Genomic DNA, 138,655 nt, shown 5'->3' on the forward strand with positions numbered 1-138,655 from the left:
GCCTTTCTTACAGCCCAACCACCCGGGAAGGAGCTGCTCCCTCCTTACCTGGCCCAACACTGGCACCCCGTGGCCAAGTGCCTTCACAAACACCTCGGGAGAGTTGCTGGATATCCTGAACGCAGCCAGAGTCTGTTTAACAGCACTGTTTGTTTCACTACTGATGTTCAAAATGCTACCCACTATTTAAACTATCTACGAAGCCTGAGACTGCTATCTCTGGTCAAGACCAGCCAGAGCTTGGATTGTAACACTGCACCCAAAATGCTGCACTGAAATCAGCCAGTCACATCCAAACAAGAGACAATGTAACCGTAGGGTCAAGCATGTCAGCAAAATTGTTCTTAAGGAACTAGTGTGCCACCTGAAGCAATGAGATATTTTATATGTCCTTTTTTAAAGAGCTACAGACTGTGAAAGGACTCTTGGACAAGAGAAAACTATCTTGCCCTTGATGATGCAGCTCTGTTTTTCTAAAGGTCCTAATTCTGAAGCCAATTTCCAGGACTGTGATACAGCACATCAATTTGCCAAATTTTGATGCAATTTCCCAAGCAACAGGCCTAACAAAGGACCCAGGCATTAAAAGGCACTCAGGAATCTCCATTCTAAGTTACTTTCCATCAGTAGCCACAAGGGGACAATGCTTCAAATTCTGGGCATTAACCAAATAGAAACATGCAGAGATGAGCCCAGATGCCGAGTCCAGGACTAAACTCTGAAAGATTCCCTTTAACATTCTCCCCTCTAACACAGTGATACTGGTTTCAGATGACAAATAGTCTTTGCAAATAAATAAACAAAGTCAAATGTCAAGACAGCACATAGAGAAATAAAGGAGAAGACAGGAAAAGCAAGCTATGAAGTGCAGAGAAGGCAGCATGAACAGAGCAATTGCTTTACTTGCAAAATCAAGAACTGAACTGAAAGGATTATCAGAATAGTCTGTGAGCCTAAATTTTAATACTCCCCCATCGTTCAGCATGAGGGATTGTGAGAAGGGGATTAAACTTCCATTAGAATTAGCCTGATTGATAGATTCAGATGAGATGAAGGAAACTGACTTGTAACTTTAAGCTGCTTCCTCACCATGAACTGCTCTGGTTTCTAAAAAACACAACTTCTAACAGAGACAGAAAATACTCAGCACCACGGTAGCTGAACTTCTTGAAAAAAAATTTAATTGGACAAATGTCCTCATAACACAGGTAAATTGTACATCACAGATAACTTGCTTACACATGAACTGAATTAGTCTTTTCGTAACTGGACAGTTTGCTCTTTAATTCCATCTTTTGTGACAATGCAAATCTTTAGTGCATCCCCAGTGTACACATCTCTCTCAGCAGCAGAAATGAAGACATCCTTAACCAGCTGCAAAGCCTTTTCCAGGGTCAGAGGTACATGCTCCACATTTTGCACGTTCTTGAAGCCAATCTAAGAAAGATTAAAATGTATTTTATCCATCTATGAAAACTGTTTCGGTCTCTGCACTAGAATAAACAGATTTAGATGAATTAAAAAGAAGAAATGGCCCGTCTCTTTTAAAAACCCCAAAGCTGAAAAAGTAATCCTCCAAAGAGTTTACAGTTGAGAGCTTTGCCAATACAGACACTCTTAGAAAAATTACCTAGAAGCAGATCCAACATACAGCCAGCACAGCTACTCCTGCTCATTCAGCATGTACAAGATCACAATGAACATTTGGATGTAATACTTCATAAACTTCTCACAAGTTTGGCAGTACCAGAACTACACATGAATCTTTTTTTCTCTGGTTACTAGTACTTAGGAACATTTCTTAAAAGCAAATATTCCCTGAGATACCTAGACTTCAAAACTACATCTATATTGGAGCATATCTGGTCCTACCAAACAGTGTTAAGTTAGCTCATAAATATAAGCATCAACTTAAGCATCAGAACAGGTAAAGGAGAAGAGTCTCATGTTTTGCCTGAAACCATTAAGCAATAAAAAATTATTTATGACAACTTATTTTTTGCAGAATATATTTCCTTCAGTTAATAAAGTTAAAAAAAAAAAAAGGAAATATTCTATTCTTTTCTCATCTGGTAAGAGTCAAGAACGCTTACTACTTTTCTAGGCACCAAAGCTGTGTTGGCATCAGGTTCAAGTGACTAAATACCAACACCAATGTAAAAAAATTAAAATAAGTAAAACACGCTTTGGTATTTCTCCCATTCAACTATTAACAGCTCCAACTAAATATGAAAATATTCTTCAAGTATTTCAGACAGATTCAGCTGAATAAGTTTCCAGCAGTTTTATGTAACACTCTTACAAAAAAATGGTACCTGAGTTGTACAAAACTGAAGACCTAAACAAGGGTTTGTTAAATGATAAAGTATATGTATTAATTCTATCTTCTTAATTTGGTATTATTTCATACTAAGTAACAGGCATATTTATGTTATTAGTCAAGAAAAAACTCCCAAAACCCAGAAAAAAAAACAGTCCAAACAACTTCTAGAATAAATATAACTCCCCAATTAAAACATTTCTGTCTTTTAAACAGGCACAGCAAATACAAATAATGTATTAAAAATGTGAACAGATCCCAAAGTAAAACTTTGATTTCTCCTGAGAAAGTAAAGCCACATAATTTATAAATGTATGGATTACCAGATTCTACCTGGGTAATAGATTTAAAACTTCTCCCAAAAGTAATATTCTCCAGAAGTAAATCTACATTAATTTGAATGTCACAAATCTTTACTGAGATAAAGAAAAAACCAAACCAAAACAAAAGCCAACAAGCTAGTTTACCTGGTTATCCAGCAAAGGCTGCAACATTGCACTTGCTGATCCACCCGCTTTGAAAGTATCTCTCTCATAGGAGCCCACTGGATCAAAGCTATAAACTGCTCCCTTCCCTGAAAAAGAATTAGTATGTAATTCCGAAAGCTGCCCAATACTGACAAGCATCTTCAACAAAACCAGCTCTCTGGATAAGCAGTATCTGGAACATTGCAGAGCACAGTAAACCTTTCCCAAACAACACTGAGTATGTTCAGATGATTTTTTTTACAGAAGACTCACTATGGCTGCAGCCTGGTACAGTATCCAAGGTTATTTTCTTTATTTAAGCCACAACCATGCTTCAACAGATGTTTCCTACACTACTTACCACAGAAAAAGTGTTGATGCAGAGTAATCAAAGCAGAAAAATGAGCTAGAGTGTAGTGCTGCACAAAGAGCCCCAGGGGCCCCAAGACTAACACAAACAAGCAGCTCAGACATCGTTCCTGAATGATACATTTCTTGAATTACCTCCAGAAAGCATGCCTGGATGGCTCTGCATCGAACTCCCAGAACCAGGGATGATGCTCTGGTCTCTTGCACACTTCGCTCCGAAGCCAGACCAGGTGGTGCAAAGCTTACTGGCTTGCACCAACATCAGAGGTACAGACACATTGCAGCTCTGAAGCATCAGGGTTTGAGGAAGACATGCCAGCCAAAATGCAGCAGCTGACCAAGACCAGCCTTTCTGTTCAGACAGGCTGCACCCAATTCAATTAACTGGCCAGTGCCCTTGGCAGCAGAGCACAGGAGCTGAACAGCCCTGAGAAAGCCAGGCAAATCAGCAATCAATCTTGCTGGACCCTAATTTAGTCCATGCAAGCAAACCCGCACACTGATTCTTATCAGCTGCTACAGCACCCTTATAATCTGAGATTTACCATTAGGCAGGGCAGACTAATCCCCTGCCAGATCCCACAAATCATAGACATGCCTTAGCAAGACTGGGAAAGCAGTAACTTAATGGTAAAAAAAAACTGCAGGGAATGGCTAAAATTATCCAAAAAAGACCACCTCTGAGCTCCATCTCAAAGCCAGACAACACAGTATTTCAGCAACTCAACCAATCACTAGACAGGAACCCAGTAAGTTCTGGACAGGCTGTACATTAAACTACAGCTTCTGGGTAGAAGCCATGACTTTCATTAGAGGTTTGTTAACATTTTGAAATAACTTTGAAGAAACCTGTCTTGGGAGTAAGTCTTCATATTAAATAGTCTTTACCATACTCACAGGTCTGAGTGAAACATATGAAATTTTACTGGTGACATCTACTTTAAAGATGCAATTTAAAAATCTAGCAAAACAGTTGTAAAATTTTCCTATCTAAAGTATTAATTATCTCACTTTAGAGATTTTATTTGTAATCAAGTAATTACACCATAGCTTTAGACCTTGAGAAATGGAAAATCAAGTGAATAACAAAAACTAGGAAACAAGCCAGATACTCAATATGTATTCAATCTGTGTAAGTACCATGATGCTTAAAGGCAGGTGTTAAGAGTAGTAACACAAACTTTGTAATTCAATCAGTACAGCTGAGATGTAAAGGAACCCACTGAAATGCAGCCTCTATTTTAAATTTTTCTTTTTCTGTTTGAAGTCTTACCTTCTTCGTCAAGTCCACCAATTATATTGTAAACGTAGTAGGGAAAGAAACGTCGAGAGTACAGGATTGTAGACAGCATTGCTGCAATAGCCCCTGTAGTCATGGTCTTGTTGTTGGAATGCTTGTACATCTGCCAGTGGTAGAGCACATCCAAGAAGAAAGTCAAACACTGAAGCTGACATTCAGCCAGAATTACTTTTTCTGTAACCTCACTACAGAAGAATCTGACGCTAAGCAAAATTATTAACCAGCACAATTAGTGAAAACACGCTGGTCTAAAAGGTAAAGCCTCTTTACAAGCCAAAGATTAACATATCTTCAAATTTTTGTAATTAATAGGTGTTGCCTCATTTACAATATCCTTTCAAGCTCTTCCATTCTATAAATGTGTTGTGTCACACTGAGTAAGGACACAGTACCAATTTTCCCTGATAGATCATTCACTAGCAAAACAGTTATGATACAAACACTTGGAAAAAAACAGCAGAAGTTATAGTTAAAATATGTCATATTATTGGTCTCAAGTATAATATTAAGAATCTAAGTTCCTAAATGCAGTAAGATTCGTAGTTACCTTTAATCTGGCTTCAATAATTTTAGTAAGGGTAAGGCAGTCCCCATGGAAACCAGTGCATCCAATGACAGTTTGTTCTGTTCTGAAAAATGTAACATTTTGTTGCAATTTTAGACTTAGCATGAACTACAGCAGTTTCTTATACAGTAGGTTACTATGAAAACACCAAATGTATTTTCAGTTTTTTTCCAGAGGGCTGCATTAAGCTTGTACAATGGTTACATGACATTTATGGTTTTGATGGCTTCTGTCAGCACAAACACAAGTTATCTAGCTGCAGATGCACTACAGAAGCTTGGCTCTCTGCTCAGTTTTGAAATGTTTTATGAACACTAACCATGGGAACACACACTTCAAATTTTAATTCTAGAAGATAGAAAAGAGTCTAGAAACATTAACACACACCGACCAACACAAAGCAGTCATTCAGAAAACATCTTAAAGTCTCCTCTCAGCCTCTCACTAGAATTACACAAAGCCACCATGAGCAGTATGTATCCTGCACCAGACTAATCTCCATCTGGACAGTATCAGAGTCAAACATATAGTAGTAACAAGTTAGCCAGAAGAAACCAAGCTATTTTGATTTCATATCATCAATTTGAAAAAGAAACAATAACCCTGACAAAAAAAAAGTTTATGTAGTTGATGACAGCCTACAAGGCAAGCACCTGCTGCAGTAAAATGAACACAGGTAACGTGTAGCTGTAAACTAAGGAGATGCTACCCAGATGAGTCAAACTAAGACTAAAATGAGCATAGGAAGTTCAATTATAGAACTACTGATAGGTTTACCTCCCCTAAAACAAACACCTCTTTAAATTGCCAGGAAATTAACCAGAGAGATACAGTACAACTGGCAACAGTGGGCGCACTTGTGTACCGTCACCAGATCTCCTGACAAAGCAGAATGAGTTATCATAGGATTAAGTTTAGCTACAGTTAAGTTAAAAATTCTTCTGATTATCCAGCCAAAAAACTCCATGTTAAGGTTTGAACCATGCTAAAAACGTTTTGTTATCACTTAACATCAAGAGCATGAAACAAGAAATCTGGATATATTTACAACATCCCATCACATCACATCTTGCATTACAGCAAAGGTCACCACGACTTCAAAATCTACTTTGTTACTGGGCTTTTTCTTCTAAGAATTCTGCTTAAAGTAGGAGGCAGGTGACATGGTCAGCAGTACAAAAGATTTTCCATCTTTTTCAATCCTCGCAGATCTGGACTTACAGCTTGTAGCATTTTGGACTGTCCCGGGAGTGAATGGAGTAGCCCTCACTGAGACGTGTGTCAGAGGCAACGATACAAAAGTCTTCTCCAGCAATCGCCAGCACAGTCCTTAAAAAAAGAGTATTGATAAATCATGGCCTTCAGCACAAGCATCTTCTTAGACAACACAGAAACAAACTAAATAGTAATTCTACACCCAGACTCATGTTTTATCAACTTTCATTCCTTGCTGTGTTTCCCACTATGCACATCCCTACTCAACACCAAGGGAAGTAGGCACTAGACAGACTGAAGAAAATACATGCATGTGGCCCTCTACTCTGATTTAAACTGTGTGGAAACTTGGCAACACAGAGACTCTACACCAGGCAAGAACCAGACCCAATGGATGAGGTATTTTATATGCCTGATAATAACTCATCCTTTTAAAACAGGCAAAGTACTGAGCAACAGTATCACTACACTAAAATAAATGTCACTTTTAAAATCTGGTGTTATTACCTCCCAACAACTAGTATTGTGATCACCACAGGTGTACTTCCATTAAGCAACAAAGATGCCCTTTAAAAAGCAGTAGTCATTGTAAGAAAAAAAAAAACCTACCTGGCCAGATCATGCCACCAACTCAAGTGTGTAAAACATCACCTGCCTTTAAGAGTTACAGCAAGGTAGCATCCAACCCAATAACATATTTACTAGCAACATGGTAAAAAGCAAAGGCCATAAACTACAACACAAGAAGTTCCACCTCAACATGAGGAAGAACTTCTTAATGTTGAGGGTGTCAGAGCACTGGAACAGGCTGCCCAGGGAAGTACTGGAGTCTCCCTCTCTGAAGACATTGAAAACCCACCTGGACGCGTTCTGGTGTCACCTGCTCGAGGTGACCCTGCCATAGCAGGGGGGTTGGACTGGGTGATCTCCTAACCCATCCAGCCCTAACAAATCTGTGATTCTGTAATGGGACCATTACCTGGGTTTCCTAAGCCACTAGAAAGAAACAACCCTGCGGGGAACAAAAGATGCGTACTTTAAGACCAGTCGAAGTTTAGGGAGCCCGAGTGTTCCAAAAGCCACACGGATAGGCAAGAGCACTCTGAAAGGCTGCAAGACCTCAAGGCAAGCCCGAGCCCCGCTCCTCCTTGTGCTGCCGCTCTCTCCCTACAAGGAGGAGACCGCGAGGGGAGATAAATCCGCACTGAGCACCGAGCAGAAGCAGGAGTAAGACAAAGCCGCCCCAACCCCGGCGCCGCTGTCCCCTGGGCCCCATGCCCCGGGCCGAGGGTGCCCCGTCCCGCCCGCTGCCTGCCCGGGCCCCTCACCCTCCGTTGAAGGTGTACGGCGAGAAGCGGTGGTGCTGCACGGGCGCCTCCAGCCCGTGGCCCGTCTCGGGCCGGGAGGGCCCGCATCCCGCGGTGGACAGCATCGCGGCCGCCCGATCGCTGCTGTCTCACGGCGAAATGGCGGCACCGGAGGCGGAAGCGGAGCTGCTCTGGGAGGGCAGCGCAGCTCCGCCTCCTCTCGGCTGCTCTGCCGGGCGGCGAGCGCCGGGGCCTGGCCGGAGGGCGGCAGGGCCGCTGTGGAGCGGTGCCCGCCTGCGGCAAGGGGTGTGCCTGGGGCCCAGGGCAGCGCCTGGGCGAGAGCCGGTGCCGGCGCTGCCCTTCGCCTGCGTGCCCGCTGGTGGGAACGCGCAGGCGGGTCAGTGGTGAGGCCATCGCACACCGCTCGTGTTTGGGCAGCAGCGTGGCTCCTGCTCTGTAGGGGAGAGCGCCTTTGGAGCCGCCGTGAAGAGCAAGAGTCGGGAGTCATAGAATCACAGGGTGGTTGGAGTGGGAAGGGACCTTAAAGATCATCTAGTCCTGTCACGGGCAGGGACACCTTTCACTGGAGCAAGCCGCTCAGAGCTCCGTCCTGCACTGAACACTTACGGGGCAACCTGTGCCAGTATCGCACCACCCTCACAGGAAAGAACTTCCTCCTAGTATCTAATCGAAACCATCTCTCTTTCAGTTTGAGGCCATTGCCCCTCGTCCTGTCACTACATGCTCTTGTGAAAAGTCCCTTTCTAGTAGGTCACCCTGAAGCCTTCTCTTATCCAGGCTGAATAATCAAAATTATCTCAGCCTTTCCTTGTGCTTCATCCCTCTAAACATCTTGGTGGCTCTCCTCTGAACTTGCTCCAACAGCTCCAGGTCTTTCATGAGCTGGACAGAGTTCTTCAGATGGGGTCTCACCAGGTCCTCGAGGTGGTCCATGAGGTGTGGTGCTAGGCACCATGGCACGAGTGGGAAGGGCTGGGATAGAAGCTCGAAGAGACACTAGGGGAGTACAGGGCGGGGACAGTGAAATGCAAGGGAAACATGGACACATGGTGCTCCTGCAGAGAAGTGTGCTGCCCTGCTCGGGAAGCACAGCCATGGCGGCTGCAGTCTCCATGGGCACTGTGCAGACACAGCAGCGAGAACTGCAGTGGCAGCACAGCAGTGCAGAGCTCTCTACAGCTCCAGTGTGAAGAACCACAGCTTCTGCGAGGGCCTGGTGCATTGCCAGGGACCCCAAGAGATTCACAGGATCTGGAAGGGACCACAGGGGGTCATCTGGGGCAACCTTTCTGCTCAAGCAGGGTCATCCCAGAGCACCTGACACAGGGCTGTGTCCAGATGGTTCTTGAACATCTCCAGTGAGGGAGACTCCACAACCTCTCAGGACAATCTGTTCCAGTGCTCAGTCACCTGCACAGTTAAAGAAATTCTTCCTCATATCCAGATGGAACTTCCTGTGCACCAGTATCTGCCCATTGCCTCTTGTCCTATTGCTTGGCACCACCAAGATGAACCTGGATGAATCCTCTTCACACCCACCCTTTAGATATTTATTCAGATTTATGAGGTCCCCTCTCAGTCGTCCCTTCTCGAGGCTGAACAGGCCCAGGTCTCTCAGCCTTTCCTCATAAATGGATGCTCCTATCCCTTAATCATCTCTCTAGTCCTCTGCTGCATCTGCTCCAGGAGCTCCATGTCTCTCCTGTCCTGAGGAGCCCAGAACAGGACACAGCACTCCAGATGTGCCCCACCAGGGCTGAGTAGAGGGGCAGGATCGACCTGGTGGCGATGCTCTTCCTAATGCATCCCAGGATAGCACTGGGCTTCTTGGCCACAAGGGCACTGCTGGCTCATGGACAGCCTGATTGCACCAGAAGCCCAGGTCCTTCTCTACAGAGCTGCCTCCCAGCGGGCTGGCCCCAGCCTGTGCTGGTGCAAGTGCTTACGCCTCTTGAGGTGCAGGACCAGGACCCTGCATTTGCCCTTGTTTAATTTCGGAAGGTTCCTCGCCGCGAAGGCTCTTGTCCCGCTGGCGGCGGGAAGTGACGCGCCGGGCGCGCCGGTGGCGCGGGGGCGGGGCGCGGCCGGGCTCCGGCGGGCGCGGAGCGCGGCGGGAGCGGAACGAGCGCCAGGTACCGAGTGCCCGCCGCTCCCCCGCGGCCGCCGCTCGCCTCCTGCCCGCCGACGGGCCGGTGGGGCGCGATGGTGCGGGGCAGGCCGGGCGTGGAGCGCGGGGACGGTGCGCGGGCCGGGATGGCTGCGCACCTCCGGGGCGGCCTGAGCCGCGGGGGGGAAGCGGGGAAGGACTCCCGCGGCGCGGAGGCGGCGGCCGCCTTTCTCTCCCCCGCCGCGGCTCGGGGGCGAGCGGCGGCCGCGGCGCCGGGCGCGGAATGGGCGCGGGCAGCGGCGGGACCCTGCGAGGGCGGGCGGGGGCTGCGAGGGGCCGGGGCCGCTGTGGATGGCGAGCGAGGAGGGCTGGGGGGCGCGGGTAGGCTGTGGCCGCTCGCCGAGCGCTGCCGTGTGTCTGGGGGCGAGCCCGAAAGGGGCCTCGGGGGTGGGTCGGGGCCTCCTCGGGCTGTCTCCGGCTACTGAACTCTGTTCCCTGGACCGAAACGTCGCCCGACGTTTGTAGTGGAGATCCGAGAAAGCCGCTTTAAGTGGCTAGAGGAGGGATCTCTGCGTAGTCCGTGCCCTGGATGCTGGTTTTGGCATGCCTGGTATCCAGCCTTCTTACTAAATAGCTAGGCTGTCGAGGAGTTGACTTTATTTCTTCCAGGATAATGCTTAGGCCTTTAATGTACCCACGTTGTAAAACCTGGGTGCTCTGCTTGATACCTTTAGTGAAGGTAAAGATGATAATGTCTTATGGTCATGGGTGGAAAAAAGCAGGCCTTTCTAGCTGCAGTGTAAATATTACTGTAGTTCTAAGCTCTCATATCTTAAAAAAAAGAGAGGCTGAATAGGCTGTCTTCAGATTTTGAGGTAGCCTACCTCTGGCCTAATAATGACCTTGAGTATTTCTTAGCAATAATTAAGAAACTTACAAATTAATGGGATAATATTTTATATAATTTGTATCATAACATTTAAATTCTCCACTTCTATTGTTTATTTCCATAACACAGCAACAGAAGTATAGTTTAAAAATGAAAGAAAATCATTGCATGCTTCACTTGTGTACTTGAAATTGGTTTTCACAGATTTCTTTTTTCCTCATGAAATGCATGTCATTACATGCAGTTTGAAATCTGTTAGTGCTTTGTTTTATGGAATTGGATGGAAGAGGTCTTCCTAGCTGTGATTTGAGCTGCGATGCTTTTCTCATAGAAGAAAAAAAGTAATTTTTGAAAGCCCAAGCCTTAAAATGGCCAGGCAAGCAATGTCAATTAGTATTCAAGGGAATTAAATTCTTAAAAAAATCAGTGCTTTTGCAGCTAAAGGAAGCTTGGAGTAGAATAAGCATCAACAGCTTGAGCCGTTTGTGCAGGAGGGTTTGGTTAGACAGAGGCCTGCCCATGTGAGTCAGGTGACTTGCCAGGGACTTCAGCAGAATCATACTGCAAAGTTTCTATGGAGTGTGCCTGAAAAAGGTTATTTTTGTGGATTGTGCCTGCGTGTGTGCGTACGCGTGAATGTTCTTATATGTATTTGTACGTGGGAGTCTCTTATCTGAGTCAGCAGCTGATAGGTTTGCTTTTGGGTTTGTGTTTGGATATTATTCTCAGGATATTCCTTTTTTTCTTTCCAGGCTTTGGTTAGTGTTGTAGACTCATATTTCTCTGAAGCTGATGTTTTCCTAACACTTTCAGCTTGGCTTTAAAAGCTACCTTGCTGGAATGTTTTAAACGGTTAAAAAACCTCTAGGATTTGAAGTTTATTTAAATTAATTGAAGGAAATACTTCTGGCCTCACCAAAGAAATAACTGGAATCATGGATCAGAACAACAGTTTGCCACCCTACGCTCAAGGCTTAGCCTCCCCTCAGGTAAAAACAAATGATTTAAAATATAACTATGATCTGAATTTCCTTTACGAAAGTGCTTTCTCTTTCTTCCATCTAGCTTCACATTTTTTTGTTTGCAGATCTGAAAAATTTTGCTAGGTATTGAATAATACTAGTATAAAGCAAAATTTTGAAACCGTTGATGTCTATATTCAGGAGTATAAGAAACATGTGGTTTCTTATACATGGAATATATGTGGGATTTCTTAATGGGGTTCCTCTTAAGCTGAAACATGACTGGCAAGTTGGAAAGATTAATTTAATTTTGGTGTTTGCTCCTTAAGCTATGTACATAATGGATTGTTGCTGGGCTATAAATGCAGTGGGTACAGTGAGCACAGTTGCTGTTCAAACAATTTCAAGTTAAATTGTGGGTCAGAGCTGAGACATGCTTGCAAGGTAGTGTGAGAAGCATGTCATGTTCCCTGGATTCCTTTGGGTAGTACTTTATTCTCTAGAACATCTGCATTTCCAAGGATTTTCTGATTTTAATATTTACTACTATATGCTTCAGATTTGATTGGAGCAACTCACCTAACACTGATTTTCTTTTGACTCCTCCCGAAAACTTTGTCTCTTAAAAACAAAATGGAATCATCACGATCTGTAGTTTTCATGTCATATTTTCATCTGTAGGGTGCAATGACTCCAGGAATTCCAATTTTCAGCCCAATGATGCCATATGGCACAGGACTGACACCTCAGCCTGTCCAGAGCACCAACAGTCTGTCCATATTGGAGGAGCAGCAGCGGCAGCAGCAGCAGCAGCAAGCAGCTCAACAATCCACGTCACAGCAAGCGACACAGGGAACATCTGGTCAAACCCCCCAGCTCTTCCATTCACAGACTCTTACCACAGCCCCTTTACCAGGAACCACACCTCTGTACTCCTCTCCAATGACTCCAATGACTCCAATAACTCCTGCGACACCGGCGTCAGAGAGCTCTGGCATAGTGCCACAACTACAGTGAGTGCCCATGTGTCAGTGCATCGTGTCCTTTCTCAGATAGCCCTTTAAAGACTTAGGACCAAAGTCACATCAGGAATTAGGTACTGCATTTTGGTGGGAAGGGAGGTCCTGAGAATTTATGTGTCTCCTGTAGCAATATGAGTAATTTTTACTTTTATTTATAGCTTAGCTTCATTACTAAACCACTTAGTAATATAAACAGTTTTTTAGTGATTTGTCAACGGTACATCTTTGGAGCATACCAATGGAGGGTTATATGTCTTCATTTAACACCATCATAATTTTTAACTCCTTGCAGTTTAGGAGTTCATGATCTTTCCTTTTCCAATGCTTGCCTAACACTGAGTTTGTGAGAAGGTAAAAAACCCTAGAACTAGTTCTAAGTTCAGGTATGGAAGTATTGTCAGTGAACTTCAGTTTTAGAGAGACTACTTCAGAAATTTATGGAGGTACAAGGAGAAATGGTTGATACCATGAATTGAAAGAGTAGTTTCTCAAATTTTTCTTACTTTTTCCCTCACTGAGGACCTTTATATTTCAGGATTTTCTCAGAAAACAAAATTTTTTATCTAGTAACTTTTTTAAACTTTCTGGAGACCTGCTATCCCATCTCCTGGCAAGGCATTTACCTGGGTCATTCCCACTTAGTTTTGCACCCTCCTCCTTGAAGGGCATAGCAAGGAAAATTTCAGATGGTACTATCTCATTTTCTCCTGTTTCCAGCAGCTTCCCTGATTGTGGTGAGGGCTCTCAGCATCAGTAATTTTTCCTCCCAAACTAAAATAGAGGTTTTTCTCATGGGACACTTTTCATAATAGCTGACTGATGAGGAGGAATCAGCAATTATGCCTTAGGAGCTTCTGCCCTACAAAAGGAGGTTCCTGAGCCAAAACACTGCTCAGTGCTCTTGTTAGTAGGAAAGATGCCATTCAAACTCACTTGGAGAAACAAAATAATAATAATAATAAAAAAATAAATTATTAGGCTTGGTTGAAAGTGAGGGAGACACATGATTCCTTATTGCTTTTTAATATATTTCTCTGATCTGTCTTTAGGAATATTGTGTCCACAGTGAATCTTGGTTGCAAACTTGACCTAAAAACTATTGCACTTCGTGCCCGAAATGCTGAATATAATCCCAAGGTAAGAGAAATTTATTAAGAGTTCATCCTATAACAGATAAATTAAAGGCACAGGTTGTGGCTGCAGGCTGCTGCAACAGACTGAAAAACCTACCTGCTATATATGCAGTTTTATAATGTAGTTGAAAGGGAAATCTTAATAAACTTAGGACACTCAAATTAGAGAAAAGCATTTTTATGCTGAGGTAGCTGTGATGTGCTCCAGGTTGTATGTTGTTAGATTTAGAAAAAACCTGACCAACAGTGTAGTACTACCCAACAGTGTGTAACTGAGGCTGCCCAATGTGAACCTATCAAAATGATGTTCCCTGCTACCCTCCCCAAGCTTTTTGTGGTTGAGGTGGCCTCTGCTGCTGTTCATATGGGCATATTTTTTTGTAGTGCTCAGAGAGCTCTTTTTGCTTTTTACTGTGAAATGTCTGATGATGAAATCTTGTTCCTCATCTCCCAACAAGGAGAAATGAAAGAAGAGTTAAAATCCTGGACTTCTGCCAGAGCTGTGGTTTCCTCCACCTAGCTGCTCCTCTGGAATTCTTACGGTCACAGGGCATTTGCTGATTTTTCATAGTCTCACTTCCCTCCATTCTCTCATGTTCTTCTCCAGTACTTCTGCCACCTCATTGCTTCTGATGGCTAACTTGGTGGAACATTAAAATAGATCAAAATCAATTAAATTGATTTTTTTGCATACTGACTTCAAAGTTTCTTGCTGCATAATAGTAGTAAGGGTCTAAATAAGTGGTGTCTTTTTTGCTTGGGAAATCTGAACAACAGCAAAGGACCTGGAGCATTAAATCAAAAAAATAATGTTGCTTCATGTTTCTTTTGGGTGGCTCCTCTTGAAAATGTTATCTTTGCAACAACAGTAGCTGGACACTAATAAAAGTTTAGATGTTGCATAGTTGAATTGGCTTGTCTTGGGAAGGCTTCAGTTTTCCTGGGGCGTGTGTGTTTTTCTTGTTTTAACATTTAGTATTTTGCTGCAGTTGACCTGAACTCTGCTCTTAAAGGTTAAAGCACATATGCAGGCATATTTGATAAATGACTCTTACTGTAAGTTTATACCAGTGATGCTGTTACATAATTGTGAGTAAGATATTAGAGCAGCAAAAATTTGAGCATGCCTTGGTAACTCCTAATGTAGGGGGTAGGTGGCTGTGTAAAATTTGCAGGCTAGAATAATCAATACAAAACACTGTTTTCCATGGCAGAGGGATAGAAGGGTTATGTAACACACTCCTGACATTTAGTCAGTAGTTTCATCTATCAAAGAAAGATGTTCCTTGGCTATATTATTTAAGTCATATTTTGACAAATGTGCTGTTGGGTAACCCACGCTACCACCTTGGTTATGTCAGCAGAACAATTCATGGGACTGCAGGGTGAGCTGTTCCTAGTTAAATATAACAAACAGGAGTTTTGTGGTGTGTGTGTGTGTGGTGGGTGTGTGTGTTTGTGTGTGTGTGTGTGTGTGTATGTTTGTGCCCACCTCAGTTTCCATTATCTCTTGCTTCAAGGAATTTAAGAATATTTGGAAATGCTTACTGAGAATAAAAAGCTAGAGCTAATCAGGCTGCTGTGTCCTACAGTGTTAGCTGAGGCGACTTCTGTTTACACAGGACTTTGATCTCCAGCTGTTCTGTTTGCTGGTATTGTAACACTGTCCATTTTTTTTTTGGAGAGTCTTCCATCCTACTTATAAGAGATAAAATTCCAACAAATATGGAGGAATTTATATATATATATATATATATATATATATAGTAATGAGAGATTGAGAGATAAACAGGAGTGCAGTGGTAAATATCCTTCCTGCCTGGCTCTACCTCACAGTGTGTGTGCTTGAAGGTACTTATGGTTTAAGCGTTTTCAGTAAACTTTGAGTGATCTGTAAGTATGTTTGACCTTAGTTTTCCTTGCACTGCAGTGTAACTTAGATGATGCAGATTTGATTTTGATGTAATGATGACAGCAGTGTATCACTAACAGTCTCAATGCTCACACTTCAGCGTTTTGCTGCTGTTATTATGAGAATAAGAGAACCACGTACTACTGCACTGATATTCAGCTCTGGAAAAATGGTGTGCACAGGAGCAAAAAGGTATGTTCAGGCATTATGAGCAAACTAACTCAGGCTGTCTTTTCTCGTGTACCACAATGCTTGTTTATATAGACACATCAAAGTCGTACAGGTACAACTAATCTTGCTTCACAGTTACCTCAGATTATACACATTTCTACAGAAAATGCCTGTTTATGATTGAAGAGACTTGTGGGGAAATGGTAGTTCTATTTCTGAAGTGCTTTTATTCAGTCTGATAAACTGCTTTGCAGAGGTTATTATATTCTTTTTTTTTTTTGGCCTTACAGTTATCTGCTTTTTCTAATAATTAAAAAAATTCAGCAACTATGCATTGGAACTGCTTAAATTGTAAGGATGGTGAGAGAAAGATTTTATATTTGAATAGCTTCATTCATCACAGGACAAGAGCTCCAAATCACTGGTTCCTGTAGTCTGATCTGTTCTTAACATGCCCATTGAAGGACAAGAATTGAAAACTAAGCATAAGCTTAACTCTGGTGGGCAGAGAAATTCTGCTCTGAAGAAGTCTGCTAGGAATCCAGAAGGAATAAACTAATGAGCAGAGATGAATGAATAGATCTGTACAGGAAAACATTTTCTCTGCCTGGCGACACTTGAAATTCAAGTTGTCCTACTCTGCATCAGCAAAAGATTCTCAGCTGAAGCAAACTGAATTCTGCAACAGTGGGTAAGGCTGTGCAGTTGCATTAAGCCCATGTTTGAATGCCTGGGCTGAATCAAGCAGAAGATTTTGCCAGTTGACAGATTTTTATAAAAATACATATTTTCTAGCAGTAGTAGTTCAAGGTTGTTTCACAGTGAAATCTTAAGTAACAATCTAATCTTAAGTACTTAATCTTAAGTAACAGTCCCATTAGAGGGACTTTGGTAAATAGTTTAAAAATGTAAAAGCTATGGATTTATAATTTACTGTTTTGTGTCTCATGAACAGTGAATGCAACACTAACGATGTCCAGGAGCCTATTACCAAAATTAGCATGAAAACCAATCAGTGCTAGTTGTTAATTTTGGATGTAAAAATTTTGCATGTGAACTCCCCTCTCCCTCCACACAGACTTTTTTCCCCAGTTAGGTATTTGTGGTTTAATGCTGTTTGCTTGAAGTAATACTTAACTGAGGCGGTAATACGGATATCCTTTTCTCACTTCAGTGAGGAGCAGTCCAGACTGGCTGCAAGGAAATATGCAAGAGTTGTTCAGAAGCTGGGTTTTCCTGCAAAATTTTTGGATTTTAAAATTCAGAATATGGTGGGCAGCTGTGATGTGAAATTTCCCATCAGACTGGAAGGATTGGTACTCACACACCAGCAGTTCAGCAGGTAAAAAAAGGCTTGCTTATGTTTTATTCTTGTTGCATACTATCTTAGAAGGTGACATCTGTTCAGGTTGTTCCCTTGCACCACACGGAAACCTGCGCCTTTGTTTCCATCTCTGCACTGCCTCCAGTGTAACTGAGGCTGCCCAACATGAAAGTGTCAAAACGATGTTCCCTGCTACCCTCCCCAAGTTTCAGGGTAGTCTACATCTGCTCTGCCCAGTCCTAGACTGGGCCCAGAAGATGGGGGGAACATGGGTCTGCAAGCACATTTAAACACACTCTCTTCTCTTACAGCTACGAGCCAGAATTGTTTCCTGGCTTAATCTACAGAATGATTAAGCCACGAATTGTTCTGCTTATTTTTGTTTCTGGAAAAGTGGTTTTAACTGGTAAGTGAAGACAGTATCTTACTCCAAGAGGTGAGATTTAGACTGCATGACAGAGAACAGACAGGGATACGTAAGCTGCCTGTACTTTTCCTTTAGAGATGACAGTACTGAGAAAGGAGAGTTAATAGAATATTCCATGGATGGTGATGTTAAGGAAACTTCCCTGTGCAGCCATCCAGCAGCCACCCTGGCAGTCAGAGGCACACCAGCTGCAGCAGGAGCAAAGCCTGTTTGCAGTGGGCAACTCCAGCGAAGCCAGCAGGTGTCCTGCTTGTCTCCCTACACACCCCACTCACACACAGTCAGACCAGGTTTTCTTGAGGGCTCAGCACCAGGCTTTGTTATGCAAAGATTCGGCAGTTCAGGCCTCTTGCCTAGGTGTCCTTCACCCAGAGCTCAACCTGCAGCTCAGCACTGCCACTGCACACAGAGCTACTTGCACTATGTTCCCTAACAGATGGGAATGCACAAAGCAACAGCACATTTGGCTAGATCAAAGGAACAATCATCATGAACCCTAGTCTGGTATGCAGGTGCCAAAAAGCTGTAAGAATGCAGGTGATCTTTCTGGCAAAATCTGAAAGACTGTTTCTGTGCTGAGCATGTGACTGAGCTAGCTTTTCTTTGGCAGCTTGGTTGCAGGCTGCTGCCATGCTCATGATACAGCAGCCAAAGAAGGGGAGATACTTGAGCTCTAGGACATCCTCAACCTTGGGTGCTCAACCTACTCCCTCCATTTTTTCTCATGCTTTGTCTAACTAGGAAGAAGAAATCCACAAGACCCACAGACAAAAGATGGATCATGTCCCTGCAATGTGTGGAAATGCAGTTCTCTGCAGTGGTCTCCACTGCCAGACATTCCTCCCCCTGATACTCACACTCTCAATAAAAGCTCCACCAGTTAGGCCTTTCTGCACAAACATCCTACAGGACTGGCTTTTTTGTTGGGTCTCCTGTGGAAATCATGAATATGAAAATTCCATTTGCAACACAGCATCGTCGCAGAGATGCTAGTGAAAGTTTTAGCAGTTGTCACATTAAACAGAGAAGGCTGGTAATGTAAGCTCTCTATGAAATGTGTTAAAAAGGATTGTAAAAATGGAGATTTATGGATATACGTAGGTTTATATAGAGTTGCATTCAAATACACTAAATATTTGGTGAAAGGTACAAACTAATTGAATCCCTTCTCTTTTTCCAGGTGCTAAAGTACGAGCAGAAATCTATGAAGCATTTGAAAACATCTATCCTATTTTAAAGGGATTCAGAAAGACAACGTAACAGTTTCTACATGTTTCAGAGAAATCAGGGGTATATTTTAAAAGGTATTGTGTATGGCACAGCAGTAACAAGAAACGGACTTCCAGTGCAACTGCAACACCAGGACTTGGACTATTTCCCAGTTAGTGCCTACTTCCCTGATGCTCAAGGGGAACTGTTTTCTTGAATATGTCTACTGAGTTACTGTGAGTTGCTTTACTGGGCTGTTCCTGGAGCAGCCCCTCCAACTTTTATTTATATTCTAGCTTTTAAATAGTTTTAATGCCAGTTCTATTAATAGAAAATCTGTAAGTTGGTTTAAAGACAAATGCAACTGTGTTACTCAGTGTATAAACCACTTTAATTGCCATGTATATATGTTTTAAGTTCCTTCCATAAGACCATGGTTTTTATAATTTTCAGAACTTTAGCTTTTACATTTTTTCAATTTTAAATTTCTTTGGTGCCAGACACATTCCCTCTTTCCAGTATTAAGCGAGATAGAATAAATTTATTAATTAAAATGGCTCACTGTACATATATATATAATATATACCTTTCTTCTCTTCTTCAACTCCACATGTACAATAAACCCTGTTTATACAACTATGGGAACTGTCTTAATAAATTTTGAAATTACCCAGCTGGTAGAATGAAATACATTGAATTACTTTTTTTATTTAATAGATTTTTTAAAAGCAGATGCACTGCTGTAAGTGACATGTTGTTTTGAGGGAATCTTAGCAGTGCTCTGGCTTGCTTACCAGCAGTCACATCCTTGGCAATGTCTACCTTGAATATTTCCAATATGTTAAAGCAAAAGAGATGACTGCTTAAAGAAGCTTGTGTTTGAATATGTGTTGCCTTATGTTCAACAGATGGGATATAGGCAAGTCTTAAATAGCTGCACTTGACTGAAACAATAGATCCCTGCTTAGCTTCTAGAATTTCTTTAAATTACTACCTTTGTTTTTTACCAGCTGTGACAGCCTCACTATATTAGTGTTCCTGTAAAATGTCAAAGCCCTTCCAACTGGAGTCAGCATGTACATAATCTTCCGTCTGAAAGATGCTTGAAGCCTAATAGGCTCAGAGCTAAAAATAAACTTTTTTTTTTTTTCCTTCAGTAAATTTCCAGGAATAATAACCTCTCTATGACTTACACATTATTTCAAACAGCTTTTATCTGAAACTAACCCAAATGTAAACAGTGCTCTCATTTCTAAGTTGGTGTTTTGTTCCAGACAAAATTAAGTTTTGGCTGGCTTTGATACTGCTCCATTTGCACATCCTGAGTGACCTAAATCTTCAGTATTCTCTCTACACCAGTGACTCTCCAGGTGTTTTAATGACTGGTTTATGGCTCTTACCAGAAAGATGCTGTTTATTAATGCATCTGTGCAGGATATACTCAAGCACTGTTTTGCCTTCAGTGCTGTGCCACCGTGTGCTGTGAGCTCATGAATGTTCCTGAGAGCTCTTGGCTATAACTGCATGGCTGTCCATGCTTCTGCAGGACCTGAACTATTACCAACTTATGTACAAAACTCTTAAACTCTTCAGAAAGAATGAAGCCCTAAGAAACTGTAGGACAGTCTTCAACAACATTAATTGAGCTGTACTACAGTAACTTGAAACATTTTGCTTTTTCACAACATGGACCAGGGCTTCAAACTACCCTGCTAGAAATTAAGTCCTGTGATAACAAAACCACTTCCAGGTACAGCATTCTCTGCCTGCTTATTTGAGTACTTTCAACACCTAAATGATTTCAAAAACCCCACAGTGGGCCCCACAGAGTCACAGGTAAGCAGCCATGAATGGTTGGAGCAGGGTAAGGGAATATGTAACTGAAGTCAGTTCTATAGGGAAACACACAAAAAAGCCATTTCTGCAAATACAGCCATAGCCATAGGAATAGTTAAGCAAGTTCCACAGCAAAGCTCAGCATTATGGTTTCACTATTCTCTTGCCTCAGCTATATGGCAGTCATACAGTGGAAGAATCCCTGCAGAGGACACTTATTTTTCAACTTCACCAATTATGGCAGACTTCAGGTACAATTCAGCCTGAAAACCTGCTGCTACAGGCAGTTTGTAACAAGACAAATGTGTTCTGGTAGGGCTGACTGTTTAAACTGCTTCTGCACCAGGTAACTGAGTTAAACTACTTCTGCATGGGGCTAATAGTTTTAAAGTCAGATAAAACACTCAATTCTTGTGCATTTTATCTCAACCACTCAGTCAGAACTTGTGACAAACTCCCAAGCTAGGTTTAGTGTACCTGCTGAGAAAGGGAAGCGGATTTAAATTCTACAGCAAAAGGTTATGCAGCCTTGTCTTAGCTGACTCCTGTACAGCTCTTAAACATAAGCCCTCAAGTGGGTTTACAGTAGTCTGCTTTTCTTTGAATGAATTTTAATTTTTGAGTAGCCCAATGAAAATCCTGACAGACTACAATCTTTCAAGTTTTTGAAGTTCCATTACCAACAAAAGATAATTTCACCAATCCAAAAGTTTTTCATCTTTATTAAATAAACTTTCAGAAATGACATTTGAAATGAAGTTTTCTGAACAAATGCATCTGGCTTCATTACCAGATTGAAGTAAAAGCTCCTCTGGAGCACAAGAGAGGCTGTCAAGGTCTAGTTACGGCAGTTTTATCACTGCTACAGGATGCACTGTTATCAGTGACTTTGGTTCAACTACCTCTTTGCATAGTGCAGAGATGCAGTGAAACAAATCAAGTCTTCCATTTGGATGACTCAACTTCATAAAGTACAGCCCATGGAATAGTCTTGTTTCCATATGAACTCTTCCAGGTATTCACTTCCCCCGCCGCAGCTGTCAGCACAAGTGTACACCACCAGTGTTCCCCAGTCAATGCTCTCTCCAAGGCTGTCTACCTGAAGGTGATTCAGGAGCTGTGGCATAATCTTCAAGGAAAACCAAAAGATTTAGAGGCAGGCCACAGACTTCTTCCCTCTCCCCACTTCTGAAGAACAGTCCTTGGCATAAGAATTTATATTCTCTTACACCAAAATCCCATATGAAGCTACTAAGTATATGGCAGTTCAAATAAACCAAATTTGGAATTCTAGGTAAGTTTTATTTGGCTTTATAAGACTTGCCTGATTGTGAGCCTCCCATCATTTGAAATTCCATTAGTAACTATGTTTTGCCTTTCCATGACGTTGTGTTCACCATACACACACCTCTAGCATTCAAAGTTCTACAGCTGAATGCTTCCAGCCAAACTTATTTATAATGCACATAATGAATTGAAAAAGCACTTATAAGAGTAAATAAGGCTCTGTACAATCAATCATTTAGTGTAGTTTGTTGCAACTTCAACCTTCTTGCTCAAATTACAAGCCAACACCTTTACAATTAGATCCTGAGTCAGAAATACATTACCTATATTATTTTTAAATGAGCTTACATACCTGGAATTCAAATATCCTTTTGGCACCACATACACAATTTGGGATATCTTTTTCTTCAGGCCTATTTTCACCTGACACCCAGAGTGGACCTTCTCCTCCTCTGCAGTATCTAATAATCTGAAATACAGCAGAAATTTAAGTTCTCATGACTATCCTTTCATCTTGGTATAAAATAGTGTTTAGTGACACGAAGCTGTAGATTGAGCAGAAAAAGGTCAGTTCTTTAATAACCATGGCAAAATATCATTTGCAAATGCAGCATTCTAAATAAGACAGGTTGCTTATATGAGTTTTCTTAACTATGTGAATCATGCAAGTATTCATACCATATTTTTTCAGTGATCCAGGGATCATCTGCAGTGATCTGTAACTCCCTAACCAAGGGACCTGGAAATGCAAGGCTGTGTATGCTACAGTCTTGAGACAGAGAAAGAGCAGCTGGAGAATTAGCACACAGACCTGCACACAGTTAGGAATGCAATCCAGATCTTTCTGTCTGCAGTTCTGCATCTAAATACAAGCAGACTAGCCTAATGTTCAAGAAGGTATTTTCAGACATCTCCTGTGTTTTTCAGTTACTAGCAAATCACACATTATCAGCAAAATGACACTTGGACTGATAGATCAGTCAGTACAGAGATGGTCAGAGAGAGTGAGGCACATACCTAAGGCAGAGAAGGGAACAGACTCAAAGTCTCCTACTTTCCGAGTGTGTACCTTAACCCCTCAGCTACCAGGCAAAACATGGAGAGAATTTCTTCTTCACCACTTTGATGGACTTAGGACTGTGTCTTCTCTGAATTAAACCAGGGACCATGGTTTTGTTTGACAATGTAGCTTTTTAGCCGTTTGCAGTAATAAAAAATAGCATGGGGGGAAGATTTCTGTTTTAAATAGTGGAAATTCTAAAGCCATCCTTCAACCTTAAAAACAGCCAAGCCACCCCCCAATGCAGCTGGTGACAGTGACAGAGCTCTTTTCTGCAGTTTTTTTTCTGCTGAGAAGGAAGGCCAAAAGGGCTGCAGGCTGGGGAACAGTGCAGTGGTTCCCCACGTCCTTCGGTTCAAACCACGTTACAGGATGGTGGCTCCTTCCACACTGTGGGGGATTCCGCAACCTCGTGCCACCTCTTCCTGAGCAGCAGCTGTTTAAGGTGGCTGAGCAGGTGCTAAACTCTTACTTCACCATGAATTAAATTCAGCACATAAGGAAGATGAGAGTGTGTGGGTTAGGTGTGTATAGGATGAGGAGGCATCCCCATTTCTAACTAGGTACAAAATGTTGCAGGTGCAGCAGGATGCTGTGTCACAACCACTACTTTCAAAGGCTGCCCCATCTTCTGACCTGCTCTGGCTCAGCAGCTACTTGTTTTTTAAACATTTGGAAGATCTTTTCTTCTTCAGTCTCATGTTTTGCCATTGCTTCCAATGTCTCTTCATCTAAGGACTGAAATGCTTCATCTAAGCAAGAAAAAAGAACAGTAGAACTTACAGGCTGATAGAAGACACTAAAAATTAAAAACAGTATTAGCAAATGTAAATTTATTTTTGCTTCATAAGCCATTCCTGGCATAAATCTAAGATTTTTTTCTTTTCATGGCATGTTAAGATTTGGTCACACACAGGTCCATTTACTAATTTTAGTTGCATTTTAAACACAGATGTCAGTACTGGAATACTGGAAAGGGGAAGGGGGTAATCTACCAAAGTTTATGGCCCCCAACGGGTATCACTGAGACTACAGAACTTTCAGGACACCACATTTGAAAAAGGCCCACGTGCTGCATATGTGCCAGACTTCAGTTTTTAGCACTGAAGAGTGTATCAGTTACACTCCAACAACCACATGAACTGGAGGCACTAAACACTTGAGACAGCTTTGGACCACAGCAAGGGACCACCAGGAACCCAGCATTCTTCCCTGGCACCACCACAAACTCTGCACCCTGGGTGTGTTCAAAGCCAGTGTGGTTGCAGCAAACCCATTGTGAATTTAGGGGGAGCAGGGAGGAAGCACTTAACTGCTTCATTCAAAGTCAGTCAAAATATCCTAAAACCAGTTTTCTGCTAGCACAGAGAAGAAAATTTTATTTTCCATAAAGTGACAGATTGGCTGGGCTTGACTTAGTTCAATCTAAAAATCTGATTTCAACAGCATCCAGCAGCAGGTGCTCAGTCCTGTCCTTCTCACTTGAGATGTTCCTGACCTATTGGAAGCACACAGGGAGACAGTGTAACTCCGAGCTATCTGCAGCAACAGCTGCTCCAACAGCTCCCGGGGTCAGAGCTTAGTAAGTCTCTCCCATAAAAGCAACTTATATTATGGGATGTCTACAACAAACTAGCATTGCAAATGACTGCACATTTAGCCTTTTTTCACCAGAAGTTTACAAGGAACGCTTAAAAATCACAGTATTTGATATTTTAAAGATGTGATAACAGGCATAACTGGGAAGAATTTCTGGCAGCATTTTATTTCTGACCTGCAGTGCCTGCAGCTCCAAGTTCCTCTTGTTCTTTTGCTCCCTTTGATGTATCTTCAGCTCCTTGCTCATCATCAGTGCTGTCAGCAGGAAATTCTGGTTCCTCAGGTTCTATCAAAATTTCATATTCCGGAAAAAGGAATTCGTTATGCTCTGGAATTGCATCTGCCGAGTCATCTAGAAAACAGAAGACAGACACCACTTCACAACGTCATCTCGTATTTCACGTCCTTCTCCCCAAAAGCTACACAGCAAACTACACAGCAGAAACATTGCATGAGCAACAAAGATTTACATCACTGCTAGACCTGACGTGAATGTAAGAAACACTGTTAAGGACAGTGGAAAACTGCAACAGGCGTCCTGTTGCTTTCAACCTCTGTAAATCCAAGTGGCGCGGAAGGCAGATCAAACAGTGTTAGCAGCAGCATTAAAGAACTCAAGAGCTGCGGCTCGGCAGCTCGGTGCAGTGCTAACCACAGCCGGCACGCCTGTCAGTTCCCCGGTTGCAGAGGACCCCGACGGCCGCGGACCCACCTCCGGCGGCGTGCTGCCCGCAGGAGCGGCGGTGCCCGCGCCGCCAGTCCAGCGCCTGGTGCTCGGACCCGCAGTAGGCGGCGCGGCGGCAGCGCCCGCAGCAGCGCGGCCCGAGGCAGCCGCAGACGCGGCAGAGCGCGGCGCCGCTGCCCAGCCGCCGTGGGGGCGCGGGGGCCGGGCCCGGGGGCGGCTCCTCGGGGGGCGGCTCCTCGGGGTACGTGTCGTTCCGCCGCGGCAGCTGGTTCCGGAACACTGCGGGCGAGACAAGCCGGTCAGGGGGCGGCAGCCGGCGGCCCTCGCCCCGTCCCGCCTCCCCAGGCCTCACCGCGGAAGGGCCCGCTCGGGCCCGCCGGGCGGTAGCAGGCGGGGCCGCGGCAGGCGAACACGAAGAGGGTGCGGTGGAAGGCGTCGGGGCGGCCGGGCAGCGGCGCGTACAGCTGGAGCAGGAAGGCGCAGGGCTGCTGGCAGCGGCCGCAGCGCAGAGCGGCGGGGCCCGGCAGCCCGGCCTCGCCCAGCCACGCCGGTCGCCCCCCGACTTTGCTGGGGAAGTAGGTGCTGTGCAGCCGCCAGGCACCGCCCGGGCCCTCCGCCGCCGCCGCGAAACCCAGCTCCACACCGGGAGCCATGCCGCTTCCCGTCGGCCGCCGGGCACCGAGAGGGGCGGGCGCTCCGCCGGCCCCGCCCAGCCCGGCCCGGCCCCGCCGGCAGCGCCCCCGCTCGGCCCCGCTCTCCCCGCCCACCGCCAGCTCCGTTCCGGGCTCAGCCCCGCCCCGGTCCCGGCTCCGCCTTTGCAACGCGGCAGCAGGGAGCGGAGTGGGAAAAATAAAAACCCTGGAAGACGAGGGCAGAACTCTGCCGCCTCAACGGACAGCGCAGTCAGCGGTGAGACGGGGGGAAGAGACGACAGACACGTAATTGACGGTGCTTTAATTCAATGTTTAAATACAACATTCATTAAGTAATTAAAATAATGCCAAGCTGCCTTAAAAAAAGAAAACAAAACAAAACAAAAAATAAAAACCAACAAAACCAAAACCAACCCAAACACAAAATTCCAAAACACAAAACCCAACACATTTATCAGTTCTGGTTATTGCCCAAGGTTTGATTTGTGCTCTTCATTCATGAGGGCCTTGCCTTACATTTAGCCAGCCAGCAATGTTTTTTTCTAATTATTAATTTTAATAGCAAGTTTTTAATTCCCTGTTAAATTTTCACATCCATGAAATACTTGAAACCAATCACATTCCTAGTTACAAGCCTAGAAAAATGTATGTAGGTAGCCATTGCTGTGCACATCTCTTTCAGTATTTTTTAAAAAAAGAGACAATGTTTAATTTGTTTTAAAAAACAAAACACGGTGAGGATGTACATACACCTCTAAGCCCCTCAGCAGCAATTCCTAAGTGGTAATGGAGAGCTGTCCAGCTGAAGAAACACCTCTGTGCCTCCCATGTTTGCAGGCTGGCTGGACAGGAGGGGAACCTTGTCTGTTCCTATCCCTGCTCCAGTGGGGCAGTGGTCCATGTTCTCAGCAGGAGCTTACATCCCCTCACAGCATTCAGAGTCGTGCAGCCACAGGTTTCTGTACAGGTATCCGAGCATCTAACAAAAAAAAACCCACACTAAATATTTCTGATCAACATGCTGTAAACACCATGCCAATAAACTACTTCTTACTTTACTGCCTCAGCCACTGGATTGCCCAGTATGTGAAATAAAGAAGGGAGATTCAAAGCTGCAGCTAATGATACCAGAAGAAGCATTGTAAAAAAATATTACTAACATTTTTTATGCAGTTAAGTCTATGGAATTACTAGCTAAAATCACTACATCTAACATATGTGCATTGGCCAAAGTAATTTATAACTTGAGAAGCTCTCTTCAAATTGATTAGCGAGCACTTACCAAACATGTCCAGGATTTTACTAACAGCCTCTTGATTTACATTGTAAGTGAATCCACTGGGCCTACAATTACAAAAAGTTTACTCAACAAATATTTATTATTCCAGTAATTTCTACACAAATAATCAGAATTAAATATTTTCATAATTACATAATATTTTTCATCATACCAGCATACATATCAAATTTAAGGACAGTCATGGTTTCTTTACCTTTTCTCTTGTTCACAGTCCCCAAATTCTGTTCCACTCAATTTATTCTTTTTACTTGAAAGGGGAATTTAGCTATAGCTATTTACCTTAACCTATTTCATGAACAGAGGCATAAGGAAATAGCTCAGGTCATCAGCTGCCAACTATGTTCTGTGAAACACTCAAGACACGGCAGGGACTTGTTCTATTGGGCAGTTCCATGATCATACTTTTAAACACAGTAAGGAGCACCACAACACAAATTCATTTGATAACAGAATAACACATAATACAGCAACAGGTGCATTTTAATCTTAGGCCTATAAACCATGAACTGTGTAAAAAGACTCAAATGATTAAGCTTTCAGTTAAATTGCTTTGAGACGAGTTCAATGCTGAAGTCCCCCAAAACTACCAGTATTCCTGATTATTGCTTACATTGCCTCACAAGGCTTACTGTAGCACACAGTATTACAAACAAGCAGTGCTGTTCTTTTCTTAACAGAGTCTTGGGAGAAAAGTTGAAAACCAAAAGGTAAAGGGAATCAGAAGCAGCCTAATAGTGAGTTAATGAATTTTGTTATTAGATCCCACAGAAGTCTTTCCACTATGAGGGCATGCCATTCCACTTCCACATCATCTACAGAAAGGAACTACTGGGTCTTCTTTATGACTCCAGTCGACCTCTGGTGCTCAGGCAGTTGGGGTTCTGCTGTTCTACTAGGAGCTCAGACAATAAGAATTGCCACTAAGATTTCTATACACAGATATCTAACTTTACTTACATTTTCTTCTTCTTCACTGCACCCATTTGCACAAGAGCTGATAAGGCATTTTTCTGCATGTCAGAAGACAGTGCTTCGTAACATTGTGTACTCCCTATGGAGATGGTAGAAACACAATTAAAATTTTTATAATTTTCAATTAACAGGCTACTCTTGTAAAATCATATTGAGTAACAGCTGTACACACCCTTCTCAAGAAGTTGAAAGACAAAGTTGCGGACTCCGGGTATAAACTGCTTCTCAGTAAATGCTTCTTTCATTTCCTTTGAGAGGTATCTGAAAATTAACTAACATTTTCAAGAAAATGAGCATTCCCTTCTTTTAGATTGTCAGCTTGCAATGAGTTATAAACAGACATGTCCTTGTAAGTAATACTATTCCACTATGAAAAGCATAGGAGAGGAACTCAAAAGGTACCATTGCATAGGGCATCTGAAAGTTTTATTACTGTTTTACAGGTAAGAGAATCCCAATATTAAAATAAGACTCCATATTCCTATAATAGCTACCTTAGACATTAATTTTACTTTATTGTTCTTACAACCAAAAACACTTTAACTTTTTTAAAGCAACACCTGTTCTGAAGATGAAAAAAAATGGGCACATCAGTACACCTCACACATCAGATCACAAACTACATTCCACTATGTTAAACACCTACAGTCTCACCAATCTTGTACTGACTTACCTGAGATTTTAGCTTTCTGGGTTTGTATGTATTACTTACTACAGGAATGTAAATGTTTAATTTTATCAGAATTTAAAGAGAAATGGGTGGAATTAATGACTCCCATAAAAGCTATCAGATAGGAGATGCAAACTCATTTCCACACCTGGCAGGACAACCCACATAACATGAATTAAGCAAGAGCTCCTCATAAAAAAGAACAATGAACCTGGTAACAGCACACTCCCTATAATTCTTATAAACCCACAATGAGCCATCACATTACATAGTAGTTACTGCTTTGGTAAATTGGACAAGTCTGAGCCAAAAGCTAAAATTGGGATCCTTGGGGAAGGGTGGTGTTTAAGGTTTATTACTGCTGTTTCTTAACTTTTGCATTTCTCAGCCTATTTACACAGAAGTATCACAGCTCTCTTACTTTCCCTACAAAACTCAGGAAGAAAAGAGATCATTTTCTGAAGGACAACATACCTGGTAACCTTCCACAAAAGGTCTGAACATAGCTGACAAGAAAGACACTGTACCACTTCCTTTGTCAGTAGGGTAAATCTCCTGTTGACTCGTTTGAATGGCATCACATTTTGTGAGTAGAAAACATCCTTCCTCAAAATCCTGGGCAAGAAATGCATAACTAAAATTCTAACATTTACAGAAGTGCAGCTTCCATTTCCCACAAAATCACCAACAGAAACGACAACAGGGCACCATTTTCATTTCTGCACTCAGCTGTCAAGAGACTTGAACAAAAATCTTCCTGTCTCCCAAAAATACCCATATAAAAAGGCAGTAGGAAAATATTCTTAAACACAGCAGTCCCTCAATGCACAACAGACCTTGGCCCAAAGAAAGTGGCTGTAGCTGCTATTGCAACAGCCAGACTGAGCTCCCTCAGGTGGGTGTTTTTTATTTATCTATTTTAAACTAAGGATTTGCCTTTATCTCATGCCCAGTGTTTGCAATAAATGATAATACAGATCACTGACTTGCCCTCTACCAAACAGAAAACAAATGCCCAAAAGTTACAAAATACGGAAATGTCAAGGTCAAAACCATTTTACTGCCAATACGGGCAAAAGGGGGACAGATTACGCAGAGGGATGGGACAAGGACATGACAGACATATCAGTGAATAAAGCGGTGAGTGGGAGGCTAAAAGATCCCTTAGCATCACAGCCAACTCTTTCATCTGACTCCAGCAAAGTCAGTCATAGCCAGCCACCTTCCTGCTCCCTGCCACTTTCTGCTATTTCAAGAAAGCTGCAAGAGGCAAAAATTGTCAACAAAACTTAACAGTGCCAGTCAGCCTTTAAAAAAGGCCCAATTGTCATTTATATAAAAATCGATGGGATTTTAATACATTTGCAAGTCTTGAACATTCTTGTGAAAATTATACTATCTCTTTTTTAATGCAGGAAAGATCATAACTATCACCATCATATATTTGTCCTCAGCATTGATAAAAATAACATGTCACCAGTTTAAAATCCAATTAAAAACTACACATACCAATTTATATTGGGTGTGAGGCTGAACCAGATTTTTAACTGAAAAACTTCTTTTAACCTGCATTTCAAGCAGGCTGGACAAGAGCCAGCTCTGACCCAGCAGGTTTGTGTACAAACTGACAGAGCAAGTCCTGCAGAGAGCCAAGGGCCGCCTGCAGTTTTCCCAGCTTGCCAGTATCCAGCTGTGCTAGGGGTGCACACAGGCACACTGAGCCCTGGAATAAGGCAGTGTGCAGGAACAATACTGGCTTTGTCTGACTGATGCCTGCATGGGGCATGAGGTAAAATGAGGGGAAACTCTTTTCAAGCAAAAAAGGATGCAAGTAAAGCTTCCAAAGACTCTAAGAGAGAAACTATTATGCCATTAGGAAAGCTCTCACTTCAAAAACTTTCACAGGCTGCACCCCTGACAGCATTTACACTTCATTTTAACACAGATTTTCAGATCTGTGCTGGAAGACTGGTAGCTTTATGCAAAAAAGCCAAACTTGTGCTACAGTTCATTTTAATATTTCAGAACTGGGCAATTTCATGATTTTTAGGGTTTTTTTCAGGAATAGAGGAAAAAAATTGCATTGGCAACCTTGTGGATTCAGACAACATTTCACAATTAAACTAAGGACCCCCATTTTAGTTCTCCCTCCCACTTACAGATCAAGGTGATATCCCTGTAGGTGTTTTTCACAGAGCACTTGTTTAGCAGAGCTCTGGAATCAGATTCTATTTTAATAGGTTGCATTACTATCAGTATTTTTGTATAAGGGATGTTTTTACCTTCAATGAAATGCCAGGAAAGAAGATGAACTCATCAGAAAAAACATCTCTCAAGAAGTTGAAGCAGCTATAGACTTCCTCTGAAAAAATATTGTAAATGCAAGTGAAGAGCCATTTACTCCTTATTTAAGAGAGTACCTACTTCAAATAAAATACGGACTTGGCATTTGAAGCATACATACAAAGGCAGAAACCCCCAGAGAACAGCAAGTACTCAAAGCACTTGATTCAACTGTTAAGAAAAGGAAAGAGCGGGGGCTTGCAGCTTCTCAGAACACGCATTAAATGCCACAATCAAATCCTATCAAAGGATCAAAGGGTAAACAAACAAAAAAAAGGCAAGCAAAATATCCCCATGCCCTCCCAACATATCCACCTTATCCCAAGCATAATAGTCTCAGATAGCTCCCACCAGCAGTCACAGGAAGCTGGTGCTCCTCTCCCAGCTGATGGCACAAGGAGCAAAGCCAGCAGCTTCTCAGAGCCCCAGTGTACCTTTTCTGAAGCTGGGTGCCATCTGCAAGGCGACTGCCACCAGGGCCGGGCGCACGAAGACGTTCAGCAGCTGGTTCCTGTACGTGGCACACATGAGCACGGCCAGCGCGTGCCTGAAGACGATTTCCCCTACAGCCCCATCTTCCACTCCCTTGTCATTCAGGACCACTTGGCCATCGACAAGGCTAGCAATGTTGGAATGCAGGGTGAGGCCAGACAGGACTGCTTTTTTGGCACACAGGTTATCTAGGAGGCAAATACAACACTCAGGAAGTTGCAGAAGGGAGCATAACTCTATTGAAACAGCTCAAAATGCACTGGTTTTCAGACACTACACCAAACATTCAGAGAGCTGTTGCAATAGAATCCAGACCAGGAACTGGCAAACTAAGCATGTATGACATGGAGAGAACAAATCTCAGACATTTCTATAATTAAAACACTTTGAATTCTTCCACTTACTAACAACTGCAAATTGTAACTGTTCCTTTGTCTCTGGAACAAATATTCTGAGCCTCTAAATAGACAAAGGATATATCTGTTTGATGGAAACAGAGACTATGCTTCTGCTTAAGCATTTCTGACACTACAAGTTTTGAATCAGAAGTACAAATCTTTTTATAAACTTTTTCATCAACTCTCATACATAAGCAAGGCCTCATCCCAAATTAAATTTATAAAAATTCTTAGCATAAATATTGTTACATAACATGAGAAACATTCCCTGCATCAAATTGGAAACAATTTGACAAGAAAGCAATAAAACTTCATATTGAATGTTAAAATACACTTTATATGTTCACAGCACCACAGGCACATCAAATCAATATAGCCTCTGACAGAAAAAACACATAATATTCCCTTCCTTTAACACAGATTTCATGTAGAGTCTCCTTGCATCTTATTTACTCCTTCAACCTACTTCGTTTGAGTTTTGCTAAAGCTCCCAAGTTTCTCAATGCAATAGGAAGCAGAAGTCTGTGCAAGCAATTTTTACACTTCCTGTTTTGAATATAAAATTGTGCAAATATTCTGCCTGTAATGACCAACCAGCATGACAAGGGCAGAAATAACCAGCTGTTTGGAGACCGAAGAATGCAGAGCATACATGCAGTTGCTGGCATCAGCAAATTGGCCTTTAAAATGTATTTCTTCTTTTAAATTGACAATCCAAACCAAAACAACAAACCCCGTATGTAAATGATGCCTCGAGCACAGACAGCGCGCTCCAACAAAATCCACTCAGCTCTTGTCCCTCCTCCACATCATTACTGCGCCTATTTGCTATTCCCTGACTACATGACAACTCTACTAAAGCTAACGCTTACTAACTGTTGATAGGAAAATAAACAAAACAAATAAGCAAATCTGGATGTAGTATGTTTTTTTTTACTGTGTAGTAAGATTTGAAATGTTGTTCAAGTGTTGCCATGAAATTCTTGCTTTTACCAGTCTGGCAGAAGCAGACCTTGCCTGCATTCCGTGTAGCGCCAATCCCCGAAAGAAGTGGTTTTTTGTCCAGAGGTGACAGAGCTCTTTTATACCAGTAGAATGCTCCTATTTCTTTATTGTAGTTGTGTGAGGGATCCTTGATTATACTAAGGACTACAAAAGCAAAGATCCTTGGCTTAAGTCTACCTACAGCAGAAATGCACCCTAGCCACGTGCATTACACAATACAGTTCCTTGCTAGCTTTACCACTTACATCCTGAGGCTCTAAAATTGCCTGTGTCACTCTGGCTCAGAGAGAGAAACTTCAAACAAAGTTTGAAAGCACAATCAGTCTTTCAGCAGCCAATATATACACTATACATACGTGTGTGTGTGTATATATATATATATATATATATATATATATATATATATATATATATATATACACACACACTATACGTATATAGAGATATTAAAGGGGGTGTGTATATATTAATAAAACCACCAAACAAGCCTTCTCTTCAAAAGTGATAATTGTTTCTGGAGATAAAATGAAATTTAAAAATACACAGACAACTGAGAGTTTTGATTTCCTCCACCCATTTGTTTCTGCTAGTTCTTTGCACCAGTAACAACTTATACTGTTGTCAGTACCAAGCACGAAATGTAGCTACACAGAGTTAGGTGGTGTAGATCAGACAACTGCCTGTGACTTACACATAGGTCAGAAAGGCAGACACTACACAAACCATAGTACTCTAATACTAAAGTGCCTTAAAATTTCCCTCTCACATGATAATTTCCCTCCCTTCATGATACAACAGTAAAATGTCTGCTCTGTTCCCACCTAATTGTTTTTCAAAGTATTATCTTCAACACATTAAGTCAAAACCTGTCAGGTTTCAGCATGATTTTCAGCATATCCAAAAATCCATTTATAACTCTAAGAATTCTGTAAAGCTGTTACCTGCTTCCATAGAAATATAATTTATCTTCATAAGCAACAAGAGAAACAGAAATAACACTTTCTCTGCATACCAGGCCATTCAATGAATCCTCCAAAAGTCTGTGTTAAGCCTTTAAGCCACAGAGTCTTTTCTATTAGAAGCTCAAATTCCATAGCTGGCAAATTCTGGAGCAGGACAGCAGCAACTAGCACCCATGGGCTCAAAACCATGTTTTCTATTTGCAGGAGCTCCATTTTATAAGCTACATCACTGACAAATTCTTGGATATCCTCAGATGGCTTTTGGGGAAGATGCCTGAAAAAAACAATGCAATTTAGGGTAAAGAGCTCAAAAAGTCTAATATAAATAACACCCCTCTTTATTTCTTTCATATTGTTCCCAAATCTGTAACTTTACAGCATCTAGCATCTGCAGGGTGATTCTATGTGCTATGTAAAACAGAAGTATAGAGCAAAAGCATCAGTAGCTGCATGACAGTACCTGAAGCACAGACCTCTGTATTGATGCTGTGTATTTGCTGTCTTCAAACAAAATTCAAAAGCATTATGTTTTACAGAAAAAACTGCAAAGGCAACACAATCCAGTCACAGCTACAGCTCTCCCTGACATTGGATCACTTAACAGCTTGCAGGAATAATGCAAGAAGTGAGAGAAAGGTGAAAATTTTAAGTGCACCACATTCTCAGAAAATTAAAAGCACTACATTCTCAGAAATCAGAGTTTTGCCTGGTTCATGCATCACCATTAAATTTTAAAGTGGCATCTTCTCAACACAGGGAAAGCCACAAGTAATAATTCATTTCAGAAACACCCAGTCACAAGCACAATAAGCCTCTGCTCAGACCAAACAGGTTCAGCAGTTTGAACAGTCAGATGGAGGGAGGTGAGAGAAGATGAAAACAAAGTACAAGAGAACATCTTAGTTCACATAGGTGTAGACTAAACCAGTGTTTTTCCTGTGCATACACCATGGAAAGATGCAGTACCTGGGAACCAAATTGTATGGGCACCGATTGATCCTCCCAGATGCCAAGGTTCTGAGGGATACTGGCTGGCCAACGTAGATATGTATGGTACCAAAATTGTCACTGAGGATTCTCCTGGCTTTTAACAACCCCTATGAAAACGAGAAGAGGAAAACTTAAATCCTGGTGCTACAGGGTGTGTACAAGTCCACTTCTGTTCTGTTCTTAAGGAATTTACATACAGATGTAGATTCTTTGGGCTTTGGGACTCCTAGGAGTTCATATGCATAGAGAGATTCTTCTAATATCCTCTCATAGCTGATGCTGATGGGAACAAGGTAGGTGTCAAAGACTTCACGTTTGAAAAAGGGTTCCATCACAATGCTGAGAAGACCTGCCAATTGGGAAAGAAAACATTAATCACCTGTCTCTTTCAAAGAGGGAAAAGCAACTGCAATTTAACTTTGAAAAGGATATCTTTGTATTTTAGAAACTGCTAATAGGTATGCACTGTGCCTGCAAAAGCAGTAGAGTGCAAGTGAAATGTATTGCTGTTCTTTGTATGGCCTTGGAACCCAGCCATGGTCTTTTCCATACTCCAGCAGACTTTCCCAATTTCCCGCTACTTTAACATCTCTTTCTATCCAAAGAACTTACAAAGCACATAGCCACTAATGAAAACACTAATAATATTAGGAATTCCAAATCTTAAATAAACATACCAAACTTTGGAGTCAGAGTCTTGGCAGTGCGGCTTCTAGTCCCCTCAAGGAAAAATTCAATCGGGGCATAGCCACTCTTCAAAAGTAAAACAAACAAACAAACAAACAAACAAAATCCAGTCAGAAAAAACATTTCTTCTTTATTACCCACAAATAGTTTTAAGTACTTCAAATGTAAGTAAGTTGTTTTTTTAATGAAAGACAAACATATCTAACTTCAGTCATCTGTAAGCCTACATTCATCTATTGTATTTTCCATATAGTTTAATTAATGAAAATATTGTGTCTGTCACAAGATATGGGCACACAATACAAAGCAACTGATAAGCAGTAATTTGTTTATCACTTACTGAAGTGTGTAATAATAATAGAGTGCACACATGGTCTTCACCTACAGCAAATCTGAGGTAAAAAGCACTTACTCAGATCACCATGAAGACTTTTAGTCACACAGCCAAGACATCCTGCATATCTTACAAGAACTGTTCCAACAGAGTATTTCTTAAGTACACATTCTGAGATCTCAGCAAGTTATTTACCCTTAACATCGTTTTTACATATTCAGCAAACACTGCCCAGTAGAGTCTGTTCCCACCGAAGGAACGTCGCATAAAAAAGGCACCTGCCCTTCGTAGCAGCTCACCGACTATTTTCATTCCTAGGAAATCTGAAAAACAATCAAAGAAAAAACAAAACCACAACACAAAATTTACTGATTAATATCAGCCAGCAGAATCAACCACAAAATTTCTATCACACTGATTACCAGAATACAGAAGATCTCTTTCAAGGATTCCTTTGTTGCCAAGACATTTATTTGCTTTCAAATTGTCTAGCAAGACTTATACAGACAAGAATGACATATTATAATATGCTTTCCAATTTTTTTAAGCTGCATTCACTTAGAGAGCAATTTATTTTCATAATTTAGATGGCCAGAATTCAGCCATAATAAAGACTAAGTTTATCAAGTACATTGTCTTACTCATCTTTAGAAAAAAGCAGCTCCTACTGAACATATTCCAGAAGGCACAGAAATTAGGCAGCCAATTAAACTACATTACACCTTCTATGATCCTGACTCATCATTTTGGGGGACGTACACCAAACCAGCTAAAATTATTTTATAGTTTTTCAGCTTTAAGCAATGATAGTCAATGCTTAACTTGTCAAAAGCAGGAAGAAACATTTAATGTTAGCAAAGTTCTTATGGAAGCATTTAAAACGAGTCCACACATAAGCTGGCAACATTTGTATGGCAACGCCATTCCAACCTCCTTGCCACCTCAATCCATGAAACACTGGAGAACAGATATTCACTCCGTCAAATAAATTCACATTTCTAGTTGCAACACTGACAATGACTGCCCTGAAGATGTCACAGGTGCCAGAAACATCATCCCAACACCAGCTAGATTCCTGCTAATGAGGATGTACTGGCAGCTGTTTACCTTCCCTTAGCTAATCCCTACAGATCTCTCTGTATGCTTGAAGCCAAGAGATAACTAATAAAGCAAAGGCACTTACCACCTGTATCAGGACAGTCTCTCCACTCAGCACAAGTGCTGATTTGAGAGTGACGTTGTAAACCACATCTTGTCAACCTCTAACATGATATGCAGTTATGAAATACAACTACGACCATAGAGAACTGTGTTTTCTCCACAGGAATTTAAAATAATACACATCTGCAGGCAGCATCAAGCTAAAAGGCCCTAATTCTTTAGGAGAGCTTTGACCCTGAAGCACCCAAAGCATTCAAAAAATGTTAATCATGAAAAAAAAATCCTTGTAAGCTAAACTAATAGTATCTTAACATTCTATTTTGAGGTCCAAAACTCAAAAATACTCTAATCCAAGTCAGTAAAGGATTACACCAACACCTATAACAACATGGAGCAGATCTGAACAATACACAACAGGCAAACTGCAACATCTTGATCAAGGCAGCTGTGAAACATGGACTTGTGAATCTAACCCACATCACTCAGATGCAGCAAACTCAAAGACCAGGGAAATCTCCTCTTCCATAGCAAGCACGTTCTCACAGCTTCTATTAGTCTTGCTAACTTCTTACTGTAGTCTGCTTTTCTAGTCAAAGCAGAAAGTTCCAGCATCTCTGCTAGGTTACCTTACCTGTGCATGGTAAGGTAACAGTGCTGCACCAGACCTGAGGTGGTTTTCTGCCTGCTTAGAAGGCCTGTTTGATACTCTTGACTTCCAAGATCAGGTTTCTAAGTGCTGACAGCATCCAGATTATCAACAGGTACATTAACTTGGAAGACACTTACTGTTCCAGCCCTCAAGAATTGTTTTCTACAAATATACTGGCTTCATCTGCTTTACAACTAAGTATGCCCAAAATCCTGACCTCTGATATGCCATATCACTTCCCTGCCAGCTCTGTTCTCAGCATGTCACAAAAATCTGCCAACACTTCAAAGGAATCAATCACATCAGAAACAAGCATGAGGTGTCTGGTACTTTCTATGTGGCTGCTGTGACTGCACTTTAAACTGTATGAAGTATCACAAAAAGTTCTGCACCCACAGTAGCACCTGGTAAGTTCTTCCCTGTTACCAGGCTACAAAAGCAAATAGAAGTATTCTTCACAACCCTTATCTTTGCCCCAGCCTCAGGTCTACAGATGGGGTACTTCTGGGCGAACTTGCTAAGAAAAAAATTCCCCTTTGACAGGACTCAGCACCAATGAGAAGCTTTCAGACACTATAAGCAACTTACCCAAGGAGGATTTAACAAGATATATTTGGAGCAGAAGTTAAACACACAACTACTTAGAGCTGCAGCTACCAGAGAATGCTACCAATTCTCTGAACCCTGAAAACATTGTTAAAAACATACTTGCCTATTCCTGCTGCAATGACAGGCAAGGCCAAGTCATACGTGTATAGCAAATAAGAGAGCATCAAAAAGTCTACGTAGCTTCGGTGGCTGGGCAGCAGCACCACGGGATGCTCCTGAATGGCGTGTTGCAACTGAAAAAGAACAGCGCAAACAGTATTGTCCCAATATTTACTGACTGTTGAAATTTGCAAATATAGACCTGCACAGGGCTTAAGGCAAACAAAACCCCATTGCCTTGAGGGTTGTTTCTCTGTCCACACAATCAATACAGATCTTTCAGCACAGAACCCATTGGAAATTGGGAGCAGTTGTTTCCAGAGTAGCAACCTGAGGCTCCCAAGCATAACAGGACTCAAAAACTAGGGGCACCCCATCATGGGATAGTCTAATTCCAATTCCTTTTGATGAGGATGGGAAACCAAATAGGGGCTGTCAGGACTGACATGGCTGACCTCCAGGGAACGCATGGTACCCTCCAGAACCAATATGCTGAAATGAAATAGGAGGACAATGGCTCCCAGAAACTGAGGAAAACCCTAAAGCGTCTCATGCCTCAGACGTGCACAGTGTTTCACCACACTTAGTTGTATGAGGGTTTTGCTGAACAGCCATGTAATATTATATTGTGACCCTCAATTCAGCTAAATGCATTATTATTTTATAATATCAGAGAGAAAACACTCTCTCAGTGGCTGATTTAACATGCTCACAGGCACATGGTATTCCTTATTATAGGAAGCATTTGGAAAATATACAAAAAATCCTGACAGCTGTTTGCCTCTAAAATACTTACATATCATTTGTCTTTCCTCCCACATTTAGTAAGAAATACACCAATAAACAAAAGTGAGTGCAGTCTTTTCTTTTTTTTTTAGAGGGTATTTTTCACATTTGTTATTTGTGATTAGAACTCTTGTCCAAGTGACTAGTCTGAAAATATTTTAACTTTTTCCTCCCACCAGTACTCACTCTCTGCATTCCTTCTTCATTCACACAAACTCTCTGGAAAAGCTGTTTAAATATTTTGCTCAGAGTGAAGGCAAAAAATCTGACAGCTCCTAGTTGCATACGGTGGCCCATCTCATCCAGGATTTCTGTGGCTTCTTCTTGAATAATATCAGGTGATTCTCCCATTTCTTTTGCTAACTAAGGAGAAACAAAAACAGCAGTGACAAATTGTTCCTTTCTCCTTGCCCATGCACACCGTTCTAATGTGCCACAGCTACTATGGGAGAACTACTGCAATAGTTCACAAGATTTTGTTTTATGGGATAGGTGTGGATCTAGTCATACAGAATCTGTTTGGTGCCAGCCAGCAAAGCCAAGGTAAAGCTGCTTAAAAACCAAAATAACCTTAGATATCAATGGTGGGGGGAGGATATACAACAATCCTCCCCCCATATGAATGTTTTAACTTGCAGCATATTCAGAAGATATTTAAGTTCAAAGAATATTTCCTACATTATCAGTCTGAAGAAGATTCTGTGCATTTTTCTTTCAATAGTAAAATGAAGCCTATGTTTGTAGAGACAGTCAAAATGTAAGTATTTTAAGTGCATTTGGGTTAGAGTTTACAAAGAACCTCAGCCATATCACACTTCCATTTCTTTATGATGCATTCTTTTGGCAATAGAGAGCTGAACTGCACACAATGCACTGTCTCTACCACTGTGCATATCAATGATCTTTCTTCTGTTGCCATGCACATTCCCTTTTGAAGTTCCTTGAAACAGACTTAAATAATGGCCATCCCTCCAATTTGATAATTGAATCTAGAAATATTTAATTGAAAAGTTAAGCCTTTTACTGTTATGGAATAAGGAACATGACTTTTACTCAACACAGAGGAGGAAAGGAATATCAGAAGAAAAAGCCTCCAAAAAAGCACATCTCTGTTTAGAAGCCAGTGCTGCTTACCTATTATTTCCATTTTATGACATATGAGAAAATCCCTCTCCTTCAATCTACCTCCATATACCTTACTATCACATCTACTAGGTCAAATGTGTTTTCTTTAATGCATTACCCATATCCTACATATTTCCACATGTAGTTTTAACTGACTATTTTAGCCACTTAAAGAAGCTAAAAACTGCTTCCACTTAAGCCTGATAAAATCAGTCTTGCTTAGAAAGCCAAAAAATTCCTCTTGTTATTCAGCAGGAAGAGATTCTCTTCTCATTCACCAGCAAAAGGCTTACCATACATTCACTTGTGTGATTTAAGGGCAAATCCACTATGGAACTATGAACTTCCCAAAATCAGAAACCAAAACCCCAGACCAGTCACATAGAGAAAGCTAAAACAAAAAAACGACCTTAACTTCCCACACTGAACTTTAGTAACCACAACAATTTGGCACAAGAACAAATTCAAGTACGCCTGTGTAAAGCTGTGCAAACCTTGCCCAGGCAGGAGGGACCCTGATCACAGAGGGCTGGGCACATTGCCCAGGACGCTCTCAGTTAGAAACTTCCAGTAACCTCTAGTGCAAAACCGGGAACCAGGCTGCAACGACAGGTCTGCTAACGCCTTTCAGCCACTCAATGCAGCCAGGAAATATCCATCAAAACAATTTTCTATCAAAAAAGCACTTCAGAAGAAAACATCACGCAAATATCTTTCTATCAAATCCTCTGTAAAGTATTTTCTTTAAGTAAATTTTTTAGTGTCTGGAGTTGAAAGATTTTTTTGGCTTTCATACTACTTAGCAATCCATAATGGAAACAGAACTACTTTGTGGTGTAGAGTGACATACTTTACTTTGTCACATTATAACACATTTTGATGTATCACAGGTAATACTAGCCATTAAAAGAAACAAATAGAAAAAAATTTACCGTAGCCTGTCACTCAGGACTAACTAAGACACTTTAGGTATTTCTACATGCCTGCAATTATTTTTTATGGCTACTGAAATTAGTTTATGCTGCTGATTAACACACACACATATTTCAGGTATTTAAACACAGTGCAAAGTATCAGCAAGCCTAACCATAAAATACTTTATTTGTTATAAAGTAGTGGCTGCCCTTCATGTTAGAACAAAGAATATGGTTGCATCTTAAACAGTATTTCTAATTCAAAGAATTATCTGTGATATAGAACTCTCATTTTAATGAAAGCAGCATTTAGGACTTGTTCATTAATGCATCATTAACCGATAAAATTCCTACAAGACACCCCCAAAGTACAAAAACGTCTGCTAGGAAGGAGAGTGCTAATGTCTTTCACAATGTTGTTCTGTGGTGAGAACAGTGGAGTATGAGGAGAAAGAGAAAAAAGAAGTCAGGCACACTGGATAAATTAATGATGACGTGTTGTATATGCAAAATCAAAACACTGTTTCATGAACCTGACAGTTTTAGTGGCAACTCCAGTATTTTCTTTTTCCTGCCTGTTATTTATTTACTGGACCATCTTCCAAACTACAATTACCATTTTAACAAGGTCAGCAACAATCTCTTTTTCCCTGATGCCACACAAAGCTTGGCTGTGTTCAATCCACCTCATCTCAGAGCTCACTGTCCAGACTCACCTGCTTGATAACATACTGAACTTGCTCTGACTGGAGAACAGCACTTTTGATAGCGTTTGGCTTGCAAGGTGAAAGTCCCTTGTAGATCACTGGGGTGTAACATTTCATGGCGTATCTCAAGTCACTGGACAACCGTCTTTCCTCCAAGATATCCTCAAACTCATCTCTCTTCTTTGATGTGAGCTCTTTCTGCTAGGAACATACAAATGAAGAATGAGACACTGTCTCAAGCTATTTGGTGACCTTGGCTACAGGACCAAAATAATGATATGCGCTATTTCCGCAACATTCGGGGTTTCTTCTTCGCTTTCAATAATGTCTGCATGCTACACTCTGAGACTGCAGGAACCAACACCACCTGCTTGCAAAAGTGATCCAGAAAGAAACTAAAAAGCAAAATAAACAAACAAACACACACACCCTTCCCACCCTCAAAAAAACCCCTTCACTCTAATGCCTTTCAATTGCAAAGATCCCCAACTCACCCTATGCCAATGTTACTTAATTCTTCCTCCCCCCCAAAAAAACCCTTACTCTAATCCCTTCAACTGCAAAGATCTTCAAACCACCCTATGCTACGTTACTTAATTCCACACAACAGGAAAAAAACTGAGAGAAGATGTGGCCTTTTAAAGCTGAAGTGCCTTGCCTCCAGCCTCTCCATAATTAATAGGTATTAACTAAAAGACTTTTGATTCCAACTCTCACAGCTTCATTAAGACAATACCATGATCCACATTATAAAAAACCCAATCATCAACACACAGAAAATAATCCCTCCTACTTAAAAGTTGCATCTGGGGCCTTGGTGACTTGTAGCTTTCACACAGCTTGGATGTAAGGTACATGAAACATTACCAGGCAAGAGCAAATTAAAAGAACCTCCAAATCACCTCACTGTCAGCCACATGAATGCAATACAGTGCACACGTAGGTAAAAAGGGAGCACAGCCTCTGAGTAATCAGTACCACCACTGCTAGGCAGGAAAAACCCCAGGGCATCAAGAACTAATTGAGGATCCATCCTGCTGCAAGAAATTCAGACAAAACTCTTCCCTTTGAGCCAGTAGACCTTTGCGCTGGAGAGAGACTTCTCCTATCAACTTCTTTATCAGTACAGTTTGTATGAATGACCCCTCAGTCTTCCCAAGAGTGAAACGGTATTTCTCCAAGCTTCAAACTAGCAGCAACAGCCACCAGGTAAGTAAGTAAGACAACTGGAGTAAGCCTCTCTTAAATAAAAAAAGTATTACTTACAACCAAGCATATTTATTAGAAGATATTAAAAATAAAAATGCTTATGTCTTCCTCGACAGTTCCACTTGAAGGGTGGCACTGGCAATCTTTTCATTCATTCCACCTCTCCTTTCTATATCTGACCCGTGCAGAACCAAACTGATAATGAAGGATAAAACATGCTCCATGAGCTCCTTCAGTGACCTTTTCTTGTGTTGAATGGAAAGCCTGGCCAGCAAACACTCAGGGGAACACCAGCAACAGACAAGCAAAATGCCCTACAGTGGCAGCTGGGATTTCAACCTTGGGAGAGGGAGTCGGGTTTCACTGCCAGCCAGCCAACCAGAGCCACATCAGCAACACTGTCAGAGCAGCTGACACTTGTAGAGAGCAAACCTTTAGCTCCTGTCCATTCATCACCACAAGGTAACATTTGGTGGAACAAAACAAAACAACTCAAATCACGAATATCTCCACTTAAGAATGAAAAAAAAAAAAAAAAATCCTTCAAAGGCTCATCTGTATCAAAAGTCAATTTTGTTTTATTGGAGGACACAAATCCTACTATAATGTAACTGCATTAGTAGATTGTATAACTTTTCCTTCCACAGCTGCAGTTTAGAAAATTACCTCATAGTAACTGCAGAACAAACTCCGCAAGGACTTTCAAAAGAATCCCAAACAAGTATTAAAACTTTTAGGGGTTTTTGTCCTGCATGATTTACCACTACAGCTTTCAACCCCTCTTTCACAGCTTTCAACTCGTTAGTATTTTGCAAGAGCTGAGTAAGCTAAGATCTGTTAAGATGACTGCAAATAGTTTCTATCAGCCATCTGTTGCTGTTGACACCTTATATCAATCCCCTTGATTAAAATAAAACAAAAATGAATCCTTTATATTGTATAATGGCAAAAAAAGCTCAAAATAGTAGCAGAAAATGACTCTAAGTATCACCTACTCAGATCAGTATGTGACAAGTCATAACTCAGAACATCTAAGCAATGTTTATGTCAGTTACAGAAAGTTAAAATCCTGCAATCTGCAACTACATGAAATCCAGACAAAGAAAGGCAGCACTCAGCACGGGCATGATCAGCCACATCAGCAGTCACTGCACTGCTACAGCTGTTCCCCAGCACAACTCCTGTGAGCAGCGTTTTGCTAGGGCCATGGCCCATTGAAAAATCACCTCTCTGCCTCTGCTCTTCATCTGAGGTCTTCAGACTTGATGTGCAACTGAATTTTCTCCATGGCAATAGTTATTTTCACACCCTGTTCTGAAGGAGCACTGAGGGAGCCAAACCACACACTTTACCAAACACTTAAGATTTACAACTGTGCTTTTACACATTATAGCCAAGCTGTTGTTCCAGCTTAAACTGCCAGCTGGTAGAGAACACACTTGGAAAACACACTGTTGGAAACCTGGACATCAGAAGATTCAGTGGCATGCACTGTTACTGCGACAGCAGAGAAGTACTGAAGCAAAACAGCAGGAGCCTGGAACTCTTCTGCTTCCATATAACTAGGATATGCAATGTAACGATGGTGCTCACGATGCCCTTGGGATACCAGCACACAGACAAGACACAGAAGAGAAGTTTGGGACTCTGTCGAAACAAGGAGCCGTTTCCCTGTCTCCCCAGTCCCCTCCTCCAAAGGCTAGTGAGAGGTAGGGTTTAGCACCCCACACCTAAACCTCCTCGTCTGAGGCTGGCGAAGGAGCTGCAGGGAACGAACAAGGTCAATAAAGTAATTTTCACTATGTAACACGGGAAAACCCGCTTCGGCCACTCCATGCCCACGACAACCTCACAGCGCTGAGTTCACCATGGCTGGCAGGATAGGTTGCTGCGGGGCTGAAGCCCTGCGGAGCGCCCGGTGCCCGGACACCTGCCACCGCAGAGAGCCGCTCCGGGACACTGCCTCCCTAAGGGGGAGACACTTCCCACCGCCCTAGCCCGGAGGGCCCGCCGCAGCAGCTCTGAGGGGAGCCGCGGCGCTCGGGATCGGGAGCTCTGGTTGTCGCGACTGTCACGACAGGCAGTGAAGGAGCAGCCGAGGCAGCGAAGGGCATGCGGCAAGGTGAACTGGTGAGGGGAAACGTCCGGTCCCGCCGGGGCCCGGGAAAGGCCTCGTCCCTCCCTCCGGAGCGCGATTCCCCTTCCCCAGGGACACGAACCGGGGGTAAGGGATGGAGGGGCAGACTGCGCCAAGCGCCGTCATTCCCCTTCAGAGAGAGCGGCACTGCCGCAGCGCGGGTGAGGTGAGCAGCCCCTTCCCCGCGGCACCGCTCCCGCCGCCGCCGCTGCCGCCGCCTACCGAGTACATGGGCGCCCCTCGCCGCGCCCGCCCGGGCGCCGCCGCCGCCGCTGTCGCCATGGTCCTTCGCGCTCCGCCGCGCCGCCCCGCGCCCCGGTCGCCCGCCCTACCCCGTCGCGCTGCCCTGCCGCCCGCCGCCGCCTCCCGCGGCGCCCATGGCCCCGCGCCGCCCCGGCCCGGCTGCCTGGTGCGGTGCGGCGGCGGAAGGCGGGGGCACCGCGCCATGGGCGGCGCCATGTCGGGTGCGACGGGAGCCGCCGGGGGTCACACGCCGGCCCGTCCGTCCGCCGCGGCAGCCATGGGACCGCGGGAGCCGCACCGCCGGCTGGAGGCGGTGCTCGGCGCCCTCTACGACCTGGGTGGGTGAGCGGGGCCGGGCCGGGCGCTGCGCCAGCACCACCGTTCTCCCTGGGGTCGGGGAGGGGAGGGGAGGGGAGGGGGCAGGGCGTGGGCGCTCCGGAGCGGCGGCGGCGCGGAGCTGACCCACAGCATGTGCTTGGCACAGGTGAGGAGGCTGGCGGCGCCCGGCGCGCTGTAGAGGACGGCGAAGCGAGAGCAGTGCCGCCGTCAGCGGAGGAAGAAGAGGAGAAGGAGGAGGAGAGATGGGAGCCGCAGCCGGCGGCGGGCGGGCGGCGCGGGGCCCGCGGCTTCTTCGGGGAGTTGCGGGCCGAGCTGAGCGCCGCCGGCAGTGCCCCGCCGGCCCCCGCCGCCCCGCCCGCCGTGGAGGTCGTGGTGTTCCGCGGGAGGAAGAGGAAGGAGCGGCGCGGCCCCTCGGCAGCGCCCGCCGGAGGAGCACAGGTAGAGCCGGGCGGGCGCGGTCCCTGCTGCCCCCGAGCCGCCCCTGCCCGCAGGGTGGGCGCCGTGGGGCGGGCTGCGCTCCCTGGGCGCGGCGCCAGCCCCTTGCCGTGCCTGGGTTTGTCCCTCTTGTGATGCTGCTGCCTGGAAATCTGGATGCTTTGGCCATCCGCGTGCTCAGCTCGATGGCATCTGGTCCTGCTGATTCCCAGTGGGGCTGCTGGAAACGGGGGCAGGATGAAGCGGGGGAGGGGGCAGGACTTGAAGACAATTTTTTCAATTTCAGATCTCTGGATAAGAATCCTATGTTTGAAATAGGCGCATTTCAGCAAACTAAATTGATTTGCTGACAGGCCTCATGTTGCGGCAAGAAGTAAAAGAGATGGAAGGCTAAGCCTCTTGGTTACTTCAGTGCCCAGGAGTTTTGTGTACTGCTCTGCTCCTGTCAATAGCTGTGGATGAGAGGTGCCAAAACTTGCTTCTCTTCTCTGGCATCACAGCAGCACTGGGCCATTGACAAGCAGCATTTGTTCTTGGAGGATGAGTGTTGGGTAGTCAGTGGGGGAAGGCATGACTGCATTAGATCTCAGTCCTCTGGTTTGGTTTGTTACCGCTGTACTTCTTTGAACTTCCAAAAACTGTAGGTGAGTTCCTTCAGCAGGGAGGTCTGGATAGGTTTGGTGGGAAGCTGAGCAGAGGGGTTGATTGGTCTCCAGATTTTATAGCTTCTCTGGTTGTTTTCCTTGAGTTGTCTTTATGGCCATAAGATCAGAAGCCCATTCTAAAATAAGCTCTGATGGGCCAACATATGGCTGTCTTGAATTCAGAGAGGCTTACTGATATTGGGGGTTTGATTGCTTGGAATTGGGGACTTCAAGAGACTCAAGCAGTTGTTTGAATCCATAAACTTTTGTGCTTTTTCCAGCATATTTTCCTCTAAAAATTTTCTTAAGTTTTTTATAGCCTGAGTTTTTTTACCTGAAAATACTAGTGTTATGCTTGTTAGCAAAATGCTCTGAAGATAACTGGGTGTATTTGTGGTTGAAATTGCAATTCTATATAGAAGCCTTTGCAGAGCTGAGAGGAGTTTGTCTGTGGTGGATGCAGAGGGATCCTGATGTAACCCTTGGGCCTGAGCCTGTGACTTACTGTGCCCTGAGGTCCTGGAGAGTGAAAAGGAAATGCATGAAATGTATTTCAGTTCAGCTGTAATGCTTATGTAGTACTCCTGTTTCCTCTAAGCGGATTGTACCTTTGGGAGCAAACAGGGAAGGTGAACAGGGTAATCTCTTGAACAGATGGCAGTTTGCCTGCCTGCATCAGCATGCTTGGGAGTGGGCAGAGCTTCCACTCAGAGAGGTGGCTCAGAGGCACATCCTCCCTGAAGTCAGAAAGCAGACGGTCTAAGACAATCCTGGGAGATTTGTAACTGCTCCACAGTGTCCCATGTGGGACATTCCTGTAACAAGCAAGCATGGAACTCTCTCCCTTGGCATTTTTCTTTTTCTTTCTAGGATATAGTGTGTTCCCCCTGTAAGGTGCCCCTCCAGACTGAGAACTGCTGATGGAAGGTGTCTGTGTAAATTGTGGAGTAGAGAAGATATACTTTTCTCTGAGCTCATTTTGAGCAAGTTCTTTCTTCAGCCTGCGCTAAGTGGCTTCTGCCATTGCCGACAATGCATCCTTTGGAGGTGTTTCTCTGGCATTAGTGAAGCTGGATATGGACACTAATATATGTCCATGCAGTTAGGAATTAAGCTTGTTCTATATATTGCCCCAGCTGTGAGTACATGCACTATTATCAGTCAGTGCTCTGTCTCAAATAAAATGACAGTGAGCTAAAATTCATGAGCTATCCTATAGTAGCTGTTCGGTTTGGGTTTGGAAATGGACATATGAGTGATTATATAGCTCACATGTGGCAGTTTTGCTCTTACTTACCTGGAAAAATGCCATTGAAACTGTCTCTTTTAACAGATCCTGATAATAAAGCTAGAAAGAAATGCTGCTAGAAACTTGTGTATTATTCCATACAGCTGACTTTACATTTCACTGATTTTCAGAAAGCTATCCCAGTCACCATTTAAACTGGTGTTACTTGTCATACTAATTTGAAATGTTTTGTTTTGTTTATAGACCCAGATAGTGAATGAAGAGAAAAATGCAGTCAGACAAGAATTTAACTTTGAGAAGGTAAGTCAGTAGGATCAGACTAATGTCACTAGTTTAGTGTATAGTTATGTGCACAGGTATACTTCAGAAAGCTACGGTGGGACTGATAGGAAACCTTTCCAGAAATGGCTAGGTGAGGATCGTGGGCGAGGATTTCCTAATAGGAAATTTCTCTTGTAGGAGAGGATTTCCTAATAGGTACTTCTGGCTACATGCCACACCAAAGGAGGAGCAGGCTGGCAGCAGTCAGCTGCTCCATGTGGAGAGAAGTGTGTAATTTCATGGCCTTTCTTTCTGATCTTCCAATGAGAATTTGAGGGGGATGTGTAAAGGTGCTTGAATTCCCATAATGTTTAACATAGTTCTTTCTGCCCTATGGTGTTAAATCTCTGAGATCTCATGTGGGAAGGAAAAAAAAAGTGTATTTGCATCTGTTTTTGAAACAACAAATGGCTTTTCCCATTTGTCTTTTTATTCTCATCTGTTCTTACATGAACATAATTAGCATTGGCCACCTTAGCTACTAATTTGTTTACAGATCTGTGCAAGTTGTTTTGTGTTCCTAATCACGGCTCAGGGATGTGTTATGATTCAGTGGAATCTCTCTCTGGAGATTCTGCATGGAGCTCTGTACTGCTAAGAAGGGTGGGGATTCAATCACTGATTTAAGATTATGGATTCATTAGTGGTTTTGCCAAGGTATGCTTGTGTAGTGTTAACTCTACCTATGTGTGTAGTCAAACCACCATCTTCCCCTCCATATTTCTCAGTGATTTAGTGCTCATTTTTTACATGGAAGAAATCCATTCCATGTGTTACTTTATGTGAAATGAGGATAATTGAAAATTGTCCCTCTTACAGTTCTCACCATCCAGAGATTAGTTGGACAGTGGTTAACTGCTCTGCAGTATAGCTCTGAACTCAGTTTTATTTTATAGCGTGCCAATTTCCAGTATTAGCCAGGATTTCCTCAGGAGTATGACTTCATTGAACTTTGCCAGGCATTGTTTTACAACAGGTTGGACATTATGAAATGCCTGCAGTTTTCTGTAATGTTCTAGGCTCGCCTGGAAGTGCACAAGTTTGGAATCACTGGCTACAAGAAGCAGGAGCAACGTGTTTGGGAACAGGAGCGTGCTATCATGCTGGGAGCCAAGGTAATTGTCCCTTGGTTTGTGCTGGAGGTCACCCAACTGTTACAATGCAGAAAAGCAGTAAAGAGCATGAGGGGCTTTGGTATTCCTCTTTTAAAACCCCTGCCCTGACCCTTCTCCCACTTCATCCTTACTTTTACGTCATCTGTTCTGTCTTGACTATTTTCTGTAGATGATTAGAAAATTAGTATGGTTGTGTTATCAGGAAAGTATTACAGATGAAATATGACTGGTCAGGCTAAAAAACAGCATTTACTAATTTTTAATCAGGCCATTCAAAAATTAAGTTGAAGAGTGAGACTCACTTCTTCAATCTTCATGCTCACAGACAGATAAAGGTGGAGAAAAGTTTTTAGTTCATCATAACTAGTATAAAAGAAAAAAATAATGCGTTGGGTGTTTTTTAGGAAGTGGGTTGGGTTTTTTTGCACAGAGTGTGTATGTAAACCTTGTAGGACTGATCAGAACAGTATTGTCTCTCTCTGCTCTCCTCACCAAGAAGGAAACAATTTGTGATTACCTGATGTCTCTTAAGTCCAATTCTCTCACCCAAAAGGAAATAAGCATTTCTAATGTTTTGCCACCCCCATGTGAAAAATGCTGTCTGTGCAAGTGTGTGAATAATTTTTGAAGCTATTTAAAAATTTAATCAGCAGTATCCCTCCCAATCTTTGTTGCAGCCCCCCAAAAAGACACATATGAACTACAGGACTTATCAAGAGAAACTGAAAGAGAAAAAAGCAGTGAAAGATGCTGATAAGGAAAAGGTTTGTATGAAATTTTCTGTAGAAAAAGGCATCATGTAGGAGCCAGCCCTTTTTAAAAGAGCTTCAGATAATGCCTCAGGTGCAGGAGTGCCTGAGCTTGACACCTGCTGCTCCCTGTGGATTGGGCTCCTGGCTCCTACAGGATTAATCTCATTGGTAAAAGCTGGTTGTGTGCAGTATGAAGACACTGAGTTAGGCTTGTGTTGTGATTGGTTTCACTGCCTCACCCTTCCAAGCTGATAGACTGATGACACAAAATCAGCAGTGGGTTTGTTTTTTTTTTTATCCTTTCCTCTTAAGAGGAAACAGAATGGTCTCCAATTAAAGTTTGTTGCATGTTGTCTAACCATAGAGAGCCAGATCTTCAACTGCTTTTTTATCAGCACAATTCCATCTAGGATCCTACTCATTATTTAAAGCAAGGGTGAGACTTCTGTTGCATCCATCCTCTAGCACAGCCCATCTGGCTCTAAGCCTGCTCTCTGCCTCCCTATGGAGCCTTCCCATGTAGGTGGGAGCAGGCTGGTGGGGCTGGTAATTGCTCTATCAGCCGGTTTCCTGCCACCCTCTTTCCCAGGACCTACTTCTCTTGCTCTGTCATGTGGCTCAAAGTGCATGACCAGTCACAGCTGAACCCTGCTATTTGACAGCTGCCCTCAGCTGGGAGACAGGACTCACCTGCCTGGTAGGAAGTCCATCTTCTGACCCTGGGATCTGTCACATGCCCCAGAAGGAAGCCTCTCCTTTGCACGTGGCAAGGACAGCACGTTGGTCATGAGTGGGCTGTACTTTCCATAGGTATTAGGAAGGGCTCCGGGCACTCCTGGCAGTGGCTCCATAATGTGTTGCATCACTTGTTCTGTCAGAAGGTCTCCCAGCTTGCTATAAGTACCTGCTGCTCTGTCAAGTAAAGGCGATTTACTGAATGTTCTTTGTGCGGGTGGTTGTTTAACCAACATGCCCTGTTCCTTTTTCATTAAAATATCTGTCTTTAAAAACAGGAACATAAAGGTGATTCTATTAAGAAGAAGAAGAAGCAGAAAGAACAGGAGAGGTGAGGTGTTTTTAACACAGTCTCCCTACTGTATCTCCCCTATGTAATTGCACAGTCTTACTCCAGAAATCATGCACATCACAGTGCAACAAAATTCTCCAGGTGCTGAGCTCCTCAAAAAATGGTGACACTGTTCTGTGCCTGGCTGTTCCAGAGGCTTCAGTTCCACAGCTTTACTTGAGAGTATGTCAGTTCTGCCCCAACACGTCTTAAGACTGCAGCAGGAGGTCAGAGGGATGAAAATCCCTGTGTGCAGATTCATGAGACACCACTTGCTCAGAGCACTTGCCCTAAGAGATAATTTCTGCAAAGCATAAGCTGCAGTATACAGAGGCTTGAAAGTGAGCTGACATTTCCTAATCCTAGTGCAGCAGGTTCCCTCTGTACTCTTCCTTCTCTATGCAAAAATCTTCGTGTTTCTAAACATTTAAAAATGTAAGTTGTGCTGTAATGTGCTGTAAATTTTGCATGTCTGTGAAGGAAAAATGTTCTGAAGTCTTTACCTGCTATGGTGTGATATTCCAAAATACCAAACTCTGCATAAATAGGTGACTTTTTCACCATATTAAGCATTTACCTGTATTTCTGCTGTTTCTTTTAATTTTTTTCCCCTCTCCCTCTTTCAGGAAGGCCAAGAGGAAGAAATCAGTGCCTAGCATTTGGCCTGCAGGACAAGTTGGAAAATTCAGAAATGGGACCTTGATTCTGCAAAGCCGTGACATAAAGAAAATTAAATCATCTAAAGTTAGCAAATGAACTTTATGATGCATAGTGAAATGGACAATATGCCTAAGAGAATTCACATTGCTACCAACACAGACTTCTGGGGCCTTTTGCCTATCCACCATATCCTAATTTTTTAATCTTATTTGTTATTACAGGATTTTTATGTACCATTCTGCCTTGGGATGAAGACTAGAATTTACCATTTTATAAATAAAGATTAGAGTTCTTATTAAGAAGGTTATAAGGCTATTTTTATTAGTCAATATGTGCTGAAGAAAGCATTTCTTTTTGTAGAATCAGCTTATTGGCTGTAAGTAAAATACTCATTTAATCCATAAATTAATGGATTAATATAAATATATCTTTTATACTGAAGGAATTTGGAAAAAGCAATATCTTACTCACTCTGAACTGGAAGTAGGTGTTCTCCAAACATTTATTGGACATAAATCTGTTTCTGTATCCTTATGGATTATTAGTTAATAGTGGAACTGCACAATGATTTTTCTGTCCAGCAAAACCTCTTAATGTTTCAAAATTTCCTGCTTTGGAATGAAGATAATACTTCTCTGAAGTTTTGTCCCAGGCAAGCATTACACACTCATCTTGTATATCTCTGCAGAGATCTCCAAATAAGCACTTTGGAGTAGGGGTTTGCTGGCTTGGTTGCTTGGTTTTTAAAAACAAAACCATGTAAGACTGAGCCAAATGAGCATGGACACTCAAAAGCTACTGGTTGTTCTGGTTAACTCATGTTTGCTTTGATTCCGTGCTTAAGGCTTTTCTATAAAATCTTTATTAAAACTGCCTTTTGATGCTATTTGGTGTTTCTGGAGCAACACTGATTGTCTTCTGTAGCTAAATACTTTACTTTGTTACTTTTAAGGTCTGTCCATTAGAAATGGAGATTGTTAGTAGCACTTCCAAAAGGAAAGTTCAGTCTTTTAGGGGGAGACAAAGATAAGGATAACTTAAATGACAGAATTTGTTCTGTGTTGTAAGGAGATGTGGAGCTTGTTGGAACAGCTCTGGCAGTGAAGGATGTGTACATGGTAAGGAAAACAGCCCTTACAGCAGAAACTTGTTCGAGGTGTACCGGTACCCCTGTGGGCTGGGAGCCTGACAGGTGATCCCTGTCCCGAGGTCTGTGTCATGCCCATCTTGCAGCACCATTGGAGGCTTCCCCCCTCCCAGGATGGGAAAGTGTTCTGGGATAGGGAGAGCCACACCACAGACAGGGATGCTTTCTGGCCCACTGCTTCCCCCACACCTTCCACCTTACTTGCATGTCCTGGAGAAGGGCTCTGCTAGCACAAAGAGGACCAAGAGGAGGGAGAGGGCTTGGAGAGATCAAGTGCCAGGGAACAAGCAGGAGGAAGTGTTTCTGGAGCCGTGTAGGAACAGAAGGGGTGTGCAGAGTTTGGTTGCTAAATGCTGTTATCACATTTCATAATCGCATAATTTGATTTCTTACTCAGTATTGGTTGCAGATTCAAACTAGAATTAAGATTCCTGTCTGGTTACAGACTTAATGACTTATTTGACATTAGAGAAATGTCAAATCACGATGGCGTGTGAAGGTGTAACCACTAAGAATTTAGTACAGAGCATCAAGACTTGTTGAGGCAACAGATGTTGCTTTGGATGTTGTAAGATAACCTGTATTTTACAATTCATGGTTAATCCTTGAGCTTAGTTTTTACTGCTCACTTCTTGATAAAGTTTTGTTCATCTCACGTGGCATATAATGTGGGACTTCACGTTCTCCATCAGCTTTGGTAAGTTAAAATGTTCAGTTTCCACCTCCACAGCTCCCAAAAGCTATTTGGGAGTGAAACTTAGTCAGAATGGAGTGTAACTTTTGCAGTCGTGCTTGTAAGATCTGAAAAAAGTTGAAAAAAATAATTTCTTAAAGTAAAAAATTGAAAACTGAAATGCCAAGTTGACAGTGGAATGTGAAACTTTTTGGGGGAAGGAAATGAAAAGTTTATTCAAAGTTTTGTATTTTCACACTTAATGTGTTGTATGCATTATGAAAGGCTTCTGTTACATGGAGATAGGTTTGCTTTTTCATATCATGTCTCCAAGGTGTTTTGAGCTGGGCACGCTACACTTCTTTTGGAATGCTGTGCTCAGATAATCATGGTACTTTCAGTCTTGTTTTGTTATTACTGGATGCGTCACCAACATTGGCAAAGGAGAGTGTTGAGAACCTGTTGCACCTAGTGTTTCTCTGGGCTGGTGTGTGTTGGTGATGAACAGAGTATGCAAGTGTACCAACAGCAAGCTGTGTTGGTTTTGGAGCACACACTGATACATGAAAGCCAGTATTGACTGAATAACATTGATTATGGGGACAGGAGAGCAGGGCACATCTTATTTTGCCCTCTGTCTGCAGTTGCATAGAGGAATGAGGTGTAAAGGAGGAACTTGAGGATTTCTCCTTATCTGCACTCTTTCTCATGCCTTTTCCTATTGCAGTTATCTTTATTCCCTTTTTCCCTATGTGTTAAGCCATATGTGAGAATCTTTTTTTCCCCAGTCAAACCCTTTGCCATAAGAGTTGATGACAAGTTGTGTTTTTTGCAGGGGAAGAAAAGAAAGGCTATGATTGATGTGTCTCCACACCGTTGTCTGTACTTTCTCCTGATTGTTTTGGCTGGGTTCCTGTTTCTTACCCTGGCGCTGCTGTCAGAATGCTTTATTCTGCCTTACTGATAGATGTCTGTGAAGGTTGTGTGAGTGCCTTTTTCCAGGGGCTGGGTGTGCTGGGTGTGCTGCCTCTGAAGCACTGTGGAGTCCCTCACAGGCCATCTGCTTGACAGAGGTGTGCAGCTCCAAGACCATCAGTCATTTCAAACCATCTCACAAAGTCTGACAAGCCTTCTGCCCAGTCTTTTGCACTTCCCCAAAGGGCTTTCCAGTGAGAACCTACCAATGCTATGGTTCTTTCTGCTTATTCCAGTGTCAGAACCTTCTGGAGACTGGGTGATTTCCCAAAGTGTCTAAGGTGGGTCACATCTTTCCCAAGAGTTCTGTAACCAACACAAGCCAGAGCTAGCAGGGTGCTAGCTCTGGCTAGCTAGCTAGGTGTTTGTGCTGACAGAGGTGTTCCATGCACTGAATCAGGATATGTCTGAAGCTGAGGCACAGATGGTTGCTCTAAGGAAGGACACTCTTGGATTTCTGCATTTACTGGATTATTCTTGACTGTAAGTAATAAAGCAGTATCAACAGTAGGAGGTAGGCATGCAAACTGTATGAATGCCTCATCTATATAATCATAATTTGTAATAATAAGTAGGGTACTGATGCTGGATTTGTTGGCAATGTTATAAGAATTTATTTATAAACCGTAAAACAGCATAAACTTATATATCAGGTTTTCCAAAAGGGTAATAATAGTAATAATACACAAAGTTTTAGTTGGACCAAAAGACAAAAAGCAGTTTGTTTCTAATTCAAAAAATACAAACGTTTGCTACAGGTACAAAATTATAAAAAGTTTGTATTTTCCTCTTGATCTGGTGACAGATACATATAGCAGAGATGTATATTTCACCAGCTCCAAATTCATATAAGCTATGGGAAATGATAGTAAAGAAAAGAAATGTTGTAGTTAAGAAAACTTAGAAACAACTTCTTGTCTTCCATTTAACCAGAATTGAACACCATTTTCTTATTTCTTTGCAGTTTTTTAGTTGCCAACATTTAAATTAGTGTTACTCATGCTTCATATAACAATCAGAAATAACAGCAGGTTTTCCTCATGCATTTATTTTTAATATTCATCACATAATGTCTTCTCACCATGCTACCTAGGAAGGTTAGTGTTTTTATTGACAACATTTAAGGGAGGTGGAAGATAAAGGAATGCAATCAGGATCCAGGAATATTTCTATCTACTGCTTCACAGGAAAATGTTAGAAATTCTCCAATTAGCATAAAAATAAATTTTTAATTAATTCTGCTTGGAACTGTTTGCAATAACAAATGTAACAAAAAGGTCATTTAACAGAAGGGATAAATGCTGCTGAGTGCCTCTGTCAGTGAAACACACATCTGTCTCCTGTATTGTGCAATGATGCAGGAGCCCCACACATCTAGTCTCTTGGGTTTGCATATGGGCTTCTTTCTGCACCTGAGAAGACCAAATGTGTCTTATTAATGATGGATTTGTGCTTCAGGCTGCTGCTCCGCCTGGCTCTGTGTGTGCAGCATTCAGTAGAGCTGGGCAGAGGAACCACCGGAAATGTTGTCAGTAAAAACTAGAAGCAGCTCACTTTTTTTGTCCCTAAAAAAAAAATTTAAAGATAAAAGGAGTCTCCATCTTTGCCTGGTAATTTTCAGTGACAAGTGCCCTTTACATTTGCAATGTGGTTGATCTGTAACTGTAATCTCCCTTCCAAAGTTGATCTAGCCAAGATGCTTGGTTCAAAACTGAATTCTTGGTTTTGCTATTTAAAGCAGAATGCTGCAAAGCTAGTAAAGCCTGAGATAAGGTCTAACAATTCTCCTTCCTCATCTTTCTGTTTGTGACCAAAGGACGTACCAGATGGCACCAGAAAGCTGCTGTTCCCAGGTTGTGGAATTTTGTGTCCCTTTTCACAGGGACAGATGATCTGAACTGTGGTCCATAAATACACCACCTCTTGCTGGCAGTTCAAACACAGTGTTTTTCATACAGTGGTGGTGGCAGCTTGGCCTTAATCCCATCTCTCTTACTTTAAGAAATATTGTCGTGTGAGAAAACAACAACAAAAAAAGCTGCATCTCACATTTCTTCTTGCTCTAGAACAACTGGGAAACCAGAGTGTGGGGTGGTCTCTGCCATCTTTACTAACTATGATTTGAGGGGAAAAAAAAGAAAATAAAAAACAACTCACACAGCACTACCACAGAACTCTATCACCAGCCAAGAACAAACTACAGCAATACACTATCATGGCATTATTTACAACATGATGGAACGTAATGCATATAATAAATTACATTTAATACTTTTTCCTCTTAAACTCTGATAAATGTAAGCTCATGCTTATTTTATTTATTTTGTTCAGTCCAATATATTTTCCTCTATGTATCTTAAGTGCATAGGCAAGTATAGGAGGTGACAGTGCTGTTTGCCCATCTTTTCTATGTTTTTAGAAGTCAAATTGCTTTCCAAATTTTACATCACAGTATATTACTGTCCTCACTGAGATTAATTTTACAGCACATACCTTTCCACAGCAGAAGGAGCAAGGGATTGTCAGCTACATGTGTGCTTATATTGACATTAAGTCTTACTAAGAGATCTTGTGAGCTCTTTTCAAGTTGATGAGGGAAAAGGAGGAAGTGGAATTTGTATAGCATTGCGTGCTTTGGGAAGTCTGACAGTGCTCCTGAACTTAATGGAAATTGGCAGAGGAAAGAGCCAGGAAGAAGGTTTGCAAAAGGCTAAGGTTGGGGCTCCCAGGGGTCGGTGAAAACTGAGAGTCCTTTGTCGCTCTGCAGGACAGAAAGTTCAACTGCAGTATTTATTTTGCAGCTGTTCAGAGGTTCCATACTGGTGTGTGCAGAAGTCAAGCTTTGTTATGTTAATAAGGGGAGGGCCTCTTTGTGTTTTGGTGGGGTTTTTTTAAATGTTAAGTCAATTTACAGCTACTTCGTGTGGGCTCTCTACCATAGTGGATGGGATTTAGCCCAGTGCAAGAGGTTTTGCTCTCCTGCTTATAAGAAGCAGCCTGGCCTGTAGGAGCTGTAGAGTCCCATGACAGGCAGCTTTGGGTGAGCTTGGAGCCCCAGAGAGCTGCAGAAATACTTTGAGGGAACAAAAGGAAGAAGAGCACACAAAGTGGTCCCCTTGGATTCCACTATTCCACTCCTCCGTGCTCTGGGCTCTCCCTGAACAGTCAGCAACGCTGTTCCTGCAAGGACTAAAGGCTGACTCCCTCCTAAAGAAAGGATTTGGAGGAAACAAAAACTGGCATAAGAGATACTACACATGGAGAATGTGCAAACTGCTGGGTTTGTAATGAGATGGACCTTGGGGAAGTTGCCTGCAGAGAAGGAAACTACCTCCATCCTGAGCAGAGGAGTGGGAGTGCGAGTGCCCCACCTCTCCCTGCTTGTGTTCAGATGGCCCCTGCAAGCTCTGCATAAATACTAATGTGTGGAGTTGTTAGTTTCCTAGAGTAATTGTAACTACTTAAGCATTATTTCTGTTAATCAAACTATGAAAATGTACCCAGCTGAAGTCACAAGAGTGCACTCTATGAGGATAACGGGTTTATTGCTACAGGCCATGCCAAATGTAAGTTCTTGATTGTGTACACAACCAACACATGCAAACCCTTTGTTTAGTTTTTTACCTAGGGTAAAATAGTCTTACTAATGCAGGTAGCCTACTTCTAACTGTGTTCCTTTTAACTTATTTGCATTTCTACTAGGTTAAAAGGAGAATATAATGGTAGCTACCCTACTTTTGTGATTGTTGGAATGCGTAGAGGGTAAAAACTGAGCTTCTCTACTCACTGCTTCTACCTACTGTCCATATACTCATTAGAAATCAACATGTCACTCAATGTGTTCTCCTCAAGATATAAAACACCAGGAACTGACACCAAAGCAACTATGAAAACGAAAACTGAGTACTGCAAACACTTCTAAAAGTCATTCAGAATTAATTTTAAACATCTGGCAATGGTTGAAAATTGGAAAGATGTAAATTCATTTCAGTTTCCTTTGCAAAAGTTGGGAGTAAAGACAAAGATCCTGCCCCAAAACAAACAATGCCCTGTCTAATACAAGTGAAAGTGGAGTGCCTTCCATATTAAAATTATCACAGGATGTTTCCCCATATAAAAAACTATGTGCAATTTATGTACAATATTCCCATACACTACTTTGACTGACAATACTCAAAGCCAATGCTATGATTACAACTGTTAGGTTTGCAGAAGAGCACACTCAAGAGGAAATTTGGGGTCTGGTAGCGTTCTAGCTGAGGTAGGTGAAAACAGACCTGCTAATTAGAAAATCTTGCATGAGTTCGTATGGTATTGAATGAAACCGAAGATTATAACACAGCTGGTCTCTGATATTCTTTACAAAACCAAGATAAGCATAGCACAGTTATTCCATTGTCTACAAGTTTACTAATACAATCCATTCCACATTTTAAAGGAAGTGTTGTTGCTTCCTCACTTAAAAGCATATGTTATTATTTTTCCATCATTGGTTTTATTTCCTGTTTCAGTCTTGACATTGCTGAAGGTACGTTGCTGTCCTGCAGGAGAGGTGGGCTACAGGATGCTTGGCTGGCTACAGGCAGCAGGATGGCAGACTGCTCTGTGTCTGTGCAATAGCCCAGCTCTGTTCTGGGCTGCCTTTCCCTTCCCACAATGGCTCTGAGGTGAGATGACCCACGGGAGGATCCTGGCTGTTTGCCACAGGGAAGCCTTGCCATCACTCAGCACTACCGGAGTGATGTGCTCCAGACAGAGAGCAGAAGTGGGCCTGCAGCAGGATATCTGGGGGCTGGCAGGCTGCCTGAAGGCAGGCCTGGGCTCTTTGTCCCGTGGCTATGCTTTAATGCAAGGCAGTAAGCTGGATTTTGGTCAGAATATTTGTTTTCAGGTTTAAAAATTACATGCCTGATAAGAATATGCGTGTGCGTATACGTATGCTTGAAGAGGAAAATTTGTATAAGCAGCAGGATTTTAAAAAAGGAAATAGTACATTGATAGGATTTGAAAGTTTATGCTCTTCTTGTTTGATAGCACCACACCTCTATAGGGTTAGAGTGACAAGAGTCCAAGATGTCATGGGCTCACCAAGCCTGCTGCATCTCGTCCTCAGGCATTGCCACTATACACACACACACACACACACACACACACACACGTGTTTCCTCTAAACATGTTAACTGGGTTCAGAGGAAACAAAGCACACAGGCAAACTAGTGTTTGTTTTTCTGACAACTGCATGCAGGTGACAGTGCCAGGGCAGTGAGAAAAGATCACTGTCAGTCAGACTCCAGCTGTCACAGGCAGCACCTGAAATGGCTGCTCGTTTTTGTGGGACATGCCAGGCACAGATCAAGTCTTGCAAAAGATTTATGTCCCAATACAGAAAAATTCTTAGGGATGGGTTTTGCATTACTGCTATTAATCTCACTCAAGTGTTTCATTAGGATCAAGACATTAATTAGCTCACAGTAATCTAAAAGAAAATTAAGGCTTCAGATCTCAAAGCTACATTGGAACTACAGCTGCACAGGTTTTATTAGGATCAAGGCTGGAAAGCATCATTTCTCAATGTGGGAGACTTTGCGTGTGCCATATTTAAATAAATCTTGTATCATTTCAGTTCAAAGGAATCTCTCACGTGCTGTTTTTTAAGAGTTGCGCTGATAACCACAGTCACATCTTCTCTAAGTGTCTCCACACTCATGCCTAAATAACAAACATTAAAATGCATCAAGGATGTTTTTCTTTTGACTTTCTGTACCTGAATTCTGCATGTATCATGGTGTTAGCTAAAATCAACCCAGCTATTTCATGGCAGCGTTTGGGAACCAATCTTGTTGTCATTGCAGGTAAGTTCTGCCACTGAATTCTAAAGGGACATTATCCTGTAGCTTACTGCAGTCTAGAGCCAGAAGGAATAATCCATGATCATTTGAGCCCCTGAATGGAATCGACAACCAGGAATTCTTGAGCATATAACCTCCACCTCAGCTGTCAAAACATATGCTTTCTTTATTTAAGGACTTCAGGTGGCAAGGGAATCCAGTTCATCTACTGGTAAACTGCTCCAACATCCAACGTCTTTCAATCTCACCCATTTTTTCCAGCATCCCTAATACTTAAGCACAAATCCAGCCATGAGAGAGAAAATACACTCATTTAACCTTTTGCTTTACAGATGTGTTTGTGTGTGTGTGTGTGCACATGAGTGTACATATGTATGCAATGCAGAGTAGATATGTTCAGGTACCCATCTGCAGTCGAGTGCCAGTCCAGTGGATGTGCTTGCTACGGCTGTTAAATTGAAAATGGAGTGGCCTGGCTCTAACCAGCCGATTATTCGGTGAGCAGCATGCTGCACAGTGTTTCAAGTCAGGGAAGAGGATGCTTTTTTACTGACTTACTGAAAAGTGCCAAAACACACTGAGAAATCTTACAGAATCCAGCACAGTGTCAGATGGGGCTTCATTAGTTGTTGGGCAACTTGGGCTGTTTTACAGATTGTGGCACCTCCAGTCCTGTGTGCAGGGTCACCTGCGCAAAGAAGAAATAACATTAGATTCAAAACGGAGACATCCTCAGCAAAGAGCAGGCAAATGACATGGAAAGAGCTGCGGGACTGCAGGTCCAAGTTTAAATCAAGACTATTAATGGAGATGATATCTAGTCTTTGAAATGAACAAGTCTCCTTCCCCCTTCCCTCCTGAATACTTTGGGACCGAGAAGCCAGGTGTCTGTATCTTTTCCCAAATGTAGCCACCAGTAGTAGGTATCCACAAGGTAGGTAGGTGGGTAGGTAGGTAGGTGGGTAGAAGATTGATGGGATGTCTGCATGAGGGACCCCAAGTTCTTCAGGACAGAGGTCCTGCAGTGGAGCCCATGGACATGATGAGTGTTCCACCCTGGCTGTCCTGGTCCTACCTGACCTAAGCTGACTTCCTTCAGTCCTCAGGCTCCTGGGTATTTCCACAGGTTCTCTCTCATACCACACCCAGTTTCTAGCCATAAGCAGTGGTCTTGAAGTAAAAATGTGTTATAGTTAAAGACAAGAGGAAAACCTCTTGTACACAGAGCACAAGAATGACGTGCTGACTGATATGCTCTGTTGTGCCAATTCCCTGACCTATGTTGCCTTTGCTCTCCTTACCACCGTGCTGCTCATACTTCAGTCATTTTCCAATGTTAATTATCTCCAAACATGAGATCTAGGAAAAATTAGGATGGTTTTTAGTCAAACTGGCAGGGGAGAATTTTAGAGACACTGCTTTCCAAGTGAAGCATTGCAGGAAAATCAGAGCAGCAGTTAGTGCAAGCAGGTACTTTTACTGTTTTACAGCATTACTCTTCACATTGGACAGGCAAGGCAGAAGGTCAAATGTAGTCCAAAGAGTGTGAGTAGCCTAGATGTAAGCCTGAGAAGGAAAAGAACCCCTGTCTGTACTGACTACCCACAGATGATGCTATCAGCTCCTTTAGCTGGAAAGGGTAAGTGGGGCTGGACTGCAGATTTACCTGGACGTTCCGATTGAGGCTCAGTGCCGGCATGAAGACGCCCTCGATGTTTTCAAACGCTGGAGGCCCCTGCTGCTGCCCATTTATGTAAAAGGTCAGGTTGTGCTTGTTCAGATCCAGGAGCACACCAACAGTGGCACCTTTAGAAACGCCTCCTTCAGTCCTAAGGTACAAAGGGCACATTGTTGGTGAAGGCAGAGCACACTGTGCTGCTCTCTCCAGGACCAGCCAGCCTGACTAAGCACAGACAGCCTGGAGCAGCACAGGGAAATGATTATCCCTGAGGCATTTGGGGATGACTGATCCACACCTTTATCTGAGGCATACACAGCACATCCATGGGAGCTTAATGAAGGGATCCTGAACAGAAATTAGATCCACTTCTCCTGCAACTGCAATTTAAGAGGTGAAAATGGGGTCCAGAGCTAACAGCTAATGACAAATTGGGAATTGAGCCAGTGGAGTCCTGGAGACACATCACCCCTGAGTATTCCTGTTACAGTGAAGTGATGCATGGCAGGAAATGAAATAGCAGGAAGCTGTTTTGTTAGGTGTTCATTTCTAATCAATATGCCTGCTAACAGCTCCAGAGAGAGACTTTAAGTTCAACTACTCACCCTGGCATGCTCTAAGGGAACCCAGATTCCCAGAGCCCAGGGAGGAGCACAGGTACAACAGAGAGCGGTTTTGGGGAGGAAGGAAAGTTGGTACTGGTTAGGCCTAAGCGTAGCTTCTGACTGGTATGGTGCTCAGCTATAGGACTGGGAGCTGTCTCGAGTGTGCAGGCAGGGTTATTAATACCAGTGATAATTGGTTGTGTCAGGAGCAGCTGCTGAGAGCTTCTGCAGTGGCAGAGCTTGCCAGGACACACTCAGCCAGCCATTACACGCTCGAGCGATTTGACATTAATGCACTTTGACTCGGGGGTTAGTCAAACTCAGAATCACTTTAAAGGACACTGAGCAAAAATACCCACTAGATGAGCAGATTGGCCACAGGCACAGCCATTCTGCTGATATCATGGGGCTCTGCAATGGATTTACAGCCTGACACCATTTGTTCGGGGTAAATCAGATTTCAAATAATTTGCAGTAGGAAAGGAAGCAGCTGTCTTATGTCCCATGCACTCGCCTCAGGCACACAACATTCATGAGATTAACGGCATTTTATCATAAAATTTATCACAATAGGCAGGCAAAACATAAAAAAAGTAAAAAGGAGGGGGGACTGGAATACGATTAGGAAGAATGTAGTGCAGGATAAGAAATTTTCCCCTTGTCCACTAGGTGTCACAAAGTGTTTTCCTTTAGACTAAATGCGGCACGTGGCACTTCATCTGAAGGTAGATTACAGAAAACTGTTCTGACTTCTCCATTTAAAGCTCTTCAAACAATAACAGTATAGCTAAGAATCATGGATTGACTCGGAGAGGTTTTAGATGTGAAAATTCACTGTTCTCAGATGCCTTTGATTTGATCTCTGGTCCTATAAGTATTAATAGGTTTCTCGCTGAGCTCTTCTCCAAAACCACAAAATAAATTATTTTCCATCAAAACTTAAGATGCTTACCTACCATGAGTATCTCACTATATAGACTGTTTTTATTAAAAGCCCTCAGTCATAAAACCCACTATGAGATTGTGGGAAGCAAATATTATGATTTGGACCTATTTACAAGTAGATTACTTTTTTTTCCTCTCTGTTTAGGAACAGCTTTCCATGTAGGACACCACATTTTAGATCCTGCTTAAAATGGATTTTATTGCATCCTTTTAAATGACATAGAATCTCTTAGGGAAACAGAAACAGCAACATTTCTTTGAGATTATGATGTTCTTTCCTATGTGACAAGTTAATTTGTTTCTCATGGACTAATTAGCTGTGTGCTGCACAGTGACATTGAGTGACCCCTCTGCAGCCCCTGGGGACAGCCCCACTGAAGAGGAGATAGATTCTGCCTGCAGATTCCAAGCAGGCAAGGGCAGGACCCAGCTGAGGCCCCTACACGAGCCACAGGGGTGTGGGGGCAGAGCAGAAGGATGGGGACCTTCTCCCTTTATTCCTGCCCCAAGTTCTGCAGGAATTCAGCAGGTAGATTGCCCCAGTCTTACTCCATCATCTCCCCACAGCAAAAAGTGGCTCTGGCAGGATTTAGGGAGGACAGAAGCAGGCAGTAGCTCTTCACCACACTGCTACAAGGGAGGCTGGACTTCTGCTGGGGCTGAACAGCTGCTCTTACTCAGCATCCCATGCTTCCTTGGGAACAGTACTTAGAGGACTCCAGCACTTTTTGGACTATTTTCCTGGTTCCTTTCTCTAGGAGGAGACTGGGAGAGTCTGTTTTATGAGAAAACTTCTGCAGTACATTTCCTCACTCTTATGTACACCATTTTGACAGCTTTACAGGCTAATTCTTCTAATAAATGCTTTTGTTGTGGTAAAAAAGCCAAACAGCTCAAGAGACTCAAAGTGATGTTGCTCCCTCCTGGTACACTTCTGTGGCACCATGTAGAAAACCTGCTCCTTTACTTAAGCTTCTTAATGACACTTATACCACACAAGCCAGTAATCTTTCATGTAAAAGGAAAATGCAACTTTTTTGTTGCAATGCTCCCTTAATAAATACTTAGTATTTATTAAAGGACAATCCAATTCTGGAGATAGGCAACACTGTTTCATTTTTTTCAAGTAAATTATCTGAAGATTTTAATTTCTGTGTACAACACTAAGTCCTGAGTGCAGAAGTGCTGTGCAGAAGCCTGAAAGGTCAGAGTACAGAAAAGGGAATTAGGCTACCATGAAAAATGCAGTTGCCTGTAGTAGTAGAGGCTGTTATTCCAAGATGCTTTCAGTAACAGCTTGGACAATATGCAGGATATGATTGCATGAACTGGCTTGAGGAATTAAGAAGAGTAGTTTCACTATTATTTAAAAATAAATATTAATCATTTATGAACAATTTAATAAACTGAATAATTAATTCAATTCTCCATTACAATATTTTAAGTGTTGGCTTTACAGCATCTTAAAAACTTCATGATATCTATTGCTAATTATAGCATTTTTCATTCAGTTGTAGCATTTCCATGTGATGCAAAAAACTGCTTTTGAGATCTCTGAAGTCAATGAAGAGACTCTCCTGATTGCAAGAGACTTTTAAGACTAAAATGTAAATACTCTAGATTTCAACTTTCTGTTTTTCAGTATAAAATATTTCAGTATAAAATATTTCAAGGAGATTTACACCTCCTTTTTTCCATAGACATGAAGTGGCTGGAGTATTGCCTGTAGCACCTGCTAGTCCTGCTCTTGGGAGCTTTGCCAAGGAACAGATCCATTGCATTGAATGTCAGTGCCTCTTGTTAATGGGCATACAGCACCACTCAGAACAGTTTGGGTTGGAAGGGACCTTTTAAGGTCATCTAGTCCAACCCCCCTGCAAAGAGCAGGGACATCTTCAACTAGGTTGAGTTGCTCAGAAGCCCACCCAATCTGACCTTGCTTGAATGTTTCTAGGGATGGAGCATGCACAACCACTCTGAGCAACAGGTTCAAGTGTTTCACCACCCTCATTGTAAACAAAATTCTTCCTTACAGCTAGTCTGAATTTAGCTTTTTACAGTTCAAAACTATCTCCCCTTGTCCTAGAACAAGCCCTGCTAAAAAGACTGTCCCCATCTTTCTTATAAACCCCCTCTAAGTACTGAAAAACCACAATCAGACCTTCCTGGAGCTTCCTCTTCTCCAGGCTGAGCATCCCTACTCTCTCAGCCTTCCTTCAAAGGAGCGAGGTTCCGTCCCTCTGACAATTTTTTACAGGATACAGCTGTCCTTCTGCAAGGGCTGCAAGTGCACGCTGACAGAACATGATCAGCCTCTTGGGCACCAATATCCCCAAGTCCTTCTTGGCAGGGGTGCTGTCAATCCCTTCATCCTCCATCCTGCCCTGATCCAGACACAGGGTCCGCACTTTGCTTTGTTGAAGCCCATGAGGTTCCCGTGGCCCCACTTCTTGAACGTGTCCAGGTCCATCAGGGTGGCATCCCATCCCTCAGGTGTGTCAACCACAGCACTCAGCTTGGTGTCATCTGTGACCTTGCTGAGGGTGCACTTGATCCCACTCTCTATGACATTGATGAAGACAATCAATAGAGCTGGCCCCAGTATGGACCCCTGAGGGACACCACTTGTCACCAGCCTCCATCTGAACATCTAGCTGCTGACCACTACCCTCTGGATGGGACTATCCAACCAATTCCTTATCCATCAGGCATCCATCGAATCCACGTGTCTACAATTTGGAGAGAAGGATTTTGTGGGGGACCATATCAAGGCCCTTACAGAAGTGCAGATGGATGGTGCCCATAGCTCTTCCCTTGTCCACTGCTGTACTCACTCCACCATAGAAGGCCACGAGGTTGGTAAGGCAGGACTTGCCCTTGGTAAAGCCATGCTTGCTGTCTTCGATCACCTCCCTGTCCTCCATGTGCCTTAGCATAGCTTCTGGAAGGATCTGTGCCATGATTTTCCCAGGCTCAGATTTCTGGGAACAACAAGACTTGAAGGTGCCTCCAAAACCTATCTCTCTGCCCTAAAGTATTTTCTCAACCAGTTTCCTCAGCCTGTTCTCAAAAGGATCCCTCTGTTTCTGGGTGCATTAGAGTCTCCTGTTCATGCCCCTTCTAGCCTTACAGAAGTCATGCTAGATCCAATTTTGCATGCTGTGAGTGAAAGGAACAGAAAATGTGACAGATCACACAAATTAGTCTTTCGAGCTCTATCTCTGGTTATCCTTGAAACTAGTCATTTATTAATTACCCTAATTTATTCTCACAAAGTTTAGGAAGCAAGAAACTATTACTAAGGTGTAACTTTCACCACAACAACATCCCGGAGGTTAAAAGTTGACAATGAATTTGCTTTGGATTGTGATGCTGTGCTGTCATGCACTTGTTTCCAGCAGGGAAAAACAAATAGGCAGCAATAACTGTTTCCACAAGACTATTACAGCTAATGAGTTAAAAAACTGACCTAGTTGACTGTCACAGTTAAAAATATAATGCCTAGACCTAATTTCATTGAAGCACATGTGATTTCATAAGACTACATGCCCTTTGCGAGTGTACTTCCCTTGAACAGATATTCCATGGGTCTATCCATGCCTTGCACATGCCTTTTGTGTTTTATCAGGTAAAAACTGGGAAACTATCTACAACAGAAAGCACTTTGTTCTCTTGATTAAGCAGGATGATTGGAAATCCTAAGTGTTTCCATTGCTTGGGTTTCCCAGCAAAAAGCTTTTGCATAGCTTGTGTGCTGCTTGCCGGGAGGAGCGTGCCGAGGACCAAATCCATAAAATAGGTTTCTGGGACAGTGGTGCACAGAATGGTTGCCAGCTTTTTTCCAGAAAACATAAGCTGTTCCACAGAGCATTAAAATTAATACAGCTTAACATTACTTCCGCCCTGAATCGAATCAAGATGTTAAAGGGACAGAGAACTTTTTGGTATATTTATTATACTGATGTTATTTTACTCTGTATTGTCTTAGAGCATGATCTAAGGTTTTTGGACCCATGGAGAACAATCCAAGTGACTTCAGACAGCTTTTTGATCCAGCTACAAGGTCCTTCCACCTGTCTATAATGAACTGCAAAATCAAACCATGTTTCAAACAAAATTTCCCAGCAATTGCAGCGTACTTCCTTGAAGCACAGGTATGCTGTAGAGTATAAACGACTATTCAGTGGGAGACATTACAATCAACCTTAGGACACAGTGCACGTTGACACAATCTTATCACTTTAAGGAGACACCTGCATTTCAGTGCTTTAAAAATCACTGTAAAACTTTGTTTTAATAGTTTGGTATAACAGAAAAAACACCTAAGACAGTGAGAGTCTGGTGGGACAGTCAGTAGAAAACTAAACAGAAGGTGATTTCAGCTCTGTTTCAGCTCTTTTGATTTCAGCAGCCACAGACCTGCTACATATCTTTAGTCAGTCATTTTATTCATACATCAATTTCCCATTGCGATAGAACAGGTATATGAATACACCATTTTCCAAAATAAGCAAGGGAATTCGGATCCTTTTCAGAGGAGATCTTCTCAAGGGTCTCAGCACCCAGCTGACCTTCAGCTAAGGCTGAACCTCTCATGGGACACAGAAAAAGAGCAGTGCAGTTCTGCTCTGATACCTTCAAGCAAAGTTAACCTTGTGTCCCCTGCACAGTCTGGCATCACTTCAACAAAACAGAAGCCAGTGCTAGGCAGAAATAACTATCCTGAGCACTGAAAGTCATGCAACCGTGTCAGCACAACACAGGATCTGTGCTGACAGTTGTTCTCTCTGTGTGATCCACCCCTGGAGGTACCTGCAGCTAGAACATGTCTCTCTGCTGCTCAGTTGCATTGACAACACAGAGCCTCCGAGTGGTGGGAGAGAGAGGCTTGGTAACAGTGGCTTGGGGGCATTCTGAACTCCTCCTCTAAGTTGGTTGCACTAGTTGAGGTGCTTTTCAAAGCTCTTTGGTACAATGAAAGCTGTCACTTAGCCCTCACTGCCAAACAGTCCCTTGTATCCAGATCTGCCTCACTGTGACCTACAGCAAAACCCTTAATAGCTGTCAGAACTGGCGACAAACACCTGCAGCCTAATTATTGTACAATCTGCAGCCAAGATTCCTCCTAATGAAGAGGACCAACCACCTTTCTTCCTCCAGCAATGAGAGAAGTCCTGCATCCATTGTGCCGTGCCCGTGTCTGCTGATGTGGGTGGAACATGCAATAATGGGTTTAAGTCCCAGCAGGGGGCATTTAGGCAAAATCTCAGGGAAAAACCAGTAACTGTGAGGATAACAAACACAACAGAGACTATTAAGGTGCAATCACTGTCACTAGTGATTTTTAAGAAGGAATAAAATGAGTACATTTAGCCAGGAGCTGGACTAGACGGCTTGCTGAGACACCTGCCTGGGATGCAGGGCAGAAGAAATGCCTGTGAGGAGAAAAGCCCCCAGGCAGCACTCACCGGTTGGTGTGAGAGTTGCAGTGCATGAACCAGCTGCGGTTGTTGTCCACATACATGGCCCACGCCTTGTCGTCCTTGCCCAGCATCATGTCCTTGACCACGTTAATCCTGGCAATGCCGAAGGCTGGGTCCGGGTGGTTGTCGTAGCGGTCCACGTGCAGCTCCCAGTAATGCACACCCTTGGAGAAGGCGGCGGTGCCCAGAACCACCCGGTCATCGTAGCTGTTGCAGGTGGCAGTCTGGTTGTCATTCGACAGCACTATGTCTCTGTGAGCTGAGGAGGGGTCAAAGGTGAACCACGCCACTGTGGAACGGGAAAAGGAAAGGCAGGATTAGACCAGGAGGGGCTGTGTCCAAGTGTTGTCTGCTTAACTCAAGTAAGAAGGATAAAATTCTGCCTTTGTAAAGACCTCACTGTACTCTGAGGTAATAAAGACCATCTTCCCTTGTTACTGTAGGCATCTACACACAATTAATCTGAGCTGGTACCCTGCTGTTCTTCAGCTCAGAAGTGCTTTGCATCATTTGTGCTTGTTCCCCTGAAATCTAGCTGCTAAGGGTAGTGACATTCTGTCCACACACAGTAACAAGAGAGTCACTGAGGAGACAAAGGCTGCTCCATGACATGGAAACTGCTCATGTCAGTGAATTGGTTCAGGATCACTTTTAATAGAAATGGAGATTAGCTGTGTCCGTGCTGGTTAGGATTGACTTCACTAGTTTATCAAAGTGAAGGGTTTTTTTAAAAAAAGAGAAAAGAAGGCCCCAAAAGCTCTTAAAGTATAAATATTTTATACTGGCCTATTTTGGCAACACAGCATAAAAGTGGATAATAGCATGCACTTCTCAATTCATTACAATATCATTAATGAAGATGAACTTCCTGTATTGTCTGTATGGATGTCAAGTATAATTACAGAGGAACAAGCATGAGTTCCCATCTCTGTATTATCAAACCTTGCAGGGAAATTGAAGCAGTAGTGAAGAAAAAGGCAAATTCCAAAGACAAATGTAGAAAGGGAGACAGAGTGGAACAAAAAATATCCCATGAGTTGCATAACTGTTTCTGTACAATAAAGAAAGTCTCTTAGTTAGATCCTAGACTTTTACAGCCAGCTAAAATCACACAGCTTGAAGCCTGAAGTGTTACTGATAATGGAAAATGCCAGTAGGTGTCAAATACATTAATGGGTGCAAAGGGATGCAAGTGTCCTGCCACTGAGACCAGCAGCTTTTCATTTAGAAAGTGGCAAAGGCCCAGCTCACCATCCGACGTCTGTAAAATGACCGTCTTGCTGTAAGGACCAACGCCCGAGGAGTTGAAAGCTTTGACTCTGGCATTGTAAGTGCTGTTGAAATGAAGGCCGTCGATGGTGCAGAGGGTCTCCTTGCCAACATACACTTCCTAAACATTCCAAAAAAACGAGAAAGAGAGAGAATGAGGGACATAGTTTAACGTAGTGAAGACTCCTAAATATAAGCCAAAAGTGAAGAGCTTCTCTTTGCTTCCCAGGATGAATGAGTTATGCTGTTATAATGCAAACAGCCACAGCATGGGAGACATCAAGGATGGTCAGCACTGGACAAACTAAGGTGAAGATGAAGCTGGAAGGGTAAAGCAATAAAGGGCAGCACAGAAAGATCTTCATGCTCCTCTTATCCTAAATATCTCCAAACTACTATTTTGGAGAGTAGTCTCAGTATCTGACACACCGTGGCCACTATTTTATGTAAGACAAAAAAAGGGGTCATATAAGACTAAAAAAAAAAAAAGGGGAAGTTTTGTTCTGTTGGAAAAGTTCTCTCATGCCTAGGTTAAAATACGATTTTGAAAACACAGATCCAGAAGAAAATTAACTCCTAAAAATTAGGATTACATGCACCACATGAAACAGTATCTAGACAACAGAGACATCAAAAAGATCTTCAAATATTTATCATACACAGCAAGTAGTTCTGTAATGTGAGATATTTCAGAGGGAGGAACATCTAGGCAGACCAATGAACAGGATCAGATTATGCAGGCTACAATCAACTGAAAGAAGCCTAGAAAATCCTGTCTTGGCAGCAGGTTGAAAGATAATTCCTTTCCACTTCTTATTTCTCTGATTCTGTGAAATCTGTAGGTTTATGGTAGCAAAGGAACCAAAGTGCTTAAACCTGTCACTAAGCAAACCACTCAGATCCCAGTTAGTTAAGACTTTAGGAATGCCAAGGAATAGTTCTGATGGTTAAGGCTCTTTCATATAAACCCAAAAGGATGTGATGAGTAAGAAAGAAATTGATTAAGTTTACAGCAGGACATGTGTTTGTCCTCTTTGCTACTAGGGTGGGTGCTACAAACAACAAAATCTCTTGGGTCCTGAGTGAGCTGGTTATCATTCATGGAGACAAAGAAGAGTTTTAATAGAATAATTTACCTCTATGTCATAAGAGATGCTGACCGTGAAAAAATTGTGTATTTGTTGAACAACTCTCATATTTTCTAATCCACTTCATGTTTACCACTGTTCACTGCTTCAGTTTATGCAGGTTGATGCTCTCTGCTTCTACAAAGATGTTCTTTAAATCCACCCATCAAATACTGACAAATTGCAGTCAACGTCTTTGCTGTCAGATATAGAATTCTCCATTTAAAAGGTCAGCAAACCCTTATTGAGATGGCATTGCTGAGAAGCCTGCCTTTTATATTTTAACAGGTAAAACCGAGGATGCTTCTACCACAGCAAGCAGACCGTTCCCCTTAGAAGTTTTTACCTTACGTTTTTAAGGATTGAGATAGTTTTGAAACTTTTTCAACCCAGAACCTTAACATGGCGCTGCTAGCAGCCCTAAAACCTTTGGCAGTACCAAAACTCACCCACACAAATGAGCCTGGATATGCACCAGCCTGAAATCTTGTGATTCACAAGACATAAATACCACTTTAAAAGTTTTATCCTGGATAAACTGGATAAAAGATACTGGAATTTGAACACCTTCTTCTAATTCTTCATTCATCACACACTGATAACCCCTTACCTAATAACATTGACTATATTGGCAGCTCTCAGCAGTTATTCGCAAAAAAAACCTCTTCACACTTTCAGTAGTGGAAGCCAGGCTCTTTAAATCCCTGTGAAATGTTACTTGGTCAAAGGAACCAAGGAGACCTTCCAAAAAACACAATGCCCTCTTCAAAATGCCCTGCCAATATTGCTGCCTCTTCTAATAAGGAGTGTCCAAATGAAGCACCTTTGCTGGCTATGGGGGTAGTGGTTTGGCAGATCCTTTGGTGGATCCATGCCAGGACATTTTCAGCTTGAGAAATCTTTAGGTTTCCTGGGAGAAGCCAGTTTGCAGCTCCCAAAGAAATGCCATCACAAGTTTTTGGCAAAAGTCCCTGTTTGCGAAGAAAGCAGCTGTGCTCCACAATGATGTCCAGATGCTTTTGAGGCACGAGCCCCTAGGGAAAGCACTGGGCCAGCCTGGTCCTGAGCAACAGGAACATGAAGTCTGCCTGAGGTAGAAGGGACACAGCTTCTAGGAGGACGTGGCTGGAAGAAAGCTGACTGAATTGCTTCTCTAGTTTGCTCATCAAAATGTGTTGAAAAAGTATGGGATCCCATAAGCACCTGTACCTGCAACCAGGAGCATCACGTTGTGGCATCACGCAGAGGATCTGGAAGGACAGCACTTGGGAAGCCTTTCCATTTTTATCAATTTCATCACAGCGTGACAGTGGAAAAAGCTTCCACCAGCCTGGTCTCATCCACTCCCAGGGGAAAGGTTTAGAAACCTGTATTTTTATGCAGGATCATATTTTTGCTCAGAAAATCAGGAAAGACTGAGCTGCATTTCTGGACCAAGAATGTCAGCTGTTGAAACAGGGTGCAATGGACAGATGAGAGCAGGGGCTCCAAAGAAATTTCTGGTTTGTGCAATGAACCACTTCCAGCTTCTCATATTCAGCAGACTCATATGGGATTTTCTACTCTGGAACACACTGGGCATACCTCAAGGCCCTCTTTCCAAAAGCCCTGAGAATAACCTCAAACAAACTTCCTACCTAGGCCAGCGGTTCTTCTATTAAGCAGCATCTGCATTGCTTTCTCCACCAGCACAATGGAATTAGGGATGTTCTGAGAACCCAGTTTTCCCTACCCCTCTCCCCACCCTCAGACAGAAACAAATCCGTATCTGGAGGAAACTCACATACAAAGAAACACAAATAAATGCTGAATGAAATTCTCACTCGGAATTGGCCACCATCTCCATCATCAAGTTCCAAGATATAACCCTCCACTGGGTTGTGGCTCAAAGGTGGCATCCTCCAGGCCAATGTCACACTGTTGTTCCTGGTGCAACACTTCTCCAGCTGCAGCAATGGGACGGGTGGCACTGAAACAGGAACTGGGGACAGGTTAGTGTAACTCTGCCCTACCCCATTAGTCTGTCCTGTGAGCACTATGGCAACTGCTCACCTCCTTCCCCTTGCAGGAGAGCCTGCGTTTGTTAGGAAGAGAGTCCATTCTCTTCCTTGAAACAAAACGCAGTAAAATTACATAACAAAATGTTGTTACCCAGTTAGACAAATCATTTCACTGGAATATGTAGACAGAAACATATCTGGACTTGATTGTCGTGTCTCATAAGAACTAGAGTCTAGGGAATCCACTTCCTTCCCAGGAGTCACTGTCTGGAAGAATTCTTTTTCACACCAGAGCACCCACTGTCCCCAAAAAGGAAGGGCAGGGGGTGTCTCAGGCCACAGAGTGGCAGGGCAGAGGCAATGCTGCCAGGGAACAGAGTGCATTAACAAAGAACTGGGTTGTTAGCAAGCAGAGCAGCCTGAACTCCACCAAGAGCAGGAAAACAATTCTTCACTGCACTTGTAAGAGTTTTAAAAATCTAATTTACTACCCCTCCCTCTCCCCCTAGTTTTTCATCAAAAACACCTTGGATGTGTTACCTTTATGGCAACCATACTTAAAATAAACTGTTGAAGCAAATTGTTCTGTTTGCAAATTTTATCTAAATCCCATGGTTCAGGTAGCAAAATGAACTTCTGCATCACAGGAGACTCCTCATGGAAATTACAAATGCAAATTTTTCTACCAACATGCCTTTTCAGTGACTTGCTCAGAAGAAACACCAAGAGACTGTTTACCAGACCAGCATCTTAAACATAAAAAGAAACAGAGTAAAATATTCAGCTGTGTCTGTGTGGGAAAGAGACCTCTATCCAGCCTCTCCTAAACAAAACTAAACTCTCACTGTTCACTCTTTGCTGGTAATTATAAAGTGAAAATTTAGTCTTCTGGATAGAGCTGGCATCCATCTTATGCACTGTGGAAAACATACAGGTTAAGTTAGGATGCAGGTGATGCACAAAGCCTGCCTGGTCTTCTGCCCAAGGCTAATTTTTACCATTCAATACCTCAATATCATTTCTGCTGAGCTCAATCATGTCTTAGAAGAAACTAAGTGCTCTGAGAATTCATTGGCTTAATAATATTGGTTTGCTCTTCTTTTATCTACTCTGCTTTGACCCTCTAGTTTATTTTCCTCCTTCTGTCTGCGTGAGAGCTAAGCCCTTGAGCTGTTCCTTTCGTCCTATTTTATGTTTCTGGATAAAAGAGGACTGTTCATCTTCTGTGTACCAAGCAGACTGTGGGAAAATGGATGCTACTGTGTGACAGGGCCGAGGCTTCACCCCCACTTTGGAAGTGACTCGAAAGTCAACATCACACTTGTGATAAACAGCACAGAAGCTACCACGGCTTTCCGCTGGCATTATCCATCACCACAGTGAACGCAGATGGTTGGTAGCCCAGAAGAATGAAACAAAAGAGCTTTATAAATTAGCTCTTGAAGGTTTTTCTGTGAAAAGGAAGCCTTGTTCCTATTCCTTGATATTTAAGGATGATTCAGAGAGTGTCATAAATAAAAATCTGCTTGTTTCCTCACATGGAAAGTTCAGAGTTTTCTCTAGGGGATACTGTGTCTGGAGAAGTCACAGAAATGTGACAAGAGTCAAAAACCTGAAAATAAGGAACTCAGAGGTAATGGGATTTCTTAACTGAACCATTTTAAGTTTAGAGTTTTGTCTGTGTTTGTTAACCTGTGTATTCCTGGTGACTGATGAGCCTGGGAGAAGACAGGTTTCTATCAGCCATCCACACTCCTGCCACTTTTGCTAGCTGGTTTGCCCTCTCAGGAGGCATTTTCTGGTCCTCCCCATTTCTGAGACTCCTCTTGGCAAGCCTGGATGAAAACCCAATTCCTGAAGTTTCTAAGATGCAAAACAGACAACGTCCCTTCACCTCTGAATAAACCACTAACCTTTTCAACCTTTGAAAAAAACCTCATTACTCCTAGGAACACTGATAGGAGCCTTTCAGGAACTGTTCATGTAATGCACAAAGCTGAAAAAAGGAGCAGAATTTCTGGGGGAGGGTATGTGTTTTACAATTCCCCTTTAACTATGCAAACAGGAATGCTGTCTACATCCTCTACTTCCAGTAGGGTGCTGTTGTTTCCACTTCCCAGGGGAAGGGTGAATTTTGGCCCAATGTGTGAGAGTCTCACATATTATGGGGAAGTGCCTTGGCTTCTTTAATGTGTTGCTGGATATTCAAGGCTTTGTGGGTAATCCATATCAGCCTCCTGCTCTCTTTGATCCAGCCTGTGGCCTGAGCTGCACGACTCTCCTGAAGGAGAGGCAAGAAGCTCCTGCCAAGCAGCTGTGCAGCTTTGCTGCATGATGCTCTCTGTGCCTGACCTCCTGCTTCCTCCACTGGGTGTGGATGGGCAGAGATTTGCCTCGATCTCAAATTCCCTGTGGGAGGAGAAAAGATGAACACCTGTAAAAATCATAGGACAGTGCCAAGTGAGTGGAATAATCGGGATACTGGTGTATGCTTCACAGCAACAAGCAATGGAATAGGACTAAGGAAAGAAAAAATATAGGCTAAGTGCCAGGGAAAAAAAAAAGACTTAGATGTTAAATTGCAGTTCTGTCCCACTTCTTGACCAATTTAAAGTTCTCAAGAGATTTTTTGGAAGGAAAATATTAAAAATATAAAGGGAGAAATGATACTGCATTGGCACAGTGGGACTTATTAATGAGTCTGAATGATGTCCTGCTGTTCTAAAAGTGCTTCATACAGGTCACTCTTTGATAAGAAATGTGACACTGACTGATGTCTCTTGTCAACAGAGCAGTTCTTAAAACACATTGCTCAATGCATCTCATGGCTGATCAGGGTAGTCCCCTCACAGGGTGCAGTAGGGATGCTCTAAGATGTTGTCATTTGTCCTCTTGACAAACAAGCGGTGCAATGATGCCATCCACGTTCCCAGACTAGTTTTTAAAGGACTAAATGCACCAAAAGAATGGGAATCCCCAGAAACAGGAAAATTTTTACTTCCTCCAAAACTGCAGTACAGCTCTGGAATAGCTTGACTCACTGCTGTAGCAAGTCCCTTACAAACAGTGTTAGGAGAGAAGGAGAGACCACAAGGAGCTGAGTCCATGACATAGAGCAGAAAGAACCAGAGGTAAAGCTTAAGATGAAACAGTTGTCCTTTAATTATCAGGGCAGTACAGCTCATACCTGGAGAAGCAGAGAAGATTTGTGGCAGACATGGCTGGGGAATCCTCATGATTTGCAGAAGAGGGAAGGAGTCAGGATAAGGAGAAGGGGTATATGAATGAATGTTCAGAGGGGGTACAGAAAAGTGGAGTAGCTGCATATTTTCCTATTTTGTATCTAGTCCTGTTTTTCAACCAATGAAGACTGCATGCCAGTTACAGCTGTGTGAACAAAACAGACCCAGAAAGAGCATCTGCCTGTGCCAATAGCTCTAACTGAGAATATGTGAAGTACACATTAAGCCAGGCATCAGAGGACAGGAATTTTGTGACAAGGCACTCTGTAAAAGCAACTGAGAGAAGAAAACATGGACAGAGAAAATTCTCTGGGAAAGCTCAAAATGCCAGCTGTGTGAGTGTCTCTGAGGTCAGCTGGCCCAGGGAGTGTGGGACTCAGTGAGACCCTTTGATCAACATGACTGCCTAAGCATTACTTCTGCACCTATCACATCTCTTGTTCTCAGATTGCTTCTTCTTTCTGCAGAAAAGAAAAAGTATCCTATGATCTTTATTTCTTAGAGGAGCTTTAGATCTGTGCTTATAGAGAATGCATCAGTAATGTAAATGAACATGTCATCAAAGCAAATGCAATGTGATTTGTTCTCATTTTCATTCTTTGTCTAACACAGTGAATCAATGTTTACTTACAAGCATGCTTTCACTCTAAATGACCCATGCAAGCTCAATGAGGTTGAATGAGGCCAGAGTTTGAAAAAAAAATAGAAATTCAGTCATATACTAGGCACTGATAACAATAATGCAGATATTACATTGCAAAGCTTTCAGAAAAAAAACAACTTATAGTTGGAAAAGCCATGCTTGCCCTGTTCTCCTAGATCTCCCCAAAGCTTCCTTTACAGATCATTGACAACTTTAAAGCATCTGCCCTTGTCAGATCAACCAGTAAAATGACTTAATAACACTCACCTCAACACCAACATTTGGCAAAGACTGATGACTTGCTGATGTGCTGGTATAGGTAGGATTGAAGAGAGAGGAGCAGATGAAAGAGGAGGACATTTTTTCTTTGTGAAAGTGGATGCTCAGAAATATAGAAGTCACAGAATCACAGAACAGGTCAGCTTGGAAGGGACCACAGTTGGTCATCTGGTCCAAACTCCTTGCTCGAGCAGGGACATCCTAGAGCACATGGCACAGGATTGTGTCCCTACAGTTCTTGAATATCTCCAGTGAGGGAGAAGATGCCACAACCTTCTGGGGAGTCTGTTCCAGTGCTCGTGGTGATAAATAGCAAAGCATCACCATGCAACTGCAGCTTCTCCTTACAGTCAGCAAAGGGATGTTCCCAATCAGCAAAGGGATGTTTGGGTGCTTGCTTCTGAAATGCTGAGTTGATTACGCTATGATGGCTGTATTTCTAGATGCAAGACCATTCTGCATGAGAAAATGCAAATAGTGCATCTGAAGAAGGCCAAATCATGCCTAGAAAATTTGGTGGCCTTCTACGACAGCATAACAGCAGTGGCAGATGAGGGAAGATGATCTGGTGTCGCCTACCTGGACTTGTGCAAAGCATCACCCATATAACATCCCTGTCTCTAAGATGGAGAGACAAGAATTTCAATGGATGGACCTCTCAGCTGATAAGGAATTGGCTGGATGGCTGCACTGAGAGAGTTCTGGTCAATGGCTCCATCTACCATGTCCATCTCCAGGGCCCCCAGCATGGGAAGGACATGGAACTGTTGGAGTAGGTCCAGAAGGTGATCAGAGGGCAGGAGCACATTTCTAATGAAGACAGGCTGAGAGAGCTGGGGCTGCTCAGCCTGAGGAAGACTCCAGGGAGACCATATGGTGGCCTTCCAGCAGCTAAAGGGGGCTGACTGGAGAGCTGGAGAGGGAGTTTTTACAGGAGCATGTAGTAATGGGACAAGGGAGGATGGCTTCAAGCTGAAAGAGGGAGGGTTTAGATTAGATATTAGGAGGAAAGTCTTCACTGTGGGGGTTGTGAGGCACTGGAAGAGGGTGTTCAGGGAAGCTGTGGATGCCCCTTTCCTGGAAGTGCTCAGGGCCAGGCAGGATGGGTCTCTGAGCAACCTGATCTAGTGAAAAGTGACCCTTCCCATGACAAGGGGTTGGGACTAGATGATTCTTAAGGTTCCCTTCCAATCCAGATCATTTTATGATTCTAAAATAGTGCAGAGTTGGTTGAAGTCACAGAAGCATAATTTCAGAAAAAAAAGGCCAAAATGTCAGACTGAGAAGTTCAGATGGAAATAGACTTGCCGTTGTAAATGAAGAAAGATAAATACACATCTATTTACTAAACAATCTCCAATTCCTATGAATGCTAGCTTGGCACTGGTCAGTGGCTTGTTCTGCTTGGGCACACACAGGTGTGGAGTAATGCCATCCATCCCTTATGCACCTTAAGGAATGCTGGCCAGGTTAACACCCTTTCCACTATTCTTTGCATGGTGTGTGCATGGTCACACTGGTTGTGCTGACCAACCTGATGGGACACGCAACAGATAATTCCTGGTCAAGACCAAGACAGCTCAAGAAAAAGCCCCTCCTCAAGGCTAACCTCTGGGGAGCAAAGCCCAAGGGTGTGTGGAAGCTCTGCACAGTTTTGGGCTGCAAAAGTCCTGTCTTCTTCTCTGCCTCCCAGATTGTGTCTAACTCAGTACCAGAGCTTCCCTGCCATCTTATGATAAATGAGAGTGTAGCAGATAACACTTTAATTCAAAAAGCACAACTGAATCTGGCTCAATTAAAGTTTTGTAAGTCTTCAAGCTTAAAGCCAGGTGAATGTCCACAAGCCAAATACCAAAGCTGCTCTCACCTCAGGTGACCTGTGGTTAATTAGCAATCTAGGTGACTAGTTTAACTAAATCTTTCCTATGTTTGTAAAGGAAAGTGGTGGGAGATTAGTATTAAATATATTTCACAATAAATATGGCTAATATTAAATATAAACTCATTTTAAAAAGGTAAGTGCAGACAGCATTCAGAGGAGTTCTATCAGTGATATTCCTGCTCTCTTGACTCCACTTGCCTGTCTGACAACATTTCAAAGGAGCAGTTCATAGATGTTTATTGAATAACTTTAACACAGCCTGCGTATGCCAAGATGCAAAGCATTCTTGGTGAGCAGACTCTGGCCTTTAACTGTTTGTAGATTGTTTCTCCACGTATCTGCCAAATTATTCACCCTAATTACTTCATCTTGGGTGTCTTAGATGCAGAATTAGGCCCAGAGAGAACACATAAGCGGAACTAAGTTCTTTATGCCTGCTCAAAACAAAAACAAAAGTACATCTGACATCACTACACGATATCCTTAACTCATTCACTGACTTCTGGCAGCCTCTATCCTGTCACCCACATGTATAATTAAGGCTTGAATCACCACTGAGAGAAGCTAATGACACCATTCCCAGGGACCACAATGGCTTTCAAACCCAACTGTTCTATGGATCTGTCTAATTCTGATGCAGTTCTCAGCCTGCTTCATATAAACTAACCCCATTACAAGCTCATTATGTTAATTTTCTTTTTTTTTTTAATGTCAGTGACATGTCCTGTTCATCAGCTTCTTCTTTTAGATACATTTTTTAACCTCAGTTCCCTCTAGCTTGTTCATCAGAATTATCCAGATACTTGGAACCATGGAATGGTACAGCGATGGAGCTACTTTCCCCTTGTGTGGTACAGCCATGGAGGTACTTTCCCCTTGTGAATCTCTTCCTTGTGATTTTTTCGTATTAAGAGGGGCAATTTTTGGAGCACAGTCCAGATGCAAGTCAAAGGTCAAAGGCTGGGGAAGGTTTTCCCTATTCAACTCTGTGTGTATGTGTGTAAAATTTATTTTCTACGTCAGCTGTTCCTGACAAGATAGGGGTAAACTGGTATCTTGAATTAACCATGTCAAACTTAGGAATGCTACAAAATGGCATGAAGTTTCATGCAGCTCATGTCTTATAAATCTTCAAAGCCCTACTCTGAAGAAGTTATCTTTACAATCTTTAAGTGCATCTGGTATTTCTATCTGAGCTGAACAAGCTCAGATAGAAATACCAGATGCACTTAAAGATGATACATGTGAGGGGAGCACACCTTTCCAGGAAACACCCAGTAACCTGAATTTGCCTGAACACCTTTTAAAACTATCCAGCAAATTCAAGTCATTCCTCCTTTGGGGTCCTCACACCTCCCAGCACTGTTTCAACACATGCATGAAAAACAGGAAAAGGAAAACCATAAGAGCTCACCCCTACATTTCATCTGAATAAAATCCAGCTGGTGAATTGACTGCAGTAAAGGTTCACTATCCAGAGTCAAGTCAAACTCAGCAGATACTTTTGGCTCCAAGGCTCCTTTGACCCACTGTTCCTGAGATACCTGAACACGCTTGATTAAAGCATCTGAAATCTGAAAGAGAGTATCAGGTTTATAATGAAATGGCAGATGCACACATTAAAAATGACAGAATGCCTGTCAGATACAGCACAAAGGAAACAGGATTAAGACAGCAAAACAGATGAGATGGGATCTGGTCGTTTTGGGGTGAGGTCCATTTATGTGGCATCCTTTCATCTTGTCTTTTCAAAATAAATCACACATTAGGCTAGGAAAGTAAAAACTGCATGTATAAAGCCTGTTAAGATTATGTTGTGTGTCATGCCTTTGAATGCCACATATAATCCTGTACTCTGTTCTCTGATCTGCATGGTCTACTTTTGCTCTCCTGTTTAAAAAGAAGTTGCACAAAGAGAGGCTTAAATGTTTGAGTCTCTCCATTCAGCAGAGATGATTCAGTGGATGAAAGCTAAAGGATTAAAAAAGCAAATGGTAAGGAAGGTGTATATTACTCACAGTGAGGGTGATAAATTGTCAGATAGATTTTCACATATATGATGGATTTCCTACCATTACATCAAAACTGAACTTAATTTTTAAAGCTTTGCTCTGGCTCAGCCCACAGACAATCAGACCAAAAGTCAAACTAAAATGATCACAACAGACACTTCAGGAAGTTAAATCCTGGCTCTGTGGAAATCAATGAGCTCCACTGTCCTTGAGTTCAGTGAAGCTGCCATTTGGATATCTGGAGTGCCTGACAGTGAACTTCCTGTAAGTCACAGGGAGTAGAATTTTTTTCTGGGTATAACAGAGAGAGTTTTCCTTTGTTGCAGGAATTTGGATAGTTTTCCTCATTACTTTTACTGAGGACACTCCTGTCTGAGCCCTTGCATCAACAGCCCCTTATCAGTCTGTGCAGTAGGTGGAGGAGCATCCCACAGCCTCCTGCAACCTCAGAGTCACTTACTGGGATGCTGGATCCCTTGGCCACATCTCAGTAATCTGGCTGCAGGAGTAGCTGCTCAAAGTAATGTAGTGCCTGAGTGTTTGCTGGCTGTCTTGAAAGCATCATTAGATAAACCAAGAAAAAGTAAAACCAAAAATGGTTTGTGTTTTTTTTTTTTTTTTAATAAAGGGGGCTGCAAAAACTGAAGCCCCAGAAGTCACAGGGAAAGTAAGCTGAAAAGAAAGTAAAGCATATATCTAGACAGCATGTAGGTAAGACCCAAAGGTTTTGTTTGTCCTGTAGTGTCCAGCCAACAGCCTGTTAAAATCTGTGTAACCTTGAGATTAATCTACACCACACATTCCCCTCTCTTGCTTGAGATCAGACATGACAGTGACAATCAGTCTGGAGTGTTAATAGGTTTAGGTTGGCTAATTCTCATCCTGTTTTTTAGGGATGCTCTGACAAACCCCTGACACTCATGCATTCATGTGTGCAGGTCATTTTGTTTGATGTACCTTTCTTTTTAGGAAGTACATAAGGCAACAAAACCACTAGGGCAAAATAAAGTTATTAATAAACATATGAGAATAAATTAAGCAAAATAATTTATGGGGAAAAACCACTGTTATGTTTTGTCTCATCAATATGCATTTTCACTGTTTGCACCTAAGAAACAACATCCTGCAAATTAAAGCAATTATTGGCTAGGCCATATTTTGCAAAGAAAAGGTACCTGGAGCTGCCACAGTTGTTGATGCAACAATCGCATCAAGGCAAAGCTACATGCAGCCCCTTCAGACTAGAGTTCCTTACAGGGGAGGTGCTGAAAGGACTCTTTTACACAGGAAAGCAAAGGGGAGAAGCACAGCGGGAAGAAGTACTACTCTCCTCTGTCACTGAGCCCTCCAAATTAATCAGAGAGCTCTGCAAGGCCCTATGTTGTGTTTCTCAGATGAGAATAAAATAATACTCTGCAAAAAGCTATCACTAACTGCATAGCATCTTTTTCTCAGCCCAGAAGGAAGGGCTGGCAAGAGGAGAGACATGAGGAGTTAGGGGAGTGGTGACCACTAAATCCCCACCTCAGTCAGGGTGCAGCTGTTAAAGCCATCTCTTTGCTGGGACACTCATGCAGTCACCAGGCTCTCTGAGTTTTCAAACAGTACTTACAGGAGTTAAGGTGAACCTGCCTTGGAGGTGGAAGGGGCTAATTAACAAAGCCACACATTTTTAGACTTAGCTTTAATGTATTTTTTTTTCCCCAGAACAACAGAAAGAAAAATACCTGTAAAAACCCAGAGGGATCATTTTCTTTGATAACTTCCAGGCAGTATTCCATTAGCCCTGTTGACTGGCGTAGCTTCAGTGTACAGTGATTTATCTGGTCCCAAACAACCTGGAAAACAAACATCAGTACAGTTCTATGATTGCCTCAGCTTGCAGTGAATCGTATAAAATTATTTCAGAAGAGACAAGGAATGGGAGAGTGTGTTAAATCTGTGCCTAATTTAGCTGCCATATGGCCACTGCCGTATCTCCATCAGCTTCACTCACTTGCTCTGTATTGTAAATAGCGATAATTAGCTTGACAAAATGTTGTGCACAGGGAATCTCAATTTTCAGAGCAGATTAATTTCTCAAAGGTTAGGCTTGCTTGGGGCAGAGAGGGCACAGAACATGTCTCTGCATTTGCAGTGTTCACATTTCCAGTCACACTTTCACTAACATCTGAGCTTTTAAAAAGTCCCTCACTTTAGAGGCAAACTGCTGGAGTGGTTTCTCGCAGATCATACCCTAAACATTCTCTTCACAATTTATCATTGAACCCGCTCTGCTTAAGAACACATTGCTGGAATTAAGAAATAAAATAGCTGCATTCCATTTTTCCAGATTTTGGCCTTGATTCTGCTGCCACGTGGCTGTGGACTAGGTCTAGTAGCACTGTGTTCTGTAGGACAACTTGTGACAGCTATAAACTGCAGGGTTTGCTGTGCTGTCAGCAGTATGTCCTAAGTGCTGGTTCTTGTTAAGCAAGCTGAATGCTGATCTAAGGTGGATTTTGTTAACTGATATGTTAGACAATCCATATCATTTTTTCCTTCTGTCTTAGATACTTTTAATGTGAATGGCACCACAGTACCTCAAAATCACATAAAGATCAGCATTTTAAGAAATGTGTCCATTTAAATATTTCTTGACTGCCACTTCATACAACTAGTTTAGATTTCTTCTTGCCATCTCCTTTTACTGCATTTCTTTAATATATTTCAGTAGCTCATGTATTTCTGGAGGTGGCTTACCTGAATTTAAAGATTCTAAGAGATATCAAAATCACAACTCTTTACTTGGGCAGAAGGTGCCAAAATCCAAACCACACACAGGTTTCACTGCTAAGCACCTCTCAAAAGATAGCCCCAAACCATAAGATAAATAAAGATTGATGGCTCGATTCAACAAACTGCTGAAGTATATCCATCATTTAATGTGCGTAGGCACAGTTCCATTAAACCGCTGAACTGGAACCTGCTCCAGGAACTTTATAATTTGGTTACTAGGAGATTTCATCGTCAAGGGGAACTTGATAAACCACACCAGGTATCTCCCAGCAGCTGTGCTGAGCTGGTGAGAGGAGCGCTCACCTTCAGCTTGTGCTCCCGTTCCTTGGTGACCTTTGTGAGCAGTTTTGCCTTTTGCCGCGTTAACGCGTCAACCAAGGCGTCGCACTGAGCCACAAGACAGGCTTCGTAATCCAACCCGTTCTCCTACAACAAGGACAGAGTCAGACCCACCAGAGAGAGCACAGTTTGCAGCTTAAGCTATTGCTCATACCTGCTTTACTGTTCAGAAAAGATTTCCTTTCAAGACCCTCAGCATTTTTGTTACATTTCTGATTTCATTACAGCTGTACCTGTAATAGCTGCATGCTGTAAAATGAAACAATAACATGCCGTGCCACAAATGGTCTTATTCAAAAACATGATTTACTGGCACTTTCCTGACGACAGATGTAGTACAACATAATGTAAATGCTAAATGTAACATACACAGTGCATACATACATAAGAGGATTCTGCTCCAATCTGTTTTAATTATCCCACTGTAGCAACTTTGAAATCACTGGCTCTGTACCACAGCAATTAGAACAGAATTATGGACCAGAATCTGGTCTACTGGCTTATTACAAGCAAATTAATGAGGTACAAAGCCCTAAGGTTTGTGTATTGCTTCGAATACTTTTTATAAAATAGCAAGCACTTGGCAGTGGAGATATGTACTTGATTAGCTTTTAAAAAAAGAGGCAACTTTCTATTCACATTATGGTAAAATTCTTTGCTAGGCAGAAACCAGCATGAGGTATACAACACTGAGCCTTTAGTAGGCTCTGGAAACAATTTAGCATTACATAAATTCCTGGAACTGCTTCTGTAGTATCCATTCAAAGGAAGACTCTCCCTCACCTCCTCTGCTCATGAGACTAGAAGGAGAAAACTTTCAAGCTCCTCTTCCAAGGAGATGTTTAGGTGTGCTATCAGCTTTCCTTCCAAATACCCCAATTAAAAAAGAAAAAAACATCATTAAATATTAGAAGACTTTAAGCATGTACTGGAGGAGAAGCGCCTCCTTGCAAAGACACTGTACTCCCCTAACTCATTATTATCTCTTAGCTCTTGAGCTTTTCTCTTATTTTCTACTCATTTGCTTCGTCTTCTTTCTTTTGAGTTCAAATTTTCAGCACTGTACTTGCTTCCCTCACTGTGACCCGCGCATCCCATTCTCCAGCTGATGGATGCAGGGTCAGTGCTCCCTGAGAAGCCCCCAGCGCAGTCCTAGACCTGCCGGGGAGATGTGGGCGGGGATTTATCCGGAGCTGGGGAGACACCAGACGGCTCAGTTCCTGCTCACAGGTTCGTCTTGGACTCTTCCTGTCTGCATCTCGCCCTCCTCGGCTGGTGTCACACCCAGCTCCCCCTTAAGCCCGTTTCCATCCCGCTACTCCTGAAGTGCTGCTTTGTGCACAGAGCCCGAACCAGTCGGTGGCTGCAGTGCATCGTTTCTCTCCTCATTTTCTGCTCACACATCAAACAGCACGTTTGGCGATATGCCTCCTTCAAGTGAGAAAGTATGAAATTGTTACAGTAGATGGGAAAACGGGAAAATCAGATCATGGCAGAAACAAGGAGAAGCAAGGAAGCAACAGGAGCAATGAGGAACAGGCAGTATCTGAAAAGACCAAGAGATATAAAAGTGACCTCAGAGAAGAGAAAGGCAGGAAAAAAGAGGGGAAAACAACAGATCTGCAAAGCAAGGAAAAGAAAAATAGGTTACGAATTTGCAAACTGTCCCAGGTAAAATGAAAGCACAATTCCTGGTAGCTCTGGCAAACTCAGAGAGGAGATAAAGAATGTGGGTGGCTGCCTGGTCTGCAGCACATTGAGACAGGAAAATAAAATCTACATATTGCTTGGTCCTTTGTGTAAAAGTATTACTAAAATACATTTTTGCTGAGGGGTAAATATCCATACGGGAGTGTGGCAGCTGTCATAAGATTGCTACTGTAAATAACCTGCTCTGAGAGTTGTGTGTCTGGCTACAAACCTATGCACAAAGGCTACATCTGTTCCCCCACAAAGTAACAGTACAAGAACTGGTTTCTGTCCAAAAGTCAAAAGGCACAGACTGGCTCATGACACATCTAAACCCTTTCCCCTCGAAGAGTGTGGCTGTACCAAACCTGACCACCAGGAACATTCCCTGGTATGTGCTCTCATCAAAGGCATCTCGAACATTGCATGAGAGCAGTGCCATTTGTCATGGGAGAAAAACATTCCAGGGAGCTCCTTAAGGGTTAAAGTGTGTGGGTGATTGTCTTGGAGCCATGCCCCAGTCTTGTTTTACTTAAAAATACAATATGCAGCTGATTAGTCCTGCTGTTTTGGTTTGCTGAAATTTGATATTTCACTCAGGCTCAGGACGAAGATTGCCTCAACATGTGAGGGTCAGATTCAGATTTGTGCCCAGACTTGGCTAAATGTTAGAGGGTACTGCTGGATATAATTTCCTCTTCTGAGCTCTCATCTAGCATTTTAAGCAACAAGCAGCATCAAATAAATGGCTTGGTCTTTTGATCCAACTGTAGCAGCTCCCTTATGCAGAGCAATTTGGCAGTGATTTTATTGAAACACATTAAAGGATTTTACAGCATAGTCATAAATAGTCATAATAGGCCACTTCTAGGTTTCAGGAGGGAAAAATACATTTGTAATGGAGCTAGATGACTCAAGAAAGATTGGTGATAGACTACTGTTTTGGATGGGTTATCCCATTCTAAAATAGCTGTTCATCCCTACAGGAAGAAATGCTCTCTAGAGGTTCCCGTCGTGTCTCCTTGGACAGTGAAAGAAGTCTAAATGAATAGACTACATAACTATGTGAGCTACAAAACTCTTAAATGGGTAAGTCAGCTGAGAGAAACCTCACCCTATAGCCAAAATACAGCGCATTACAAGTGCCAGTCTGTGGCTTTGCACTGGTTTCTTTCAGTCAAATGTCCTTTAATTTTACCAGTTTCTCATTCTGGTGTGCTCCCTTCCCCACGTGGCTGTGGGAGACTGTGAGGGTGCCTTGTTAGGCTGCCCTGAGGCAACCCAAGAGCTTGGGCATCTCTTGTGGTGCAAATTCATCCTCTGGGGTTTTAAGGGGAATGTTTTAATGAATAAATAATAAACTTTTGGAATTTCTGCTGGGTTTTCCCTTACTAACAAGCGCAGGACACAAGTCCCCCCCTGGACACTGCGCAGCCCAAACTGGAGTGGCACTTTTCCAGGTACACTCCACAGGGTGAGAAGGACCTTGAGGATCATCTGACTTCCAGCACTGATGAGTCTAAATTTGATTGAAATTAAGGCTCTTTTCATTTTGGGTTTGTGCCCTCAATTACTGCACTCACTATGAGCTCTTTTTCTGACTGTTAAATCTGGACAATTACAGGCATGAAAATAACTTACGCTCCAATAAACGACACATTGATTTAGCAGCAGTTCCTTTTTTTTTTTTTTTTTTTTTTGTTAGTAGAATATTCCTGTATTTTTGAGTATGTATAGGACATTCTTACAAGGACTCTAATAGGCAGGTTGATTGGATTTTTTGCAGAAATTAATGCATTTTTAGGAGATGTAAGATGAAAAGCTATCAGTAAATTTTGAATGTGTTAAAAGGAGAATTTATCCTAAATGATGAATTCAAGCAATTGCAGTCAGGGAGGAGCCTAGAAGCATGACTAATGGATTCAATCAAACACTAATCAACAGAGCTCAGATGTCCAGTATTGAGTATCAGCTTTTTGCAACAAACAGCAAACAATCTAGAAGCTAAGAGGGGCTTGCAGGCCTTATTTGATGAACAATTTTACCTAGCAAATCCATTCAAGAAAGGTCAGATGATTCCAGGAAAGATGAGAATAGCATAGGAAACAAAGTCATCAAATAAATTATTCACTCAGTTCTATTGATTACTGTATTATCAAAACAGATTATATTCTACAGTTACCTGGATCTGCTGCAATAAATTTTTCAGCTGAACCAAAAATTCTTTAGCTTCCTTTGCTTTATCTGAAACACCATTTAAAGCCTGAGACAGCTGTGCCTGCAAGGGAGAAAAAAGGAGGAGAAAAAAGAAAAAGTTAGTGATAAAATGCAAAAGTTTTTCTTAGTAATCCTTGGATTTGATTATTAATAATGTGCAAAAAGGCTTACATGTATTCCTAATTCCACAAAGTGTTTCTGCTAGAAAAGAACAGCTAAGATTTAATCAGATTTAATGAGGGTGAAATATGCATGTGGGGGCAGTCAAGTATTGTGTCTGCACGTTCCACTTTATTGCAGCAACTTGGTAAGTCAAACACCTTTTTATAAAACAGCTACCCACGTGTATCAGAAGGTAGTAGTCTTACACTTACACAGTAGCATCTGTCATGCTGAAAAATCCCCAAGTGCTTTCCAAAATGACACTTCTTTTTCATCCAAGTCTGAAATCTTTATAAATGTGGTAGATCCTACCAAACCTGAGATACACTAGGACTTTAAAGACAAATCTGCCTTCTCAGACTTCATAGTAATGTCCCTGTGGGGCTCCAGTTTCCCATGCTCCAACTCAACAAATGGGTGAATGTTTCTGCAAAAGCTGGAAAAAACCCTTCCTCTAATTTTGACTGGTAAGGCACATAGAATATGTCCTTTTTAAGTCCACACTCTAGGTCTGACCTTCCCTTTCCTCAGCCAACACCTGAGATCTCTAAGCTGAGCCAGAGGCTTGTCAATGAACTTCCAGGACAGGCAGGAAAAAGTGGTTTTGCCCCTGGCAGACCCAGTGATGCATTTTGGGGTCCCAGTGCCTGAGCTGGAGGACCATTACTGTGAGAGTGATTAACTCCCAGTCAAACCCAAATTTGTGCAGGATTTTCTACTCCAGATGGATCCCTGTAAGTCCAGGAGTCCCAAAAGGATTCACTAAGTGTACTCAAAGAACTGGCTGATGCCATTGTGAGGTTCTGCACCTGGGATGGAGCAACCCTGGATCTATGTAAGGCTGGGGAACAAGAGGCTGGAAAGTGGCCCCTTGAAAGCACATTAGTGCTAAAATATAAATGAGAATATGCATTACAAAATTCATTCATAACAAATGTAAATGGAAGACACATTACTGTGCCCATTTCTCAATACTTGAATCTCTGCTACTTTCTTACACAAACCCTTGTAAATGCACAAAAAACTGAAATGATGATGTTTGATATTAACACCATGGGAGGCCACAGAAGCAAACTCCAGGTCCATGAAAAAAATCTGTTTTCTGCAAGATCAGACAATCAGGACTTGAGGTCAGCTCTACACAGGCTGATCACATTTGCCAAAGTTTTAAGTTTGTGATCACACCTTCTGTTCCACTCACAGGGCACATCTGAGCCTTTGATTTGTCAAGATGACACAGAACAAGGTTAAAGCAGTACATGACAAAGCAGCTGGGGTTTAAGCAAGAAAGAAATAGGCGGCAGAAGCATTCTATTCTCTGTCATTGACTGTCCTGACCAAATTGTCCCAGGGAGGAAAGGGCTCCTTTCTTTCAAATCAAAACCAATGGCTGGTCCCAACAAAAGTAAAACTTCCACTTTCCCAACATCTGCCCCAGCTCTCAAATCATCTCAAAGTTCATTTCTCCAGATCAGAAGAGACAAAGGCAGCATGTGGGCATCACAGCAGCTGTGGAAAACCACCACAGATGAAGTGTAAGCAGCATTTATACCAATGGCAATCAGCACAGTCACTCCTGGCACACTCCCATCACAGAGAGCTGCAACAGAAACTCAGCCATGTCACTGTCTAAAGGGCTCATAAGCAAATTGATCTGTTCATTAAAACCTGTGGTTGCATTAACTCCACTGCAGCATGAAGCCGAGTAGAAGGCCAGATTTCCATTTGTGAAACCCACTTAGAGATAATAGCCTTGTTTTTCCAAGCATTTGTAAAAGATACCTTGCAAATCAGAGGAATTTAGTCATGCACTTCTCATTAAAATCAAGCGGAGCTACATGACTAAGCCCCCAGTAAACCAACCAAGCCATAAAAAATGCCCTGTATACCCAGAGCAATCTTTCATTCCACAGAAATATTTATTGTAAGCGAAACTGAGATGTAACAAACTCCAATGACTGGGACAATTAGTAACTCCTGACAAACAGTATTCCACCTGGCGTTATCCTCACTTTAATATCTGGTCTTGCAACCAATAATCTGAGGGCTGGAGATGGATACCAAGTTTCTATTTCCACCAATTACAGGAACACAGAGATCACACGGGTAAATAATTGAAGCCAGATGGGCAGGGAAGACCTCTGATTTCAGAAAATGAACCAGATAATGGCCATGCCCTTTTTCAACCAAACAGTTCATGCTCATTCCCCTTGCCTTCCCTCCATCTCTCTTTAGCAGCAGATTGACTATTGATTAGATAAGCTTGTCCTGGTGTTGAATTCTCATAGAGCCCACATGTTTTTGGGAACACAAGTCTTTAGGTCAGGAAATAAAAGCAGGCATGAGGACTCCTACACTTGTCTGCCGGCCCGCCCTTCACAGATGGATCCAGGTATGGATTTTTTCAGCATTTTGGTACCTATGTATAGTTAACCCTTTAGAATGGGCAGAGCTGAAGTGTGTCCCCCATCATTCCTCATATTCACAGGTCTGAGGCCCTACTTAAATGTGATTACAGTATCACTGTACTTGCTAAGAAGACATGAAGGGATTAAACTTCAACAGAAGACTAAGAGTTTTTCTTAATAACCTTGAACTGCTGGTCCAGAGGCACTTTTTAGGCAAGTGATATAATGAAGTCCAGCTAAACCGGGGGATTTTCACAGATTTGTGCCATTGGAGCCTAGTTGTCATTTTACACCAATTTCACTTTGTAGAAGTTACACCCAGCAGTGCAATGGGGAACCTGCACCTCTAACAGGGGCCAACCAGTCCAGTACAGCTTTGGAATCAGCAGCACAGCTGAGAGTAAGGGCACATTTCCCTGCATGGCCTGCAGCACTGCCTGCACAAGCTTTTACACTCTGTAATTTGCCACTAGGCCACTGTAATAAGGCCCAGACAAAGGAGGAGCCAAACAAAGGGCTAACAGAAGGAAGGCTCCTTGGTCTAAGAACAAACCTTTCAGCTGCCTCTACCAGCTATGCCCGGAGCATCTGGAGAGAGCACATAAGCCTTAAATTACCTTTGGCATGCCAGTCAATGTAAGTAATTTATGGTTTGGCCAGAGTAATGCAGGTAATAAACTTGTAGAAATTGCTGTATCAGAGAACTATTTCTAAGCAGAAGTATCTAATTCCAAAACAATTTATCTGAATGAATGTGAGATGATGATTTAGGCTGCCAGGTTATACAGTTCCATTATATTTATTTTGTGCCAAGCACATTTTTCTGAAAAATATAATATTCACAAGAGCATAATTTCAGAGTCCCCAAATTACTTAATTTTGAGGGTATCTTTTTATTAGAATTTTGACATTGATTGAATATGCAAATCAAGAGAACAATAATGTTCTGTGATACCTCAGTCACAGAAAAAAATGCAGAAAAAATACCAGCCAAAAGGGTTTTTTCAATATTTGACAGTAGGAAAGAGACAAAATGATTGATTCTGAGCTTTAATTACACTGGACTGTCATGTTCCGAAGGGCATCAAACAGTTAACTCAAGGCAGACCATAGTACATCACAAGCTGGTCTCTCACGCCCTTCAAAACATCAGCCACATTTGAACTGTGAACTCACACCCTGTTCATCAAAACAATTCTGCTCACAAGTGGATTCTGAGACTGGGACATGAACAGCAGCTGCAAATGTTTAATCTTCAAGAGAACTTCTCTGCACAAGCACTCATTGTGTTAGGGAGTAATGATGGCTGAGCTGCTGGCAGAACATTCAAACTGAAACACCTCCAGAAGTTTGTCTTTCTTCTTGGATGGATCGACAATGCAGATCACCCCAAGGGGCATCTTCTTTGGATCTTAAAATAGAAAGTAGTTTTTTGTCTTGCCAAATACCTCAGCCTATCTTGCGCTCAACCACTCCAGGGCCGAGGGGTGATGACACCAGTCTTGATTTTGACCTTTCCTGCAGTGTCTGAAAGGATCTCTCTGTGCTTTCCTTTCTGCTAACTGCAAGCAGAGAGTAAAAAGAAGGGAATCCTGCAGCCAGCAGAGCTGGTCAAGTGCTCCTTGCACAGCTGTGGGAGAAGTCCTTTAACCCCATGCAGCAGGAAGCTCCAAAGGATTGTCCTCAGCTCTCAGGTATTGAAGTCCCCTCTCTAAGATCATATGTATGAACTAATCCTTTTTTCCAGGGTCCACCTGGAAATTCTCAGCAAGAAAGAACTAACTTCATACATTTTTTCAACTTCTAAGGCCACGTCTTGCTCTTTATTCACATGGTTGCAAAGCCTTATATTTAGCAAGGAAAGCATGACCAAGCGACTCACCAGACTTCACTAAACCCATGTGTAGCCAAGCAAATGGCTCTGACCTCTCCACAAAGGAATCCAGGAAGGGGCAGGGAGCATCACTTGCAGGGAAGCAAGAATCAGACAGTGACAATATGGGAATCAGAAAAAGCTTTACTTATCCCTAGTCCCCATCTACAATTCCTTATTTATCTTTGTATCATGAAAATCCCTCCAGCCATTACTCCTGGCTTCTTTGGGAACTGAGTGGGAGGAGACCTCTTTAAGGCCCAGGAGAACACCCAGTCCATGATCATCTGTACCATGCTTTCTTGTCTAAAACACTTGGGTGGCTGTGGGCCACTCTCCCTCATTGACATATGTGTGGCAGCTTGCACAGAGTCCTGGATGAAAGGGAGGTGGTGAAAAGAAGGAACAACCACCCTATCTCCTCACAGGTAGCTGCTGCCACTGCGAGAGCATGGGAAGGCTGAGGACAGGATGGCCAAGGACCCTGTGGAAGGCAAACAAGTTGGTGAGATGGACTTGCTAATTCCAGGTATCTGCCTGAGACCTGGTGGAACTTCAGTGGTCAAGACGAGACCAACACGAGAGGGAGTCTGGATTTTCCAACCCTGAGCAGAAGCTGTGAGGTCAGCAGGAAGTCAGGAAGGGCCAAAAACCTAAGAGCACCATTCCGAAGAGAGAAAAGTCTGAAGGGATGATGGACGTGAAGGACCTCACTGCAATCCCACAAACTGCAACCCCTTTTTGGGGCATTGGGATGAACAAACCACAGTGCTGAGCATCACCCCAGCTCTGGGCATCACCCCAGCTCCCTGTCGGCCGTCGGGACTCACCTTGTGCTGCTTCCACATGGCTCCCAGAGCCTTCACGTCGTGCTTGTTGTGCTTGCCCTCCTCCAAGCACTGGTAGCAGACGGGGCTGCGGCAGCTCACGCAGTACATGCTGTAGTTCTCCAGGTCGTGCTCGGCGCACGTCGGCAGCTTGCGGCCGCCGCCCGCCCCCTTCCCGCCGCCGCCGTCCCCGCCGCCGCCGGGGGCGCCCGGGTGTGCGGGCGGCGGGACCAGGCGGTGCTTGGCGAAGGGCCCGCGGGCCGGGTGGCAGCGGAGCTGGCATGCGGCGCAGTACAGCACCTCGCACTGCTCGCACAGCACGGCGGCCGGCTCGGGCGGGCTGCGGTCGCACAGCTGGCACTTGGCGGCGGCGGCGGCGGCGGCGCGGCCCTGCTGGTAGCGCTGTACGATGGCCTCCAGCAGCCGGTTGCGCTGGAAGCCGCGGAGCCCGCGCTGGTCCAGGGACGCGCTCCGGTGGCACTGCGGGCAGGTGAGGGAGGAGCTGGCGGGGCCGGCGCCCCGCGGAGCCGCCGCCGCCCCCGGGGGCGCGGGCACCAGCGGCAGCACCCGAACGCCGTTGGGGGACTTCAGGCTGGGGGTGTAGGAGCCGTAGCCGCTGTCGGTCTCGCTGTGCAGGCTCAGCTTGTCCGCGTGGTCCCCGCCGCCGCCGCCCGCCGCGCTCTCCGAGTCCAGGCAGGCGGCGGAGCCCGCGGCCGCTCCCGGCCCCGCTCCCGGCGCGGCGGCGGCGGCGGGCGGCGCGGGGCCCCGAGAGTGGAGCAGGGGCGGCAGGTGCTGCTCGCTCTCCGGGGTCTGCACGGCGATGGTGCGGGCGCAGGGCAGGCAGACATTGTGCGAGCAGGGCAGGATGATGGGCTCCCGGAACAGCGAGCCGCACACCGGGCACTTCAGCTCCTCTTCCATGGCCGCGGCGCGGCTTTGTGCGCGGGCTCCTCAGGCGGGCGGCGCGGGGTCGCCGCCGGCTCCCCCCATCCCCCGCGGCGCCCCCTCCGCCGCCTCCCTCCGCTCAGGGCGCCGGGGCGAGGCCGGGAGGGCTCCGGCCGCCGCTGCCGCCCCGCGCGGTTCAGCACCCGCCGCGCAGAGACAGCTCCGCACGGCCGGGCCGGCGCCGGGGGAGCCGCCCCGCCGCCGCGGGCTGCCCGGAGCCCCAGAAAGGCTGCCCGGAGCCAGGGAAAGGCTGCCCGCCGGCCGCGGCGCGGGCACGGAGCGCGGTGGGACTGTTTTAACGTTGGTGGCATAGAGTAATAATATATGGGGAAGGGAGGCGGGGGGCGGAGGCAGGGCAGGAGTAGGAAGGGGCGGGAAGAGCCCTTTCCAGCAAATAAAGTGGTCGCTCTCTCTACGGCTGGGAAAGGCTAAAACATTTTTTAAAGGATCTGTACACAGCGATGTCTTCATATGTTTAAATAAATCCATTGTTTGGGCAGCAGATTGAACGCAGGCGGGTTTTCGTTATCTCTAGTAGCCCTCTCTCCCGTTCCCGAATTAGAGGAGGATGCTCACCAACAAACTAAGCTCGTGCCTCTCCTTAACACGGCTCTCACCATGCCGCAGCACAACCAAGATGCACAAAATGTCAGGCACTGACAGAGGGAGGGATGAGAAAGGGGTTAAAAGGGAAGCACGAACCCCAGCTACGAACGCTGTGGCTGGCAGGGGCGGCAGAGCGCAGCGAGCGGGGGACGTGCCACTTTTCCCCAGCTCCCAGCCCTGTGACCCCAACAGGAATCTGCTGCGAAGATAAATCAGAAATGACAGCTGAGAGTTTATGAACTGAAAATAACCATCCTTAGGAGAAAGAAACCAGCAGCGGGAAATCCCCCCTCTGTTTTGTTTACATATGCTTAGCGTGGATGTAGCAGTGGTTTATTTCATAGTGAAGAGATTATATGTAAGAGCGATTTCACTGATTTTTATTATTGTTATTCGTCAATCTTGTTTAACAGCCACTTATCAAGCTCAATTCTATAAGCAGATCCTAATTTTTAATTAATTAATTAATTAATTATTAAAATGCAAACGGATCTTTTCAGAACAGCTATTTAAAAAATGAAGAACTGAGTGGTATTGAATGAAAAGAATTTAAAATAAAAAAGAGAAGAAGAGATGAGGTATTAAAACATCATAACGTTTCTCAGTAAAGACAAGAGGTTTTATGACACTGGTTAGGAAAGGGTTTTCTAGTTTCAGGGTTTGCTTTTGCCAGATTGTTAAAACGGTTGATGCACAGAAAAGGAAGAATGGGGTCAGAGAGTAGGAATATATTAAAGCTTCACATTTTTTTCAGCCTTTCCTCTCTGGAATTCCTTTTTGTATCTCGCCCAGCCACTCTTATGACAAGCTGAGGGGGAAAAATCCCCAAGGGGTTTAAAGCTTTGTAGTTCCCCATTTCAGGGTGAAAAGCAGCAAGTTTGGCCTCTGGCACACAGCAGAAACAGCCGTGACCCACATAAACCTGCCTGTCATCTGGCTAGGTATCTTCTTCTTTTATGTGACCTCTGTGCTGAGATTGAGAGTTTCTAGACTGTGTGTGTGTTTGGGCTACGTCCAGCCAGAAACCTCAGTACTGCAAGAAGTGTTCTGAAACACCACTGATTTCACAGCTACCTTATGCTACTGCATAGTAAGGAAAACCCGTGGGTGAAATACTGTTATCTTCATAGTGGCTGTTCTCTGCTCTACCATCTGTCAGCAGCAGGAGTGGATGTACTCCAAAGATTTCTTCCAGACCTATAGGGGAATCCAAGTCACATATTTCAAGTCTATGTTCAAGCCATAATCCTAGAGGTAATTATGAAGGCATGGTAGCTTTTTCATGGACTTTTGCCTTCTTTCTTTACCTTTCCTGGTAAAGGATGGAGGGCGACAATGATCATAACGTGCATAATAGTAGCATCAGGTCTGAGACATCAGAGAAAAAATGAACAGACAGGTAAATGGTGGAAATGTAAAGGTATGAACATCAAACCTGACCAACTGCCTTTTATTGCTGCTTTTTAGCTGGGGCTTGCAATTTCCAGAGTTCTAATACTCTGAATTTTACATATCCATTTCCAATCCCACTCTGGAGTTTATGTAAAATCCTAGAATCGTTGGCACTTGACTCGGGAAATGGCAAGAAATAAATAATCTCAGAAGCACATTCTCTTTCAAACACAACTTTTCTTCTCTCCCCAAACCTGACTTCACCTGAGAGCATATCACTATAGTAGGTGACATTTGAAATGGAGCTTAAAAAGGTGATCTGTTCTTCTCTGTTCTGTGGTGTGACTTTTACATCATTCAGGGTCTTTTTTAATCTTCTGAGTGAGTCTGAAATGTTAATGCCCAAGAGAGCTATGGCTTTGAGAGCAGGGAGAGCTACACTTGTTTACCTGTCCTACTGGTCCCAGAACAGCCCTTGTTGCCAAGGAGTTGTAGAGTTTCAATGCAGAAACCTTCATCCTCATGGCACCAGAGACTGCTGCTGGAAGTAGCACCTACTTAAGCAATATTCAGTGCTCTGATGAGTTTAGGTTGCACAGGACAGATCCTTCTCCTTATGAAAAGTATTTCTCTGTATAGCTGCACTGCTGCTGATGGGAGTGAACAGCCAAAACATCACTGCAACCCTTACTACTCCAGGGTTCAGAATGGAAACTGGTCTAAGAATTGAAAATGTCACTGAACTTGGAAATTCTTACTTTTGATGAGGAACATATCCCACCAGGATGATTCCACTAATTTTAATGGAGCTATTAATAAAGAACTATTTGGTCTGAGCCTGAAAGAATTGGCCTTTACTATGTTTTGTAATCAAGGCATTATTATAATGGCTATGATCCCTATGATTTTTCATCTTTTTATGTTCAAACGAGTCTTTAATCTGTTAGAGCTGTAGCAGTGTATGGATAACCTAAAGACCCTATACTGGCAGTCCTAGCTTTGATCTTCATTTTCATACTTTAGTATCACTAGAATCATCCCCTTAAACTATTTACCCTTTGTAAGAACTTATTAGCATCTTTTATATCCCCCCAATGGGGAAAAGGAAGCCAACGAGGTTTATTTATAGATTTACATTTAAAAAAGCCATAAGGCAAGTTGTGGTACAGCCCTGCAGTAAGAAGAGATTTGATTAATCTTTTCTCTCTTGCTTTATTGCTTATGCCTTCTCATTATGCTTGTTGTGACATTTTGTTGACTTCCCCTTCCTTTTCTTGTATTTTTTTATATTTTATATTGCCCTCACACATTAACCCATTTCCTGATAGTTTTCCTTCTTTCTTTTCTCATTTTTTTCCTTCAATAGCTGTCCACCAAGGTCACTACACTTTATTCAGTTTTCTTCTTTTACCACTGCTGTTTCTCCATGGGGAATTTTTTGATTCCAGTATTCCAACATCGCTTCCGCTAATGGGCATCACTCCAAGCGCACATCCTCTCATCTGAAGGGCAACAGGGAAGAAAAAGGATCTTATCTCCACAGGTTCTCATTCTATTGCAAGAAGGAGAACAGAGAAATAGTTCACAAGAGCAGAGAAGATAGAACGTGCTTGGGCTAAAGCCAGCAGCTTGTGTGGCAGTGTGAGCTGAAGAGTTCCACTGCCTCGTTAAAAGTGCAGGGTGCTCAGTGATCAGCAGAGGATGCCCTCGGCAACCACAGGGGACAACACAGCTGCACCTGCTGCCCATCTCTGAATTTTAGGCTGGATTCTAACCAGTGGCTGTACACCCCAGGTACCTCAGCATTGCTCCCATGCATAATAAAAAACACAGCACAGTGTAATCTCTCCTGTCTGCTTTTTCTTCATCATGCTCTTTACCCAGACTCATCTTCCCAGCATTACCAGCTCCGGCTGGAGCTGACACTGCATGTTCTGTTTGAGGGGTGATGTGGCAAAGAGGCATAGGAAGGTAGACTTCCACAGTGGCTCAGAGGAAAAGCTGATCTACATGGTCTGTGGATCAGGGAGCTTTGGAAATGGCAGCTGTGCTCCTTGGTTTTGTAGATTTGCATTAGGCACATTACCCAGGTGTAAGAGTTTTGAAATCGATTTTGTTTGGTGTTGTTTTGGATGGGGTTTTTTGGGTTTTTCTCAAGCATGCATTCAAGTAGTTATTATATTATTTAGGCTTTTCAAATATTTGCACATTGGTCTGCTCATGAAAGGAAGGACAGCAAAGCTTGGCAGCAGCCCAGAAGAGTGCCACAGAAGCATGGCTGCTGATAAAAAGCTTATCTGTTGGCTAGCAGAAGACTGTATCTGTAATTGAAATGCAGCTACATATTGAATTTTCTCTGTCAGAGGAGTAAAATCTGCCATGAAAAATGTAATTCACAGTTGAGGACGATTCCATACAATGGAATTTTATTCAGAATGTCTGTTGAGTATACGTTTGTTATGATGGTTAAATGGCAAAAAATGGTGCTGGATCCTAAACATTGCTCAACCAATATTCACACTTCTAAATCTATTTCAGCCATCTAAGAATGAAATTCAATACAGAGAAAAATAGTGCTTTAAACATATATGCCAACAAAAAGTGGTAGGCTGGCAGAGACAAAGCTCAGTAACAGGTCAGTTTCAATACTTCTTAAAAAATTCATAGCTAAAAGAAAGCACAAAGAAAGCACAAAAGGCACTAACCTATAATCAGGACTCTTGAAAAATAAGATCTCATGTTTCTCTGATGCTGTAAAAATACATCAGCCTGCAAGACTTTGGAATTACTCCAGGGACATCTTGGCTTTCCTGCTGTGCCAGGAATCCTCTCTTTCTTGCTGCTTTTGTGCAGTGGAGTGAGATACTTTTCCTCCAATGCTACAGTTCAACTTGCAAGCAGCAACTTCAGGGGTGCTTGCTCTTTTGAGAGGCAAGAGGATGAGAGCACTGGACCCTGAGCAGCGGCATGTGAGGGACAGCAGGGAATGGGGTCCTGCTTTGGACACATTTCAGAGCACCAAAGCGTTAACATCCTCACACTACAACTGTTAGAGTGCTCATGTCACATTTGCTGCCTTTTTAGAAAGTAACTGTAAACTTCTGGTAGAGATGATTTGGTTTCAATGGTATTACAGCAGAGACTGGGTTGGGGATCCTCATCTGTTCCCTGGGCCAGCTTGAGGAGAGAGGGTCATTTAAAGCTGTTCTGAGCATGGGCTTGCAGCCTGCCTCTATCCTCTGCACCTGTCCTGACATGGTTCCCTGCTCCCTCAGCTGTCCCTATGGTCATTCCATTCATGCCTGTAAAGAAAAGTGTACATGGCACTTTAAGAAAGTCAAGGATTACATAAAAATCCAAACCCATCCCAATATGCTCATTTGGTAGGAAGGCTGGAAGGAGGAAGGAGGAAGGAAAAAGTAATGGTATCCTAAGCATTGTGGAGTGGATGGGAATAGAAGAGGGACAAACACCCCCATAAACCAAACAAGGGGTAAGTAATCTCAACACTGAAGCATCAGTGTTTCCTAAGAGCAAAGGAAGGGCTGAAGGAAAACTTGTTTGGAAAAGAATCCAGACTGGGTTAGACACTTGTATGTACAACTGTAAAGTGGAGGCAAATTGCCACCATGTGGCAATCTCTTCTCATGTAAAGAAAATACTTACACAGAGGGAGTAGTGAAGTTTTGTCCCTGAAAGGGTGGGCTGTGTTCTGTGAACGGGGCTAGGGAACAAATCCAAGTGCAACTCACTGAGAAAGGTCTCTTATCAAGAAGGGAGGCCCAAGTAGCTTCTCTCCTTTACTAAATATAAGAAAAGACAAAAGTGCTATCCTTGTTTAGCAAGAGGCAACTAGCAAGGAAATCTCCCTGAGCAATGAAGGATCTATAAATACCCTGAGAGATGGGCTTTGCTCTTCTATTCTGCAAGCAGCTCAAGTGAGCCCTGAATGTGTATTTGAAAGACCAAGAGACCTGTCAGACCTGCCTTCACTGTAGGTACTGGGACAAAATGTTCATGGAGCTCTAGAGGGTTGGACCAAAGCCTTCTCTACGTAGTGCAATGCCATGCAGGAGCATCAAAAATGAGGAGCCTTGCAAGCTGCATTGAGAAATGAGGGGTAGGAGCCAAGAAAAATGTAGGAGATTATAACTGTGAGTGGGGCCAGATTGACAGGTTGCAGAAACAGAGGCTGCCTTGAGCTTCCCCTTCTCTTTTCAGCTTGGTTTCTGATAAGTAAACAAGAACTCCCACATTGCTATGCACCAGAGAATCAAGACAGGGGAGGCCTCTAATGTGCACAGAGACTCAGGTCCTGCCAATTGCTGATGAGATGAGCACTGTAATCCAGCATAAATCTGTGTCACCGCTGTACAGGAAGGTTCTTTCTGACACCACCCCCAGCTGCCTGTTCTTGTCACCTCTCCTGCACTTACTGCAGCTTTCAGACAGCCACAAGCATTAATCCAGACCAGGACAATTAGCTTTCAGCATCAGCATCTTGATTCAGAGGTTTCCTTGTGCCTACACAAGGACAGGAGTGGGGAGGAATGGCCCCTTGCAGCACCACTGAGAATTTGTACAAGATCCAAAAAGCCATGTCTGTGGTGTGAGACATCAGCATCAGTCAAGTGGGGAGGCAAGTCAGCAAGATGCCAAGGTTTTTTCATCAACACACCTCACCTACCTGAGATTTATGCGTCCTTCTCTTCAGCAGCCCATTGAGCTGCCCAATAGGAGGGAGCAAACAGACGTCAGCCAAATCAATCACACTCACACCAGCAATGTATTCTTTTGCTTCATTTAGTATTACATTTCCTGACTTGAAAAACACCTTCATTCTGCTTTTGTCCTCTCTTTCCCTTTGCTACATTTTCCTTTCATCTATGACAGCTTCTTTGAACATTCTTATATAAGCACAAAGATTCTGCTTCCCTCTTCTTTATGCTGCTTTCCCTTGCTACTCTTCACTACTCCTTGATGCAGAGAAACTCCCTTGATCCTTCACCTTCCCCTCCTGCCTTTCTGCCTTTCTCCTCCTTCCAAAGCTCTGCTTGTTCCCCACTTCACACCAAATCCTGCCCTAGGTGGGGGTCAGCCCCATGGACAAGAGGGAAGTGATCTGAAGAACATGAATCCTAAAAAGAGGTGGTGTCGGAACTCAGGACATCCCTCTGGGAGACCGGAGTTCCTGGGACCCTTGCCAGGGGGCTCAGAGACCCTGGCACATAGCCCAGAACACCAGCGGGTTCAATTAGAACCATGGAACAACTTACCACCTTTACATGAAGGGATAAAAGCCATGATAGTGCAGTGTAAGAATAAAATAATTACAGAGTGTAAATGTAGGTTTTAGGATTTTTGGTATAGGGGTTTCTGGTGACAAGATGGAGGGATTTGGGCGTGTCTAGCCCAAATCCCTCTACCTCCATCTTCACTGGTGATGTTGGCACTTTTAGATTGGTCTAGAGTAGAAACCCACTGTCTAATATAGATGATAGGTATTGGAAAATAACTGTAAATATTGTACACGTAGTTTATAGTATATAAAGATAACCCCGCCCTGGGGGCAGGCAGAGTGCCTCTGACTGTCCTGCTGAATGGATCTCGGCTGGACAGGGAGAAAGAATTTTTTAGATAAGATGCAATAAACAACCTTGAGACCGAAGAAATTAAGAGCCCTGACTCCTTCTTCAAGAACCAGGCTGGGAAAAGAGACTTTTGAACTTTTCTCGGGGTCACTCTGACCAGCTAGCGAGAGAGACCCCGACAAGGTGGGGTTTATCCCATCATTCCTCTGCACTGGCTATGGCAAGAAACCCTTATTCAAGAGAAGGAAGATGTGCCTATCTGTCCCTAGGGCACAAAGGACTGCCCTTTTCCTGCCCTCACTGCAGAAGGACCAGCCTGCTGATTGGGTATGATGCTGACCATGAGGTTTTCTTTGTCACGTCACTGTGATACAAGAGGCAGAGGATCCTCCTTGGGGAGAACCCCTTACATAAGAGATTTTATTTGTCAGTGTGCATTGCCAAATGCCAGCTGAAAATGGAAGCACAGCAGAGAGGTTTGTATAAAGATAAAGAAAGCAGCATCACTCAACTCCTGCGCAGTTCCAGCAATCTGGGTCATGGAGGGGTGTAGGAAGCTATTAGCCTACTGAGAAATACTAATGTAGAAGAAATGCAAGGCCCTCTCTAGTCTGGAATCAAAAGGTACAAAGAGAACTACGAATCCCACAGACACACCAGACAACCTGGTCCATCATATTCTAATTCTTATTTAAATCAAACTTTGCACCATTGCAACCACTGGTTTCAAGTGTTTGAGCTTCTTTTTTATCGTAGCCTGTACATAATGTGAAGCATCCACAGAATCAAGAATAAATACCAGCTAGTTCCTGTGTATGCTTCTGCTATCATCCTGTAGAAATGGCTAATCCACTTTCAGGCCTCCTGTTCATTCCTCAAGCGTCATAATTTCCCAGTACACATCACATGCGAAACCAGAATTCCATAAATCGCACTCCTCAAAAAAACCTCCAAACCATTACCTATCTGATTTCAATTTTCTTCTTGTACTTGCTTTGATACCCACTAAGATAAATGAAATGGCAATATTTGTAAAATACCCAATCTACTGCATGTGTATTTAAAATCAAATCTGTCAGCACATTATACCAGCTGTAGAGAGATTAGTCAGAATCTCCTTCCTCAACTTTTCCCTCCTAAGTCTCTTGCTGGGCTCTTGCTTCCTATGAGTTGATTCCACTTTTAATTTTATATTTCCATCAATAGCAGAAGAGTAAAACAGCTGAAGGGAGCAGATAAGGGACTTAGTCCACTACCACCACCATCCAACTCCAAATTGGATTGACTGGCTGAGTGCCCCCAAATCCTCCATGGATATGCAATTTAATAGAAAGAAAAAGATTCCACATACAAAGAAAAATATGCAGAAAATAATAAGACCACTTTATCAAACATAATAGGTTCAGCAATGTGCATATGATTATATCCTTAATTCAAATGAAATGCAACAGACATCCTTTTATGTTACCCACAGAAAAAAGAACTACAGCTGATGATTTAATTCGTCCTTTTGCTAAATGATTTAATTTTAGCAAGCTGTAATCCAAAGAAGAACATTAAAAAGGGCCGTATCTCATCAGCCTAACAATGAATCTGGTCCACCTTATCTTTGACAGCAGCCAATAAAGGGAACAGGGGGAAGTGCAAAATAGAAGTGCAAAAAGAAACCAGATGGGAAAAAAAGGCTAAGGACAATTTGAGGAAGATGAAAAATAGGCTAAAGCAGGTGGAGGAACTAAAATAATTCCTTCAGTTAGAGCGAGGCTTTATTCCCACGGATGAGCACACATGGATTTCTCGGGAGGCAGCTCCAAGCAGGATCAGCGCTCACAGGGAGCAGCACTCTGGGCTGTGCATGACTGCTCCCTTACCTGATGGCAGCAGTGGAGTTCAGCTGTCCTGCCTGCACGGGCAGAGCCGCAGGATTTGGCCAAACATCCATTTTAAATTTGTTTTTCCTTTTAACTTGAGATAGTGCCCCTAAGATTCAACCAGTTTTAACTTCAAGCTGAAATTATGTATCTTCAAAGTATGTATTGGCATCTTCTGTAATTGCTCAGTTAATGGGAAAGTTAGGATGATAATAGCCCTACTAAACTCCTTTGTCCCAAACCAGGCAGATCTCTGCCCTAGTGCCATGTTGTGCGGGCCCCATCTCTCCCTCTCACTAGTCTCCTTTAAATTATTCCACTTGGCTTCACAAATTGCCTTCCCTTGATCTCCTAATAGGATGGTGAGCCCCTGACCTCTTTCCAGGAACTCTGCTTGAAACCTAACCTTTCCAGACTGCCAAACTTCCATTTGCGCCTCACTTCCCTCCTGCTGTGCCACCAGTCTCATCAGTCTCTTTCTAAAACTTGAGGTTTCAATTTTCTTTCATTATTTTTCTGCTATGAAAACTCAGCTTAGCCTATTCACTGCTCAACCACCACAGTAGTTGCTGAGTAACAAAGAATCAGTGGAACATTACAGCGTTTGCAGCGGCTCATTTAACAGCACCACAAATGTTTTGTACAAGGAGAGCGCCGTGATTTCTATTTGTTCCTGATACTTAGAATATTTCCAGCTCAAATGCTGCTGTGTTTGGTTCATTTTTTTGTTTCTGATTTGGTAGAAGGGAGTCTTCATTCATGATCTGTGCACAGCACAGGTCCCCAAGCAAGAAATGGAGGGTGGGATTGATTCCACTTGGAGGCCATGGCTCATCCCTCCATGGAACAGGTGCCTTTGGCTGCAGGGACCTGCTGCCCACTGCCCTGCAATGCCCAAGCTGCTGCAGGCAGCTGGCAAGGTCACACCTGACACCCACCCTTCAGGTGGGTCAGGCTGGCTTCAGGTGGGAAATGCTGCCTGCAGGGGCTTTGCCGCCTGAAGTGACAGCAGCACCGGCAGTGAGGGGCTGGAGAGGCACTGCAGATGTCAGCACTGCAGGAGCAGGGACGATGTGCATACACAAGACACACCTGTTGATCCTTTCTGAGTAATTACAGCTTGCTTTTCTGTATTTCCATCACTACTCAGAGAGGGTGTATGGCAATTAGGGGTGAATGAGGTCTGCAGGGATTCTAGAAGAGGCTTCTGAGGTGACCCCAGCAAGATGAGAAAGGCACCCATTTTCTGCCCGCCTCTTCATCTTTAATATTGAAAATTTCAAATATTTTTACTTAGCCATTTGTCAGACCACTAATAATAATTACAATGACAATCACAAGATCACTGTAAGCCATGAACTGTGGGTTTGTGATGTTCCAAGACACTCCATTAGTTGAATGGTATAAAATAAGAAGTTCAAATTTTTTTTCTGCATTAATTTTTTTAAATTTTACCTCTCTGTGTAAAAAGTAAAGACAGCATGCCTTGAATCTGTAACATAAAAAAAGCAGCTGTTTTCATCTTCCAGCTGTACAAATACAGCACAACAAACTGTATACACATTCACCCCACCCTCGGCCTGCACAGCTGTTAACAAATATGTATTTTACATTTAGCCACTAACTACTGTTCAAGGTTTCTCTCTAGATGCTCAGGGACAAGCTAAACATCACTTTGATTACAGGGAGATGCATTCCCCATATCAAAAGCTAGCAAAAGTAGTTCCTTTGATAGCAAAAGAAACAGCCAGTGGTGATTAAAACAAGCAAATGTCCTGGGGAAGTGTTTGAAGTGAACTGCAGGCCCTGATCAAAGCAGAGGTATTGTAAGCACACAAGGCTAGGAGGAAGAAATCCTGTCTTTTATCAGACCAGCACACACTACTGGGGAAAACGGGCAACTTTTCATACAAAAGCCTTTCTTCAGCTCTGTCATTTGGTGTATAAAAGGTGTTGTGTCTCCCGACCTATGTCGTCTCTCCTCTGTTCACAGACCACTGCTGAGCCACTACTGCTGCTGCCACAGCAGAGGAAAGTCTTGCTGGCACACATGATTTATGCCACATGGTCCCACACTTTAGGGGAATAATCTCAGAGTTTAATTATTCCCGTACAGAAATGCAAAGAGAATTTATCTGAATTATTGAAAAAAAAGCTCTGTCTGAGGAAGAAGAAACAAGCAGTTGAAAGACATATTTGTCAAAACCCAACAATTCCATTGCAACAATAGCAAAAAACTGTTTTCAACATCATTCAGGTTACCATAGAGCAAAGCTGTCTAAAGTCTCTGTCTTTTACAATTGCTCTCTGGCTTTGTTCAACTTTATTCCAGTGGCTTCAGATACTTGTTCCTTAATCCGCAGCTATGCACCCCTCTGCCCTACCTGTCTGTTTGCCAAGCTGATGTAAAAAGAGCTCTTCTGCCACTTTCTCTTAAGAGCTGTGAGATTGACAAGAAGTTCGTCTGACAACGAGTAGAAAGCTGAGAAGAGCCCTCTCCAGCTCACATTTGCAAGGTGTTCATTGCTTCTCAGCTTCTCCTCATCTCTCAGCAGCAGCTTTCTCCATCTTGAGGCCTTGCAGTCTCTGCAGGGAAGGAGGCTGAACTGCTGATAAAGCCTGAGCCACATGTGGCATGGCAGAGAGACAACAGTGAGACAAGAAGGAAGAAGGGAAAGGTGATTAACTGGGGTGAGAATTCCTGCAAAGGCAGCGTTTGACATCGAGGTAGGCAACAACTTGAAGAAGAGCAAGCCTCAAATTCATGTTTTGGCTAGAGAAGGACATTAAACAGATTTTTGGATTGGAATTAATTTATCTTGAATGGATAGTTGGGTGCCCTGGAGAGCTGTGGGATGGGACTGAACAGGGGGTAATAGTCCTGGGAGGAGTGTGGCTCTTTAGTAAGCAGCTTGTTGAAACTACCTCCCCTTCAGTGGTGTGTGTGTGAGGTTCATCCAGGGGAAAAAGCAAGACAAGGCCAAGAAGGACAAAATGTTAATCCAAGCCTTTATTTTTGTGCCACTAAACTGAATTCATTAGTGAAAAATTTTGATTGAAGGTAATGCTGAAACACGCTCCAGTCGTAGATCTGCCAGTTTGCTTCCAAGCCGTCTGTGATTAGAGAAACATTTTCCCCAGCCAGTTCTGCTGCCAAACAGGGAGGCAAGCAGGAATGAGACGGGGGGCTGACTAATTTCCAAATGTCAAAGTTTGCCCTTGACTGTCTCCCTCCCCCCCACAGTTTTAGAGAGGTAGAGCTAGCTGTTAGTGATGGCTGTGCCTTGGGCAAAAGAACTGTTATTGCTCTTGGGATGCTGGCTGCCAGGGCTGACCACTGCTCCTGAAGTCTCATCACACAGTCATCCCTGAGGAAAGCACCTTCATCTGTTTCTTCAGGGGATGTTTTTTCTCACTCTGTGCAATATTTTCTGAGCAAAATACTACCATGAAGTCCTGAGTAAATGTCACTTGCACTTTCCTTGTCAATGAAGAGTGCTACAGCTGCTGGCTTTGTAGCCTGTACCTGTTTATTCCTCTCACAGACAGACACAGCACCCTGTGAACAAGACTCTCTCCAGAGAGCACGTCAATAGTTTAACAATAACACATGGCCAAATGTATTCCCTCTCAGCCCAGAGGAAAAGAGACAGTATTTCCCCAAATAAACACCGTACCCATCTATCCAATCCTTCCATATTCCTGCAGACAAACACCTTGGGAAAGAGATGAAATTGTAACTTTTCGCTGAAAGCCACTGAAAGTCCTTGCCTGCCTAGGACATGGCACAGTGGAGGTTTTCACTGGAAATTTTGCATAGCTGTGACACATTAGACCTAGGCCATGGTCTGTAAATCCCCAAAAGCTCTCAATGAAAGATTTGGCTCTGCAGCAGTCAAAAATCAAATGCTGAGATATATGCTGAAGAAAACATGAAACCTCTCCAATAGCTGAGAATCAGAGTGGTGGCAATGTCCATCAGCTACTGCCGACCATCAGCTCACGCTGCAAACCGTGAGATGCGGGAGAGGCAGCTGTGTTCTGCTGAGGCTGTAACTCCTCTGGAAACTCCCAGAGCGATGGAAAATGGGATAACCCCATCTGTAAGTCACACCACAATACAAGAAAGATATTAAGCTGTTAAGAGAGCGTCCAAAGAAGGGCTACAAAGATGGTGAAGAGCCTTGAGAAGAAGCCATATGAGGAGCAGCTGAGGACACTTGGTCTGTTCAGCCTGGACGGGAGACCTCATTGCAGCTACAGCTTCCTGGTGAGGGGAAAAGGAGGGGCAGGCACTCACTGACCTCTTTGCGGTGACCAGTGACAGGACCTGAGAGGATGGCCTGAAACTGTGTCAGGGGAGGTTAAGGTTGGATAATAGAAAAAGGTTCTTCACCCAGTGGGTGGTTGGGCACTGTAACAGGCTCCCCAGGGCAGTGGTCACAGCACCAGCCTGACAGAGCTCAAGAAGTGTTTGGACAATGCTCTCAGGCACAGGGTGTGACTCTTGGAGTGTCCTGTGCAGGGCTGGGATTGGACTCGATCATCCTTGTGGGTTCCTTCCAACTCAGCATATTCTGTGATTCTGTGATCTATATCCATAAACATAGAAAAGTTATGTGGAAAGGTGCAAAGAAACATGTGAATAGAAAAAGAAGAGTTCTCCACTACATACATTAATAGAAGTTGAGAAAAAACAGAGGATGCAGAGCCCCCTCTCCCCTACATGCATTTCAGCATAAATGTTCTTGTTTTTCTCTTTTCCCACTTTGTTTGGCTTCTCCTTTTCACCATGCTGACAATTTTACTGACTGTTTTAAGGCTGTTACTTTTCTCAGCACCGTTTCCAGGAAACACCAATTTTCTTTTGTCACATCCTTCTTTTATTTCTTTCCTTATTGTCTCACTGGTTACACACCTCACCATACCACTGGGACAGAGTCCTCCAAATACACACTTCAATTTTGTCTATTCCTCCTCATTATTTCTGCTCCAGCAAAAGCCCCAATGACCTTTAAACTGAGCTCCCCTTCCCTGCTGAGAGGCTAACCTCAAAAGAGGCTTTTCTTCTCTACTTCTTTCTTATTTCACTGCTTCCTTTTCAATGTCATTATCTCTCTTTTCCACAATGAAAACAACCCCCTCAAAGCTGCCCCTGTGTTTATCGTCTTCCAACATCTTCCATGACTCTCCTCGTTGAATTTCCCATAAGGAACCCTGCAAAAATCACAAGACCCACAGAAACCCCTGCCACAGTGATGAAAAATGGATTGGCTCTACCTGTGCTGAAAGTGGGAGCATAATTGAGCCTCTCACGTCAGTTGTGAACTCTGCTGCTCACGTGGTCTTCTGCGAAGACTGTAAACTAAGCACAGACTCCTGTAGAGAAAATAAAAGCTGGAAGGGCTCCCCTGGTGCTTCACATTACACTGAAGCTTCAGAAAGGTAGGAAAAAATACATTTGACCTTTGCAAGACAAGGAAGCACAGCAAAATGTTGCAGAATGACTCATTTAAAAGAGTTTGAGAAATGTGAAGGAAATAGAGAATGCTGGGTTAAAATGCAGATGTGATACAGAGCAGAGTGGTATAAAACTAAGGAAACTTCAAGGAAAAAAAAGGAACTGGGAGGAATTGGAGCCAGTGAATTCAAAGTTAACCCAAATGTTGCATATATGGAAGATCACAACCAGGTTGGCTTAGAAAGGCTTAAATCTGTCTCAGCATCTTGCTGCTCAAGGTTCTCTAACAGTGTTTGTCCCTGGACTACAAAGAATTTGACAACCTAAACTCTCTGTAACTTTATTAGTTCTTTGGCCCATTTTGCTGTCATCCTAAACTAGGTCTAGCACAATTTAAGTTGCAGAGGACGTACATAAGGGAATATTCTTGCACACAGGGCTGTAATCTTTTTGAAAATTGTAAAAGCTTAAAGTAGTTAGCAATCTCCCAACGACTGACATCAATAAATTATATGAGGAAAGAAGTCTAGAAGTGAACTGAATCCTTGGATGAAGTACAAGAAAAAGAGGACAGGCTCTTCTGTTGCATTAACAGAGCAAGGGCAGGAGAAAATCGGATCTTCTCATGGCTCTTTGGGCAGGTTCTGAGGTACAGCTGTGGCTTGCTCTGGGGCAAGGTTATTAAACTAGAGATTTGAGCTCTTCCTGCTGCTTGCTCATGAGGCACCATGAATAAGCAGCACCTCTGGTCAGATCATGGATGTGTCCCTCCTTCACTGACTAGCTGACCTGGTACTTAAAAACCTGTGACACCACCTCTGACATTTATGTGTGCAATTAATTTCACATTAACAAATTTTCCAGGTGAAGCTTCTGCTTAACATGTCTTAACATGGAGCCTGTTTTCTCTAATGGTTCATTAAAACAGTCAGTTCTAACTTGATTTTTGCATTGTTTTTATATAACCATTTGCTTTTACACCAGAGAACAGATGATGCCAGCTAAACCCAAATTCATGACTTCAGTGATTACAGTGAGGTTGAATTAAGTGATGCCTTGCTCTGCTCCTTCTGTTTCGGATAAATTAACCACTGATGACCGTGGAGTTTAAATAAACTGACAAAGTTCAATTTCTTCATACAGCTGTGAGCTTCCTACCTGATAAGCATAAAAAACTCACTTATTAATGCCACTATTTTTAATCACCTTTTAACCTATGTTGTTCTTATTTATATCTCACTTATTTAATTTTTTTTTATCTTCTCTCTTTTTTGCCTAAATACCAGTAGAAATGAAGCAATGTGTGATGGCTGAGAAAAATTACCATACATGCAATATTTAAAAGAGTGTAGTTGTACAGTGCTCCCAGTGTAAACTGGGAGGAGAGGATGAGCCAGGGGGATTAATTCTTTGTTCAGGCTAGGCTGCCTCTGTCATTCAAGAGGACAAAATAAAGACAGTAGGGCATTGCCAGGCTGCACTTCCACCTCCATCTGAAAAGGGCCCAAGGGGAGGTGTGCTGTGCTAGCTCAAGCTATTTTCCTTCCCATCTGCTCAAGTTGATTTAGAGAAGCGCATTATGCAACCTAACTGCTGTGCTGGGGTTCACTGAGTGTGGCAGTGAGCGTACCACTTCTAGGAGATGTTTTGAGGAAAAGGAGTGATTACATAAAACCAGGCCTTTCAGTCTGCGATGGTAAAGGTATTGCTGTATGGCTATTAGAAGAAACAAACAAAAACCTAGCAGGAAAACACCAAAAAACAAGCCAGAAAGCCAAAACCAACCTAAAACAAGCTCTTAAGAAGAAGAAGATTAAAACTGAGAAAGGCTGAAGCACACTCAAATGTGTCAGCAAGATGGAGCAATAGTGTGAAAACCAGCGAGGATGAGAGTAAAACCACCTTACCTGCACAACTTGGGCATTTGGCAGCAAAACACTGTTGTTATTGCACAACACTAATCCAGGACATGGTCACCTGCAGCTCTTCAAATCATTTCATATCACTGCCAGTATCAAAAGTAGCATTTGTAAATCAGACATTACATTCTTGCCCTCACATTAAAAACACCCCACACATTTAGTGTCTGTCTGTGAAATGTGATGGAACTTTGCTGTTAGTATTGCTTAATGAAAGCCTTCTTCAAGTTCCCAACATTTTCTCTTACAAAACTGATTGTGTCCTTTACACAGGCTAGTATTATAAATAACACCATTTTCCTTCATCTTTCCTTATGTGATTATTATGTGCTTCCCAGGTTTATTTGGTGAATCAGTATTGCTCTGAAGACCGAGGTCCTCTAAGGAAAAGCTTGACAGCAAGGTTGTTTGTCAGTTCTTCTCTGAAACATCCAACATTCAGACACCACAGGCCTCACGTTGTTTCAGACACAGGCTCTGACCCAATCCTCTCTATAGCTGAAGCCAGTGAACAGACTGACACTGAATTCCATGAGACTTGGATCAAGCCTCATGGGGCTTATTCAAGGAATGACAGAGGTCTCCAGAACATATTAGGAAGCATCTTCCTATGAAAATTTTGGAAAGTATCTTAAATTGTGCACTTCTTGCAGTTTTAGCTGTGGCTTTGTTGATACTTCATGAAATAAATGAGAATTAAAAGTAATTAATTTTCAGAATCAAGTCTAGAGCAGAGACAGCAACATATTTCAGTTCTGAAATTATTAAAAATCATGGTATTTATGAGTTACTGTTTATCTTCTGATCTATGATAGTTCACCAGAGTGATATCAAATTATCATTTTACCTCTTTCTCTCTCTCTCTACCTCAAAGCAATATCAGAGAAAACCATGACTTGACAGGAATAAAGCTGGTAAATATAAATGTCTTCATCAAAGGAGTGAGTGCCACAGGATACAAGTAACCTATTTTCAAAGCACTGACAAAATTATGTTCATTCAATTCTAAAAGTTTTCATAAGCATTGAAAAATAAAAGAGATGGTTCTTGATTTTTTCCCTACAGTTGAAATTTGACAATAATTGTGAGATATCTAAAAGTTATTCCAGGTCACTGGTTTTCCAAAAAGTTCTGAAAACTCATAATTAAAGAGCAATTGCACTCTGAAACTGATTTAAAAACAGTAAGTTGAACTCAAAGCATGCATACCTTGCACTCCACATCTTATTTCTCATAGTTTGTGGCCTTGTATAAATTACATTTTGTTTATCCTGTCACAATTTTGAAAAAGAAGCTAAGTGAGAAAGGAGACTAAGAAGGAAGAAGTTGCTTTTTCCCATCCAGCCTGTAAACAAGATCTTCAAAAGGTCTCCATCACTTCCAAATCCTTAGCATTCTTTAGAGATGCAAGTGGAAATAAAATTATTGATGTGCCTTAAAACTGACTTTTATTTTCACAGCAAGTGTTGGACTTGATAGCAATCCTATTTTTGATGGTTCTTATTCAGGCAGCCTCTGTCGACTTCCATCTTCCTTGGACAACTCAACAGAGAAAAGCAAAGACTTTGGATTACATTTCCCAAGTGGAATGACTTTTATTTTTCCAGACTTGACAAAAATACTTCATAAATCCTTGTTTTTCCCTCCAACTCATTTGTATACCTGTTTGTTCCTGTCAGTGACTGATTAGGGATCAGCTTGAACTGATCTCATTTCCAGCACTGATGTTTGGACTTAGCAGCTTCCCCTCTTTGCGGATATTTGCTGTCGCATTTCCCCCTGCAGGGGTTTTAGCCTTTTGTTTTACTTTGAGTTTTCGTTTCCTTTTGCAACCTCAACATTTACTGCCGATTGCTTTTTGGGTGAGGCTCTCTCTGTGCCATACTCCAGATGGCACCAAGTTGTAAAATGACAAAGAATTGACTGGATTATTATATGGTTTGAGCCTAAGGTGCATGCAGGGATTGCTGCTCTCCAGCACCATTCCCACCTGGCAATGACAGCTGTTGGAATTACAGCTATTCCTCAACATCTCTACCAATGAAGAACAACTCTGAAAAGCTGGAGAGACTTCAAGGAGGGAGGATGAACTGAACCTTTGGATCCCTTGGTGAGCTGGGATGGTTTCTCTCAGTCCACATGTCATTCTGGGACAATCATGTCTGTCTGCAATAAACTGAAAAGCATGATTATGTTGAGAGGCACATGAGCTCAGCACATGCTGATAAGGATCATCTTCCCTCCTGGCAGGCACATACAGTTCTTGGGCAGGAGACAGAGAAACAACCACACAGTTTGCACTGCCTGAGAGGGGCTTTTCTAACAGAGAAGAGCAGGGGGAAGAGGGGTGGATTGTTTTCATGCTCTTTGAAATGTAAACTGCTTTGATACAATTTCTCTGCCAAGTTCATACCAGGTAAAAATTGGGTGTCATGTACTTACACCAAGAAGTTATTTTCAAGCATTATGTTTGCTGCATAGAATGTATTTAATTTTTAAATACTGACAGTATTTCAAAGATATTCCTTTGTCAGTACCATTACAGAAGTAGGTTGCCCATGTGAAATAAGGCCCGAACTTGTTGCTGTTTGGGTGTTACATACTAAAATGCTGCAAGAAGCAATGATCATAGTTCAGCCAGGAGAACATCTGCCCCTGAGGCAGTAATTGCTGAGTGTCCCTGCACTGAATTTAGGGGTCACTGGGGCTGCTGAATGTGCTGTTCTTGTATGAAATATGAAACAAAAATTCTAGTCACTTGTTGGCCATTAAACAACTGATGACAACTTTCATCAAAGACTCATAACAGCTTTGCTCCTCTAACTGTGCCAGGTAATTACATTCTCTCTAGCTAAATGAACTTTCAATTACAGAGAGTATCTTTCTCCTCTAAACTGTTTAGAAATAATGTTACACACCACTAAATGATTTCCCCTGTCCCACCTCAGAGGTGGCTCAATTTCAGCACAAGACAAGGGGAGATCCAGGTCCACATGAGTATGCTCCACTGTAGCTCTGGCCTGCCCTCAATTTGGCTGCTGCTGTGCTCTCAGGCATTTCTGAAGCCTCATCCATCCTGTGCCACCCCAGCTGCTGCAAGGAAGAGGCCCTGCTGAAATGTGCTCATCACTGTCCCTTGTGAGTGCCTCCAGAGGAGTGCAGCCTCTTTGCAGCGCAGGCAGAGCTCCAGGCAGGCGGAGGGCAGTATGGGACAGTGGCACTTGGCACAGCTGAACTGAAGGGTATGGAATGGGGCTTTCTACAGCCTCAGTTTTGAACTTAATTATTCAGCAACTCAGTTCAGGCACAAATCTGCCGACTTGCATTGCAGCAGAGGAAAGGTCATGCTACAAGAACACAGGTACATCTGAATACAGAATTATGCCTCCCCAGCCAGCATTATAGCCATTTACAGCTGAAGAGGAATGTTTATCTCCTGAGCAGTATAATCTACTTCTATCTAGTGAAAACATGTTATCTAACAGATTTCCATATTCAGCCTGGAAAAAAAATCTCATATACACATTTCCTAAGGGAGAACACAGAAGAAGCAAGAAATATGATCTCTTTGCTAAGATCCCCTGACATAATAGTACATACAAACTTCCATGTTTGTTCCAAATGGTCATTTCACAGACAAATAAAGAATTCTTTTTTTAAAATTACCAGTGACCATTCCTCACTCAAAAAGGCTTTGAGGCAGGTACAAATTGCTAGAGAATCTGCAATATACTGCACTTTGCAAGCTCAAGTCCTTCCCACTTCTGTGCACCCGCAGCCATTCCTGCTCAGCAGCTTGCTTCCCGCTGGGCTGTTTTGCCTGCAGATTTAGAGCTCCCATCATTTTTACCTCAAATGACCTCAGCCTAGCTTAGACATCATCTTCCAGATCTGACCCCAATGCAGATCTCACTAAAGGAAAGGGTCTGCTCAGTGTCACTGGGATAATAAGACAAATACCCTTAAAGCCTGTAGCTCTGATCCCCCGGCGATCTGCTTTCAGTAATCAGATTCTGGAAAGCTGTTACTGTAAGTCAAGTCAGACTGTTGAGAGTAAGAAGTGAGTTGTTGTGAGGCTAACAAACTGAACTAACCACGGAGACTGGTAATAAATGCCCCCTCAAACCATCTTTTGGAAGAGGCAAATGCTTATCAGAACTATACTGAACATATGGGAAAGAGGAGAAAAATATCCCAAAGCACTTAAGCACTTTGAAGTCCTTTATAGTACTGAAATTACAAATTCCTTCAGCCTACCATTGTTTCTTGTTTCATTTGGGGGTTTTACTTTGCCAACTGATAAGAAATAATAAAATGGCTTGCTTTCCTAGTTACGGCAGAAGTCCTGTAAAAAAGGATACATTATAGGATTATGAATTTGGTGTAGTCTAAATTACAATTCTTTTTTGCCAGAGTTCACAAAATGGGGAAGAATCTATGGAGATTCTTCTATGGAGAGGCAGGGGAAAAAAGACCGATACCACTACATCTAATTTAATAAAGTGAGAGGACAGAATAAGGAGATTTTAAAACCATTGTTGGAGTGCACGGAGTGATGTACTGTGGAGAAGATTAATAGTTTGATCTAAAGTTGAACAGAGATACGAACAAACCATATTTTGGCATCATCAGAAAACAACAGTTGGATAGCTCAGCCAGAGGTCCCATCAACTTTACTTTCAGATCCAGTCCTTATTTTTCCTTAGCATGATCCTTCCTATAACCCTGAATTTTTGATATGAAAGTACATATTTTGAGTCTTTTTTTCCCATTCACAACACAAAACACAGCACTTGGAACTGACTGCACTGTAAAAAAATCAAGTGAGAGAGAGGAATTAGACTACTCATCACTGCAGAAATGTAACTATTTGCCACATGCACATGCTCTTCAGATTTCCATACTGCTTTTCACTGCTTTAACTGATGGGCATAAATTAGTTCAAAAATCCTCATTGAGAAAAGGAGAGAGGAAAGAGAGCTCTGCTTTGAGTTGCTGCCCCTGAAGAACCAAAACCAAGCAAAACAAAGCAAACCAACAACCCAACAACAAAAAAACGAAGCTCACAAGCCAGCTGGGAGTTGCCATCAGTGATGAAACAGTTTCTAACACACACTATGAGATCTCTACAGATCACTGCCTTTAACCTCTGATTCCTGCTGAATCTATTGCCCTTGCTTGGCCCAGTCCTAATCACCTTTCTGTCACACCTACCCCCCATGCCCTAGACACATTCTCTCTCCTGCTGTCAAAATTTTCTTTTTTTGTTTCTCCATGAAAAAAGAAGAATTAGCAGTCTGACTTCACTGCAGCAGGCTAAAGGGTAGCATCAGATATGTCAGAGAAGCTGAGGAAGACAGCAGAAGGAGTGCTGAAGAGTAAATTAAGTTTTCTTACAGAATATTAAAAATTATTTCTGTAGGCATAAGTTTAACTGTAAGTTGCTTACAGCTTAGCATGAGTGCGTCCTGCTCAAAAATTAGTGTAGGTGCACTCTAAATGAACTCTGTTAGCTAACATGAATGGCTAAGCAGAGGATAAACAAAGACTGGTTATCTTCAAATAAGGACTGAGACCCTGGAGGGCCCCAAGGCTGGCCCAAGCTGTAAGATAAGAGCTGCCCACCTGGGCATGGAGAACGACTTCAATGAGGTGTTGGTGGACCCCGCAAATTGCCAATAGACTCAGAGGAGCTTGGCAGGTGAAGATCTGGTGCACAGCTAGTGAGGGTAGAAAGGGCCAGGGATTTCTTGGTTTAGGATCCCTCTCCAGAGACACACAGATGGAGCATCCATGTGTGGCAGCTGAAGCAAGACAAGGCACTGATAGGAATGATGGCATTGGAGACCATAGTTATGGGACATTGCTTTGCAATAGGGTCTATGCCAGGACAAGGACAGGATCTGGTGAAAAACCAAAAACAAGGGCAACAGCAGCAAGAGAGAGCAAGTGGTGTGTACCAGGGCTTTTAGTCACAAGAATACATTTCATCAAGAACTTTAAACTGGAACCCGGATCCCCAAACCTCCATATTTGTGGTTTTGGCACGTTGTTCTGAATCCTGTAAAGGGTAAATGTCTTTCTTGGGTATCTATGAGGTAGCAAACCTATAAAAAAGGTAAAAGCCCTCTATTGCTCCTGTTTTCTCAGTTAGCTTAAACAGGATGATATAGGTAGCTTAAATAGGAGGATCTCTGCTCTAGATCTGGGATACCACTTTGCTAGGGACCTAGCTGGAAGCCCCTGTGATATGTGTTAGAATATACTTGGGGTGTCACCTTTTAGGCAGAGATATAAAAATATACCTGGGAAAAAAGTGTCAAAATTAGGACCTGACCATTTTTATTTAAAGCTGATGAAAAATGACACCTAAGAATTGAATGATCTTTAGCTGAAAATCTAGTTTCTGTTTGGATATACCACTATATGGCATCATATATCAGGTTCCAATTATAAGCAGCAAATTCTGAATTCTCTTCGGCCAAGTGGCTGCGACTCACATCATTACCAAAGCACCAGAGAACAGTCTGATCTCTGTTCCTCCATACCAGTGATAAAAGCCATAGGCCTCATGAGAAACAGAGTGTGTTCAGGCACTTTAACTACAGGGGCAAATGGAAGAGTAAAGCATGTGTAACTAATTATTAATTTGTCTTGCTTATGCCCAGATTGTGATATCTGGATCCCGACAGGCCCTTGACAAGTAATTTTGACTGGAGGTTAACCCAATGAAAGACATCTTCCCAACACAAAAAGGATACTGACAGAGGAGCTCTGGTGGACTTGTTTTGCAAGTTTTAGGATATCCCTGATGCACAGCTGACAAATACGCCATGTGCCACGTTGCTGCAAACTCTGGAGTATTACTTTAAAGTTCTAATGAAGGTAGCTTTAAGCAAAGGTGCTGCCCTATGCAGGGTAGCTTGAAGCAGAGGCACATGTTCTTTTGTCAGTTCTGTTGGGTGGAAAGTCATTCCTAGGAATCACAAACCAGGCGTTTAAAATTAGTCAATATTCTTTACCATGACCTACCTTCAGCTCCCTGTGTCCTCATTCCAACGGGGATAACAAAACTACCTTCTAACACAGGGCTGTCATAATGAGGGATTCCATTAACATCTGGGGTTAACTCAGCTGTTGGAGGGAAAACATCAGAGAAAAGGCTGTAGGGAACAGTCTTAATGTATCAGTTCAAGGTACGGTATAAGGCATATGGATCACCTTATTTGGAGAGAGGGTTGTTAGTGAATGATGCACGAATGATACACAGCCATTGTGCAGCCTCCTAATGAATTAGGAAAGGAAAACCATCACACATGAACATGTAAACCCACGCCATTATGCATAAGGAGATGTTATGGGACACCACTCTTCTGGAACTTCCTAATTCTTTATGACATAGCAGCATGTATTTTTAATGTGGGGTTTTTTGAGGTAACGTCCTTAGCAAAGATCAGTTTTGACAAGTAACATGTTTCTGTAGCTCAATTCTAGGAACCAACAAAGACCAAGAGGTCTATACAGCTAACAAAAGCTTGCTTCATAACCAAAAGACAAAACTGCAGAAGACTCCAGCATCCATTATCACACTGTTATAACTAGGTCAGAATAAATAAAGCAGTAGATTTAGATTTTAAAGGATAATTATGAATTTAGTATGAATGAAGGCTAGATAAGGTTGCCAGTTGAGAGAAGGGTCACTGAAAACCCAAAAAGTGGGGTTTTTTTCCTTTTTCAGATTACAAAGCTGAGCAGTAAAACAGCATAAAGATCTCTGCAATGGTAAACATGGCAACAAGATGCCGAAAGGACACAAGTGTGAAGAAAATGCACTCAGAATTTAATGAAATCAGGTAAACTGAAAAAAAAATTAAGATAAGGTGGTCTAGATAAAATAATACAAGCTTTTTCAAATAGCTGTAATATGGGAGAAAAAAGGGGGTGATGAACAGAGAATAAATAAATGCATTTGCTAATAAGCAGAAAAGTAGTACAGTGTGTACTTCTTTAGCAAACCAAAAAAAAGTTTTTGCACTCAGGCACCCTTGATTGACACTTTTAGTCTACAATAAGGATGGTTTAAAATGCCTTTATTTTCATAAAAGTTATGAGCACAACTTTATTTTTCACAATCAACTTGGGTAGAAGTAGCAACATGCTTAACAGGGGGGAAAATCTTCTTCATTCCAGGACAAAAAGCATTTAAAAGCACATCAGATTGTCTGAAAAATCAATCCCTAAAGTGGCATGTAAACATGAACAACGACTGGCAAAAGCTTCCTCAACTTTAAGCAGTTTGAAAACAATTGTCACAGAGTCCGATGACATTTAAACCATGAAGAAACCATGCGAGTCTGGGAACAAAACTGAAAGTATGTAGAGGCTTAACTCAAAATCACCATATCTGGGTATTTCTTGAAGAGAAAACCCCACAAACAAAGCAGGGTCATGGGAATAGGAATGCACCTCTAGAGAATCTGGCTTTGCAATGGCAGCATATTCCCAGAACTCCAATTTAATACCCTGCTTTGGTTTGGATTTTGAATAATCCAAAACTGCCCTATTTTTTTTTTTTTTTAAGAGACACTGGAGATGCAAATGTGTCAAGGAGAAAGGGAGGAAGCATAAAAGGCACAAAATCAGAGTTGGCACCTTGAGGTTGTGTGGCTGCGCCACCAGAGCTGTGGCTGCTCTGGCAGTTTTGGGGATTCCCGTGCCACATCCCCGGTCCTGGAGCATGGCTCCCTCTCCACAGCCTTACAGCCTTCTCAGGAAAGCACCGGGGTATTTCTCTACAGCAGAGCAATAATCCTCTCTTTGAATAACGCTGGAAGACAGACAGCGAGCTAACTCTCAGACTGAGAAGTTTGACTCACGAAGCAGATAGACCCAGGTTTGTGTAGCTGCAATGCTTGGACATAAAACACTTTAAGTACAAAACTTGGCTGTGAGCATGTGAAAGGGTCGTGGATTAAGCCCAGCTGGAAATAAAGCCCCATAGCTGCTCGCTCAGCCACCCCATTCCCCTACCCGCCCCTCTCCCCCCAAGGGAATGGGAAGAAGAATCAAAAGTAACACACGTAGGCTGAGATAAAAACAGTTTAATAATTGAGAACAAAGTACAAATAAAAAAGGTGAATATCCCTTTGGCCAGTTTGGGTCACCGGTCACGGCTATGCTCCCTCCCAGTTTCTTTTGTGTACCTTTCCCCCGGCTGAGCACGGGACAGGCACACAGAGACAAAACAGAGCCCCTAGGATAAACACGACTCAGCAAAAATCAAAGCATCAGTAAATTATCCACATTATTCTCATTCTGAATCAAAAACACGGCCCTGTACAGGCTACTGAGAAGACATTTATCCCAGCCCAAACGGGGGCAGAAAGAAACATCATGATGGAAAGGGTGAGCAGTGTCGCGTTATCCAGGCGACTGATGCCACGCCATCGCCACAGAAGAACCGGTCACCTCCGCCTGCAGCAGTTAATCTGCTTTCATGCCGGCTTTCACTGCGCTTCATCCCTCCCCCAGCCCCGGGGCCGAGCCCGGAGGCTCAGCCCCGCTGCCGCAGGGCCCTTCTGCCTGCCCGTGCCCGGGGACCGAGCGCTGCCGCGGGGCTGTTTCTGCGGGGCACCGGCTGAGGCCGCGCCCGCAGGGACTCACTGCGGCTCAGACAAAGCGGCCCCGGCCCTGAACCGGGGCACCTGCGGGCGGCCTCTCCACCGCCCTGGACCTCCCCTGCCTCCCTGCCCTCGGCCGGCCCCGCTCGGCTCCCCCGCCCCCGCCGGGCCCGGAGGCGGGGCGGGCTCCGGGCGGCGCCTCCCGCGGCGGGGCCGAGGCGGCTCCTTCCGTCGGTGGCCGCGGCTGCAGCATGAGCGGGCCGGGGCTGCCGGGGCCCGGCGGCGGCGCGGGGCTGCCGCCGCTGCCCAAGAGCCTGAGCGGGCTGCTGAACTCCTCGTCCTCGGGCGGCGGCGGCGGCCAGGGCGGGCGCTGGCGGGACCTGGAGCGGCTCTACGCGCAGAAGTCCCGCATCCAGGACGAGCTGAGCGGCGGCGGCCGGGGCTCGCCGCGCCCGCCCAAGCCTCCCAACCTGGACGCGGCGCTGGCCCTGCTCCGCAAGGAGATGGTGAGCGGGCGGGCCGGGGCTCGGCGGGGGCGGCGGACGTGGCGAACGGCGGCGGGGGCGCCGCCACCTCCCCGGGGCTAGAACCCTCCCCGGGTGGGCCCGGGCCGGTGCAGCCCCCGTACCCTGCCCGGCTGCCGGGGCCGGCGGCGGGGGAGGCCGGGGCCGGTGGCGGTGGCGGCGGGGCCGCCGCGGGCGCGGATGGGGAGCCGCTTACCGCGCCCTGCGGCACCCCCGGGACCCGGCACCCACGCTGAAAGGCTGGCGTTCCAAAATCCCCCAGTGTCGGCAGTGATTCGTGCAGCCCAGGTGGCTGTGGTTCGGCGTAGTTCTCTCCAGGACTCTGTTTTGATCCTGTAACGCGGCGTGATTATAGCGAAATTCTTCCGGGCGACCTGGCGCACCTTTTGATTAAACACTAATTGGGTGTTGGTGCTTTGCTGGTGCAAGCTGCAGCTGTAATGACTAATAATAGCCTAAGCCTTGCGCGCTGAGGGTTCTGTAGAATCAGTGCAAGAAAGACAAGGAGCTGCTGGAGAGAGTCCAGAGGAGGGCCACAAAGATAATTAGGGGTCTGGAGCATCTTTCTTAGGAAGAGGGACTGCAGGAGATGGGCCTGTTTATCTAGAGAAAAGAGGACTGAGAGGGATTCTCATGAATATATATGAATATCTGAATGGTGAGTCTCAAGAGGATGGTGCCAGACTCTTTCCAGTGGTGCCCAGCAACAGCATGAAGAGCAGTGGCCATAAACTGAAACACAAGGAGTTCCACCTCAAAAAGAGGAAGAACTTCTTTTCATTGAGGGCAGCAGACCACTGGAACAAGCTGCCCAGGGAGCTCATGGAGTCTGCCTGTCTAGAGACATTCAAAACCCACCTACTTGTGTTTGTGTGTCACCAGCTTGAGGTGACCCTGCTTTGGCAGGAGCTTTGCACTGGATGATCTCCAGAGGTGTCTTCCATCTCTAATAACACTGTGAAGCATATAAAATATGGTATTGCTGAAAATCTACCAAGTTAAAGACTTTTTCTCAGGCTATGTGTTTGAGGACAAGAAGCTCTTTTGAAAGGTCTTTCTGTGGATTTAGAATAACAGTGTAGTGTGCTGAAATCCTAGTCTGCCACCAGTGTTTCAACAGTTAGAGATAATTCTTAAAACTGTGTGTTAGAATTGCCAGTTTGCATTAAAGCTCAGGAAGGATGGGTGTCTATCAACTGCCAGGGCTTTCTTCTGCAATGCTGTAAAAGGAAACAAGGACATATGGCCTTAGTCGTCTTAAGCCTTTCCGAAAAAGCAAAGATAACTCATTAGGCAAGTCTAATCTATTTTTTTTCCTAATGAGAAATCAAATGAGATACTTCTCAAAGTCATTTGTTAACTAGACTTCCCCTTTAAACTTTCCTTTAATACTCTGTTATCCTTGATGATAATTTGATAAAATACTTCTGAAGAAAAAGATACTTCTAAACACATCAAAGACTTTCAAGGAACAGGGTTCTTGGTTCCAGATGTACTTTTTTGTGGCCTGTGCAAATTAGAGAGATTTTTGTGTACCAATAGGCTGTCTTTCATCAAGAAGATAAAAGCGCTTTATTACTGATATTGAACACTCTTTCTTGCAGCAATCAAAGATATTTTTATTGAGTAATAGGTTTGCTTTAAATTTTCCATAGTGAGTGAGGAAGAAATGCACAGAGCATCTTTCCCTGCATGATCAAGCAAGGTATTGTATGTATGTATATGAGTTTTTAAAGCTGAGAAAGTGATGAACTTTAGAGAGAGAGGGGGAGAGAGGGAGGAAAGGAGAGGTCATTTCAGAATTGTGATCATGAGGAACAGAGTTAGCACATGGAACTGTGCACTATAGGTTGTCTTATCAAGAGTCAAACACAGCTTGGCTGGCATTAAAAGCTGTGCTAATGCTATCAGGGTTGGACATTTCTTCAGGCTTTTCTTACCTCAGGGATCATACTTGAAAGTTTTGAAGAGGCTGCATTTTTCTCAGTAGACTTCCTGTTTGATTGTTTGTTATTAGCGACAGCAACAGAAAAATAAGATATTAAACATAACCATTTGGTTTAAAGACCTGTTATGTTAGTGCTGCTGAGCAATTTTTCCCTTGAAGTTTGTGCTTGGCAGTTAGTAGGATTGAACTTCACAGAAAGTGCTCAAGTCTTTTATGCAGCTGAAACAGGAGAGCTGCTGGTGAAAATGCTCCCACTTTCCTTGGGAGACAAAGGTCGCCGATCTCCAGGTTGACTTTTTTGGCTCAACTCACTCCTGATTGCTTTTTGAACAGCTCTGGACTGCAGTCTTGTCCCTCAAACATTTAGCTCTTATGCAGGCCTTCCAGGTGGATATCCTTCTTGTACGTCAGAGCGTTAAGTCCAACTTCACAGCATTCTTTCTTACCTGATGTGAGCAGATTAGATTATAAAGGAAAGTGGGTGAGAAAAGTAGTGTAGATCTGAGGTGGTGGAAAGACTTACCTGTAATATTCTGGCAGCTAGCACAGTGCTCCATGTCTTGTCCTAAAGTCTTCACATTTAGCCTGTGCAGGACTTTGTTTTTTGGCTTCATGATGTCACCAAGTAGTTTGTGTTCTTGAAAGATGTTGTATCCTTGTATCCTCTGCTTCTCAGTGGCATTGTGGTGTATGATTTTTTTTTTTTTTCTCCCTGCTTTCAGAAAGAGCTGCTGGTAGAATAGTTCAGCAATGTCAAAGTAAGATCTTCATGCTAGTTTATTGTGGTTTTCTTGTGTGCTGAGTGTGTTGTCCTGAGAATTTAGAAGCATAAGGAGAGGTAAGAGTTCTCATTGTGAGTAAAATACAGCCTGGTGTTCAGGTTGCAGTAAAGGCTGCTAACATTTTTTATTTATTTATTTATTTCTTCTTGACATGAATTGTGGCAAAAGCTTTTTATTGGATGAAACTGAGGCTCACTAGGAGCAGTCTGTTGGCTTAACACTTGGTTGAAAAATAAGGCTGAAATGGCTGTTTCTCTAGAATCTCTAATTGGGTAGTGGTTTAAATTTGCTGCAAGGCAAAACCTAGTTTTAATTTGATCTGACTTGGATAGGTGACAATGTCAAGTAAACTCTCCATTTTGTTGCCAGAGAGGGAGACTGAATTGAGTTAAATGGGTAGCATTATTTCAGTTTGCAGTGCAACATACTGGTTTTGTACCTGACATAAAGATGCGGCCTTTTTTTTAATGGTTTTTCAAATCTTTAATGTGCTCTGGAACTAATATTTGAGAAGTTTAAGGACCAAAATATTAGGTGCTTAATTATAATTAAGCCGGTGCTTGAGTGGCACACGAAAATACTCTGAAGATTTGTAAGAGATGAAACTTGTCCTTGTGTCACTTCTGCTTTAGTTTTGCTGCCTGAAGTAGAGTGCTGTGTTGTGCTGGACATACCTGGCTTTGTCAGATGCCTGTGTACATCAGTATTGAAAATTAGAGTAGAAATACTTAGCTGGGAAGTGGGAAAACCAGTCAGAGTCCCATTTAAAACTTTTACTCCAGGCCATTTCAGACAAAAGCAGAGAGCGCCTGTGATGGTGTCAGAGAAAGATGTGTGAAAGACACATGGTGTTTCTGGAAAAATATCTCCCTTCCATAACAAGGAATATAGACTTCATGAATTTATCTGCCATGGCTCCGACAGCAGTGAACTGCTCATTTGAAGTTAAGCCCATCATTGTAATACAACGTTTTTAAGAACATGTTGCATTTGTTCTGTACTATTGCATCACATCGTTCCTTGTTCTTTTGTCCAGTTTATCCCGTGGGGCATCTGTCACCTTAGAAGATGAATTTTACTTTCACTTTTCGTAACTGTTCAAGGTGGAAAGAAGCTTGAACCTCCTGTTTAGCAACAAAAGATATATAGCATTATACCGCCATAGAAAGACACTTGTAGTAATGATTGTTTGAATTGTTTCCCCTTCAGGTTGGCCTTCGGCAGCTGGATATGTCATTGCTGTGTCAGCTCTACTCCCTGTACGAATCCATTCAAGAATACAAAGGTGCCTGCCAAGCTGACTCTAACGCAGACTGCTCGTACGCCCTGGAAAACGGATTTTTTGATGAAGAGGAGGAATACTTCTAGAAGCAGGAAGATTCCCCTCGAGGCTGACTGGACTGAGGTTCTTTGGTCCTTCTCTCCCTGTAACACATCAACAAGAACGACTGGAATTTGTATGGATTCTCTCTTCCTGAGGAGGAACACCCAGCTACCCTGAGTTGTGTTAAATTCTCTTATTTTAACAGGCTGTCAGTACAAGTTACTCATGCAAATACCACTTGAGCAAAGTGCTGTACTTTAACTTTTGAAGAGTCTTCAGACATGCTTGACAAGAGTTTTCAATTTAATTTGGAAGGTGGGTGTTTTCATCTTACAAACATTGGTAGCTTATAACTGGAATTCTAATTGTAGTAGACAGCAGTGACTTCCTGAGTTGTAATAACTTCATAAGGGGGGAGGGAAGCCTCTGCTGTGGTGTAAATAGCTCTAGGTGATTTTTGGGGGGGTCAGTGGCATTGATAAATGCATTTTGAACAGGCATCTGGATGCACGCACATCCTCAGCACTACTAAGCTAGTTCTGCTCTTACCGGCTGCATCCAGTTTTGTACTGGGTGAATTGTTTACACAGTGAATTTTTTTTTTTCTCCTTAAGCTAATTTATTCCTAGCTTACAAGCTGTACATGTGATAGTGAATGTTATCAGCAGGTTTTTTTTTCTGTTGATCTAATTCACTTTCTTGGTACTGCCACTTGGCATTAACTTTTATACTCTTCTCTGGATTTTTTGCATCAACGTAGCTCTGCAACCTGCTAAATGCTGCTCTGAAATGGTTTGCTTAGCTTTTACTGCACTGCATAGTAAAAGCACATTTTCAAACATAGTCTGTCTGCCACTATGTGGCTTGGAATAACATGAACTCTTGTGCAAGTGTTCTTGATCATATGAAGAATAAGGAAACCTCTCATATGACACAATGGGACAAATTGCAATATTTTATACTGGGTGAACTTTGTTGCTGTAAGGTAGATGACAGCTCTTTTTAAAAATGCGAAATAAGTATTTTGAGCACATACTTTGCATATGTTAAAACTTTTTATACTAACTTGTTCTTTGAAATATAACTTATTTTTGTTTTCAGAACTTACTAAAGCACTTGGTTAAGTTTTTATTAATTCATTGTGTGAAATGCTTAATCAGCTGAGAGTTGCCAACTATCTGAGTTTTCACCCTTCTCTATTTTAAGTAAAATCAACTCCCAATGCGATTTTAGTTTCTTAAATTTAATTCTGAAGATTGCTGTAAAGCGCAGTGCCTGAATCTTGACACAAGGTAATAATTAAGGGCTTAAACCTCAAAGGGTTTTTGCATGGTTCATGTCTGGCATGCATGCAGTTTGCAGGAAGAATTGGAGATCACATTCTGGGGTAGCTCCTCTGTTAGTTTTTAACAAAGGCTAGGATGTTTCAGTGATAAAAGCCAAGAGACTTCAGGGTGAATTCCCTCTAAAACTGGCTTATTATAGTGGAATTCAAAGGCCACAAGAGTAAAGACTGTGCTGTAATTGTGTATGTGTATAAGTTCTTAATCTAGTCTGTGGCAGTGGTTGGATATTTTTTTAATGTTAATTCTGGTCTAATTGCTTCACTCACCCAAAACTAAACTGAATGATAAGGAAAACACAGATAATTCAGATAGTTATATCTGTACTTAAAAGTTGTGTGCCTATGTGTGTATACATGTATAAATATATATACACACACATATTTACATGCAACTTTATGCTTTGACTTAAGAATGTATAAGCTTTTAGTATAATTTGCTGTGCTTTTAGTATTTACATGAGGCTTTTTCTAGTCTGTTGAAGTACTGCTATTTTCTTGCTCTTTCCCCAAAAATAAAAAGCATGATGTTTAGCATAACTTTCTAATGTTGTGTGTATTTTAATTTACTTTTTCAGTGAATACAAGCTCTACACCCCTTCCCAACCCTCCCATAAGAAAACTAGGACTAGTCATCACCCTGGACTGAAGAAAGCAATTTTTGAATTACATTGGAAAAAGTTCCACCTGGCTCTGTTTGGAATGGAATTTCCTGCTTCTCTGTCTTAATTGGATTTTACTTGGTTTTGAATTCAGGAGAAAATCCTGTTTCTAGTATTAAAACTAATGACTATGTTTTACAGATCTTTAGACACTGCCATTCCTTAATAGTCTTGGTGGTGAGAATGGACTTGAGCAAAGTTCACAGGACTCTCTCTTACATAAATTAAAAAGCAAAATTATTTATGTTTCTAATCATGCTCATGATTTAGGCAACATGGAACGTTTGGGTGGTATTCCCTGTACCAAGGGAAGAATAAAAGTCCTAAAGCATTACTCCACAAAATTTGGACTGAAAACCAGGATGGATTATAAGGACTTGCTGAGTTTTCAGCACCCTGCCCCTTTTAATAACACCATCTTACGGGGGAGAGAAGTTATAGTCTGTGTTCCTAAGGAAAATGCCACAAGGGCTGGCCAGCCAGAAGAAGGTTGTAAAATAATAAGCAATAAGCAGTTGTTTCAGAGGCTGATTTCTGTGCCTGGTGTTGCAGTTGTGAGCTGTACCTCTTTACCACATTATAACAGCATGAAGCAGGGAAACTGCTCTGAAAGAGAGGTGCTTGGTATGAAAATGTAGCTTAGATACTGAGTAGTTGCTGCAGGCAGCTTCAGTCCCAGTGGTGTGTGCACGATGGAACAGAGTCATGTTACTACAGAAGTTACTACCCGTGGTCCCAACCACATCCCAACACAGCTTTCCCATTTTGACTCCATAACCCCAGTTCATCTCAACTCCTAAGTTTTTAAGGGTACCTTTTAAGGATACAATGAAAGAAACCCTTGGAAACTTCTCTACCCAGTGAACACTGCGGAACATTTCCAGTCCCACATAGCACATGCAATAACGAGCAGGCCCAGGAAAAGACAGGTTTACAAGGAAGCAGGAACAGTCGGGCTCCTGCTGCCCAGAGGTGGAAAACTCTGAGTACAGCAGTTCAGAAGGCACTCTACGCTGTGTGACTTCAATGGCCTTTCTCCAAAGGGCCTATAAATGTGGTAAAGCAGTTAGAAATAATTGTTAGTTCTCCACTAGCTATACTTGAAGTTTTATTTTTACTTAACAGCATATCACACTCATTCCATTGCTATGACAACTGCAGAGTCATACTGTCATAATTACATTACAGTTTAGTTCCCTGGAAATTTCCTTAGTCTACAAAAAGAGAAGAGTCTGCAAGGAGTGCTCTGCTTTGGAGAAAGCGGGTGCCAAAAGTAATGGGTGACTGATACTAAGGCTAATATAACAGATGAGCATTTAGGTTCAGCTTCAGCTCCTGGTGAAGTCACTGTCAGTGCTATTGACTTTAGCGTGGATTGACTTCAAAGCAGGGATCTTCTCCTAAAATCAGAACTGCTGTTTGTTATTTTCAAGACTGTGGAACAGCTGCATACTTAGATAAAGGAGATATTCAAATACACACTACAAATGGATTACTAAAAGGTGCTGCATTAATGCACTGAAATGCAGTAGGCAATCATTAGAATAATTTGTAAAAAGCATGAATGTTGCTTCAAAGAAAGTTTTCCAGTAAAGGTGGGGCAAAATTGCACTCAGTTTATGCGTAGTTTAGATGCTTGCTAAAGTTGAGGTTTTAGTACAATATTTGGTGTAGTCATGAAATTGGAAGACTAGGAGAATTAGGCAAACATTACTTTAGTATTTGTAATTAATTTAGTTCCTAATCATAGGTAACCATTTTATGTGGCTTCTAAAATAAGTTGATTTATTTTAAAATTATTTTTACAATTTCTTGTAAATAAGACAGTTTGGAAATTTTAAATGCAATGAAGAGCATAGCAAAGCCCCCACAGTGCTTATAACTGATCCACTTAGTATTTATTTACAGGCCTAAGGTTTTGTGCCACATTTGGCCTTCATCCTAAGGAAACAAAGCATATGCAGTAAATCTTTCCAGGCATTTTCTATCAGTCTGCTTGCTATGAACTAGAGCTGATAGGACAGAAGTTGGTCTGTTCTTAGAAAGCTTGTAAGAATTTGGAGCTGGAGAAGGACAGACTTAACTGTGTCTTCCTTGGACAGGATCATAGGTTCTAATTCCCCTTTTGGCTTCTGTTTGGCCACACAGTTGCCAGAAGGCAAAAGCTGGGTGGTCACCCAGCTGCTGGCAGCCCTGCAGTAGCTGGGGCACTGCAGTGCTGGGTGCCAGGGGCAGTGGGAAGGAGATGAGTCTCAGCACATCCTTTAGGGAGTGAGGATGAAAACTGCATAGACATCAAGGGGCTGCCTTCAGTGGGATGCTAGAAGGGAAAAGCAGTGGGGAGGAATGTTAAGAGTCTCTGGACATGAAAGCTTGGCACAGTTTGGAAGAGATGCTGAGTCCTGGGACATGAGTTCTTTAAATTCCATGTTTGATTAGTTCTGCTGCTGACACCTTGGGGGATTTTTCGTGTCCTTTTTTGGCCTGTTTTAGAGACTGGGGTTGTGCTACTTGTCATGTATTTTTAATGTGACAGTCATTTGTTGCAGGTATGCATTTTTACTTAGAACATGTTTTCTTTGACTTTATTTAGCTGCCTAGCTAAAGCCATCCATTTTCCTTGAGGAATTAGATTGCTCTGAGGGCAAAGGAAACTAATTCCCCCACTCTGCTGTTCAGCTGGCTGCTGGGGAGGAATGTGAAATGGAAGGATTAATCAGATATGTGCCAAAGGGAACCCTAACAACAGGTCTTTTCTCCAATGTACAGCTCTGTGACCTTCAGCCACTTTGAAAGAATTTACTTTGTTTTTGTGAAGCCTGCCTGTACAGGATACATTATCACAGCAGTTTGAAGTTCATATTCCTTTTCATATATGACATGCATTTTTTCAGAAAATAACTCCTCAGAAGTACATTTTTCCATCCATTATCTTTGGCTTATTTGAAGTTACTACATTTAACTCTGGACAACACTGCATGACCTAAGGAAATAACTTGTTTGTTGTTTTAGCAAAGTAGTTAAAAGATTTTTCCTATTTCCAAAGTCATCTTCTATTGATTTTAACATTTTCTGTGAGTTTCCAAGCTCCCTATGTGGTAAAGCCTCTTAACTGCTTATTCTATGATCCTGGGCACTCCAGCTCTGCAGGTAGCTTTACAAACACCCAGGGTCTGCTGTGAGGACTGGGTTCTGCAATGGCTGAAAGAGCCTGCGGGATCTGTGCACAGGGACACGCTCTCCTGAGCTGAGGTGGTCTGGAAGAGCAGAGGTGGCGGCACGGAACCCAGATGTGCTCTAGGGGCTGAAACCTAGGTAAGGCTGGATGTGTGCTGGACTGGCCCCTGCAGCTTGTGGGGCAATTGCGTCTTGAAAGGAATGAAGAGGATTAGCAAGGGGTTCTCACTGAGATGACTCACTCTGCAGTGAGTTTGGCTATTTGGTTTTAAATGATAGAGGAACTTTGGAGGGGATGAATATTCACTGCAAGTCTCTTTCCCTTAGGTTTTTGGCGCCTTCTCTTTCCTCTGTTCAATTTGCAAAACTTAATTAAATGAATGTGGAAACGACCAGCCCTAAGTAATGAAGCCCACATATGATTTCAGAGGAATGTGCTTTTAGCAGTAGAATTTACATTTTTCAGATAGGGTTGGTATGCAAGCTAAAAAGACAAAGCCATCTGCTACTGAAATACACAGACTTGTGACTGTTTTGGCTCTTCTCTGAACTTTTGCCACAGATTATAAATGCACTTGTGCTAAGACTTTATTAAGATAATGTCTTCAAGAGAATGTAATCTTTCAGAATTGCTCAAGTTTAATATGAGAGGAGAAATCCCATGAAAATGATGGATTGTTAGAATTTAGTGGCTGAAGCAGATCGTTTGGAATTGTTGGTGCACAGAGAGTTCAGTTCTATGTCAAACCATTGCCTTAAATTCCTGTTAGCAGTTCAATCCTCCTTGCAGTGCTAACTACTCACTTTCAGAAATCACAAGCATTTCTTCCACAGGTCAGAAACGTCCCTGTGATTATCTGGGTAGACACATGAGTAAGAGTTTGTGAGCTCTTTTTGGCTCAGGATACCAGGTGCTGTCACAAACAATCAAGTTGCCTGTCTGAGCCCTACCAGCTCTTGCTTAAACTCTTCTGACTCGTCAAACAGCAGAACCTTTTAAATCATTTACAAGCAGGCAGTGTAATAAGGTCGTTTCTTCAGTTATGAAAGCACCTGGATGACAAGGACAGTACATTTTGTTGGGTTTTTTTCTCTTAACTCTTCACAGTATCTTTGGTTACCTGAATCTTAATTCTAACAAAGCACAAATTATTTGTACTGAAAGGCCTCATGGATAGTGGAAATTTCAAATATTGCTTGCAGAGGTGAGCTAACAAGTGAAGTTTTGAAAAGGTAAAGTACAAGCTTAAATAAGATCACATTTTAACCTGTTCCATTACTCCTAAACAACATCAAAGGCTGTATTGTGGAATAAATACAGCTATATAACTAAATACAGCTAATATAACTAATACAGCTAATATATTCTAAATACAGCTAATATAACTTCTTAAATGCTATGTTGCACTAAAGATAAACAAATGAAATATTAAAATAGTTTGGTATAGGGGAAAGACATTTTATCAGAATCAGCTGCAAAAAACAGTATATAAAATCAGAGAGAACATTCATTTCTCATAGTATTAGAATATCAAAGCTCTGTTACCATGTGAATTTTGTCCTGTATTAACAATCTTGTATCTTTAAAATAACCTTGCTCTTTCTGACTGATACTTAGTCATGATGCTCAAATTGGAGAAGCATTTCCTTAAATACCTTGCATCATACATATAACCTGTAGAGAACATAGAATATATAGCATCTAATCAATGTATAATTTGTGTGCATTTTTAGAAGAGGAAAGACATTTATGACCAGAGTTCTAGTATATTTTTGGAGACCATCATTCACAGTTGCTTGCATACAGGATTAACCCTTAAGGATAAATGAGAGAAGTAGAAATTTGCAGTAATCTCTGTGGGGAAGAAGGAATTCTAGTTTTTGCATATATTTTATGCTGTCTTCACATCCTTATAGGGTTTGCTTGAGGTCTGAGTTCTCTTATGTAAATAGGTTTGTCTTGTCTCCAGTGCTTTGTGTGGTGACACAATAGGACTTTTCACTTATCACTAGCCAGTCATTCAAAAAGTCCTTTCTGTTTCTGTTGCAAATGCAGGACTGTGAAGCTTTCAATGTTCCTTCTTCTCATAGAGAATAATACTCTTTTCTGTGCTTTTGAGTGCAGGTGTGTACAGGCAGAATGCATCAATCAGTGTTAGAGAAGCCAAGCATATCTCGTTATTACTGCAGACATTTATTTGTATAAGCATCTGCTAAAATGTGTGCCCACTAATGAAAATTTACACTACAATTTCTTTTGCAAATCAGGAGAGAGTTTGCTGGGATGCATTTATTCTCCAGGAACAAAGATCTCAATGCATCATGCCCATTCTCTCATTCTCTGAATTACTTTCATTTGTAGGCACTGATTGTATTTTTGTTTCAGCTTAATGGTGTGTTACTCAGTGCCCATGTCCTTACAGAAAGTCTGTAGTAGACCCAAAGAGGTGCAGGCTGCCTTGTTCATTTAAAATTAAATCTTCAATGCTTTGTGGTCCTGCAGCTGAGGAATTTGATGGATTTTCGTGTCACTGTTTTAGCAAGGCTAAGCAGGGGGTAGCGGAATAGGAAGCTTGCAACCTGGAGAATAAAACTGAAGGACAGAAACTTTCTAAAAGACCAAGACACCATCTTCACAATGGATTTCTCAAGTAAAATCCTGTATTTTCACAAAATCATATTGCTTGAATAAACGGTCATAGTTGAAAAACAACTGGGCATCAGACTGCAACTACATGCAGTAGGAGTTATAGGTCTCCTAATTTAGGAAAGGCAGCTTAGGTTTGGTCTCTGAGAGCCAGAATCTCTGCCTGCCAGGGAGAACATCTGTCAGGAGTACCTATCCATCCCAGCGGCTGGCGGAAGGACCAGATGACCTCTGAGATCACTTTCTAGCCCTGTCTGATTCTGTGAAAACAAAACTGTTCCTGAGGGGGTGGCAGAGGCAGCTGCCTGCTCAGGACAAAGAGCTGAGCCTTCAGGAGCAGCTGCTGCAAGGAGTTTAGAGGAGACAGCACTTTCTAATATAATGGCATGAAATGACAGATGGCACCTTCCACCCTGCCATTATAGTGAGGAAGGATCTGCACACGAGGGCTTCCTGTTTTGCCATCCTCTATTAGGTTGTGTTGGAGAGGATTAAAAACACCTCTCTGAACTTTCAATCAAAGTGCTTGTGCAGCTGAATTAGATTAGAATCACCATGCTGGCATTTTGTTACATAAAAGTAGCTGAGTAACAATGAGAGAAGGGAGACGTGATCTCTCCGTGCTTCTGATGCTGTTTTGTCAGGGACATGACTTTTTTTTAAAGCGATACAATCTGTTCTGTTGCACAATACTCAGACTATTGTGGGAGGAAGGTGCCTTTCTTGCTGGAGGCCTTTTCTTTCAATGTAGGACCTTTAAACAGACAGAAGCTGCACAATTTCATACACAGATAAGGCAGAAAATGTCCAGGTTGTATGGAACAGGTTTGACCTTCCTCTCCTTCCTCCTCTCCTAAACACACACTCACACACATACACACACACCATTTACATAAATTGCACAATTCAGTTGAGCAGAAAACTATTTTAGGGAAAAATCCACTTAAAGAAGAGCAAAATCCATTTGAAAGTATGAGAGTTCCAGTATAAACTAGGTCTTGTCATGTGGTTGTGTAAAGAAGTGAATACCTGCCATTGGGTTAGTCCACAGCAAAGTTAATTTGCTTCTCTAAAGAAAAGGGTTCAAATCACCATTCCTGAAAAAATTCTTCATGAATCATCGGTGTTTATTTTCATTTTGCTCCCTCCCAGGACAAAATGAGTAAGAGATGGATTGTGCTTTCCTTGCCGTATAACCCATCTGCCATTTTCACACTACTAAGTAGGATAAATGTCCTTAGAGGGAAACAGATTGCAGATCTGGACAAATTTATAAGGTGTATGCTCAATGTAATACATTCTCTTTTCGTCCCTGTCCTGCAAAATCCAAGACATTTTTTCTGGTGCTGGTATGTGGCATGTTATTATCCAGTGGATGTTCTCAATGGGAAATGTTTTCTTCCTAGTTATTATTACACTTCTGTTGGCTTTTGATTTTCAGTGATCAAAAGAACGCTGTAGCCCTACTGAGAGAAAGAGAGACTATCTCTGCTGCAGCCAGGACATGATACATGTGTGGCTTTGATGGTTAGAACCAAAGCTTTATTCTGGAAAAGAAGTGAGAGACCAAAGAAAGGATCAAAGTTAAGGAGTGATGCATGTATGACAGTATCAGATGGGCTGCAGCTTGCCTGGCAGGGAATCACTATAAAGGTAACACCCACAGGTGCTTACAGAGTGGATAAGTAGTTCTGAGGAAGGAGTGCAAGGTGAGTAGAAGTGCTTATATGTTGTTGAGGTCTTGTTTTCTTGTTTAAATGTGTGCAATGTTATTGAATTTGTTTACTGAAAAGATACCAATGGTTTGTAGTATTTTTTTAAGAAATATTTTTCTGCAAAATGTATCAGTGCTTTCTACCTCAAAAGTCTCAAACCATCAAATAAAGTACCTTATTTTTTTCTTTTAGATTGCTGAAAGTAAGATCAACTAATGTGCGAGTTCCCTTTGCTCATTTTTAAACTAATTTCAGATTTATTTTGGCACACAACAGCTGCAATAACTTCAAAATCACAATAAGGGATCAGTGATTTGCTGTGTATACTCCTAAAAGTCTTCAGATGTGTATGTTCCAGAACTGCATGCCAGCGAGGGTCAGAATTAAAGCTCCCCTTAGTATAACAAAGACTTTAAACATGTCACCTTTAATATTCACATTCTCTGGCTTCTGGCATGTCTGTTTCATATCTGACATTCACAGTGTTGACTGACTCCTAACAACCTGCAGCTGAAAGGACTTAATGCTTTTCATCTTTCTAAGCAGACATGAACAAATTAATCCTGCCCCAAATCCTGTGATGGTGGAGATACAATCATTTTATGGAGCCACATAAATGACTTGCTCAAGGTCACAGCACTGGTCGGTCTTAGAGCCAGGATTAGGATTCAGGTCTTAATTCAGGTCTCCAGTCCTGTGCTCAGAGAGCCATGGCACGCACTTCTGTGCAGCAAAACGGTTCTTCTGCCTAAAAAATGTCCTCAGAATTACAGTCAGAGATTGGAAGAAGTCAAGGGGACCATCTGGATTTATTTCAGCAGCAGCCAGCACATGTAAAATCTCTTAAGGTCACACTCTTATGCTCCTATGTAAAGGAATTTAAACCACATTTTTACCCAGGGGAAAAAACCCAAACAAACCCAAACAATAGCTATTATTCTAATGAAAAGCAATTAAAACATCATTAGCAGTAGTCCCTAGTTGCTTTGCAGACCTGTCATTTGTCTACACAGAGCTCAAAAAAAGCTTTACAAACTTAGGACAGCAGATCAAGATTTTATGAAGCTCCTTAGGTTCATATCTTCTTTCTTGCCACCTCAGTAATACAGTAAGCATTACTGGAAAGACTAAGAAGGTCAGAACAGCTAAGAGGCAGGAGAGAAAATGGGAATCTTGTTATATACACCTTCCTGCAAATTTTAACTGCAGAAACCTGAGTTTCAAATTAATTAGTAAACAAAAATCCTATTGATTTTTTGCAGTGGAGGAATGTATTCATTCTCTCTCTTGCCACATGAATTTTTGCAGAGCTCAACAAGATTCAGAATAATCCCAGCTTGTGGGACTATTTAGATTTTTAAGAGATGTCACCCTGAAATAATTTGAATTTTATAGCTTTTGTGGTTGTATCTTGAATTGACCTTGATACCAAGTCACCGAAACAAATATTTTGGATCTGTTTTTCATCACTAATTTCATTCTCACATTTCTCCAAACTGAAGATGGATGTTCATTTTAAAAAGCTTGGATTTGTGATTTTAAAAAACAAAAATTAATCAAAGAACACATATGTAAGAGTGTCTGCGTGTTCCTTCCAGTTTGGAAATCAACAGTGGTTTCCTCATCAGCTCCAGACTGGCACTGCAGTGCTTAACACCACTTGGCTGGGGAATGCTCAAGGAATGCAAAAGCGGGCAAGCCCCTGAGAAACAAGGGCCTGCTTGTTTAATGAGAAACCAGCTAATAGTTTTCCAGTACAGATGTCCTGCTTTACTTTCAGTTTGGTGAAGACTGGGCTAACAAATGGCAGCTTATATGCCTCTGAGATAGGACTTGTGTGGAAGGAAGAAAGGGCTCCCTTGTCTAAGTGCAGGGCACAAGGGTGGTAGCCCTTGCACCAGCAAAGCCTAATGCAGCACGCACTAATGCAGAATGAAGGGAGAAGCTCTGCTTTTGCACAGCTCTTCCTGTTCAGTGACTAATTCTATCACTGTACAATTGCTAATTCTGCCTTTGAAAGGGTATTTTCAAGGCTGTAGTGCAAACCACTGAAGTAATGAGGTTACTGGTACCTTTTCTAGGGAAACCCACAGACTTTACTGCCTGGAAGACATCTTTTGCTTTTGTTGTGTTGTCACTTAAGACTATTACAAAAATGTCTCCAATTAATACTACTCTTCTTTTATGTTCATCATTTGTAAACTTGGTAGTAGGATGTTTTTATATTTGCTTCATGTTACTCATAAACACCTATACTGCATATTTTCTTACATATTTTTCTTGAGATGCTATCTCCTTAGTTTTTACTGCCATCTTAATATTGTAGAAGTCTGCCAGACTCCTACCTTCTCTTTTAACCCTCCTTAGCTTTTACTGTAATTCTCCAATTTTGCATATGCTAATTTCTAAATACTTGCTACATGACCTATGGGCCCAGAGGAATTCCAGCTCCCACTGCGCAATCCTGAGCCATTGCTCAATCCAAGTCTCAGTAACAGCCCTGGTTTTTCTGTGCATTTCATGCAACACAGTTCTGAATTGGCTCCATAGGCCACAATACCCCTTCTGATTCCAAGTAAAACTCAAAAGAGTTTCTATAGGTTCACTTCCAGGCTGCTGGTTTTTTAACTCAAATAAATCCTCTCCTATAACTTAATGAAACAAATTATGATACATAGAAAGGGCTATTTGCCATCCATCTTCCAGCACAGGTAACTGTTTCATTACAAAAAGTTTATGGAAAAAAGATAAGTTCAAAAGACAAAAAAGAGTAAAAGCAAGAGAGATGTGACAGTTTTAAACAGGCAGAAGCTT

The 138,655-nt window shown here is 42.8% G+C and overlaps 7 protein-coding genes across 11 annotated transcripts; 3 read left to right on the forward strand and 4 right to left on the reverse strand.

The window, feature by feature from the left end:
- Positions 1–1,159: 1,159 nt before the first annotated feature.
- On the reverse strand, positions 1,160–7,723 carry PSMB1 (proteasome 20S subunit beta 1). Its single transcript, XM_059841552.1, has 6 exons — positions 7,565–7,723; positions 6,243–6,350; positions 5,004–5,085; positions 4,430–4,559; positions 2,788–2,894; positions 1,160–1,437 (listed from the first exon to the last, which is right to left on the reverse strand). Exons 1-6 carry the CDS (start codon positions 7,666–7,668, stop codon positions 1,252–1,254), a joined length of 717 nt encoding a protein of 238 aa, XP_059697535.1. The 5' UTR covers positions 7,669–7,723; the 3' UTR covers positions 1,160–1,251.
- A 1,900-nt stretch (positions 7,724–9,623) lies between these two features.
- On the forward strand, positions 9,624–19,393 carry TBP (TATA-box binding protein). Its single transcript, XM_059841558.1, has 8 exons — positions 9,624–9,696; positions 11,313–11,549; positions 12,204–12,535; positions 13,594–13,681; positions 15,690–15,781; positions 16,935–17,102; positions 17,396–17,490; positions 18,692–19,393. The coding sequence occupies exons 2-8, from the start codon at positions 11,496–11,498 to the stop codon at positions 18,769–18,771; spliced, it is 909 nt and encodes a 302-aa protein (XP_059697541.1). The 5' UTR covers positions 9,624–9,696; positions 11,313–11,495; the 3' UTR covers positions 18,772–19,393.
- Positions 19,394–21,262: 1,869 nt separating this feature from the next.
- PDCD2 (programmed cell death 2) lies at positions 21,263–25,891 on the reverse strand. 2 transcript variants are annotated; one of them, XM_059841556.1, is made up of 6 exons: positions 25,540–25,877; positions 25,215–25,466; positions 24,678–24,854; positions 23,540–23,655; positions 22,196–22,312; positions 21,263–21,685 (listed from the first exon to the last, which is right to left on the reverse strand). In XM_059841556.1, the coding sequence occupies exons 1-6, from the start codon at positions 25,838–25,840 to the stop codon at positions 21,521–21,523; spliced, it is 1,128 nt and encodes a 375-aa protein (XP_059697539.1). In that variant the 5' UTR covers positions 25,841–25,877; the 3' UTR covers positions 21,263–21,520. The 2 variants fall into 2 exon arrangements, with proteins under 2 accessions (XP_059697539.1, XP_059697540.1); XM_059841557.1 differs by lacking the exons at positions 21,263–21,685; positions 23,540–23,655 and having other exon boundaries at positions 22,260–22,312; positions 25,540–25,891.
- Positions 25,892–26,126: 235 nt separating this feature from the next.
- Positions 26,127–45,863, reverse strand: GNPAT (glyceronephosphate O-acyltransferase). 2 transcript variants are annotated; one of them, XM_059841555.1, is made up of 16 exons: positions 45,612–45,863; positions 42,053–42,241; positions 39,484–39,660; positions 38,516–38,645; positions 36,189–36,316; positions 35,650–35,725; positions 35,170–35,321; positions 34,949–35,079; positions 34,033–34,256; positions 31,560–31,805; positions 31,065–31,144; positions 29,257–29,397; positions 28,285–28,384; positions 28,098–28,191; positions 27,123–27,184; positions 26,127–26,819 (listed from the first exon to the last, which is right to left on the reverse strand). In XM_059841555.1, exons 1-16 carry the CDS (start codon positions 45,846–45,848, stop codon positions 26,776–26,778), a joined length of 2,211 nt encoding a protein of 736 aa, XP_059697538.1. In that variant the 5' UTR covers positions 45,849–45,863; the 3' UTR covers positions 26,127–26,775. The 2 variants fall into 2 exon arrangements, with proteins under 2 accessions (XP_059697538.1, XP_059697536.1); XM_059841553.1 differs by having other exon boundaries at positions 42,053–42,244.
- Positions 45,847–52,309, forward strand: C3H1orf131 (chromosome 3 C1orf131 homolog). The gene is made up of 7 exons (XM_059843284.1): positions 45,847–45,970; positions 46,117–46,409; positions 48,543–48,599; positions 49,640–49,735; positions 50,413–50,499; positions 51,501–51,553; positions 52,180–52,309. Exons 1-7 carry the CDS (start codon positions 45,847–45,849, stop codon positions 52,307–52,309), a joined length of 840 nt encoding a protein of 279 aa, XP_059699267.1.
- Positions 52,310–61,479: 9,170 nt separating this feature from the next.
- On the reverse strand, positions 61,480–95,236 carry TRIM67 (tripartite motif containing 67). 3 transcript variants are annotated; one of them, XM_059843357.1, is made up of 11 exons: positions 95,109–95,236; positions 94,319–94,994; positions 89,011–89,106; positions 85,104–85,226; positions 83,750–83,860; positions 81,425–81,584; positions 73,788–73,933; positions 70,820–70,958; positions 69,554–69,857; positions 62,524–62,686; positions 61,480–61,545 (listed from the first exon to the last, which is right to left on the reverse strand). In XM_059843357.1, the coding sequence occupies exons 1-11, from the start codon at positions 95,234–95,236 to the stop codon at positions 61,480–61,482; spliced, it is 2,112 nt and encodes a 703-aa protein (XP_059699340.1). The 3 variants fall into 3 exon arrangements, with proteins under 3 accessions (XP_059699340.1, XP_059699339.1, XP_059699338.1); XM_059843356.1 differs by having other exon boundaries at positions 81,431–81,584; positions 94,319–95,236; XM_059843355.1 differs by having other exon boundaries at positions 94,319–95,236.
- A 26,701-nt stretch (positions 95,237–121,937) lies between these two features.
- On the forward strand, positions 121,938–128,180 carry FAM89A (family with sequence similarity 89 member A). The gene is made up of 2 exons (XM_059841564.1): positions 121,938–122,226; positions 126,184–128,180. Exons 1-2 carry the CDS (start codon positions 121,972–121,974, stop codon positions 126,340–126,342), a joined length of 414 nt encoding a protein of 137 aa, XP_059697547.1. The 5' UTR covers positions 121,938–121,971; the 3' UTR covers positions 126,343–128,180.
- Positions 128,181–138,655: the final 10,475 nt, after the last annotated feature.

Source organism: Haemorhous mexicanus, chromosome 3 (assembly GCF_027477595.1).
Source record: "Haemorhous mexicanus isolate bHaeMex1 chromosome 3, bHaeMex1.pri, whole genome shotgun sequence".
Classification (NCBI taxonomy): domain Eukaryota; kingdom Metazoa; phylum Chordata; class Aves; order Passeriformes; family Fringillidae; genus Haemorhous; species Haemorhous mexicanus.

Bases quoted from the DNA above. Each gene is read 5' to 3' on its own strand.
- TBP (XM_059841558.1), top strand. From the start codon at position 11,496: ATGGATCAGAACAACAGTTTGCCACCCTACGCTCAAGGCTTAGCCTCC. The intron at 13,682-15,689 runs GTAAGAGAAATT...CTCACACTTCAG, and splicing joins ATGCTGAATATAATCCCAAG to CGTTTTGCTGCTGTTATTAT. The intron at 17,491-18,691 runs GTAAGTGAAGAC...CTCTTTTTCCAG, and splicing joins TGGAAAAGTGGTTTTAACTG to GTGCTAAAGTACGAGCAGAA.
- GNPAT (XM_059841553.1), bottom strand. From the start codon at position 45,848: ATGGCGCCGCCCATGGCGCGGTGCCCCCGCCTTCCGCCGCCGCACCGC. The intron at 28,192-28,284 runs GTGTGTACAGCT...CCATCTCCATAG, and splicing joins CTTTCAACTTCTTGAGAAGG to GGAGTACACAATGTTACGAA. The intron at 26,820-27,122 runs GTAAGTGCTCGC...TTTTTTTGTTAG, and splicing joins TAAAATCCTGGACATGTTTG to ATGCTCGGATACCTGTACAG.
- PSMB1 (XM_059841552.1), bottom strand. From the start codon at position 7,668: ATGCTGTCCACCGCGGGATGCGGGCCCTCCCGGCCCGAGACGGGCCAC. The intron at 5,086-6,242 runs GTAAGTCCAGAT...TACATTTTTCAG, and splicing joins AGTCCAAAATGCTACAAGCT to AACAGAACAAACTGTCATTG. The intron at 1,438-2,787 runs GTAAACTAGCTT...AATCTTTCTTAG, and splicing joins AGCCTTTGCTGGATAACCAG to ATTGGCTTCAAGAACGTGCA.
- FAM89A (XM_059841564.1), top strand. From the start codon at position 121,972: ATGAGCGGGCCGGGGCTGCCGGGGCCCGGCGGCGGCGCGGGGCTGCCG. The intron at 122,227-126,183 runs GTGAGCGGGCGG...TTTCCCCTTCAG, and splicing joins CCCTGCTCCGCAAGGAGATG to GTTGGCCTTCGGCAGCTGGA.
- C3H1orf131 (XM_059843284.1), top strand. From the start codon at position 45,847: ATGTCGGGTGCGACGGGAGCCGCCGGGGGTCACACGCCGGCCCGTCCG. The intron at 48,600-49,639 runs GTAAGTCAGTAG...GTAATGTTCTAG, and splicing joins AAGAATTTAACTTTGAGAAG to GCTCGCCTGGAAGTGCACAA. The intron at 51,554-52,179 runs GTGAGGTGTTTT...TCCCTCTTTCAG, and splicing joins AAGCAGAAAGAACAGGAGAG to GAAGGCCAAGAGGAAGAAAT.
- TRIM67 (XM_059843355.1), bottom strand. From the start codon at position 95,236: ATGGAAGAGGAGCTGAAGTGCCCGGTGTGCGGCTCGCTGTTCCGGGAG. The intron at 81,585-83,749 runs GTATTTTTCTTT...ACTCTCTTTCAG, and splicing joins ATCCCTCTGGGTTTTTACAG to ATTTCAGATGCTTTAATCAA. The intron at 70,959-73,787 runs GTGAGAATTTCA...TGGAATGTTTAG, and splicing joins GAGATGGTGGCCAATTCCGA to GAAGTGTATGTTGGCAAGGA.
- PDCD2 (XM_059841556.1), bottom strand. From the start codon at position 25,840: ATGGCTCCCGGTGTGGAGCTGGGTTTCGCGGCGGCGGCGGAGGGCCCG. The intron at 24,855-25,214 runs GTGGGTCCGCGG...TCTGTTTTCTAG, and splicing joins CGGGCAGCACGCCGCCGGAG to ATGACTCGGCAGATGCAATT. The intron at 22,313-23,539 runs GTCAGAAGATGG...GCTGTATTTCAG, and splicing joins TAGCTGCTGAGCCAGAGCAG to ATTATTAGATACTGCAGAGG.